The 120,824-nt window shown below is 37.7% G+C and overlaps 5 protein-coding genes across 7 annotated transcripts in view; all 5 read left to right on the forward strand.

The window, feature by feature from the left end:
* The window catches only part of LOC117331133 (delta-like protein B), an 18,859-nt gene extending 7,171 nt beyond the window's left edge, over window positions 1-11,688 (forward strand). Inside the window, exons 6-10 of the mRNA XM_033889727.1 lie at window positions 5-1,380; window positions 2,346-2,440; window positions 2,746-2,869; window positions 4,794-4,832; window positions 6,741-11,688. Coding sequence (XP_033745618.1) covers window positions 5-1,380; window positions 2,346-2,440; window positions 2,746-2,869; window positions 4,794-4,832; window positions 6,741-6,794 — 1,688 coding nt within the window. The 3' untranslated portion in view covers window positions 6,795-11,688. The remainder of the gene's footprint in view (window positions 1-4; window positions 1,381-2,345; window positions 2,441-2,745; window positions 2,870-4,793; window positions 4,833-6,740) is intronic.
* Window positions 11,689-40,560: 28,872 nt separating this feature from the next.
* LOC117330301 (neurogenic locus notch homolog protein 1-like) lies at window positions 40,561-49,314 on the forward strand. 2 transcript variants are annotated; one of them, XM_033888490.1, is made up of 6 exons: window positions 40,561-40,702; window positions 41,130-46,451; window positions 46,759-46,888; window positions 48,217-48,382; window positions 48,783-48,883; window positions 49,165-49,314. In XM_033888490.1, the coding sequence occupies exons 1-6, from the start codon at window positions 40,567-40,569 to the stop codon at window positions 49,271-49,273; spliced, it is 5,964 nt and encodes a 1,987-aa protein (XP_033744381.1). In that variant the 5' UTR covers window positions 40,561-40,566; the 3' UTR covers window positions 49,274-49,314. The 2 variants fall into 2 exon arrangements, with proteins under 2 accessions (XP_033744381.1, XP_033744382.1); XM_033888491.1 differs by having other exon boundaries at window positions 49,168-49,314.
* Window positions 49,315-59,171: 9,857 nt separating this feature from the next.
* LOC117330302 lies at window positions 59,172-73,302 on the forward strand. Its single transcript, XM_033888493.1, is given in 3 exon segments — window positions 59,172-59,628; window positions 69,498-70,095; window positions 70,097-73,302. Coding segments are annotated over 3 exon segments (1,290 nt in total). The 5' UTR covers window positions 59,172-59,443; the 3' UTR covers window positions 70,604-73,302.
* A 5,894-nt stretch (window positions 73,303-79,196) lies between these two features.
* Window positions 79,197-97,518, forward strand: LOC117330303 (pre-mRNA-splicing factor 38B-like). 2 transcript variants are annotated; one of them, XM_033888495.1, is made up of 5 exons: window positions 79,197-79,749; window positions 85,766-86,001; window positions 87,443-87,578; window positions 88,740-88,931; window positions 90,150-94,454. In XM_033888495.1, exons 1-5 carry the CDS (start codon window positions 79,644-79,646, stop codon window positions 90,956-90,958), a joined length of 1,479 nt encoding a protein of 492 aa, XP_033744386.1. In that variant the 5' UTR covers window positions 79,197-79,643; the 3' UTR covers window positions 90,959-94,454. The 2 variants fall into 2 exon arrangements, with proteins under 2 accessions (XP_033744386.1, XP_033744385.1); XM_033888494.1 differs by lacking the exon at window positions 90,150-94,454 and adding an exon at window positions 95,105-97,518 and having other exon boundaries at window positions 79,200-79,749.
* Window positions 97,519-103,135: 5,617 nt separating this feature from the next.
* Window positions 103,136-120,513, forward strand: LOC117330304 (glutamate receptor-like). Its single transcript, XM_033888496.1, has 7 exons — window positions 103,136-103,474; window positions 113,662-113,697; window positions 114,291-114,476; window positions 114,633-114,767; window positions 115,362-115,566; window positions 116,859-117,586; window positions 118,351-120,513. The coding sequence occupies exons 1-7, from the start codon at window positions 103,415-103,417 to the stop codon at window positions 118,465-118,467; spliced, it is 1,467 nt and encodes a 488-aa protein (XP_033744387.1). The 5' UTR covers window positions 103,136-103,414; the 3' UTR covers window positions 118,468-120,513.
* Window positions 120,514-120,824: the final 311 nt, after the last annotated feature.

Here is a 120,824-nt window from a genome sequence, read left to right on the forward strand (position 1 = left end):
AAAGACATATGTCAACATGAAGGGAAATGTAACAATATTGATGGCGGCTTCACATGTCATTGTACTGATGGATGGACAGGGGACCGATGTCAAACAGATGTCAATGAGTGTGAACATAATCCATGTTTACATAGCGGAACATGCCACAATATCAATGGTAACTACACATGTCACTGTTCTGATGGATGGACTGGGCACATATGTGATAATGACATCAATGAGTGTCAAAATAACCCCTGTGATCATGGCGGCACATGTAACAATGTTAATGGTAGCTACACGTGTCACTGTTCTGATGGATGGACTGGACACATCTGTGATAACGACGTCAACGAATGCCAAATTTACCCCTGTCAACATGGCGGCACATGTAACAATATTAATGGTAACTACACCTGTCAGTGTGCTACAGGCTGGGCTGGCTGGCATTGTGATCGTGATGTTAACGAATGTGAAATCAGACCAACAGTATGTCTAAATAACGGGACTTGTACCAATGAAGAGGGCGGTTATAGTTGTGCCTGTTGGTCAGGATGGGCCGGAGAAAATTGTACATCTGATGTAAATGAATGTTATCAAAACGTTTGTAAAAATAACGCCACCTGCACCAATATCTACGGTGGTTATCATTGCCAATGTACTGAGGGTTGGCTAGGTATTACTTGTGAGCAAGATATAGATGAATGCCATGGACATCCTTGCCACAACGAAGCTACGTGCCTGAACATTGCCGGATCGTTTAAGTGCATGTGTACCAGCGGATGGTCTGGGGTCGACTGTGACGTAGATATAGATGAATGCAAACTTAACGTCTGCTATCATGGAACTTGCAAAAACACCGATGGGGGTTTTGCATGTGCATGCTTTGAGGGATGGACGGGATCGAATTGCACGTATGATGTAAGATCGACAACCGGTCATTCTGTTCGTGAATCAACAATCTCTTATCCTGGCCACAATTCAACGATTGCACACGTTGCGCTCCAGACGACAGTGGAACTAACACAAAAAACAACTGGAATTGCCATTACAAGTAAAAAAACACAAGAATATACTCCACCAATATACTCTTCATCAAAACACACTAGAAATATCCCTGGCGTTTCAACACCGACCACATCTTATACCCATAAACAACACAAGACTACCCAATTCAGTGCTACGAAGACTCGAAGTTCTTCAAAAAATCCGGTAACCCCAGAGGTTAGCCACAATTCTCATAGTAGCCGATATGCTAATTCTAAGACAGTAGCAAGTAATCCAATAGTGTCCCACTCTGTTACTTCGTCTACTGGTGGTGTCGGTACATCCTCCAAGATTACAAAACCCACAGTTGCAGCTGCTGGACCGTCGAATGCAAGTGCAAACAAGGGGAATCAGGTAAGGCTTGTTTACTTGTCATGCAAAAACACAAATGAATGGCACCTTCTCTTGTGGATTGGGTAATAATATACAACTGTCAACCTTTTTTCATGTGAATACGAGGATTGTCAAACTGAGAAAGTGATATTTCCCTCGGCTTCGGGATATATCGCTTTTGAATGTTGATAAATCCTTGTATTCACCTGATTTAGGTTGACAACTGTTTTATTACATGTATATGATATTTTACTTTGACATGACACAGACGCTGTTATGTGTGAAATTTTGTAAGAATCATGTGGTTATAATTACGTTGCTTTTGAATATGGTATGTACAAATGTATGTGGCAGCGCAGGACAGCAATTGTCGCTTCAGTGGCTCTCTGGATTTTTTGCACACTTTTTGTTCAAGATTCTCGCTACTTCCTCCTCGAAAAAAAATCCAAAACGCGTTTTGTCTATTTTCCTTAGGTCTGTCACGTTTAAATCGACATAGTCGTCTGCCATATTTACTGTACGGAAATAATTTCCATTGGTGTCTGATTGGTCAATATTTTACAGCGGGCGTTTTGGATTCAGTTATTAACCTGCGAGGCTCATGGTGATTTTTTTTTTATTTCAATATCAACTCTCGAGCGAATTTTTGTCATTGCAGTTTACTATCGCATCTAATTTTGATCTGTCGGGACTGTTTAGGGCAATCAGCATTGAGTAAATAATGTAGTCATATAATTATGATGAGTGTAATATGTCATCCTTCTGGGACTCATCAGTGACTCTAGGTCCAAATGATGGACATGCAAGAGATATTTATATCATAGCATCGATAATAGAAAAAGAGGTATACGAACTCGCGAAATGATATGAAGCATTGCCAGTATTTATGGGAATTAAGAACTGGCATGAACGGATTTCCTGACTTTATCTATACAGTGTATGTTTAAAGATATTGCGTTTGATATATGATCGTATGTCTGTTGCAGAGTTGGGCGTCGACTAACTGGCCGACACTAGTTGGCGTCGGTGGTGGGGTTTTAATAGTTGTGATTTCGGCGCTGATCTTTTACAGGAAGCGGAAGTAAGTCTTTGTCGGTCTATCATTTCCTTATCTAACATTAACGTCAATAAATGTGTGTTAAGTGTATATATAAGAACGGATATTGTGGTCACGAAACACAAATAGTGATACAGTATCATCTCAACCAAGATCGGTACAAAGCAGACAGATAGTATGTACCACTCACTTATACATGTTCATTTCTAGTTTATTTTTCTCATTAATTTGTATTGGATATACTGGGCCAACTGCACAGGTTTCAGCTATCATTATTCAATATTGACACCACATTGATAATGTCCACATCGTGTCTGTACGTGTTGTAGAATGAAGGCTAACGGGGCCACCTATATAGACGAGACCGACCTGACATCCACTGATACCGTCCGAGACAGCACTGCTGCTTTAGTATTTGAAAATGCTGTTTACAACACCATGGACACATCTCATGTATGATTATCTATTTATCCATTTACTTATCTGTTTTATCCTTCTCTGTCCTACAAAAGCGATATATGTAACCCTGTAATGTTGTTTGTATATTTATCATAATCATAGATATTCGTGTATTGTATGTAACCCTGATATATTGTGTATAATCCTGTAACTTTGAGAGTATTTAGTGTAATCCTGTAACTTTGTTTGTACTGTGTGGTATCCTGTAACTTAGTATATATTGTGTGTATTCCTGTAACTTTGTATGTAGTGTGTGGTATCCTGTAACTTTGTTTGTACTGTGAGAAATCCTGTATATTTGTATGTAGTGTGTGGTATCCTGTAACTTTGTTTGTAGTGTGTGGTATCCTGTAACTTTGTTTGTAGTGTGTGGTATCCTGTAACTTTGTATGTAGTGGGTTGTATCCTGTAACTTTGTATGTAGTATGTGGTATCTTGTAACTGTGTATGTAGTGTGTGGTATCCTGTAACTGTGTATGTAGAGTGTGGTATCCTGTAACTTTGTATATAGTGTGTGGTATCCTGTAACTTTGTATGTAGTATGTGTAATCCTGTAACTTTGTATGTAGTATGTGGCATCCTGTAACTTTGTATATACTGTATTGTGTGGTATCCTGTAACTTTGTATATAGTGTGTGGTATCCTGTAACTTTGTATGTAGTATGTGTAATCCTGTAACTTTGTATGTAGTATGTGGCATTCTGTAACTTTGTATGTAGTATGTGGCATCCTGTAAGTTTGTATGTTGTATGTGTAATCATGTAACTTTGTATGTAGTGTGTGGTATCCTGTTACTTTGTATGTGGTGTGTGGTATCCTGTAACTTTGAATGTACTGTGTGGTATCCGATAACTTTGAATGTAGTGTGTGGTATCCTGTAACTTTGTATGTAGTGTGTGGTATCCCGTGACTTTGTATGTAGTGTGTGGTATCATGTAGCTTTGTATGTAGTGTGTGGTATCCTGTAACTTTGAATGTAGTGTTTGGTATCGTGTAACTTTGTATATAGTGTGTGGTATCCTGTATCTTTGTATGTAATGTGAGCTATCCTGTAACTTTGTATGTAGTGTGTGGTATTCGGTAACTTTGTATGTAGTGTGTGGTATCTCGTAACTTTGTATGTAGTGTTTGGTATCCTGTAACTTTGTATGTAGTGTGTGGTATCCTGTAACATTGTATGTAGTGTGTGGTATCCTGTAACTTTGCATGTGGTTTGTGGTATCCTGTAACATTGTATGTTTTGTGAGAAATCCCGTAACTTTGTATATACTATGTGGTATCCTGTAACTTTGTATGTAGTGTGTGGTATCCTGTTACTTTGTATGTAGTGTGTGGTATCCTGTAACTTTGTATGTTTTGTGAGAAATCCCGTAATTTTGTATATACTATGTGACTTTAATATCACCAAAATCAAACAGTCAATGGAATTACATAAATCCTTTGATATCTTATAAGTCTAACGGTTGGTTGAAGCGTACACGGATTTTTTATATCATTTAATGTTAATGCTAAAAGTGTGCTATCACTTTTGTAAACACCCACATGACCTTATCATCGTGGGATAATGTTCAATCAGTTGTATGAAAACTCGACCTAAATACAGAGAGAATAGCTACGACATTGCTATACATGACTTCTACTGTCCGTTATGTGGAAATCCACACGACTTTTATATCACATACACAATGTCTGTCATACCGTTCCGTTATCAAAAATTTGTTCATATGACTACCCATTTTTTTTCTTTTTCAATATTACTATCAGTCATATGAAAACCCCTGACCTTATATCGGTTAACCGATTACCATCCATCAGCTTGGATAACTCTTTTTTTACTGATAAATGCATCACAATCACTAATCATTTCATTGTTAACCTGTCTGTCATTATCTGTATGTTAATAATGATCTCCTTTCAGCAATATGTTTGTTCGCTTGATAACCGGGACGAGATACAGGTACACAGTACATTATGTATTAACACGTGTGTCTGTACACATCACAGTTCACATATACGCATGTATATTGGAACACACATGTATTATCATGATTTTTTTTAAATGTTGATTAGGCATTCACAAGTCCTAGTGAATGTTGTACACTGCTATGGTTTTTAAGTTATTTATATAATAATAACTATCAATATTTCAAATTAACTTGCAGATGAGGGGTTAATTCAAATTTTAGAAAAATAAATATCCGTAAATGACCTTTCTTACGAAATCTTGTTTACTGTTGTTGGGCTCATTTTCGTGAAAGAAAGCATTATTTTCGTGCGTCAGTACGCTTTTGCACAATATCGCGAGATATCTGGTGATACATGTAACATGAAACTTACAGGTACATCTGAAATAGAGACATGAAATATGACAGATTTATTTCGAACTTGTTTCATCCCAAACCCAATTTGTTTATAATAGGGTATGGTATTTGAAATGGTCTTGTTTAACTACGCTTTTCTGTGTGTACTTTTCTTCAAATAGGACAGGTGCTTGCGTAATTTATGTCGAAACATTCCTGTAGATGGCAAATAGCCATTTAGATTAGATCATCTAATAGATCAAACATCAATTATTTGCTTGTGTCCTTTTAATATTTCGACGTAAAATTGATTTGCATCTGTAACTTATTCTTTAGTAAATAAACTAGATTTTAAAGGTTACCTCTAACATATTAAAAATGTCATATTATGTATATTGTTAATCGCCTTTTGTATATGCGTAATATCTTGGTCCTTCAGGCAACCGTCCACGGAATAGTTTAGACAAAGTGCAGTATGAGTAGTCATTTTACATTACACATAAAACGAGGTCCCCTGTTATCTCCCATGTTCATTTAACTGAATAGTGTTGAAATACACAAGTCGGAATTATATGATGCGTTGGCCTCGCAATATTACGTGATTTGTTATTTTTTTTCTGCTACGAAAATGAGCTCAGACGGATTTCATTCTTTCTAATATTATATCAAGGGTTAGGTAAATAATGTTTAAGCTTTAACATCATTTGTATATGAAACATTCCATTGTGATTGCCTGTATATCATTAATGGAATCCATTTTGATATAACACAGCTGCACTTTATTTACATAAACATCCACATATATGCACAAACATCCACGTAGTTTAAGACAATTAATCACTACACACATCGTAACACATATATCCCCCTTTATTACAGCTCGTGCACATTATTGTAGTTTAATACTGATAATAATTCATAAAAACAGTGTGAAAATGTATCTTCTGGTGAAATATACGAAAATATCGATAATAAGCATTACACTTTTCTTACGTTTTACGTTTAAAACAAAACATTTTACTTACGTCAATAGAGTATATTATTCGCTGTAAACAATTGAGATAGGTCGATACACAGCTCTAATAAAATTGTTAGCTATTTCAACAAGGATATATTGATGGACGTTGTCGTTGAATGAATTTGTAATAAGACATCTGTTATCAGCGATGAAGTGCTAGTAGATATCCTTTATGTATTATTACATCCAGGAATACCCGTGTACCAGTGTAATGGGGGTATTTATTACACCACAGGGATAAAATAGAATAGTAATAAAATGTTTGTCATACATAAAACAATAATTATTTTCCTTTATTCTGCACCTGATTAAAATATTTTCTTCATAGTTTTATCTTGAAGTCGTTGTTAAAATTTAAGTATTTAGTGTATCCAGAGCAGATGCCTTTCAACTTTCAAATTAAAAATTTTAAGTAATTTCCATTGTTGTATTACACATTCTAATTATAAGTATTTAGTGTATCCAGAGCAGATGTCTTTCAACTTTCAAATTAAGATTTTAAAGTAATATCCATTGTTGTATTAAACATTGATCCGCTTATTTTCAGGACGATGAAGAAGACGCTTATTCTGAGATGAATGAAAATGAATGCCGACTCTAAAACATCATGGATGTACAAAAAATACTGTACCTACCAAACAGCTCACAACGCTGACCTCCTGTATCAACCACACTACAGGCGGTGATCTCAGGCTTTATCAACCACACTACAGGCGGTGATCTCAGGCTAGGAAGTTGTCTTTTATGGAATGTTAAGTTGAGAAATACCAGTTTCTATGATGAATTTTTTATTCCAACATGATGTATCTTGGAGCTGAAATTCAGGTCTTTATGAGATATATACTCATGATGGTATATATATATACAGTGTACGATAAAGCATTCATCTACGTATTGACAGGAGTGTCGGATCAAATTGTACGTAACAGTTGTATTCATATTATCATTAAGATTGTATAAGTACTGTATACTTTGTTTTTATCATGTATATAACAGATAATATTCAACTCAGCTATCAATAAACAGTAGATATCACATACATTATATTGGTATCTATACTATCATAAAGGTTTGTCACCAGTTCAGTCAGATCTCAATAATCATTGGGCCAGAACGCTTATGACAGAAAAAGTGAGATTAGAATTTGCCCTTTGTTATCACATTCTCAATTTGAGGTCTTCCAAAACCCCAAGATCAAAATTATCAATTAGATGTCTACCGAAGCCCTCAGATCAAAATTATAAATAATATACTAAATCGGGAATCATACAACCTCAGGTGACGGGGCCGATAATACGAAGTAATATGGAGTTCTATTATAATAGTTAGTACTAATTGCATCCATCGAGTAAATTTAACATTTTCACCAAAACTTTCGATACCAAATGGAAAGATATACATAATTTTTTGGCGTTGTAATGTGAAATCACTGATTTGTAGCATACCTCCTTACATATAATGTACGTACGTGATACTCCAAGTAGTATATAAAGGCATACCATTCCAAGTGTTTAACGAAGGTACAGCGGTAAAGATTGTGATTCAGTTTAAACATGTCATTAAGAGTTGTTTTATAAGGAGATGAAGATCTGATGCCGTGTACTAAAGACTATCCTCTCTGGGAGGAGGAAGAGGTTAGCAGTTTTATCTGGATTTGAAGTTGTCCCTCATTTCTTTTCATAGATAGAAATAATTGTCATAATTAGTAGAGAAATCGTCGGCGAATGTATATAAACTCCGGATATTACACATACATATTCTCGTGAAAATTGACAATGGTTTAGATTTTAAACAAGCATTTGGTGATATTGCAGATTTACCAGTCTTTAGATAGTAAATCTGATTAGTGATGTTGTGTTTCAGTTTGCCGTAAAATTATGGAGGGATTATATTGCAACGCAACATATATTCTGTTAATTGTTTATTTGATATTTACATAGTATATTCCATCGGTCGTGTATGCTGTGTCCAATGCAGGTTATGTTCTACCGTTAACTTAATAATTTAAAAAAGTAATCATAATTGTAAATGTCATCGACAATTTGTTATATTTATCATTTATTAATTGTTATTATGGTCGCTAATTTGAAAGGATTATATTTGCTTGTCCTAAAAATCAATCGCTAATTAATTATATTTATCGTTAATTGATTGTAAATATCATCATTAATTTGTTTGATTTACCTTTAAGTCATTGCAAATATCACCATGAATTTGTTAGATTTATTAATGTTTTTTTTTTTATGTGATCATTTATTTCATACATTTATCTTTCATTTATTTTAAATATCATCATTAGCTTTTCGGATTTATATCTAATTTGTATTTTGTCAAACTGATTTTTCATTCCTGTTATATTTCATCTTTATGTTTATTAACTTTTTGGATTCATCTCTTATATATACTTCATTACATCTAAACTTTATATTGATATGTGTTATATTCCATAAGTGCTGTGTGTTATATTCCACCATTCCATCATGGATTCATGATATATTCCATCATGGTTTGTGTTATATTCCATAATTTATTTGTATTATATTCTATCATTGATTTATGTTATATTCTATCATTGAATTGTGATATATTCCATCATTAGTTTATGATATATTCCATCCTTGATTCTTGATATATATATTCCAACATGGGTTTGCCATACTTTCGATCATTTATTTGTGTTGTCGCCTAGACAGAATTAACTGTATCTTATACCCCAGTGACCATATATTAATGCCATGTAAGAATCAACACAGGTCAGTCTTATGTGTGGTTGATCCCTAAGTTTTTTTTTTGAATTTCTTGTCGCAATTGTACTTACTTTGTTGAAGATTTTTGTAAACTCGAGAAAAAAAAAAAAAAAAAGCAAAAAAAAAAAAAAAAAAAAAACCCTGATGTATCTAGCCTTTTAATTTGAATTATAGAAATAACCTTTGAAATAGCACTGGTGATTTATAACAGAAATAGCACTGCTGATTTATAACAGAAATATCACTGGTGATTTATAACAGAAATAGCATTGGTGATTTATAACAGAAATATCACTGTGATTTTTTGTTCCCAGTAAAATATTAATGCTGTTTTGTGACAGAAAATCAATGTGAATTTTTGTTCCCAGTAAAATGTTACTGCTGTTTTGTGACAGAAAATCAATGTGAATTTTTGTTCCCAGTAAAATGTTACTGCTGTTTTGTGACAGAAAATCAATGTGAATTTTTGTTCCCAGTAAAATGTTACTGCTGTTTTGTGACTGGAATATTGATATGATTATCTGTTCCCATTGAAAGGTTACTCTGATGAATTGTTAAATCAGCGAAAGCGTGATATATATGATAGTTTGTGTAATGTTTAAGTATAAGGGTGATGTTTGTATGTAACCTGAATTTCAAATTGTACTATTTGCTTGTTTCGTGAAAAGTTTTATATTATTATGATAGGGTTTTCTTATTTATTTATCTTTATTTATGTATTAATTCATTGTTATAATTATTCTTTTACATACCTTGGCAACCGTCGCCCGCCAACAATTCCTTCCAGTAAACGACTTGTTTCTCTGATTGGAATTAAGCTTAAAAAGCTGTAAATGACTTCTCTGGAAGAAATCAATGAATATCACTCATATTTGATTGATAGCAGCTGTGATAGGCTGAGGCGCGGGGCCCATTTGATCCGGATTTAGCTCAAAATTTCTTTGGTTCGATGGGGGGTGGTGATGTTTCTATGTAACCTGAATTTCAAATTTATTATTTGCTTGTTACATGTATAAGTTTAATATTGTTATTTATTATTTCTGGTAATACTCCCTCCGAAGCAGGTCCCAATGGAGGAAGCAGAGCATTTTTACAATACTTTCCCTACATTAGGGATGAATTGATGTGGTCCATATTAGGTCTGAAGGCAATCCAATTTTGTATGTAAAGTGTTGGTCTGGGGCCAAAATCCTTGACAATGTGTGAATGGGATCCAATGTTCGTGTAAACAGTGGATCTCAGTCCTGAAAGGTGGGATCCAATGTTCGTGTAAACAGTGGGTCTGTGTCCTGAAGGGTGGGATCCAATGTTCGTGTAAACAGTGGGTCTGTGTCCTGAAGGGTGGGATCCAATGTTCGTGTAAACAGTGGGTCGGAGTCCTGAAGGGTGGGATCCAATGTTCGTGTAAACAGTGGGTCTAAGTTCTGAAAGGGTGGGATCCAATGTTCGTGTAAACAGTGGATCTGTGTCCTGAAGAGTGGGATCCAATGTTCGTGTAAACAGTGGGTCTGTGTCCTGAAGGGTGGGATCCAATGTTCGTGTAAACAGTGGGTCTGTGTCCTGAAGAGTGGGATCCAATGTTCGTGTAAACAGTGGGTCTGTGTCCTGAAGGGTGGGATCCAATGTTCGTGTAAACAGTGGGTCTGTGTCCTGAAGAGTGGGATCCAATGTTCGTGTAAACAGTGGGTCTGTGTCCTGAAGGGTTTGATCCAATGTTCGTGTAAACAGTGGGTCTGTGTCCTGAAGGGTGGGATCCAATGTTCGTGTAAACAGTGGGTCTGTGTCCTGAAGAGTGGGATCCAATGTTCGTGTAAACAGTGGGTCGGAGTCCTAAAGGGTTTGATCCAATGTTCGTGTAAACAGTGGGTCTGTGTCCTGAAGGGTGGGATCCAATGTTCGTGTAAACAGTGGGTCGGAGTCCTGAAGGGTGGTATCCAATGTTCGTGTAAACAGTGGGTCGGAGTCCTGAAGAGTGGGATCCAATGTTCGTGTAAACAGTGGGTCGGAGTCCTAAAGGGTTTGATCCAATGTTCGTGTAAACAGTGGGTCTGTGTCCTGAAGGGTGGGATCCAATGTTCGTGTAAACAGTGGGTCGGGGTCCTGAAGAGTGGGATCCAATGTTCGTGTAAACAGTGGGTCTGTGTCCTGAAGAGTGGGATCCAATGTTCGTGTAAACAGTGGGTCTGTGTCCTGAAGGGTGGGATCCAATGTTCGTGTAAACAGTGGGTCTGTGTCCTGAAAGGTGGGATCCAATGTTCGTGTAAACAGTGGGTCTGTGTCCTGAAGGGTGGGATCCAATGTTCGTGTAAACAGTGGGTCTCAGTCCTGAAAGGTGGGATCCAAACGAGATATTAGAGATAATCCATTGAAAGTACTCCATCTGGATGATTTTATTGAGGCAGAGGGGCGGGATAAGAAGTCAAAATAGAGTTGGTTATTGATAGTAAGTACTGTTCAGCTTATTTGCTTTTAACCTATTTTCTGGAGTCAGAAAGTCAAATGCTAGTAAAAGGAAATTATTTATTACAATGCATGTTATTTAGTGGCAGATCAGTGTCCCAAACTAAGAAAATATTTGTTATCTAGCTCAAATGAGTGTTTTACTACATAAATACTCACTGAAATATGCTGGTGAACGATACATGTCCTCTAGGCCTGTTGTTTCTGTTACATTTAATAGAGCTATATCACTGTTTGTTATTTAATATGTGCAGTCAATGTGTGAATAAAAAATGCTTAAAACTTTAATTGTTCTTTTTTCTTATAGAAAAGAGGGCACCAATCGGAAAATTGTAATTCCAAGTGAAATCAAATAAAACTATTGAGCAATAGTTCAGCTTCCATGGAAAGGTGCTGTTGCAGAACCGCCCACAGCGATTTCTTGAAATCGACTATATTTTCCAGTAAAGCTATGAAAAATACATATGGAACAAGATGTTATTTTCCACTTGACCCATAAGCGCGCCCATAGCGCCATCTACTTCACTTTTTCGCTTACAAGCATACCTGTGTTTTTCACAGACCCATAAGTGGTATTTCTGTTTGTCACTGAGAGGTTTTCTCATGACTAGGTATTGTACATACATTGTAGTTTAAAATGATAAACAGTTGACCATGAAAAAACGAACGAGTTTAGTACAAGATGACGTAGAAAACCAAAATTCGAAAATTTTCATCAAATTCAAATACCATTTTTAAAATCAGCGGCAAATTCGGCACGATAATATGCGAGTACTATCGATGTTAGTGTTTTAAAAACATATTTGACTATCCCTCTGTATACCAGCAAAAGAAAGTCGTGCCGAATCACTGGATAAGGGCAGTAATTCAATGTTGAAAAATGTATGTGGAAAAAATGCACGGGCGATACAAGTGGTCCTTGTCGTACACAATAATACAACGTATTGATTTATTATGAAAATGATTTGATACAATGTCCATGGCAATGTATTATGTTCTACTATGTTTAACATACTTATAATAGTTCCGTATTACGTATGATTCATCATTTTCCTCACTTGACCACCTTCGTCTTCAGTACTTCTTCAAAGCTTCTCCTCCGTTGGGGTGTGCCCCACAAAAGTTCCCTTTGCCACTTGGTCTTTTGACTACTCACCGCGAATGGTGCTCGGCGTGTTGTTATAATTGCTGTTACGTTTTACAATTCTATTTAGTTCAGTTATTCTGTAGTAAAGTTGTCTTTGTCTCCAATTGGAAAATGGAGAACTCCTGCGTTGGGTTGGGATGTAAAGTTAAGTTCAAGTACAACCAGGTTGACGATGGTAAAAATCCGCGAAAAATTCAGGACTGGATGAAAGATGTTCTCCTTTCTGAAGGTGTCATACTTTCTGAATCAACAGAAGCAAAGATGTGTCCAAAATGCTTTCTCAGATACCTCAAGAAACGTCCTGCATCCAAGAATGCCAATGAACCGGAACGGGAAAAAAGCTTTCGTAGACAATGATGATTCTGTTGACGAATCTGACACTCTGGACGGGTATCTTTCTGTAGATGATTTATACTACGCCCCTTCTTCGAACAGAAAATGTAGCATTTGTCGAACTTACAACATGAAGAGTTCTAGCTGCATCAGTGAGAAAGCAAGACACCAGCTGCTTATCAAACATAAACTGTACATGCCTGAGAATTCCAGGGTGTATTCAAGTCATCTTCTTGGTAAGGATATCAGTCCTGACATTGAGCCGGTTTTGACAGGGAGGGATAAAACTTGTTAATCACTTAGGCACCAAGTCACCAGCTCTTATCAACGATTTACTCAAAATCATACAGAACATGTCCAATAACTTGTCAATGCTTGTATTAAACTTCGACAACATGGATGATGAAAATTGCCAAGCATGGACAGGCTGGGATTGTAATCAATCCAATCAAATACACGATGCATGTTCCGAACATATTACTGGTACAAAAGCATTGTCATCTAAGAATGCCCTTCTGCTGTTTTGGGTTAAACTCAACACAGACATATCTTTCACTCAGTTGGCTTCTCTTTTCCGCATTCACAAATCGAGCGTCAGCAGAATTTTCTAGATCGTTACAGGTGCTCTAAATCAAGCCGTAGTTTCCACACATCTTGGTCCGGATCACGTGTCTAGGGCGCAAGCGTTGGATCACAATACAGTTTTCACAAAAACATTCTTCGGCAACAAAGTCACTGTAATATTGGATGGTATATATATATATATATATAGGGCAAAGAAGTAATTCAAACAGTGTAAACAATAAGGTTTGTTAAATTTTCGAGGCAATCCGCAAAAGTGAAGAACATGAGTTTCAGCGGAAAAGTTACTGCGGTCAAAAAAAAAACAAACAAAAAAACGCAACTACGTGAAGTTTATGAGTATTGTGTTCCCTAACGGTTACGTTCTAGACACTGTCGGCCCATTTCTTTGTAGTTATAATTACGCCAAAATCACTGACAAGATACTTACCTCATTACAAAGTCTGTCAGGTATCCTAGAGGAAGATGATAGGTAATTGTAGACGGGGGTTTCCGAGACATTTTGAGCAAACTATCAGACGAGGGATACGAGACTCACATGCCGACATTTCTCAAACCTGGACAACATGATGGTATAAAGGCAAACACAGACAGGTGTATCACTAAAACAAGATGGGTGGTCTAAAGTTATCACTCTCGTTTCAAGCAATTCAGATTTTTAAAACTGAACTCACATCAAACTACTTCATCAAAAATCTCGAAGTCTTCTGAAAAGTGTCACGGCATGTCTGAATTGGCTACGTGGACCCATATATCAGCCTTCATCAACAAAAGCAGCCGAAGATGAAAAAGTTGCTCTGGAGATGAAGTCACTTCTAAACAAGTCCAACATCCTAGCAGAGCGTGTTGAGAAAGAGCCAGACCTATCACGGAGAGCCAAATCCCAATGTCAGAAGCTAGAGGCAGCCCAGCTCGAGTTCCCACGTCTTGACCAAGAATATCTAGAAACTCTAGCATGTGGGACGTACCAGGTGAAGTTGGCCCCCGGATACATATCGGAACATTTGACAGCAAATGGAGATTATGAAGTCATGGCATACCAACACTCTTCTGACCTGATTCGATGTCAAATCCGATCTCGTCATAAATCGCAAACGAAATACAACATATGGATCCAGTACTCAGTTACCGAACAACCACCAATACAGAATTACTACTGTACGTGTCCAACCGGTCAGAGGACTGTTGGTATGTGTGCTCATATCGCCAGTGTTCTCTTCTACCTTGGGGTCTATGTCCATAGTCAGTCTCGAAAACCACTTCGACCAACCAAGTTTATGCCACTGATGAAGTAAATAGCCCGCTAATACATTGTATAATCCAGAATGTAGGGAAGATACTACATTAAATGTTTCTGATATACACAACGTAGCGTCATTGTCACTCTTCAAAAATGATCGACAGTGTCTAGAATGTAACTGTGAAGGAATATAGCACTCATATATATATATGATATTAAGTTCTAAATACACAAATAATACATGATGAGCTGAATGAGCAAGAACAAAGCACATTAGTTGTACAACAAAGTCATGGAGATAGGAAAATTGGTAAAGGGACTAACATTATCCTGACAAAAATCTTGAAACAAATAGTTTCCTTGAAGGCGAATTCGTCCAATCGTGTTTCCTATAATATTTGAACGTATTTCTTTTTTCATGGATTACACAAATGAATGGAGATATTTTCTATCGACAAAATTCGATAGTACTCGGGGTTTGAATTAGACAAAATGCCGTTTAAACGTGCATTCAACTTTATGAGAAATATCATTTTTTATGTTTGATGTCAAATTTCACAGAAACTAACGAAAAGATTCATACAATCGATATCCGATTACGTTGCCCGATATATAAATGTAATTTTAGTACAATTTTCCTTACAAACAAATAACATTTTGACCTTATAAATACTTGATAAAGTGTGCTTGTGAGTATTTACGACTTTGGTACAAAATGGCCTCGTTCTGGCATGTCCGGAACGGAACAAGGTTTTCATATGTACTATCAGATGCCCAATGGATATGTCTATCCGGGCATTAGGTAAAGGATCGATTTCCATCGTGGGCGGTTTTAGAGCATTCCTGCAACGGCACCTTTGATTTTATCAGGGCCCAGTATAGAGATACAGGTGCCCTATAGAAATTACTCCATCTGTTTGTCTATGGATTTTGTTTTCGGCTAAAAACTTGTATTTCTATCGACATATTTACTTGGAATTTGGTCAATATGTTCAATTCACTAAGAAAAAACAAAAACAAAAAACAACGACTTTAAAAATCAAAGGTCAGAGTCAAATTTTGTATACTTTCACTGATGGACATTTTGTTGTGACATGACATATTCGAACTGGAACGCGCCGTACCAGCAGAAGTGAACCCTATACGCATGGTTCGTTTTCTTAATCGTACTGCCTGGATCCAAGATAAAAAGCAGGACAGGGCATCTTCATTTGCTCATGGAATTGTCTCGTTTTTAATGAAAGTGAAATTCAGAAATAAACAAATATCTTTCAATGTTTTTTTCATGATTAGATAAGAAAAATAAACGTGGGTTTTGTAGAGGGCAATGGCGTAAACATTACGTGGTATACTTAATAGGTCCAACAAGTACGATCCCAATAAAGGACGGCACGATAACGACCATACAACTCCATGTTGTTTATATAAACGGGAGCCCGAAGTTGGTTCCAAGTTCCGAGTTCCGTTTAAGAAAATCGGAAATAGGAACAAGTTTCGTTTTTCGTTTTTTTAAAGAAAAACGGAGCTAGAAACAATATAAACTCCACATACTGTATGCTCAAACCTTGTGATGTATAAAAACAGCTATCACCGAAATCTAGAATTGGAAAAAAAGGTAATCAACTTGGACATGCATAAACGTAGGTTATGCAAGCAGATTTGTTACTATCAAGAAAAGGAAAAAATCACAAAGGGGAAATTGATATCATGCTTATCATAAAATATGTTGTGTACGTTACATAATATAGCACAGTTTAAGAAAGGTATGTTATTGGGTACCGACTACATGTACATGTACCGGGTCTTCATTGTTGTCTGTTAATTGATTAAAATAATAACTAAAAGAAACACATTACATATCCCATTTAAATAATCAGTAAGTAAATACATGTATACTGTAAACGGAATGACACCGTTATCGGTGTGATAACGGGTAATTATCGCTGTACATAGGGACACAGATGTACCTGTTGTCATTGTCATATAACTACTATATGTACCACGGATGTATGGGAATGAGACATGATAATCCAGTATAACGTCGGTGTCTTCCTCCTCCTTACGCTGCTACAGGGACAGGTAGGATACAGCCTCCGTTTTTTTTTTGACTGATATGAGTACATTACTGTAGATGTGGGGGACAGCCACGGCCGGCTTCTCTTTATTTGGCCGATCCTGTACATTAACATTACTGCAGGTGTCGGGGACAGTCGTGGTCGCTTTCCCATTATTTGGCTAATCCTTACATTACTATAGGTGTCGAGGACAGTCATGGGTTGTTTCCCATTATTTGGTTGATCCTATATATTTAAATTACTGCAGGTGTCGGGGGCAGTCATGGTCTGTTTCGCATTATTTGGCTAACCCTATGTATAACATTACAATATGTGTCGAGGACAGCCGTGGTCTGTTTCCCATTATTTGACTAATCCTTTAAATTTACATTTATATAGGTGTCGAGGACAGCCGTGGTCTGTTTCCCATCATTTGGCTGACCCTATACATTTACATTACAATATGTGTCGAGGACAGCCGTGGCTGGTTTCCGTTTGGATGACCCTATACGCTTCCATTACTTTACGTACCGGGGACAGTCGTAGTCTGTTTCCCATTATTTGGTTGACCCTATATATTAACATTACTGTAGGTGTTGAGGACAGTCGTGGTCTGTTGGTCTTGATTTTATCTTAAATATATGTACCTTTCTATAGGTGTCGGGTACTGCCGTCAAAGTTTCAGTCGACATTGTTAATTTCACCAACCCGGATGGTAAGCTATACAGAAAAAATCAACTTCAACCATGTGATCCAAGTACACATGGAAGAAATCCATTAAGGACAGGAGAGTGTGACACGGTCTTCAATGTCACATTATATCGGTAAGTGTATATTTAGGTATACAGCAACGTGCCAAAAATATGTCCCATTCTAATCCAAGATGGCTGACACAAAAATAGAAACGTCACTTTTGAACGGCGTTAACTCACCTGATACAGATGGAATTTCCCTAGTACTTAGGTATACTGTCCTTTCTGATGATCACTTACCTACAACGCCTTGGTAAGTTGTTTTACAGTTTCTTTGGTTACTTTAACGGCACCCTTTCCAAGATACGTCGGAGTTCTGACTTCAGATTTTCAACGTTGACAAACCAAAACTTAAGTTTTAAAATTTTTTCTAAAGCTAAAGTAGCTAAATATTTTTGAATATTCTTCAAGGTTTCACACAATCGCGACTTTTGACCGGGAGCATTGTCTTCCTGAAACAGGTATGGTTTGTCATCGAATTTTTTCACAATCACATTCCATAACTTATTTTCAAGGACCTCAATGTACTACTCAGAGTTCATGTTTTCTATCGACAAATAAATTCAAGTGTCCCCATCCCATCATCGGTAAATTAGCCCAAGACCATTAATTTCAGGATCCTCTGTCGACCAACACTCATATAGCCGAGACATTCTGGTCTCCATCTTTCAGCGGCTTTTCTCCACACCTTAAATTCGCCTACGGGTTTCAAAATCACTACCATTTCGTCAGAAAAGATCACTCTTTTCAAGTAGTCGTCCACAGTTTAAATGCGACGAACCAAACACCACGCAAAACGCTTTTGTTTCTGTTCACCTCCCTGATTTCTATACGTTCCTTTACTGTGCAACAATTAAACCCCCAATTCATGTAATTTTTCTCTTAGCTTTTCTCTTGGATACTTTTTGGAGAGCATGTTTATTAAATTGTTTTGTGATATCGTCCAAATGTACCCGTCTATTATTCTTCACTAACCTTTCCTTGGTCGCAATTTGGCAAACTTTTCTTATTTCTTCTCCTTTTTTCTCCGACTGGCCATCTTGTTTCAAAGAAACAAATATTTTCTTGGTGCTGGGTGACAGTTCTCGGCCTTTCGACTGCATTTCTTCAGACGTCTTCAAAATGTCTACATTAGTGACAGACGACACTTTCGTTTCCGGGATGGTGACGTCATTGCACGGGGTTAAATATGGTATGCAAGAGAAAGTGTTCCGATATTTCTACGCGTCGCCATTTTGTTTGGGGACATGTTTTTGGCACGATGCTGTAGGTAAGTAAAACTAGGAACAGGACAGCGTGAAATTAAAGATATGGAAATTCCTCGTAAGAAATATTGATTGCTTTTAAATATCCCGTGTGAAAAGGTGTGAATAAGTATATCCAGTGTGAGGTCAAGTCATTATAACTTCCTTCCTGTGACATTTTCGCTTTGAATGCGTTCACCAATGTTTAGTATGACGTGGAATAAATTATGGAACGTATTGAAATAAGGATGTACTCCTCTGTTGTTTCAATCACGTTCAAGTCTTGGTTTGATCTTGCCAGTTCATGTTTGTTGTACAATTTTGTAGTGTTTAATATAATGAAAATAATATACAACAATGTGGTAAATTATACATTTCGTATTTTTTTCACATTTCTTTTGTAAATTGAGCACTTTTGATTTCTGACCCCGAAATGATGAAAAATAACACAAATGATATTAGGAAACAAATGGAACCTCCCATTTTTATGACTGTTTTAGAAAGATTAAGCTGTTTTCTTTTGATCTTCTAAATATAATCAAAAGGTTAAAGGCATAACTTTTTATACAGAGCGTTAAATCTGCAAAACATTGTGAACAAATTAGTATTTTGCCATTAAAAATTAACATAAATTGCTAATTTACGAAAGCCGGTTGGGACCATTTTCGTAGAAGAAAATAAAAATATGTTCGCGTAATTACGCGAAACTAACGCGTTATATCGCGAAACTTTCGCGTAATTACGCGAAACTAACGCGTTATATCGCGAAACTTTCGCGTTATTACGCGAAACTTACGCGTTATTTCGCGAAACTTTCGCGTAATTACGCGAAACTAACGCGTTATATCGCGAAACTTTCGTGTTATAACGCGAAACTAACGCGTTATTACGCGAAACTAACGCGTATTAGGCTATGATATGACTGTGATATTCCCCCTTTCCTGATTAGCCAATTCTAAACATTCTCACTTTGCACAAATATTATTATCAACCCCGAAGCCGTGCTACAGTGTAGGACAAAACACCCCGACCCCAACCCCCGGACTTTAGCCCCCCACCCACGGACAAAAGCCCCGTCTATATAAATTTAGTTGGTATACTTTATATACTATTAGTAAATCTGTATTTTTAATAGTAAATAGTGATGTTATAATACAAGTAGTATTTCATCAATAATCGCCGATTACATGGTGCCAGCAGGTTCCTTTTTCAGTATCTGTGTCTCAAATTATAATATAATTATTGTAATTTTAGGAAATCATAGAAATAATATAAAAATAAATTAATACAACAGTTCAATAAGTTGTTGTTTGAAGCGGTTGTTTATATTGCAGAAGCCACTGGTGACTGAAGTCACTTTTACATATTTGTATATATAGCACTTAATTTAACTCAATATAACCATTGCTAAAATCAGACAATGAATTTTTTTTTCAAATCAATAAAAAATATTTATTTTTATTAAGGGGCTTTTGTCTACTTTTTGATTAGTGTGAAGGGGCTTTTGTCCTAGAGGCTAATGTCCACGGGGGCTTTTGTCCGTGCCCCCTCTCGCTACAGAGTGATATATGATCACCAAATAGTAAAGTACGTACCCAAATATAATAGCAGGGCTTATTCCGCAATCCTTGACGTCAAATCCAGGGTGACATAACAATCCAACAACTCGATTACGCACCCAAATATAGTAACAAGGGAATTTCCAACTATCCATGTCGTCAAAAATGTATGCTTACATGTACATGTAGGTACGTGCTCCCGGACAGAGTTTAATAGACTGAATTCTTAAATGTTTTAGGTTTTACATTTTGTTGAATTTTAAGTAACAATAAACAATATAGTTAAAATTCATTGTTGACTTTGACTTATTAATTGTCATTTTGAACTTTTCTCCGGTCGATCACTATTATTTTTTCAATCCTATGACAGGTAAATGATAATCATTCTGTAATATGAAAATGTATCAGTTTTGTCATATAATAAAGCAGTTATCGACCTGTTTTCAGGTGAACACGATGACCTTCGGCCTCGGGAAATATCATTTTCTCGAGTTTATCGATCATAATATTCACCTGAAAACAGGTCGATAATTGTATAATATCACGAAAGTTTTGCTTTATTATGCGCAGCAGGTTCTATAAGACTATGAAATGGTTTCAGAGAATCAGATAATGACTCTAAAGATGGAGGGCGAGAACGAAGTTGTTTTTCTGTCCAGAATTTTGTAATTCATTGAGAATGAATAATGCAACATCGGATATATCCGAGAACTAATTTCCCTATTGTTAAACACTATCGTTTCAAATATCGTTTAAGTGTTGAATTGCTGAAAAAACACCATCCACTTTTGTTAAAAAAACTCAAAATTTCAGCTTGGGATAGGCCAAGCTCAAAATAAAATCTCACTAAACTGTCGTGCCTCATGTCAATACTCTTCAAAAGTAGTCGATACTTCCTATAGCTATCTATATATATTCGTGATATAACACGTTAGTTTCGCGTAATAACGCGTAAGTTTCGCGTTATTACGCGTTAGTTTCGCGTAATAACGCGTAAGTTTCGCGTTATTACGCGTTAGTTTCGCGTAATAACGCGAAAGTTTCGCGATATAACGCGTTAGTTTCGCGTAATTACGCGAAAGTTTCGCGATATAACGCGTTAGTTTCGCGTTATTACGCGATAGTTTCGCGTAATAACGCGAAAGTTTCGCGATATAACGCGTTAGTTTCGCGTAATTACGCGAAAGTTTCGCGATATAACGCGTTAGTTTCGCGTAATTACGCGAAAGTTTCGCGATATAACGCGTTAGTTTCGCGTAATAACGCGAAAATCTTTTTATTTTCTTCTACGAAAATGGTCTCAACCGGCTTTCGTACTAATTGAACAGGTTAACAAATTTTAACTTTCAAATTTAAAAGGAAATACTATTTTCGTCAGTTCAGCAAGATATTATATGGTTATGTCCTGCAAAAGCTCAAAACAACAAAATTCACTTAAAATCACCAAATATGTCAGATTTGTATCTTTGACCAATCATAGCACAAAAACGAATTCAAGGACATATAATCCTTCTTGCATTTACTGATATGCCATCAACTCTCATTACCAAAACATATACATGTATATGAGAAAATAGTTTAATACAGTTTTTTATTATTATTTTTTTGACATCTCAGAGGTGTACACCCTTAACGGTTTAATGTCTATTTATGGTAGTACATTGTTATTGGTTCCTTGATGAGAGCATTCTTAGCTGTGGTGTAGACTTGTTCCGTTCCTCAGATACCGGGATCCAGAGGAGAGTTAGTTGACATATCTTTGAATTATTTCGATAAAAAAAAAAATGGTAGGATTTTTCTTTGCACATCGTTTACCTCAACATTTATAAGTATTTTCATGGTTTAGATATAATAATTTGTGTAGTAAGCTGCCATTGTAATAGTGGTCGGCGAATTGATGTTCGTATCAATCTTTTCTTGTCAGTAACAATGTTTAAAGATGGATCCCAGGGTATTTACGCTCAATTTCTGTTCCCGTTGATTAGTAATAATTTCTATTTTTAAGTTATGATATTTGTGTTAATACCAAATGTGTAAAATATTTCGCAGTATAAATAACAACATGAAAAGCCTTTTTCTCGGATTTAATATGTACCAATTCGGCAATTTGGTGTGTCAGGTCGAAAATTTGGAAGTAAGCACACACAAGATTGATACTTATACAGCGAGTTACATTACAAATGCGGTATAAACACAAAGCTCATAAATTAGACAACAAGGAAGATACTAAACATTTCATTTTTTACTGGGAGCAAACTTTGAGTACAAAATCGCGGTATTCCATCTTCAAAAGCATTTCTAAACACTCGCTTTGAATTATATTTTCATAATTTTAGCAATGGTCACCGACAGATTTTACGTTTAAAAACCAACACATTGAAGAATACCAACAATATCGACTCCAGTAATATAAACCATCTTCATCCTCGTTCAAACGAATCGGGAAGTCTATCATCTTGGAACCAGGTGAGTATACGTCTTGATTTAGAATGTATAATAAGTGTTTATGGATCATAGATACAGTGAAAAGGGATAACGAAAGAACATGTATCTTAGTGTATTGACTGCAAAACATGGCGGACACTTAAGGAATTGGTTGAAAACTCTATACGTTTTATTTTTATATTTATTTGATACTCCTACAAAATGACAAAAGAATCGTATCTGTCAACCTAACAAGTTTCATTGGTTCAATAAAATATAGTATCGACTTGAAAAAGAATGAACCACATCAGCCCCATGTAGCAATTTTATAAACCATTTCAGATCAATGTTAGAGTAGTACAAACCACTTCACATCAAAGTTTCAATATTATAAAACCTTTTCAACCACATCAGCCCAACGTTACAGTATTATAAAACCACATCAGTCCAAGGTTACAGTATTATAAAACCACATCAGACCAAGGTTACAGTATTATAAAACCACATCAGCCCAAGGTTACAGTATTATAAAACCATATCGGTCCAAGGTTACAGTATTACAAAACCACATCAGCCCAAGGTTACAGTATTATAAAACCACATCGGCCCAAGGTTACAGTTTTATAAAACCACATCAGTCCAAGGTTACAGTATTATAAAACAGCATCAGCCCAAGGTTACAGTATTATAAAACCACATCGGCCGAAGGTTACAGTATTATACAAGCACATCAGCCCAAGTTTACAGTATTATAAAACCGCATCACCCCAAGGTTACAGTATTATAAAACCATATCGGTCCAAGGTTACAGTATTATAAAACCACATCAGCCCAAGGTTACCGTATTTTAAAACCACTGCAGTCCAAGGTTACAGTATTATAAAACCACATCGGCCCAAGGTTACAGTATTATAAAACCACATCAGCCCAAGGTTACAGTATTATAAAACCACTGCAGTCCAAGGTTACAGTATTATAAAACCACATCGGCCCAAGGTTAAAGTATTATAAAACCACATCAGCCTAAGGTTACAGTATTATAAAACCACATCCGCCCAAGGTTACAGTATTATAAAACCACTGCAGTCCAAGGTTACAGTATTACAAAAACCACATCGGCCCAAGGTTACAGTATTATAAAGCCACTGCAGTCCAAGGTCACAGTATTATAAAACCACATCAGCCCAAGGTTACAGTATTATAAAACCACATCAGCCCAAGGTTACAGTTGGATAAAACAACATCAGCCCAAGGTTACAGTTTTATAAAACCACATCGGTCCAAGGTTACAGTATTATACAAGCACATCAGTCCAAGTTTACAGTATTATAAAACCACATCAGCCCAAGGTTACAGTAGTATAAAACCACATCAGCCCAAAGTTACAGTATTATAAAACCACATCAGTCCAAGTTTACAGTATTATAAAACCATCTCAGCTCAAGGTTACAGTTGGATAAAACAACATCGGCCCAAGGTTACAGTAGTATAAAACCACATCGGCCCAGGGTTACAGTATTATAAAACCACATCAGTCCAAGATTACAGTATCATAAAACCACATCAGTCCAAGGTTACAGTATTATTAAACCACATCAGCCCAAGGTTACAATAGTATAAACGACTTCAGACCAATAATAAACCACGTCGGTCTAATGTAACAATGATGTTTCCCTCTTCAGTCCAAGGTTTAATTTGAATGAAATCACTTCAGACCAAGGTAACAATTGTATAAACTAGGTTAAAATCCTACATTTTATAAACGAAAGGATACGTGTGGATTCTGTAAATTTCATGGAGGTTGGCTTTATCGGATGTGTTTTGAAGAGTGAATTTACCAGATGTGTTTTTGAGAGTGACTTTACGAGATGTGTTTTGGAGAGTGAATTTACCAGATGTGTTTTGGAGAGTGACTTTACCAGATGTGTGTTGGAGAGTGACTTTACCGGATGTATTTTGGAGAGTGACTATACCAGATGTGTGTTGGAGAGTAACTTTACTAGATGTGTGTTGGAGAGTGACTTTACCAGATGTTTGTTGGAGAGTGACTTTACCAGATGTGTGTTGGAGAGTGACTTTACCAGATGTGTGTTGGAGAGTGACTTTACCAGATGTGTGTTGGGTAGTGACTTTACCAGATGTGTTTTGGAGAGTGACTTTACCAGATGTGTGTTGGGTAGTGACTTTACCAGATGTGTTTTGGAGAGTGACTTTACCAGATGTGTGTTGGAGAGTGGCTTTACCAGATGTGTTTTGGAGAGTGACTTTACCAGATGTGTTTTGGAGAGTGACTTTACCAGATGTGTGTTGGAGAGTGACTTTACCCGATGTGTGTTGGAGAGTGAATTTACCAGATGTGTTTTGGAGAGTGACTTTACCCGATGTGTGTTGGAGAGTAACTTAACCGGATGTGTTTTGGAGAGTGCCTTTACCAGATGTGTTTTGGAGAGTGACTTTACCAGATGTGTTTTGGAGAGTGACTTAACCAGATGTTTGTTGGAGAGTGACCTTACCAGATGTGTGTTGGAGACTGACTTTACTAGATGTGTTTTGGAGAGTGACTTTACCAGATGTGTGTTGGAGAGTGACTTTACCAGATGTGTTTTGGAGAGTGACTTTACCAGATGTGTGTTGGAGAGTGACTTTACCAGATGTGTGTTGGAGAGTGACTTTACACGATGTGTTTTGGAGAGTGACTTTACCGGATGTGTGTTGGAGAGTGACTTTACCAGATGTGTGTTGGAGAGTGACTTAACTAGATGTGTTTTGGAGAGTGACTTTACCAGATGTGTTTTGGAGAGTGACTTTACCAGATATGTTTTGGAGAGTGAATTTACCAGATGTGTGTTGGAGAGTGACTTTACCAGATGTGTTTTGGAGAGTGACTTTACCAGATGTGTGTTGGAGAGTGACTTTACCGGATGTGTTTTGGAGAGTGACTTTACCGGATGTGTGTTGGAGAGTGACTTTACCAGATGTGTTTTGGAGAGTGACTTTACCAGATGTGTGTTGGAGAGTGACTTTACTAGATGTGTTTTGGAGAGTGACTTTACCAGATGTGTGTTGGAGACTGACTTTACTAGATGTGTTTTGGAGAGTGACTTTACCGGATGTGTTTTGGAGAGTGACTTTACCAGATGTGTGTTGGAGACTGACTTTACCAGATGTGTTTTGGAGAGTGACTTTACCAGATGTATTTTGGAGAGTGACTTTACCAGATGTGTGTTGGAGAGTGACTTTACCAGATGTGTGTTGGAGAGTGACTTTACCAGATGTGTTTTGTGCGAGTACGACCTTATCCTTTTTGTATTTTAAGAAGCATTTCTGTTTGCTAATTTAGATCAACCATTTATATCACCAGATAATTTCTCTTCCAGCTTTTAGTATTTTATTCCCAGCTTGGTTACGACAAATCGATTTTTAATATAACAACTGAACACATGTAGTTTATTTCAATGGTAACGGGAGTAATAGTTGTTTGATTATTAGTAAATGCTGTCTATAAAACAATTACTCAGTGTGTTAAAATTATCATCAAATCAAAATACATGTAGACTGTATGCAGGAGCAGAACGTAGTCAACAACTTAATTAGTTTATCGTTTAACATTCTTTCCGTCCTCTTAAATAGAAAAAGTGCTTTCTTTAAAGCCTACGGCTTATGATTAGTTATTTTGATTCATTATCTACTGAATGTGGGCACGTTCTGTAGAGATTATATAACAGATAAAGAGAATACATGGCTAGTTTGTTACAATGCAAGTTTTATCTTGGTGTGTCATCTCGACTTTTCGTGTCGTGCATTAAAATAAACCTTGTATTGAAACACACTAGCAGTGAATGTTTTTATCCTGCAACAATTTTCTACAAGTTGACGACATTCAAAACAAACAAATTTCAGTTTTGTTTACCTCCTTGGGTACGAGTGACCCCGAGTGAAGTGATCACTGCTACATCGGGCAGGAAAATATCCATTCATTGATACCACTTGTGTGTTTATTTACTACCATGAAACTTTTAATGGGCCATTGATTGGAAATAGTTCCAGGCTTTTTATATAAATCAGAGTTCAATTTCACTTAAACATGTATGGAAATGTAACACAGATACAAATTATTCCCGACAAAGATCCATTTAATTTACCCTATGTTTAAAGCAGTAATCAACAAAACGATTTAGATTTTGCAGGTCAAAGTTCATGATCAAGTTGAAACTAGTCCCGTCAGTTGTGGGACTTGTGTTTTTGAATCGTATTGACGTAAAAAAAATAATCGTATTGACGGATAAAGCAATTGTATAGACGGAAAAAAACATACGTTTATCCGTCAGTAGTTTTCGGTAAGTGTGTTTAGCAGTTGCAGGATAAAACATGTTACAATATCAATCGATATTACATGTATATATCTTTTATATTTACGTGTAGTACATTATCACTGAAATTGGAAACCTACTATATAGCTCTTTCTTTCCGCAGACGTTTCTTTAATGTTTGTTTCAGAATGTTAGAATTGTTGCGGTTGTTGCAGATCAGGATCAGAGACAGCACTCAGAAACTATTTCTCGTTTCGAGATTTATAAAAACCTACCAGCTACTGGAGACAGTTTGCACAAATCCGTTTACCCTATAACTTTCAACAACCGAACAACGTAAGTTTATAAGTAAAAATCAAATGTACGAAGCATCAACCACGTCAGTCACTCTATCGCCATATACAAATGATGTTCTGAAATACGGAATGAAAACTGTTACTGTGGATAGAAAACAAGACACTGCGTCAAAGAGTTCTCTGAAGACAAAGTGGTCCGTAATTGTCACTCGAGACAGAAAATGGTAACTGTGACTTGAGACAGAATTGGTATATTGTCACTTGTGACAGGGAATGGTATATTGTCACTTGTGACAGGGAACGGTATATTGTCACTTGTGACAGGGAAAGGTATATTGTCACGTGGGACAGGGAATGATATATTGTCACTTGAGACAGGGAATGATATATTGTCACTTGTGACAGGGAATGGTATATTGTCACTTGAGACAGGGAATGGTATATTGTCACGTGGGACAGGGAATGGTATATTGTCACTTGTGACAGGGAATTGTATATTGTCACTTGTGACAGGGAATGGTATGTTGTCACGTGGGACAGGGAATGGTATATTGTCACGTGGGACAGGGAATGGTATATTGTCACTTGTGACAGGGAATGGTATATTGTCACGTGGGACAGGGAATGGTATATTGTCACGTGGGACAGGGAATGATATATTGTCACTTGAGATAGGGAATTGTATATTGTCACGTGGGACAGGAAATGGTATATTGTCACTTGTGACAGGGAATGGTATATTGTCACTTGTGACAGGGAATGGTATATTGTCACGTGGGACAGGGAATGATATATTGTCACGTGGGACAGGGAATGATATATTGTCACTTGTGACAGGGAATGGTATATTGTCACTTGAGACAGGGAATGGTATATTGTCACGTGGGACAGGGAATGGTATATTGTCACTTATGACAGGAAATTGTATATTGTCACTTGTGACAGGGAATGGTATATTGTCACGTGGGACAGGGAATGGTATATTGTCACTTGTGACAGGGAATGATATATTGTCACTTGAGACAGGGAATGGTATATTGTCACGTGGGACAGGGAATGGTATATTGTCACTTGAGACAGGGAATGATATATTGTCACTTGAGATAGGGAATTGTATATTGTCACGTGGGACAGGGAATGGTATATTGTCAAGTGGGACAGGAAATGGTATATTGTCACTTGTGACAGGGAATGGTAAATTGTCACTTGTGACAGGGAATGGTATATTGTCACGTGGGACAGGGAATGATATATTGTCACGTGGGACAGGGAATGGTATATTGTCACGTGGGACAGGGAATGGTAAATTGTCACTTGTGACTCGGAAAGGTATATTGTCACTTGAGACAGGGAATGATATATTGTCACGTGGGACAGGGAATGGTATATTGTCACTTGTGACAGGGAAAGGTATATTGTCACTTGAGACAGGGAATGATATATTGTCACGTGGGACAGGGAATGGTATATTGTCACTTGAGATAGGGAATGGTAAATTGTCACTTGTGACAGGGAAAGGTATATTGTCACTTGAGATAGGGAATGGTATATTGTCACTTGTGACAGGGAATGGTATATTGTCACTTGTGACAGGGAAAGGTATATTGTCACTTGTGACAGGGAATGGTATATTGTCACTTGTGACAGGGAATGGTATATTGTCACTTAAGACAGGGAATGGTATATTGTCACTTGAAACAGGGAATGGTATATTGTCACGTGGGACAGGGAATGGTATATTGTCACTTCTGACAGGGAATGGTATATTGTCACGTGGGACAGGGAATGGTATATTGTCACTTGTGACAGGGAATGGTATATTGTCACTTGAGACAGGGAAAGGTATATTGTCACTTGAGACAGGGAAAGGTATATTGTCACTTGAGATAGGGAATGGTATATTGTCACGTGGGACAGGGAATGGTATATTGTCACTTGAGACAGGGAATGGTAACTGTGACTTGAGACAGGGAATGGTATATTGTCACTTGTGACAGGGAAAGGTATATTGTCACTTGAGACAGGGAATTGTATATTGTCACTTGTGACAGGGAATGGTATATTGTCATTTGAGACAGGGAATGATATATTGTCACTTGAGACAGGGAATGATATATTGTCACTTGTGACAGGGAATTGTATATTGTCACTTGAGACAGGGAATGGTATATTGTCACTTGAGACAGGAATGGTATATTGTCACTTGAGATAGGAATGGTATATTGTCACTTGAAAGAGGGAGAAATAATATATTATCTCTAGAGACAAAAATTATTACTTTGTTAACATTTTACGAAATCGTTAATACCGTTTGGTAAGTCAGTAGTTTGACATACGTTTTATTTCTTTTATATATACATGGAATTCTACTTTGTTTGGATATGAATCTAAAGTCATAGAATGATCTTCAACTGCAGGCTTAATATCCTCGTTAAAGTTTGGCAAGTAACATCCACTAGCCTTTGCCCTACATCACTCACAAGATACTTCACATGTGATTCGAAAACTGGAGCGCTGTCCTGCAAAACTCCAGGTAGGTACATGTATTTCTGTATATTGTTGTTGTTACACTGTCAGGGTTATGGGACACAGCTGGGGGAGACAACAGTATATTGACAATAAATACAATCTCACAAGGGTTTAATTATTATATTTACATTAAGATACGTTAAACTTCACTTTCTCTTTCCTAAATCTGGGGTTTAAGTTCAGCTATTCCCCTGTTTGTTCAATTGAAAGGACGGCACATGTGAAATCGATTCCATTGTAGTGCTTGGTTTGCATTCAAATTGATGTGTAATAAAAAGCCTCGGTGTGACTATGATCAACAAAGCACCAAAATGACGTCATATTTACGCGATTGTTCTAAGTCGAAATCCTTGCTAGGTTTGATTCATCTGCAACTCATTGCCAAATATTTTTTTGACTCCGACGGAAGTGACGTCATGTGATCTGGGCTGCATTTATACGGTGATCAATACCATCTGGTTTAACACAGAAGTAATGGGAGACTATCAGACAGAATGTAAATAATTTTATATACATACAATATACATTTGTACATGTATATTTAATTAAATTTTTTATGAAGCGCGCATTTCCATTGGATGAAATAATTTTGTTATACCTCCATAACAAATTTTTTGACGTTGCGAAATGTAACGTCATTTTTGATTGGCTGATGACGTTGCGTAATAATTTATCACAGAAAAGAGTTCGCCAAAGAAAGTGAAATATCTTGGTGTGCATAAGACGAAATTAAATTATAAGAATTGGAGTGTACTCTCTTCATAAACCGCTTCGCGGTTTATTTAGAGTACACTCCAGTTTTTTCTGTTATGACTGTATAAAAGAAAAAATAATTGATGTTAATCCTTAAATAAATATAGATGATTATGTCCATCCAAAAGAGCAGTATACAGTTATCAAATGGGTATGAGGGCGATAGTAATTTTGTCAGCCCCGAAGCAACAACTGTTGCACGAGGGCTTTAGCCCGAGCGCAACCGTTGTTGATGAGGGACTGACAAAATTACTATTGCCGAATTACCCCATTTGATAACTGTTTTATTATACCTTTACGTTTTTTTCTCTATATAGATGTTTGTGCTGGTATGAGAATCTGCTATATAGTCCTCCATTAACTTGACAGACGTTTGTATGACCCTTTTAGTGTTTTGGCTATCTCTGTCCGTTAATAATGACTCGATCTCTACGTCTGTGGCGTTTTGAAAACGCGTGTGTTGACAGTTTCGTGAGAGAAAACAAAATGTTAGGCTACCGTCTGCAACAACAAACAATCTGTGTCAATTAAGCGCTTGCATGTCGTTGTGTCTTTCAAACGTTCTGACGACGTTACAGCAGGCGTGTGACAGTTCGACGTGTGACAGTTTTTTCGAACTGTCACACGGTGCGATAGTCCGGAAAACACATGCGCAATCCTCTCGAGGCTGATAGTTAAATTATCACATTACTTTTATATAGAGAAAAAAACGTAAAGGTATAATAAAAAATGATGTTACATAGCCAAAATCGTGATTCCTAATCAAGATTGATATAATGAGGACGAGATCTGACCAAACAAAAACGACAAATAAAGAATAAGACCTTAAGTTTCCGAACGATCTAGTAGTGTCTATTACTCCGTTGACGACACTCGCCAGCTGAATCAATGTCGAATTTAGGAAATGTCATATTTTCAGCACATAAAATGGGACAGGGAATACGAAACCGCCCGACACAAACAACATTTACTACTTTCCGACACCCTTGTAAGCATATTTCATAGACATCAAAACGCTGACTTCCTGTTAATTAATAGCTCTCTCACAGATTGTAACATGAGATGATAGTTTGTTTATTCATTTTTTTTTTATTCCAGGTCCAGCTGTGGTCAAGTTTGAAAATACAGGAAATGCACATCAAACATCCCAAACAGGACTGTTAGATGTTGCGAGAACAGATTTGTGCCCTACTGTGTTGGCGTATGGACAGTCAAACCGGTGGAAATCATCTGGGTACAGTAAACCGCTCTATGATACATGTAGATGCCATCGGGACTCCTCGGTTGTACTTTACACATAAGTTTGGATGTGATAGGTGTGGGAATATGTCAAGAAGTCTTGCATTTTGCTAGACAGAAAATCAAAAATCACGAATGTATGAAAATCACTGTCACTGTAGTTCATGAATGAATGAATTAAAACAAAAACATTATGATTGATGTTATGAGAGAAATGATATCCTGCATGTATTACCACTGACTTCAGAAAACGTTGGGTTTTGTAAAATAATTCCCTAGTTACAAAATTGGAGCTTCCTCATGACATCCGTGGTCATGTGGCGGGAGTCACATTCGCGGAGTTTCGAGTGTATGTAGATGTACAACGTTAACGAAGTGGAATTCTGCCATACTAAACAGACCTTACATATATATATTCACTACCGTTTTAGGACAAGACAGGTTTACTTACTTAATAAAATGTTCATGTTTTAATCATATACTACAAATGTAAACCGTTCATTTAGAAATGACATTTTATGTCATTGAGTTTGCCATGTACAAATGTAATATTTTGTGTGCTCGGCCTGCGGTGTATAATTCAACATTTGGTTGGTTGACTGGGTCTGCAATAGATAATTTGATAGGCTGGTTTTATCTACGATAGAGCATTTGATTTGTGGATTTGATCTACGGTAGAAGATTATAACTGTGGGTTTGGTCTGTGATATAGCATTTGATTGGAGGTCTTAGTGTGCCATAGAACATTTGATTGGTTGGTTTGATTTGCGATAGAATATTTGATTGGTTGGTTTGGTTTGCGATAGAATATTTGATTGGAGGGTTTGGTTTGCGATAGAACATTTGATTGGTTGGTTTGATCTACGATAGAACATTTGATTGGTGGGTTTGGTTTGCGATAGAACATTTGATTGGTGGGTTTGGTTTGCGATAGAATATTTGATTGGTGGGTTTGGTATGTAATAGATCACTTAATTGGCTGGTGTTGTCTGCGTTAAAACATTTGATTGGTAGGTTTAGCCTGTCAAAGAACACTTGATTGGCTAGAGTTGTCTGCATTAAACATGCGATTGTTGAGTGTTGTCAGCGTTATGACAAACTATTACTGGGTTTTGTTTGCGTTATAACAAACTATTACTGGGGTTTGTTTGCATTATGACAAACTATTACTGGGTTTTGGTTGCGTTATGACAAACTATTACTGGGTTTTGTTTGCGTTATGACAAACTATTACTGGGTTTTGTTTGCGTTATGACAATCTATTACTGGGTTTTGTTTGCGTTATGATAAACTATTACTGGGTAGTGTTTGCGTTATGACAAACTATTACTGGGTTTTGTTTGCGTTATGACAAACTATTACTGGGTTTTGGTTGCGTTATGACAAATTATTACTGGGTTTTTGTTGCGTTATGACTAACTATTAGTGGGTTTTTGTTGCGTTATGACTAACTATTACTGGGTTTTGTTTGCGTTATGACTAACTATTACTGGGTTTTGTTTGCGTTATGACTAACTATTACTGGGTTTTGTTTGCGTTATGACTAACTATAACTGGGTTTTGTTTGTGTTATGACAAACTATTACTGGGTTTTGTTTGCGTTATGACAAACTATAACTGGGTTTTGTTTGCGTTATGACAAACTATTACTCGGTTTTGTTTGCGTTATGACAAACTATTACTGGGTTTTGTTTGCGTTATGACAAACTATTAGTGGGTTTTTGTTGCGTTATGACTAACTATTACTGGGTTTTGTTTGCGTTATGACTAACTATTACTGGGGGTTTTGTTTGCGTTATGACTAACTATAACTGGGTTTTGTTTGTGTTATGACAAACTATAACTGGGTTTTGTTTGCGTTATGACAAACTATTACTGGGTTTTGTTTGCGTTATGACAAACTATTACCTGGTTTTGTTTGCGTTATGACAAACTATTACTCGGTTTTGTTTGCGTTATGACAAACTATTACTGGGTTTTGTTTGCGTTATGACAAACTATTACTGGGTTTTGTTTGCGTTATGACAAACTATTACTGGGTTTTTGTTGCGTTATGACAAACTATTACTGGGTTTTGTTTGCGTTATGACAAACTATTACTTGGTTTTGTTTGCGTTATGACAAACTATTACTGGGTTTGTTTGCGTTATGACAAACTATTACTGGTTTTTTTTTTGCGTTATGACAAACTATTACTGGGTTTTGTTTGCGTTATGACAAACTATTCCTGGGTTTTGTTTGCGTTATGACAAACTATTACTGAGTTTTGTTTGCGTTATGACAAACTATTACTGGGTTTTGTTTGCGTTATGACAAACTATTACTGGGTTTTGTTTGCGTTATGACAATCTATTACTGGGTTTTGTTTGCGTTATGATAAACTATTACTGGGTAGTGTTTGCGTTATGACAAACTATTACTGGGTTTTGTTTGCGTTATGACAAACTATTACTGGGTTTTGGTTGCGTTATGACAAATTATTACTGGGTTTTTGTTGCGTTATGACTAACTATTAGTGGGTTTTTGTTGCGTTATAACTAACTATTACTGGGTTTTGTTTGCGTTATGACTAACTATTACTGGGTTTTGTTTGCGTTATGACTAACTATTACTGGGTTTTGTTTGCGTTATGACTAACTATAACTGGGTTTTGTTTGCGTTATGACAAACTATTACTGGGTTTTGTTTGCGTTATGACAAACTATAACTGGGTTTTGTTTGCGTTATGACAAACTATTACTCGGTTTTGTTTGCGTTATGACAAACTATTACTGGGTTTTGTTTGCGTTATGACAAACTATTAGTGGGTTTTTGTTGCGTTATGACTAACTATTACTGGGTTTTGTTTGCGTTATGACTAACTATTACTGGGGGTTTTGTTTGCGTTATGACTAACTATAACTGGGTTTTGTTTGTGTTATGACAAACTATAACTGGGTTTTGTTTGCGTTATGACAAACTATTACTGGGTTTTGTTTGCGTTATGACAAACTATTACCTGGTTTTGTTTGCGTTATGACAAACTATTACTCGGTTTTGTTTGCGTTATGACAAACTATTACTGGGTTTTGTTTGCGTTATGACAAACTATTACTGGGTTTTGTTTGCGTTATGACAAACTATTACTGGGTTTTTGTTGCGTTATGACAAACTATTACTGGGTTTTGTTTGCGTTATGACAAACTATAACTGGGTTTTGTTTGCGTTATGACAAACTATTACTGGGTTTGTTTGCGTTATGACAAACTATTACTGGGTTTTTTTTTGCGTTATGACAAACTATTACTGGGTTTTGTTTGCGTTATGACAAACTATTCCTGGGTTTTGTTTGCGTTATGACAAACTATTACTGAGTTTTGTTTGCGTTATGACAAACTATTACTGGGTTTTGTTTGCGTTATGACAAACTATTACTGGGTTTTGTTTGCGTTATGACAAACTATTACTGGGTTTTGTTTGCGTTATGACAAACTATTACTGGGTTTTGTTTGCGTTATGACAAACTATTACTGGGATTTGTTTGCGTTATGACAAATTATTACTCGGTTTTGTTTGCGTTATAACAAACTATTACTGAGTTTTGTTTGCGTTATGACAAACTATTACCTGGTTTTGTTTGCGTTATGACAAACTATTACTGGGTTTTGTTTGCGTTATGACAAACTATTACTGGGGTTTGTTTGCGTTATGACAAACTATTCCTGGGTTTTGTTTGCGTTATGACAAACTATTACTGGGTTTTGTTTGCGTTATGACAAACTATTACCTGGTTTTGTTTGCGTTATGACAAACTATTACTGGGTTTTGTTTGCGTTATGACAAACTATTACCTGGTTTTGTTTGCGTTATGAAAAACTATTACTGGGTTTTGTTTGCGTTATGACAAATTATTACCTGGTTTTGTTTGCGTTATGACAAACTATTACCTGGTTTTGTTTGCGTTATAACATGTGATCATTCGGCGCTGTCTTGGTTATGATATGATTCACTCTACTTTAGAACACTTTATTTCTTTGTGAAACATTATCTTAAATATCTAAATGTGCTTCGTTGTTAATATTTTGTTGTTTATCCCCACTTAAGAACATCGCTTGATGAATTTATTCTGAAATAAAAGGTAATATAATCTTCCTTTCAGAGGAAACCAGACGTTCTGGTTTACATTTTACTGTAACAGAGTACCGATCCCAGCTATCAAGATACACTCGATGGTTATCACGGCAAACACAACAGCTATAGCAAAGCTTATCAAACCTCATCTCGGACAATTCACCACTACTTCGTCACATCAGGTGAACGATACATATCATAACAAAACATTGTCTTAATTAGAGGGACAAATTACATTTTAGTGTTAAATATTTACCTATTTGTGTGTGTGTACAATCGTCCGAGAAAGCCGGGTGGTCAAGCTTATACATGTATGCACGTAGTGTTCTTTGCGAATTATCCACTATCGAAAAGATGAAGAACCACCGAGAATCTATTTCAGTAAATTGCATGTAGATGGTCTAAATAAACCTTTTTATTATGGTGACTCGGTGTCTAGAAATAGTACATAAATGCCAGTTAAATTAATACTGATAAAGATGTCATAGAAATACGCGTACTGTTTGTGTTACAAGGCATGTGGATTGTTATACTTAAACATATTAGGTTTGGTCGCGGACATGTACATATTCAAATATGTAAAACGTTAAGATATAGTGACGTTCCGATTAATTTCCGGACAGCATACACAAATGTATGAGCACATGTAAGAACATAAAAAAATTATTTAAAAAATGTTAGTAATTCAGCCTTTGATGCAAGAAAACCCAGTAATGTTGTGATCGACAAATCATCTCTCCTTTTCTGACGACTTTTGAGGATAAGTTTCAGGTTTTTTGGGGGTTTTTTCGTGGCGAGGAAAAAGGTCAAAAGTAAAACTGTTATTTATTTTGTATTTATTTCGAAATTCGATAACCATCCATGCTTTATTTAATATCGTGAGCCAGGACGATATGTAAAATGATCTGCAAAGCATATCCATTTTCCTGATACAATGTATGTGTTTAGATCAGAACCGTAATCGTCATACATCTTTACTAAATTATCTACGTGTTAACGCGACTTCTTCACTTAAAGATTTTAACATTTTTTTCTGGTCGAACTTGATTTTTTCGGAGTTCCTTTCTGACACACTTTTATTTCCTTGCATTACTGACGAAACTTGGAAGGAGAAAACAATTGTGGGGGTGTAGTTTGATTCGTTACACGGCAAAACGTATATCACTTAGTAATAATTCAAATATTTGTCAAATACTTATTCCTTTGTTCTTGTCTTATTTAACTGATATACATCAAATGGTTGATATTTTTGATAGACCAAGCGCCCAAACGTGTTTGTGGCCTTTCGTATAAAGGCTTACAGCAATCGTGACGGAACGTCTAGAGGCACTGGTGGAAACCGGAAGTGTTGTGATGGAGGTACAAATGTTAGACACTGCAGCAATACCAACAAATGTGATCCCTGTATTCCGTATCTGTATTGGAGGAAGGTAAAGCAGCATTTTAGATACATAGTAGATTCCTTTAGTGTTTGATGTCTAGGTAATTCTTTGACGAAAGGATAATCTATGTGTTCTTCGATATTAACAGAATTATCTAATGGCACAGGGTCCTTATAATCTGTTACAATGTATATGTATTTGGACCTAGTCTTGTTTATAATCTAGGTCAAAATACAGATAGAATAATACATTTTAAGGTTCTTATGGATGGGTAAAGTGAACGTTTATGATATCTAGAGATGGCTACTTTTAATGTCCCTGTGGAAGAGTCGTGATTTGTTATGAAATCTATAGATGGTTAATTCACAGGTCCCTATGGAATTTTTATAATGAAAGATTATGAGACCTATAGATGGTTGATTACCGGGTCAATGTGGAAGAGTGTCGAGAACGTTTAAGAGATATATAGATGGCTAAAGGAATTTATGATATACGAAAAAAATATGAAACTTCGATCCAAGACTATATGCTCAGATTGAAGATTATCATAATAATTTATGGTAGTATGGTTATAACTTACAGCGAATAGAACAATAGTTCGAACAGTAGTGTGTGACGTCTGTTATATTAAAAATAACCCATAAATGCACGATAGTTATTATCATAATTGGTTTATTTTGGGGGAATTAGGTATTCGATACATATGGCGTTAATTATAATTCCTCTACACCAGAGACAACACACCGTGTATCACAACACCATCGACCACAAACATCAACAAGATAGACAGCTGTGGGGACATCATTACAGATGGTACACGTAATATGTCTCCCAGGCCAGTATCTCCGACTGTAGCACGCCTAGCCTGGTCTCACTGGGTAGGTAAAACATATACTATCAACTTAACATGTGTGTATACTTTATAACGACCGCCTATCTAACCCCATGTGATAGATGCTTCTGGTAGCCTTTCCACGACGCAGAGATTTGCCGTAACTTGCATGCCGCTTTTAATGCATTTTTGTTTAGAATATATACATTTGCACACGTAATTGACATTCTTTTGAAATCCAATATTAAAATTTATGATTTATTGAATCCTGGAGCTATCCCTATCCAGATTTCGACATTTCTTTTGACCTATTTGAGTTTCCTCCGTCGCCTTCGAGGTATCAACAGCTCAAAGCATCACAGACGAGTCCAACAAATTAATTGATTTTGGCTCTGTTGTATCCTGTATCTAACTCCCAATTCGTATTGACGGGTGCCAACAGTGTATGTCACAATCCTCTCGTTCAAACCAGTTGACCCGATAACATTATTCCTATAGACTAAAATAACTTTGTACAATGTTATTTTTACCTTAGAGAACAATATAGAAAAATCAGTGGTTCTGATATGTTTGTATTCCTTACAACAATTGATGTTTTATATAAATAAATAAATTCAAAACATTTTGTACGGAAACCAGGGCACGACGACCTTGTTTGTTGAGGTACAAGATGCTGATGGAAATCACCATGACGTCGACGTCATAGATCAGCTGACAATTCGTCACAATATATCACCTAGCCCTTCTCTGGCCGAGGCGACACCTACTCTTGTTACCATGCATAACGCCGTGAGGTATCAGTGTCAATGGTTTATCATGTAAATTATATCTAATGTTGATAATGTATCATAGTGATCATTTGTCGTTAATATAAATCATTTCTCATGTAGATTAAGTATCAAGAACACATTTTAATAGGTTTACTAATGTTGTATTTGGTTATGGTCTTTATCTTAACAGATTTAGAAAATTAATTCAATTAATAAATCATTGAATTGATGAGTATGTTTCCAAAACAATGTTTATCTTAAACATCCAATATAAGTGTGACTTATGCACCATAAGTCAACATTTGAGCCCATTTCGATTTTCTCGACTTCTATTACGAATTGCTATGCTTGTTGGCCCCAAACAATACTGAGGAATCCCAGAATACATGTACTTAATCCTAATACACAGATTAATCATCCTACGTGTGTGCTTTGTACCATAGTAGTGTAAAGGTGTTCCCACCTGTTTATGCTTTGTACAATACTAATATAAAGGTGTTCCCCTCTGTGTGTGTCTTGTACAATCCTAATATATAGAGAATACATGGTCAGTGTCTTAAAATATAAGCTGTATTTTGGCGAGGGTAAAGAAAGACAAAAGTGGCGAGCCTTGGCGAGCCACTTTTGTCTTTCTGTCCCGAGCCAAAAATACAGCTTATATTTTAAGACACTGACCATGTATTCTATTTATCCTGCAACAGACATAAAAATAATCATCAAAAATAATCATTTTGAAGTGAAACGGTGTCAACAATGACAGAAATATGTTCGCCTTTTAAACGTAGTTTCACTTTGAAGTATGTCAGTCGAACTGACGCACGTGCTATGATTCCAAAATACAGCTGTTTTCCGTCACTGCCGTATACAGCAAAAATATATACGGTGGGTGTATTCCGACAATGCGGGGCAGTTGCAGGATAAAAAGTTTTATCGACCCTGTGTGTTGTGTATGATCCTGTTAGAAAATGTTAATCGTGCCTATTGTTATTTGTACAATCCTAATTGAATTCTGTACTCACACGTATTTTGTACAATTTTAAACTTTGCTGTTATCTATGACTTATAGTGTGGTGTACACCTGTTCAGATATTGGTAACTCCCGATTACCTGTACAGATATTTGTAACTGTATGACACTTGTACTGATATTTGTAACTCCAAAACACCTGTACTGATATTTGTAATTACATGATACCTGTACAGATATTTGTAACTGTATGACACTTGTACTGATATTTGTAACTCCAAAACACCTGTACTGATATTTGTAATTACATGATACCTGTACTGATATTTGTAATTACATGATACCTGTACTGATATTTGTAACTGTATGACACTTGTACTGATATTTGTAACTCCAAAACACCTGTACTGATATTTGTAATTACATGACACCTGTACAGATATTTGTAACTCCACGACACCTGTACTGATATTTGCAATTACATGACACCTGTACTGATATTTGTAATTACATGACACATGTACAGATATTTGTAATTACATGATACCTGTACTGATATTTGTAACTCCACGACACATGTACAAATATTTGTAACTTCAGATAATATGTACTGATATTTGTAACTCCGGGACATCTGTACTGATATGTGTTGCAGTGTTACCTTAGAGGTGTTGGTGTGGTGCATGCCTAATATGTACGGCAGTAACTGTGATGTATATTGTATGGACTCGCCAAGGATGCATTGCAACAAAACTACCGGGCAAAAGTATTGTATACAAGGTAGGTGTGAGAATCCTAATTGGGCTCTGACTTCATATCATATGTCAAAGTCGTAAGGTATAAGGTATACCTTCACTCATCGATTTAAGGTTCATGTAAATAGCAAATCCAATGATATCTTACAAGCCTATAAATCAGTATTCTGGTGCAATGAAACAGAAGTAACTTGACCAATTATGAACCTTAACTTAATTTCTTCTTATTCTTTTTTTTTTTCGTTGAATTAGTTAATGAACTAAAGCGTTTACTTTAAAATCAGGTAAAATATTCAGCTGTATAAAACGTAAACCGTGTATTTGCCATGGTAATGAGATCCTTTACGGGTGCAATTAGCAGTGTTATCGATATGCTGCATTGACGTTATTGAGGTTTATCTGGTTTGTATAAAATACACTTGACGATATAAAGTTCTTTGTTGATATGGCAGGTTGGACGGGTGCTAATTGTTCCTCCTGTAACCAGTCAGTGTGTCACAATCACGGGAACTGCGTCGCAGATACAAACGGACAATCTAAATGTGTTTGTCTTCCTGGTTGGACTGGGCAACACTGTGAACAGAAAGTCAACGTGTGTCAGACAATGCCATGTCAACATGGTGGAGTGTGTAGTAATACAAACGGGTCATTTTCCTGTAAATGTGTCAACGGCTGGCATGGGAAGACATGTTCCTTGCTGGACATATGCCAAACCCGGAATCCATGTGAAAATGGCGGAACGTGTTACAGTACACCTACTGACTACAAATGTTCCTGCACTGCCGGTTGGATAGGCAAAAACTGTTCGACTGAAGTAAACGAGTGCCAGTCGGGACGTAACCCTTGTCTTCATGGAGGAACATGTGTTAATACGAGAGGTTCCTTTAGATGTGTCTGTTCGTCCGAGTGGACGGGTTCAATATGCTCCGAAGATATCAATGAATGTAAAAGTAGTACAAATAATCCTTGTCAAAATGGCGGAACATGTCAAAACACTATCGGTAACTATATGTGTGTGTGTCCTCACTCTTGGTCTGGACGTTCGTGTGAAGTTGATATTGACGAATGTTTGTCCTCAACTCCATGTCTCCATGGCGGGACATGTCAGAACACAAACGGGTCCTTTACATGTCTGTGCCCCACCAACTGGTCGGGATATAGATGTCAATTGGATAAAAATGAATGCAACAACACAACACCATCATGTCAAAATGGCGGAACATGTCTAAATACAGTTGGAAGTTTCACATGTACGTGTGTAGTGGGTTGGACGGGGCGTACGTGTGGTATTGATGTTGATGAATGCATGCAACGGAACCCATGTTCCAACGAAGGAACTTGTCAGAACATAAACGGAAGTTACTTTTGCCATTGTCCAGCTGGATGGTCTGGCCACTCTTGTAAAGAAGACATAGATGAATGTAACACGTTGTCACCTTGTTCTCATGCAGGGACTTGTAAAAATCTAAACGGTAGCTTCACTTGTTACTGTCCTCGTGGTTGGACTGGTCCTACATGTGAAACGGACATTGATGAATGTAAGACGTCAAATCCCTGTCTCCATGGCGGCATATGTCGGAATATAAATGGAACTTTCAGCTGTAGCTGTCCTACAGGGTGGACGGGGAAAACATGCGAAACAGATATTAACGAATGTATGTATTTAACGCCATGCCACCATGGCGGGACGTGTCGTAATATGAATGGAAGTTACACCTGCCTGTGTACTCCGAGCTGGACCGGCAGCACATGTGAGAAGGATATTGACGAATGCAAGAATTCAAATCCTTGCACACATGGAGGTACCTGTCTGAATAGTATCGGCAGCTTCTCGTGCGTTTGTTCACAATCATGGACGGGTGAACTGTGTGATACCGACGTTGATGAGTGTAATAATACAGATTCCTGTCTAAATGGAGGCGTTTGTTACAACTCAGACGGTTCCTACTCGTGCGAATGTTCTCCTGGGTGGTCCGGACCGAATTGTCAATCAGACAACGATGAATGTGAAATCAGTGATATTTGTCACAACCACGGAACTTGTCAAAACACAAATGGAAGTTTTGTTTGTCACTGCGTGAACGGTTGGACTGGAACCACATGTCAGACTGACGTGAACGAATGTCGGTCTTTGTCACCCTGCCTTCACAGTGGAACCTGTTACAACACGAACGGCTCTTTTTACTGCGAATGTGTGAGCGTATGGATGGGAAAGACTTGTGAGACAGACAGAGACGAATGTCAGGAAAGTGATGTATGCCAACACAATGGAACATGCAACAATGCAATCGGAAGTTTTAGTTGCCAGTGTGATAACGGCTGGGAGGGGAAAACATGTGACAGGGACATCAATGAATGTAAGATTTCCACCCCATGTGTCAATGGTGGAACATGTCGTAATGCAGAAGGAAGTTACACCTGTCTGTGTAGTCCTCATTGGACCGGCAGCACATGCGAGAAGGATGTTGACGAATGTAAGAATTTAAATCCTTGCACAAATGGAGGTACCTGTCTGAATGGTATCGGCAGCTTCTCGTGTGTTTGTCCACAAACATGGACGGGTGAACTATGTGATACCGACGTTGATGAATGTAATTATACCGATTCCTGTCTTAACGGAGGCGTCTGTTACAACTCAAACGGTTCCTACCTCTGTGAATGTTCTCCTGGGTGGTCGGGACAGAACTGCCAATCAGACAACGATGAATGTGAAATCAGTGATATTTGTCACAACCACGGAACTTGTCAAAACACAAATGGAAGTTTCGTTTGTCACTGCGTGAACGGTTGGACTGGAACCACATGTCAGACTGACGTGAACGAATGTCGGTCTTTGTCACCCTGCCTTCATAGTGGAACCTGTTACAACACGAACGGCTCTTTTTACTGCGAATGTGTGAGCGTATGGATGGGAAAGACTTGTGAGACAGACAGAGACGAATGTCAGGAAAGTGATGTATGCCAACACAATGGAACATGCAACAATGCAATCGGAAGTTTTAGTTGCCAGTGTGATAACGGCTGGGAGGGGAAAACATGTGACAGGGATATCAATGAATGTAAGATTTCAACCCCATGTGTTAATGGTGGAACATGTCGTAATGTAGAAGGAAGCTACAGGTGTCTGTGTAGTCCGAGCTGGACCGGCAGCACGTGCGATAAGGACGTTGACGAATGTAGGAATTCAAATCCTTGCACACATGGAGGTACCTGTCTGAATGGTATCGGCAGCTTCTCGTGCGTTTGTCCACAAACATGGACGGGTGAACTGTGTGATACCGACGTTGATGAATGTAATAATACAGATTCCTGTCTAAATGGAGGCGTTTGTTACAACTCGGATGGTTCCTACTCGTGCGAATGTTCTCCTGGGTGGTCCGGACCGAATTGTCAATCAGACAACGATGAATGTGAAATCAGTGATATTTGTCACAACCACGGAACTTGTCAAAACACAAATGGAAGTTTCGTTTGTCACTGCGTGAACGGTTGGACTGGAACCACATGTCAGGCAGACGTGAACGAATGTCAGACTTTGTCACCCTGCATTCACAATGGAACCTGTTACAACACGAACGGCTCTTTTGACTGCGAATGTATCAGCGGGTGGACGGGAAAGACTTGTGAGACAGACAGAGACGAATGTCAGGAAAGTGACATATGCCAACACAATGGAACATGCAACAATACAATCGGAAGTTTTATATGTGACTGTCCCAGGACTTGGACCGGACAAATATGTGAGCAGGACGTGAACGAATGTCATGATCTTTCATTGTGTCAAAATTCAGGAACATGTTATAATACGAACGGCTCGTTTCGTTGTGAATGTACTCCTGGATGGTCGGGGATACATTGCGAGAAAGATAATGACGAATGCGTGCTTGGGGATATATGTCGACACGGCGGATCTTGTCACAATATCAATGGATCTTACGAATGCTTATGCAGCAACGGATGGACGGGTTTGAATTGTGAGACTGACATAGATGAATGTGTACATAGTCAACCCTGTAAAAACAATGGAGTCTGTAACAACACCGACGGCTCCTATGCTTGTATTTGTTTACATGGATGGAATGGGGAGCGCTGTGAGACTGACATTGATGAATGCAATATGTCATCACCTTGCTTTAATAACGGCACGTGTAACAACACATTAGGTTCATACAGTTGCACCTGTACTATCGGTTGGACGGGGACGTTGTGTGACGCTGACATCAACGAGTGCAAGATAGCAGATCCATGTAAACATGGCAGTGTGTGTCACAACACAAACGGCTCTTATACATGCACGTGCATTAATGGTTGGAAAGGAATCGATTGCGCGGTAGACGTGGACGAATGTGAAGTATACGACCCATGTGACCACGGAGGAACCTGTCACAATCTCAACGGTAGTTATACATGTTCGTGTACACCTGCATGGACTGGCCTGAATTGTTCAGAGGATATAAACGAATGCGCCGTTTATCATCCATGTGAAAACAACGGATCGTGTTCGAATGTTTACGAAGGTTATAGATGTTGGTGTACATCCGGCTGGAAAGGTGTCAACTGTACGGAAGATCTGGATGAATGCAAGGACAAGGCACCCTGTCTTAACAATGGCACCTGTATCAACACACCGGGACATTATCAGTGTCAATGCTCGGAAGGTTGGTCAGGTGACGACTGCTCCTCTGATGTCGACGAATGTATCTTGTCAACAACATGTTCCAATAATGGAACATGTAACAATATCGATGGTAGCTATACGTGTTCTTGTACACAAGGCTGGTCCGGACACGACTGTTCCAGTGACGTCAACGAATGCTTTTTAAATCCAAACATATGTCGTAATGGAGTTTGCACCAACGTAAATGGTTCGTTCATATGTACATGCTTTGAAGGCTGGACTGGACACAACTGCTCAGACGACGTCGATGAATGCTCTAAATTACCATGCAAAAACAACGGGACGTGTGTTAATATTCCCGGGAATTATACTTGTTCATGTCCTACAGGATGGACTGGTCGTCTATGCAATGTTGACATCAACGAATGTTCTATAAGGGTGTGTCTCAATGGTGGACATTGTCAGAATTATAATGGTGCCTACACATGTCAGTGTTTTGATGGTTGGCATGGAAACAATTGTGAAGTAAAAATGTCACCAACGACAAACAGCATACAACATTTATTTTCTACAGAAAACACCGAATCGAGACAACCGAATTTTACACCAACAGGCACTGTTATATCAGCACATATGAACAGAAATAACACGACTGCTTCTACTATCCGCGAATCATCTTCACCAGACATCATTTCTACAGCGGCTCTACCTCAAAGATCTACTGATATAACGTCTATCATATCAAACACCACGGACTCGACAAAGTCAACAAACATTTACCCTGTATCTGGTTCAGCGTCAACTATACATGCCACTGAGAACTCTATTTCTCGTAAAACAACATATTCTGACTCAACATCACAAAAACCCACCACTTCTAGATCAACAACATACAAAGTGACAAGTGCTACATCATCGACGCACAAGTCTACAATATCTACGCCAGCATCGTACAAACCTCAAACATCTCGTTCAGCGTCTAATAACACAGCAACAATGTCTATATCCCACCACTCGTATAAGTCGACCGTTAAGGATGGAAAGACGGCAGATACATTAACGTCGCATACAAATACTCCTTCGATTACGGGTCCCGTCACGACAACACCAAAGACGACCGGGTTTTCTACTACTAAACCGACCACAGATAGTAAAGGTAATAAACTACCTGCATTTTTATGACACTGCACACTTTTTTTGTCTTTGCGTCGTAACAGAATAAAATGCATAAAACGTTTGGGATATAAAACAGAATTGGCGTTGTACCTGTTATGTCCAACAACCATTTCCATTTGACCATGAACCATGCAGGATTAAATAATGCGTAATCTATCAATCTCACAAACATGACGAATACTGTCCATATTTGTTGGTTGAACTCGATGACCTATTGTATTTTGATGGCAAAATTGCATTTTATTCATTAAATTAGTCTCTGATATCACCATTTTATTACGTCACAGATTATGTGTCACTGACGTTCGTGGGGAGTGGAAACGCAACTGTATCGGTGTTACTTACAACAGGCGTGGAAGCGATGGTCGGACGGATCTGTTCACAAGGGAAACCGGACATTAAACAGATACACTTCACGTAAACGTTCTTCTATTGAACAACATAAATACTTAAAGCGACGATAACTGTAGATTTCTTACTCATTAAAGTGACTATAACTGTAGATTTCCTACTCATTAAACGGCGATCTCTTCTTATAAATAGTGAAATTAGTGTAAGATATAGCGATGCACGAGCCTATTACCGTAAACATGTTCTATAATATATATGTTTACGGGTTTTAAAACACTCTTAACATCGGTTGATGTTTGTAAAGAATGCTACACGAGGAAACCCGAAAGGGTCACGTGAGTACGAGCGAAGAGTCCGTACAGCTTTCTGCTTAACATGCATTCTTGAAGGACCTACATAATTTAGATGTTTTGCACTGATTTAGGTCTTTACAAAACACGATTGCGGACACTTTTTGAGTAAGGGAAAGAGTTAGTTTTAAGACACACTTTTAAAAATATTACGCCTGATGATATTTTCCAATAGTGAATTTTACAGTTATAGTTCCTTTAAATGTACTTTATAGCTTTGAGCACATTCCTGAATTTATGAAGTTACTAGATTCAATGTTAGATATTGCCAGTTTTATTTTCCTGTTTCTGGATTAATGCCGTAGAAACAAGTACATTATCTACCTATCGGTTCGTCGGTATTATAACACAGTAGATACGGACCAGGAATGTATGCTACCTTTACTTACTAATGAGTTCTTACACCAACGTCTTGTAGAAAAAGCGAAAGGAGAAAAATGTGTTGTATTTTACCTTTACCAGTGCATATCAGAAAGCTCATTACAAGAGTAAACAGATCAAATCTGTATTGTTAGCTGTAATATCCAGAATATTGAAAAGTGTGACCAGTCAATACAATATACTTACCCAAGATGTGTGAAACTTATTGTAATATTAGTTACACTCTTGAATTATATATTTGTTAATCCTTACACCAACTATGTTATGCATTCTATATTTATTATTTAACGATCCAATAACAGAGTAGGGTCTTAAGGAGAGGCAGAACGTAGCGTATTACTTAACGGAACGTATTACTTATCATTCCACAGAGCTTGTAAGGCCTTGTGGGAAAGCAAAACGAAGAAAATGCATTACTTAACATTCAACAGACCTTGTAGGGCCTTATAAAAGTAGCAAAAACAAGCAAATAAGCAAACGCATTATTGTAATTAACATTAAGTCGACCTTGTAAGGTTTTACAGAAGAAAAATGATGACTTAACTAGGTCAGACGCTGTCATTGATATGATTACAAACATATGGCGATTGTCACCTTTGTATTGCAGTAGTCTGCGGCATCATGAAAACAACGTCGTTGTATATTCTGTGGTTCTGTTTTCAGTGGGGGCCATACCAGATGCCATATAGAGTTTTTGGCCACTTGTGACGGACACCCGTTGGAACAGAACCAGGTCGACATCGCTGTTAACACTGACACATCCATACAGAAAATGTTTCCGCTCCCTCTACTACACACGAAAACACAGGAAACATCTCCACCAACCCAAGTAAGCATTTTACCAACCAATGTATGCACCAAAATAACTAAAGTAGGTACTTCACCAACCAAAGTAAGAACCAAAAAAACAAAGTAAGCACCCTACCAGCCAAAGTATGCACTTCACTAACCAAATTAAGAACCCTACGCCAACAAATGTAAGAACCCAAACAACAAAATACGCACTTAAACAACCAAATTCAGCACCCAAACAGCCAAAGGAGATAATAGATTATTAAAAACAAACACGACTTTCTTATCTCCACGGAGAAGTAATAACACACACGTTCTGAAAGTGATTGACGGGCACCGGAAGTTCCAATATTTAATAGTGCCCACGAATTTCTATCGTAACAGGATTATTTATGTTTTACCTGTAATTTAAGAGCCGTGTTATGGTGCACTTTCAGAGCTGGATTGCTGGCAATTGGGTTGCGTTAGCAGGGGCTGCAGCTGGATTCATCGTCCTCATCACATTGGGTGTAATTCTCCAAAAACGACGTAAACACAGGTATGTGTCACTCGCAGTAAAATAAAAATAAATTCTACAACGAAGTAAGAAGGTATCTTAGCATTACTATCTATGTATAGCTGGTAGCTCCTTATTTGTTTCTTTGTTTGGTTTTTTGGTGGTTTTTTTTTTGTTTTTCTTTTCTTTTTTTTTTCTTTTTTTTTTATGATAAGTAAGTCAATATTTTAGTTGTCTAACTTTCACATGAATTTGCCTATATAGGTAATTTATTTCATCGACAATTGTACATCAGTTTGCCATTTTCTTTTTGTTTTTACCAGGAGAAGAGGTGTGTCTGTCCTAGATGACAAAATTCAACTGGAAAGGCAATCTTCCACAGTGAAATTGATGAACAATCCGGTCTACGATAGCTGTACAACTAATGCATAAGTTTACAGATCGGTGCTTCAGCAAAGATTGTGAGCTTACAAACGGTGATTCAACATAATATAACTTGGTTTTTTCATATATAATTGGAATATATATAGTGATGGTTCAACTTAAAGCGATAATTAAACTTCAGGAACACCGGCAATGGTGATTTAAGGTCTGGAACACAAGCAGTGGTGATCTAAGATCAGAAACACCAGCAGTGGTTAACTAAGTTCAGGAACACCAGCAATGGTGATCTTAGGTCAGGAACACCAGTAGTGATGATATGAGGTCAGGAACACCAGTAGTGGTGATATAAGGTCAGGAACACCAGCAGTGGTGATTTAAGGTCAGTAACACCAGCAGTGATGATCTAAGGTCAGTAACACCAGCAGTGATGATCTAAGGTCAGTAACACCAGCAGTGATGATCTAAGGTCAGTAACACCAGCAGTGATGATCTAAGGTCAGTAACACTAGCAGTGGTGATCTACAGTCAGTAACACTAGCAGTGGTGATTTAAGGTCAGGAACACCAGCTGTGATGATGTAAGGTCAGGAACACCAGCCGTTATGATCTCAGGTCAGGAACACCAGCAGTGATGATATGAGGTCATGAACACCAGCTGTGATGATATAAGGTCAGGAACACCAGCTGTGGTGATATAAGGTCAGGAACACCAGTAGTGGTGATTTAAGGTCAGGAACACCAGCAGTGATGATATAAGGTCAGGAACACTAGTAGTGATGATCTCGGGTCAGGAACACCAGCAATGATGATCTCAGGTCAGGAACACCAGCAGTGGTGATATAAGGTCAGTAACACCAGCTGTGATGATATAAGGTCAGGAACAACAGTAGTGATGATCTTAGGTCAGGAACACCAGCAGTGGTGATATAAGGTCAGGAACACCAGCTGTGATGATATAAGGTCAGGAACACCAGTAGTGATGATCTTAGGTCAGGAACACCAGCAGTGGTGATATAAGGTCAGTAACACCAGTAGTGATGATCTAAGGTCAGTAACACCAGCCGTTATGATCTCAGGTCAGGAACACCAGTAGTGATGATATGAGGTCAGGAACACCAGCAGTGGTGATATGAGGTCAGGAACACCAGCCGTTATGATCTCAGGTCAGGAACACCAGTAGTGATGATATAAGGTCAGTAACACCAGCTGTGATGATATAAGGTCAGGAACACCAGCAGTGGTGATCTAAGATCAGGAACACCAGCAGTGGTGATCTAAGGTCAGGAACACCAGCTGTGATGATATGAGGTCAGGAACACCAGTAGTGGTGATCTAAGGTCAGTAACACCAGTAGTGATGATATAAGGTCAGGAAACCCAGTAGTGATGATATAAGGTCAGGAACACCAGCTGTGATGATATATCTAAGGTCAGGAACACCAGTAGTGGTGATCTAAGGTCAGTAACACCAGTAGTGATGATATAAGGTCAGGAAACCCAGTAGTGATGATATAAGGTCAGGAACACCAGCTGTGATGATATAAGGTCAGGAAACCCAGTAGTGATGATATAAGGTCAGGAACACCAGTAGTGATGATATAAGGTCAGGAACACCAGTAGTGATGATATAAGGTCAGGAACACCAGCTGTGATGATGTAAGGTCAGGAACACCAGTAGTGGTGATCTAAGGTCAGTAACACCAGTAGTGATGATATAAGGTCAGGAACACCAGTAGTGATGATATAAGGTCAGGAACACCAGCTGTGATGATGTAAGGTCAGGAACACCAGCTGTGATGATATAAGGTCAGGAACACCAGTAGTAATGATCTTAGGTCAGGAACACCAGTAGTGGTGATCTCAGGTCAGGAACACCAGCAGTGGTGATCTCAGGTCAGGAACACCAGCAGTGATGATATAAGGTCAGGAACACTAGCAGTGGTGATCTCAGGTCAGGAACACCAGCAGAGGCGATTTAAGGTCAGGAACACCAGCAGTGATGATATAAGGTCAGGAACACCAGTAGTGGTGATATAAGGTCAGGAACACCAGTAGTGATGATGTAAGGTCAGGAACACCAGTAGTGATGATCTCGGGTCAGGAACACCAGTAGTGATGATCTCAGGTCAGGAACACCAGCAGTGGTGATATAAGGTCAGGAACACCAGCTGTGATGATATAAGGTCAGGAACACCAGTAGTGATGATCTTAGTCTTAGGTCAGGAACACCAGTAGTGATGATCTTAGGTCAGGAACACCAGCTGTGATAATTTAAGGTCAGTAACACTAGCTGTGATGATCAAAGTTCAAGAACACCAGCAGTGGTGATCATGTCAGGAACACTAGAAGTGGTGATTCATTGGGTAACAAAACTGGAAATGATAACACAACATCAGAAAGACTAGAAACGGAAACATTAGTGTTACATAAATAATTTGATATGTGTTAAATTATTTCTGTTGTTTTGTTTTGTTTATTTTTCAAAGTATTGCCATTGTGATATTTGATGTATCTAACCATTTGTCAGGGTTATTTCCGGACTTTAGTATTGTTATGATTTCTGACGTGATCACATTGTGCCTTAACAATATCCAGGTCAAATCATAACGGATGTATTTTTATGGTATCAAAGCTTTTGTCATCGATATAACAGAACCAAATCAACAGTGTCATGTGACTTATTATGAGATTAATTTTCAAAGCTAACCTATCCGTCCTTTACAGCATAATACAGTAAACAAAGAGAGCTATCCATGAAAGGTTAATACATTACATGACCGACTATCTGGTGCTGGAGAGGTCGATACACATATATAATAGTAGCTGATGGGTAATGGATGCAGTTTAATTAGATTAATAGTATTTTAGCTAATTAGATATTTTAGCTAATTAGATTTAGCCATGTGTTGCCTGCCAAACTTATCTCGAAATGTGTGTTTCAATCAATGCGAAGCGTAGTAGTTAAGTTTATGTTATGGTTTATATGCAAAAATGTACAACAATTATTAGTATTGCTTTTAACATAACATGTGTATGATATACCTGAAATTTAAGAAGGAATAATATATGTTAAGTAAATAAGTAAAGGATTGTCTGGCACCTTCCAATATGCCATTTTTTTCATATTCGTTTCAGCATGGTCTTTAAGTACATATAATATCTGTAAGACTGTAAGTATAGTTAAGATTTAATTGTTTATTCAAAGACCAACTTATTTTAAAGACCAGCTTATTTGTAAAGACTAACTTATTTTCAAGGTCGTCTTATTTTAAAGGTACAAGTGTGTTTTCAATTACATACCAGTACTTTTTATCTTTTACATTTTTGACAATACAGAGGTTATAAATTGTACTGTTCTAATCCGATGGCTATCAACAGCAAATATATCCTGATTGTTCTATAATTATACATCGATGAAAGTAAATCCTAAAGTTAATCAAATTATCAAAATAGATATTTGTCATGTGACATACATGTGATAACATTGTCATGTTGTCTGTATCATATGACGACTTAATGGTATCGTTATCAATGTTATATATATGTAACATAAATACAAATAATGAATAAACCTATGTCATTCAAGCTTAAATTAGTGTTGCTGTATATTTAACAATGATGCATACTTTTGGCAAAGTGTCCGCAAGATTGATTTGAAGGTAATGTAACGATATTATGAGGAAGTGATCATTCGACAAGAATGGGCATAAATTAGCAACATATGGACAGTATTGTTCTAACAATGAGGAAAATAAAATAACAAGCAGCAAGCTTTCGGATATAAAATTCATATAAATTAAATAGATGTAAGCAAAGCTTCGAATGAAATCCATTCACACCTTGATATTGTATATGTGATAATGAATATGGAGTATCTGGGATAATTTATCTTGGGAATTCGAATTCGAATTATAAAGGGTATGGATGTTAGAGGTTGGTTCAATTGTACGAGGGATTGTATTATATCGCGTGTTGACACTATGACCTCCTGATGATATATATTTTAGGTGTGTTCTATATTATGACACGTAAAGTTTGATGTCTAGCCAAGTTTACACCTGTCACGTGAACTCCTCGAGATCTCGGAGGAAAGTCGGTCTTTATCAGTTTGAGTGAAAAGCAGGGCACTAAGATAACGGCGATAGTACTGACCTCCTGATATAGAGTTAACGGTATCATTATATCATACAGAAGCACTCTTATTATCGTTATCGCTAAGTGAACTTGACACCTAGCTAGTTTTAGAGTACTTATGTAGTCTATACAAGGGAGACAACTCTTATTAACTTCACTGGCCTAAAACAATCCTTCTTTAACATTGCAATAGTTTCTTTCTAAAGGTGAATAATTAGTTTTAAAAGACGTCCGAAAGCTACACAAGGATTTTTATGTATTAAAATGACTTAGTATGTTATTTGTAAGGAAACGTGTATGTATAAGGAGTTTACTAGGTTACACGATTTGTGAAATATTTCAGACATTAAACTCAACACCAAGCTAAGGTCTGTGTATCGGATACCGCTTAACGCCAATCGACGGGAGGCAACTCCTAATCATCTAACTCCCAATAGTGCCAAACGAGATACGGATATTGATTACAAGTTTGTATTTCTCCCTCACCGCTGAAGTAACACTTAATATGATATATAAATGTAAAATAAGACAAACTGATTTGAATTTCTGATAGATAGCATGTTTTATTGTTGAAAAGATTTCCACATAGGGAAGACGGTGTCGCTTTCAGGGCCGAAATGTTTTTGTTTTCATATACTGTTGATTGAAGTGCTTTTCAGAACAAGACTTTGTAAAGTCCTTCAGTTTTAACTATAGATATTCTTAGGATGTTTTAAAAACTTAACTGATGATGCCGACCCGATATACCATGTAGAACTAGACATCAAGGACACTTTAACTCCTCAACATCAGTCACTTACATATACCTCGATCACTACTTACAAAATAATCAGCAGAGACAGCTTACTACTACGCTGTATATACATGAAATCGTAAGGATTTCAATGTCCTGATTGTTAATTTTCCATTTCTAGATAGTGACATACCTGCTTCCTCATTTGTGATATACCTAGTCTATTTTGTTTACATGTCTTAGTTGATCCAATATCAAAGGATGTGCTCCCATTATCATGATTAAAACTAACAACACGGGGTTTAGAGAGAAGCAGGTTGATGTAGGTATGTGTATGTCAGTATAAGTTTATAAATAACATTCCAACTAGTCTCTCGGAACTTAGATAGTGTTTAAAGAGTTTGGTAATACTGTAAGTAATTGGCATCAATCGTGGTGGTAGTAGTAGAAGCATTGTAATGAAAAGCCAAGAGAAGCATGCAAACAAAACCAAAAGAACACAAAATTATGGCAAAACTATATAAGTAACAAAATCGAAAGGACACAAAACTATGGCACAAAATGTAAAAGTAACAAAATCGAACGAACAAAAAAACTTTGGTAAAACATGTACAAGTAACAAAACCAAAAGAACACAAAACTGTAAAAGTCATGAAGTACAGTAAGCCGGGTACATTTATTGTAACTTACGTAAATGATAAACTTACTTGTTTGGCGGATAGATGTATACTTAATGTAGGCAAAGCTCCATCTGTATTCCTGCAGAAGATGATTAAGCTCAGATCTAAAATATGTATTAATTGGTAGCAAGCTAAGTTATCATTTATTCATGGAGCAATGATGATCCAGTAATTAACCAAATTATATAAGATATCTTATACACTTCATATCATATATACTTTATAAGATATCTTAGATAATACTGATCAACAATGCCTCATGAATAAATGACAACTTGGCTAGCCAAATCAATTGGTCATGTGAATACATAAACATATGAGCAGTAGCATCCTTCCCCTGAATATCACATAGGTTTGAGTGATACGTATCAAATGGTATAAAAATCAAAGATGTAATATGATTCTTACACACGTGTGTGGTTTACAGGGAAACCTATGTAGTAGTCTAGCTTGAAGGGGCCGCGATGGGGGAGTAGTTAGGTCGCCCCGACATGCATGCTGCAAGTACTGACCATAGGCCGTTGGTTTTTTATCCGGGTACTCCGGCTCCCCTCCACCTCCAAAACCTGGCACGTCCTTAAATGACCCTGGCTGTAAGGACGTTAAACAAAATAAATCAAACAGTGTAGCTTGATTTAACATGCATTACGATGTGCAAATCAAACTACAGTAATATTAAAGAAAGAAATACAATATTCACAGTAGGTTCATTAAATACCAGCGGTATACTTACTTTATACAATATATTTAATATTAAAGTACCAGCGGTATATTTACTTTATACAATATATTTAATATTAAAGTACCAGCGGTATACTTACTTTATACAATATATTTAATATTAAAGTACCAGCGGTATATTTACTTTATACAATATATTTAATATTAAAATACCAGCGGTATATTTACTTTATACAATATAATTAATATAATGATGTATCGATATGTTCGTGTCATTGAATATTTACGTAGACAACTAGTACAGTTCATAATAAGTCTGATATAAGCATTACAATGATACCTCTAGCAGTCTTTAACTTAATGACTGCCACCAGTCAGGAATAGGTATGGGTGTCAAAATCAACCTCAAATGCGATGGTGTATTGTGAACTAGGTCGTTTTCCACTACAATATTACAGGAAACTAAGGATAATTAAGTACTGGTTTAAGTTAATTACTACACGAAATTGTATTTTAAATCGTGCATATGGATTTTTAAGAAATTGTAATACAAGAAATTGTTTTGATTGGGTAACTTTTGTTAAAAATGAACTTTTTTCGCTTGGTTTTGGTTATGTGTGGGAAAACCAGCAAATGTATGTAAGTTATATCGACAATATTTTGCCAGTTATAAAGCAGAGAATTGTTGACCAAGCTCAACAACATCTACACCATTTATTAGAGTCATCCTCAAAATGTCATATATATAAACATCTTGTGGACATTGTAACACTACCTTTTTATCTTACCAAATATATTCCTCAAAGATTTAGAATTTGTCTTACTAAGATACGTCTATCTGCACATTGTTTAGCCATTGAAGCTGGTAGATATAATAATACTCCAAGATTAAGAGGATTTTGTAATATGTGTAATAATAGGACAACAAATTGAAGATGAATATCATTTTATTCTTGAATGTAATACATTGTAGTTATAGAAATTTAAGGAAAAAGTACATCAAGCGTTATTACTGGAATAACCCAGTTGTTTTTTTTAAATTAATTCAGCTATTCAGAGTACAAAATGTAAAGGAACTGTGTTCTCTAGGAAAATATATACATGAAGCTACTAAATTAAGAAATAATTACTAAACCAATCATTGATGTTATGATGTCTCATTCTCTATATGTTATGTACTGTTGTATACGCCATGCTGTAATTTATGTATTTCATGTACAATGTTTTTGTGACTGATAGGCCGTACGGCCGAAAGTAATATAAGAATTGAATTGAATTGAATTGAAGACCCAGCACTATCCTCCAATTTCGTGAAATAATCAAGCTTAAGCTGCGCGAGACGAGCAGTTTTCGCTCGTTGTGTGAGAGAGAGATCTTTATTAGCACTCAGGCACACTATTATGTGCGACAAGAGGTCAACAAAAATTACAACAGCATAATACAATTTATTACATTTTTACCAGTGAAATATCAAAAATTATTCATTCTATAAAAGTGATGAAAAATATCACTTTTGCTGATTTGACCAATCAAATCAATGATTAGAAAATAGCAAAATAATTGACCAATCAGAAAGCCCGACATAAATGTCAGCACCTGGACAGGGGAAACTACTTTTTATGTTTACATTAGGCCTAGTTAGCATACGGGGTAGGGTTTTCGTTGATAAAAAATGTAATAAACAGAATATCTAACAGTGTCTTCAGTAATACCAAATATATTTCACTCGTGTTGCTAATATTTTGATATTTTTCACTCGTGCTGCGCACTCGTGAAAAATATCAAAATATTAGCCCACTCGTGAAATATATTTGGTATTACTGAAGACACTGTTAGATATCCTCTATGTATAATATTCTGTACAGAATAGTGAAGCACATGCATTGAGACAAAGTTTGTAGTATACACTGCATAAAACGTTCGCTCAATACAGAATAGTATATTTAACCATACAATAGTACTTTTATAACATGTATGTTTTAAAACATATCATTTGAATATTTTTACAATATACATTATATATATTTTACAATTTGATGTTTGAAATTCACATATTATTTTTTTAGATGTCTTTCTAGTAATCGGATGAACATAGATAGATTTGATAATACTCTAATATTGCATAATGATAACAATCCTTTCATTTTATGAATAGATGGGTTACATGTATAATAACTAGGTATATACTTTCTGCGAATTTGATTTACATATATATTTGAACATAAAAATAAATAATGATTCTCGCATCCAACTCCAGTAAATCATAGCGGACAAATCCTATTTTCACGAGACGTTCCGGTCCATCGCCCTGTCTCTACCGGAAGAAATATATTACTAGTTCTGAATTTACATATTGTTATTCTATCTTTTTGTTTAAGCAGAGTTAAATATTTTTCAATCTGGAACTGATGTTTAAATACTACATATGTTTTACCACGAGAAGATTTATCAATATCAGCAGTTGTAGTGTAGGAGAGGATACAGATTAAACAATATTCATACCCAGGTTTAAGAATTTCTGAATGTCAATCTCATTCACCATTTGCATTATAAAATAGTTTTGACCATTTTAGCCTTGTTTTAAAACGCAACTGTTGGATTCCTGTGAGGTGCTGTTTTATCATCAAAAATATCAGCCCTACCTCTGTAACTGACGAACCTCACTAGGATTTCTCTTCTTTATTTATTTAATTATCTTTTCTTTATTTATTTAATTCTCTTTTCAAAAATATTATATTATGAAGTGTGCAGCATCAACGTATATAGTGTACCAATCAGGAGGACAAATTATAAGACACTCATCTATTTCCAAAGATTTGCTTTTAGATTCGTCACAAGTACAAATGTAACAGAAAGTACTAGCGTTTTAATTTTGAATTATCTCCCTTTGATTATAAGTGTAATGTATACGGTACATAATACTTTGATCTCCCGCATAAACAACCTGGGGTTTTATTTGTTGAACGACCTCATCACATAATAGTTTAAACTTATAAAAAATAAATGTTATTAAATCACCGTCTGATATCATTAAGTGTGTTGTCATTTAACGCTTATTGGTGTTTTCATTTAACGCTGTTTGTTGTCAATTAGCGCTTCTTGGTGTATTGTCAATTAGCGCTAATTGGTATGTTGTCATTTAGCGCGAATCGGTTTGTTATCAAAAAGCGCTAATGATAATGTACCGGTGTAAGCTTGTTTTTGTCAGCTTATTAATTACACAATGTAGGATTGTATCAATTAGTGTTATCAGAGACGTATACATGTATACCTGATATACAAGTCTCCGGTGTTATCAATAAGTGCAAAACGATACTGATGTTGTACTGTATCATTAATTGTGTGTGCTATACAATCGATTATTTCCAATAAACTTTGTGTATTCTGTGATAATGTGTTATTTCCATGGCCTGTCTTACCGATGTGTACTGTATAAGTGTCGATAATCCTGATTTATTGTGATGTTCGTATGTTTCCTCTGTCTGACTTGATTTAACATTAAGAGATATTATGGTGTAAAGTATCCGGTGAAGTGCTGGTGCTGCTGACGTAACATTTAATTTGTACCGTACATTGTACAGTAAAGCAGACATGCCGCGTGACCTACATATCTTACCTGTTCATAATTATGGTTAGCGTTTCGTCACGGCTGAGAGCGGAACCAATCCATTATTTAGTCCGCCAGTAGTGAGATCAGTTTACCTGTGTGTTTCGGAACACCGTCGCTAGATGGCGCTTCCCTGTGGTAGGCAACCACGGACGCTCTGGCCCTGAGCCAATCTGCCTGGGACGGATTACCTTCCAGTAATGGCGGTATGGAACTGGACAATCGTTTGACTGGGGAGTAAGTGAAAGCTGGTGGTGTACATATTTACACCACATTGCGTGTAAACGGGCTAAACATGGGGACTGACCGTTAGTGGACCTACATGCACACACGGTATAGAGGAATTACACGTACCCACAGGTCGATTGGATCTTATTGACATTTAATGCTTCAGGGATATATATATATAAATATCAAGATGTCGGACGTCCAACCTCTGATTGCCCTGCTGGAGATTATGCTCAATCTCTCCAACCACCGGAAAACAACAGTAAAACCAGGTGGTCACCCAGACAACATATTCGTCGACCTAACGGAAGAGGAGAAAGAGGAATTCGAATGTTCCATCTGGTAGGTTAACTTGAACTAATAGGAGTTTAAAAAGTTTAAATGGACATATGTATGTACAAAAATATACATTACAAACATGCGGGAGTACACGTAAAATACGATTCATATAGACCTCGGGAAGGGTGAAGTTTGTGTTATCTATATAGATCCCGATATAAATATGAATATTCAGTGTGATCTATATAGACCCTGGGGTCTGGATGAACTTTGTGTTATCTATATAGACCCTGGGGTCTGGGTGAACTTTGTGTTATCTAAATAGACCACGTTTGTGTTATCTATATTGATCCCGGGGTATGAAGGAACTTTATGTTATCTCTATAGACCCTGGGGTCTGGGTGAACATTGTGTTATCTAAATAGACCCCGGGGTCTGGGTGAACTTTATGTTATCTAAATAGACCCCGGGGTCTGGGTGAACTTTGTTATCTAAATAGACCCCGGGCCCGGGGTAAGGATGAAGTTTGTGTTATCTATATAGAGCCCGGGGTCTGGGTGAACTTTGTGTTATCTAAATAGACCCCGGGGTATGGGTGAACTTTGTGTTATCTAAATAGACCCCGGGGTAAGGATGAAGTTTGTGTTATCTATATAGACCCCGGGGTATAGATGAAGTTTGTGTTATCTATATAGACCCCGGGGTCTGGGTGAACTTTGTGTTATCTAAATAGACCCCGGGGTAAGGATGAACTTTGTGTTATCTATATAGACCTCGGGGTAAGGGTAAACTTTTTGTTATCTATATAGACCCCGGGGTAAGGATGAACTTTGTGTTATCTAAATAGACCCCGGGGTATGGATGAACTTTGTGTTATCTATATAGACCTCGGGGTAAGGGTAAACTTTTTGTTATCTATATAGACCCCGGGGTAAGGATGAACTTTGTGTTATCTATAGACCCCGGGGTAAGGATGAAGTTTGTGTTATCTAAATAGACCCCGGGGTATGGATGAACTTTGTGTTATCTATATAGACCTCGGGGTAAGGGTAAACTTTTTGTTATCTATATAGACCCCGGGGTAAGGATGAACTTTGTGTTATCTATAGACCCCGAGGTAAGGGTGAACTTTATGTTATCTATATAGACCCCGGGGTAAGGCTGAACTTTATGTTATCTATATAGACCCCGAGGTAAGGCTGAACATTGTTGTCTATATAGACCCCGGGGTAAGGGTGAACTTTGTGTTATCTATAGACCCCGGGGTAAGGGTGAACTTTATGTTATCTATATAGACCCTGGGGTATGGGTGAACTTTATGTGATCTATATAGACCCCGGGGTAAGGATGAACTTTATGTTATCTATATTGACCCCGGGGTAAGGATGAACTTTGTGTTATCTATAGACCACGAGGTAAGGGTGAACTTTTTGTTATCTATATAGACCCCGGGGTAAGGTTGAACATTGTTGTCTATATAGACCCCGGGGTAAGGGTGAACTTTATGTTATCTATATAGACCCTGGGGTATGGGTGAACTTTGTGTTATCTTATATAGACCCCGTGGTGATGATTAATTATGTGTGATCTAATAGACACCACCCCGGGAATGATGAACTATGTGAGATCTATATGTATATAGACCCAGTGGTTAGTGTGAGCTGTGTCACCTGTGTTTGATCTACATGTAGACGCCGGGGTAAGAATGAACAATATGTGATCTATATTAACCACGGGGTAAGGATGAACATTGTATGATCTGCATAGACCCCGGGTGAGGATGAATTGTGTGTGATCTACAGAGACCCGGGGTAAAGGTGATCGGTGTGTGATCTATAGAGACCCGGGGTAAAGGTGATCGGTGTGTGATCTGTAATACTCTTGGGTAAAGGTGATCAGTGTGTGATCTGTAATACTCCGGGGTAAAGGTGATCGGTGTGTGATCTGTAATACTCTTGGGTAAAGGTGATCAGTGTGTGATCTGTAATACCCCGGGGTAAAGGTGATCTGTGTGTGATCTGTAATACTCCGGGGTAAAGGTGATCAGTGTGTGATCTGTAATACCCCGGGGTAAAGGTGATCTGTGTGTGATCTGTAATACTCTGGGGTAAAGGTGATCGGTGTGTGATCTGTAATACCCCGGGGTAAAGGTGATCTGTGTGTGATCTGTGTGTGATCTGTAATACTCCAGGGTAAAGGTGATCGGTGTGTGATCTGTAATTCTCCGGGGTAAAGGTGATTTGTGTGTGATCTGTAATACTCCGGGGTAAAGGTGATCTGTGTGTGATCTGTAATTCTCCGGGGTAAAGGTGATCGGTGTGTGATCTGTAATTCTCCGGGGTAAAGGTGATCTGTGTGTGATCTGTAATTCTCCGGGGTAAAGGTGATCGGTGTGTGATCTGTAATACTCCAGGGTAAAGGTGATCGGTGTGTGATCTGTAATACTCCAGGGTAAAGGTGATCGGTGTGTGATCTGTAATACTCCGGGGTAAAGGTGATCTGTGTGTGATCTGTAATACTCCAGGGTAAAGGTGATCGGTGTGTGATCTGTAATTCTCCGGGGTAAAGATGATCGGTGTGTGATCTGTAATACTCCGGGGTAAAGGTGATCGGTGTGTGATCTGTAATTATCCGGGGTAAAGGTGATCTGTGTGTGATCTGTGATACTCCGGGGTAAAGGTGATCGGTGTGTGATCTGTAATACTCCGGGGTAAAGGTGATCGGTGTGTGATCTGTAATACTCCGGGGTAAAGGTGATCGGTGTGTGATCTGTAATACCCCGGGGTAAAGGTGATCGGTGTGTGATCTGTAATACTCCGGGGTAAAGGTGATCGGTGTGTGATCTGTAATACTCCGGGGTAAAGGTGATCGGTGTGTGATCTGTAATACTCCGGGGTAAAGGTGATCGGTGTGTGATCTGTGTGTGATCTGTAATACTCCGGGGTAAAGGTGATCTGTGTGTGATCTGTAATTCTCCGGGGTAAAGGTGATCGGTGTGTGATCTGTAATTCTCCGGGGTAAAGGTGATCTGTGTGTGATCTGTAATTCTCCGGGGTAAAGGTGATCGGTGTGTGATCTGTAATACTCCAGGGTAAAGGTGATCGGTGTGTGATCTGTAATACTCCAGGGTAAAGGTGATCGGTGTGTGATCTGTAATACTCCGGGGTAAAGGTGATCTGTGTGTGATCTGTAATACTCCAGGGTAAAGGTGATCGGTGTGTGATCTGTAATTCTCCGGGGTAAAGATGATCGGTGTGTGATCTGTAATACTCCGGGGTAAAGGTGATCGGTGTGTGATCTGTAATACCCCGGGGTAAAGGTGATCTGTGTGTGATCTGTGATACTCCGGGGTAAAGGTGATCGGTGTGTGATCTGTAATACTCCGGGGTAAAGGTGATCGGTGTGGGATCTGTAATACTCCGGGGTAAAGGTGATCGGTGTGTGATCTGTAATACCCCGGGGTAAAGGTGATCGGTGTGTGATCTGTAATACTCCGGGGTAAAGGTGATCGGTGTGTCTGTATACTCCGGGTAAAGTGATCGGTGTGTGATCTGTAATACTCTGGGTAAAGGTGATCGGTGTGTGATCTGTAATACTCCGGGGTAAAGGTGATCGGTGTGTGATCTGTGTGTGATCTGTAATACTCCGGGGTAAAGGTGATCGGTGTGTGATCTGTAATACTCCGGGGTAAAGGTGATCGGTGTGTGATCTGTAATACCCCGGGGTAAAGGTGATCGGTGTGTGATCTGTAATACTCCGGGGTAAAGGTGATCGGTGTGTGATCTGTAATACTCTGGGTAAAGGTGATCGGTGTGTGATCTGTAATACCCCGGGGTAAAGGTGATCGGTGTGTGATCTGTGATACTCCGGGGTAAAGGTGATCTGTGTGTGATCTGTAATACTCCGGGGTAAAGGTGATCGGTGTGTGATCTGTAATACTCTGGGGTAAAGGTGATCGGTGTGTGATCTGTAATACCCCGGGGTAAAGGTGATCGTCGTGGGATCTGTAATACTCTGGGGTAAAGGCGATCAGTGTGTGATCTATAGAGACCCGGGGTAAAGGTGATCGGTGTGTGATCTGTAATACTCCGGGGTAAATATGAACTATATATGATCAATACAGACCCCAAGGAAAGATCGTGTGGTCAATATAGACCCCGGGATAAGGATGAACTGTGTGATCTATTTACACCCCGGGGAAGGGGAACTTTGTGTGATCTATTTAGACCCCGGGGAAGGGGAACTTTGTGTGATCTATTTAGACCCCGGGGAAGTGGGAACTTTGTGTGATCTATTTAGACCCCGGGGAAGGGGAACTTTGTGTGATCTATTTTGACCCCGGGGAAAGGGGGCTTTGTGTGATCTATTTTGACCCCGGGGAAAGGTGGGGGGGGGGGGGGGGGGACCCCTGAGTAAGGGTAAACTATGTAATCTATATAGACCCCTGAGTAAGGGTAGACTATGTGATCTATATAGACCCCTGAGTAAGGGTAGACTATGTGATCTATATAGACCCCTGAGTAAGGGTAAACTATGTAATCTATATAGACCCCTGAGTAAGGGTAGACTATGTGATCTATATAGACCCCTGAGTAAGGGTAGACTATGTAATCTATATAGACCCCTGAGTAAGGGTAAACATTGTAATCTATATAGACCCCTGAGTAAGGGTAAACATTGTAATCTATATAGACCCCTGAGTAAGGGTAGACTATGTGATCTATATAGACCCCTGAGTAAGGGTAAACTATGTGATCTATATAGACCCCTGAGTAAGGGTAGACTATGTGATCTATATAGACCCCTGAGTAAGGGTAGACTATGTGATCTATATAGACCCATGAGTAAGGGTAAACTATGTGATCTATATAGACCCCTGAGTAAGGGTAAACTATGTGATCTATATAGACCCCTGTGTAAGGGTAAACTATGTGATCTATATAGACCCCTGAGTAAGGGTAAACTATGTGATCTATATAGACCCCTGGGTAAGGGTAAACTATGTGATCTATATAGACCCCTGAGTAAGGGTAAACTATGTGATCTATATAGACCCCGGGGTAAGGGTAAACTATGTGATCTATATAGACCTCTGAGTAAGGGTAGACTATGTGATCTATATAGACCCCGGGGTAAGGGTAAACTATGTGATCTATATAGACCCCGGGGTAAGGTTTAACTCTGTGTGATCTATATAGACCCCTGAGTAAGGGTAGACTATGTGATCTATATAGACCCCTGAGTAAGGGTAAACTATGTGATCTATATAGACCCCTGAGTAAGGGTAAACTATGTGATCTATATAGACCCCTGAGTAAGGGTAAACTATGTGATCTATATAGACCCCTGAGTAAGGGTAAACTATGTGATCTATATAGACCCCTGGGTAAGGGTAAACTATGTGATCTATATAGACCTCTGAGTAAGGGTAAACATTGTGATCTATATAGACCCCGGGGTAAGGGTAAACTATGTGATCTATATAGACCCCTGAGTAAGGGTAAACATTGTGATCTATATAGACCCCTGAGTAAGGGTAAACTATGTGATCTATATAGACCCCTGAGTAAGGGTAAACTATGTAATCTATATAGACCCCTGAGTAAGGGTAAACTATGTAATCTATATAGACCCCTGAGTAAGGGTAAACTATGTAATCTATATAGACCCCGGGGTAAGGGTAGACTATGTAATCTATATAGACCCCTGGGTAAGGTTTAACTCTGTGTGATCTATATAGACCCCTGAGTAAGGGTAGACTATGTGATCTATATAGACCCCTGAGTAAGGATAAACTATGTGATCTATATAGACCCCTGGGTAAGGGTAAACTATGTGATCTATATAGACCCCTGAGTAAGGATAAACTATGTAATCTATATAGACCCCTGAGTAAGGGTAGACTATGTGATCTATATAGACCCCGGGGTAAGGGTAAACTATGTGATCTATATAGACCCCTGAGTAAGGGTAAACTATGTGATCTATATAGACCCCTGAGTAAGGATAAACTATGTAATCTATATAGACCCCTGAGTAAGGGTAGACTATGTGATCTATATAGACCCCGGGGTAAGGGTAAACTATGTGATCTATATAGACCCCTGAGTAAGGGTAAACTATGTGATCTATATAGACCCCTGAGTAAGGGTAAATTATGTGATCTATATAGACCCCTGGGTAAGGGTAAACTATGTGATCTATATAGACCCCCTTAATTACGTTTGTGTAACAGAAATTTGTAAAGATCCCCGAGTGACTGTGAAGATTTGCTTTATATATATCTGTATAGTGTTTCACATGAATCAAAGTTTACACCAATCATCATCATGAGACGGTCTAAAGACTAAACAGTTCTCTTATATCGATTCGTTCTGAAACACGTAAACCGCCGTCCTGTATAGGTGACACCAACAACACATTAATTATTACGGAGCTGTAGGTGTAGTGTAGTCCACGACCATCTAGTGCATTTAATCTGACGCTGATCAAGGACTCGTAGCCGGTTCAATATTGCATAGAACAACTTTATAATGGCAGTTTTTGTTTAGCACTGATAGCATTTATGAAGTAATTTACACTCCTTTTTATCTGGTGTGCTTAGATGACATCTACGTGTTAAAATCAATCGAAACTCCCATATACTGAGTTATGATATAAACAAACAGTACTAACACGTCACTCTACAATGGGCATGTATAATGTAAGATACAGTTAGCGAGTAAGCTGTAATACATAGGGGTACTAGATACAGTTAGCGAGTAAGCTGTTATACAAAGGGGTACTAGATACAGTTAGCGAGTAAGCTGTTATACAAAGGGGTACTAGATACAGTTAGCGAGTAAGCTGTAATACATACGGGTACTAGATACAGTTAGCGAGTAAGCTGTTATACATAGGGGTACTAAATACAGTTAGCGAGTAAGCTGTAATACATAGGGGTACTAGATACAGTTAGCGAGTAAGCTGTTATAGATAGGGGTACTAGATACAGTTAGCGAGTAAGCTGTTATACATAGGGGTACTAGATACAGTTAGCGAGTAAGCTGTTATACAAAGGGTACTAGATACAGTTAGCAAGTAATAGATACAGTTAGCGAGTAAGCTGTTATACAAAGGGTACTAGATACAGTTAGCGAGTAAGATGTTATACATAGGGGTACTAGATACAGTTAGTGAGTAAGCTGTAATACATAGGGGTACTAGATACAGTTAGCGAGTAAGCTGTTATACATGCGGGGTACTAGATACAGTTAGCTAGTAAGCTGTTATACATACGGGGTACTAGTTACAGTTAGTGAGTAAGCTGTAATACATAGGGGTACTAGATACAGTTAGCGAGTAAGATGTTTTACGTTAGGGTAGGTATGCACAGTACCGACGATATAATTTCAGTGCATATCATTGAATTTAAGCTTACATGTATCAGCCTAAAGTCAAGTCGTTTACTATATCCAACATTCAATACACAACCCCGAGTGTGTATAACGAATTCAGCGTGGTGTAGATATAAATATATCGATTACTAATACACAGGGTCATTAACGGGCAGATAAATAGCAGGTACCGTGTGTAGTTTTGTTTACATACCGAAGTCTTATCTTTGTTACAAAACGCAACTTACGCCTAATGCACCACCTCTAAACGTTCACCTACACTAGATAAGTCAGGCCTACATATAAATAAGCCAGGCCTTTATCTAAATAAGTCAGACGTACCACTAAATAAGTCAGACCTACCGCTGAATAAGTCACACGTACCACTAGATAAGTCAGACCTACCGCTGAATAAGTCACACGTACCACTAGATAAGTCATGCCCACCACTAAATAAGTCAGGACTACCACTAAATAAGGCAAACCTATAACGTAATAAGTCATGCCCACCACTTAATAAGTCAAACCTACCACGATATAATCCAGACATACCACTAAATAAGCAAGACCTACCACTAAATAAGTTAGGACTACCACTAAATAAGTCTGGACTACCACTAAATAAGTCAGGACTACCACTAAATAAGTCAGGACTACCACTAAATAGCCAGGACTACCACTAAATAAGCCAGGACTACCACTAAATAAGCCAGGTCTACCACTAAATAAGCCAGGACTACCACTAAATAAGCCAGGACTACCACTAAATAAGCCAGGACTACCACTAGATAAGCCAGGACTACCACTAAATAAGTCAGGACTACCACTAAATAAGCCAGGACTACCACTAAATAAGTCAGGACTACCACTAAATAAGCCAGGACTACCACTAAATAAACCAAGACTTCCACTAAATAAGTCAGGACTACCATTAAATAAGCCAGGACTACCACTAAATAAGTCAGGACTACCACTAAATAAGCCAGGACTACCTCTAAATAAGCCAGGACTACCACTAAATAAGCCAGGACTACCACTAAATAAGTCAGGACTACCACTAAATAAGTCAGGACTACCACTAAATAAGTCAGGACTACCACTAAATAAGCCAGGACTACCAGAATATAAGCCAGGACTACCACTAAATAAGTCAGGACTACCACTAAATAAGTCAGGACTACCATCAAATAAGGCAGGACTACCACTAAATAAGCCAGGACTACCATTAAATAAGCCAGGACTACCACAAAATAAGCCAGGACTACCACTAAATAAGTCAGTACTACCACTAAATAAGTCAGGACTACCACTAAATAAGTCAGGACTACCACTAAATAAGTCAGGACTACCACTAAGTAAGCCAGGACTACCACTAAATAAGTCAGGACTACCACTAAATAAGCCAGGACTACCACTAAATAAGGCAGGACTACCACTAAATAAGCCAGGACTACCACTAAATAAGTCAGGACTACCACTAAATAAGTCAGTACTACCACTTAATAAGTCAGGACTACCACTAAATCAGCCAGGACTACCACTAAATAGCCAGGACTACCACTAAATAGCCAGGACTACCACTAAATAAGCCAGGACTACCACTAAATAAGTCAGGACTACCACTAAATAAGCCAGGACTACCACTAAATAAGTCAGGACTACCACTAAATAAGCCAGGACTACCACTAAATAAGCCATGACTACCACTAAATAAGTCAGGACTACCACTAAATAAGCCAGGACTACCACTAAATAAGTCAGGACTACCACTAAATAAGTCAGGACTACCACTAAATAAGTCAGGACTACCACTGAATAAGCCAGGACTACCTTTAGATAAGCCAGGACTACCACTAAATAGCAAGGACTACCACTAAATAAGTCAGGACTACCACTAAATAAGTCAGGACTACCACTAAATAAGTCAGGACTACCACTAAATAAGCCAGGACTACCACTAAATAAGTCAGGACTACCACAAAATAAGCCAGAACTACCAATAAATAAGTCAGGACTACCACTAAATAAGTCAGGACTACCACTAAATAAGCCAGGACTACCACTAAATAAGTCAGGACTACCACTAAAAAAGCCAGGACTACCACTAAATAAGTCAGGACTACCACTAAATAAGTCAGGACTACCACTAAATAGCCAGGACTACCCCTAAATAAGTCAGGACTACCACAAAATAAGCCAGGACTACCACTAAATAAGCCAGGACTACCACTAAATAAGCCAGGACTACCACTAAATAAGTCAGGACTACCACTAAATAAGTCAGGACTACCACTAAATAAGTCAGAACTACCACTAAATAGCCAGCACTACCACTAAATTAGTCAGGACTACCACTAAATAAGCCAGGACTACCACTAAATAAGTCAGGACTACCACTAAATAAGCCAGGACTACCACTGAATAAGCCAGGACTACCACTAAATACTCGAAGTAGGATAAGTGCGTCTAATACTTAACAAAATCAGAGCTCTATAGAAGTAACCGATTAAAAGTTTCCTTTCTGACAGTGTATTTCTTTTTTATTATTATTTTCAGTTACCAAGTGCTGAAGGATCCGCGGATGTGTATTAACAACCACAAATACTGCTACCCGTGTATATTTGTATGGACAACAAGCGGCTACGCAGAAAACCACAGCAAGTGTCCGGTATGTCGTGTGCGCATGCCGGATTCTTACATCAGATGTAGGGAACTTGCTGAGAGAATAGGGTCCAAGACCGTTAAGTGTCTGGTTAAAAGCTGCAAATGGAAAGGTCCTCTGAAGAATTTAGGGATACACCAACATACAACGTATACAGAAACGGGTCTGCCGTACCGACCAAGCAACAGGGAAGCTCAAATGTTCCGTGAAAATGACCTTCCACAATTGGTAGACGCTGCACCCTCAACCACGGACAATTATAATATCAGAGACGATAACGAAACAACGTCATCCAACGGTCGTCTGTTAATACGGCCGACAGCGGAAACGAACAATGTAACATCTACCTCACAAGGTCGTCTGCTGTCAAGATCGACAGAACAGCGGGCGCCATCTGGTGTAGGTCACACGCGCTCTATAGCACGCCGAAATGTAAGAGTGGCAACTAACTCTGATAATCCTACAAGTTCTTTGTCCACTCCAAGAACTCCAGCATCCTCCCTCTGCTCCGCGTCCATCCGGGTCCCAAACCCGTCGTCTACCAACCCTGCCGAACATTGTCGGCCATGCTCAGTCTTCTTCCAGACAACCAACCGCTACCACCAGAAGCAATGCCACTTCTTCCTCCAGAAACACTACCTCGTCAACCAGAAATTCCAACTCTGACACCCGACCCCAGGGTTCCACGAATGCTAGCCGACTACGGGCTAGGAATAGAGAAGAACAAGACAATCCTAACAATAGAAATATTCGCGAACGCCTCCGAGAAAGTAGGAACAGATTAGACTCTCTCATGACCACGTTTTCGTCTGAGTTAGACAGAGGGCGCAATGATATCGCCGCCTTCCAAGACCAACGAGAGCGCAGGCGCCAGGAACAGTTAGACGAAGTACGTGACCTGGGAAGGAGGTTGGGTCAGGTCGCCACTGAGTTGCGGCAGTTGCTGGACCACAGGCGACAACTCCGGGACGACATAGAGGAGACCATTAGCGAACTATAAATCCTCCCCAGGAATAACAACACTCGAGGTGACGACTTATAAAGCCGGTGATAATGCTGTATACATATCTTACTTGGTCATCGTTTACAATAAAAACACAAATGTTGTGTCCACAACAGTAAGTGTGAGTGTCAGGAGATCTAGAATTTTGTCGTCATAGGACCTACAAAATGGACTCGATATCTCTACTTTTGTGATATATATGCCGGTGTTTCCACTGGCATCCGTCAATACGGATCCATTCTCAGAACCAGATTGACACACACTGTGATGTTGGAGCTACTAACGATGTTTGGTATAGTAACAAAATGATATGTTTTCCGACAAAGAAGAATTTTGTCTTGATTTAGTGTCAGTGTATTGTATTCACATGTTCATTTGTCTTGTGTAGACGTCGCTAATGAGGAGTAAGAGTGTAGCGTGGATGAATCGTCAGAAATATTGTGTAGATTGAGAGTACAGTCATTATCATATGAGTCTTGAGAGTGAAGTATATGTTTTATAAGATGTATTGTCAGACGTTTTCTGGATTAATTTAACACTCGGCGAATGAAGATATACATTACTTAAAGATGATACATCAAACAACCCATTAACAAGCTGTTGAATTTTAAATCCTTAAACTGAATAACAATACTTCCGGAGGACGGCTTCTTGGTGGGAGAGATTTATTGGTTCGAAAGAAAGTCCTTGTTTTTTCCGAGGGTTCGAGAGAAATGTCAGCAGAAAACTCCTTGTTGTCTTGAGGATTAGAGAGATCGGGTCTTTTTTTGTTCGAGAACTCGTTGGTACTAGTGTTAGAGAGAAAGATCCGGTCGGTTCGTGAGCTGAAAAGAATTGTTGATTTGAAAGAAAGGACTTGAGGACGTGTAATATAAATTCTACAATGTGTAAAAAGATATCTTAAAACATGGAACGAATTTGTTTTGACAAAACATGTTTGAAACGGTCCGGGGTATAATTAAGGGAAATCCGTCTGGCAAATTAGTCAATTAATGTGTTTTCTCGTGAGGTACTGTCCCTTTTACCTTTGCTGGACAAGGTAGATGGAAAAATCTTTCTTTTTTTTGTTTTGTTCAGATAACCTTATATTATGCAGACTGATATTTAAGTGATAGTTCATAAAGACTAGTATTTCCCTGTACATTTATGTTTGAATTGAGTCCATTGTGATGAACGTTTGTAACTGTATACTGCTGATATAAGACCAGATTTCCTCCATATTACCTTTACTCTATCATCGCGAATTTGGTTATACTGTGGGGTGCTTACTGGAGCAATTTTAAGGTATTTCCAAGACATCGGTCATTTGAGGGAGTTCATTGAAGACTTTGCCCCAGACTAAGTTGGGGCAGTTGTGATAATCTGTATTATTTTGAACATCTTATAATCAAACTCAATATGACATCATACCATTCACCAGAAATTCGGAAGTTACGGATTGTTCATGTCCTTTATACACGATCGTTTCGTTCACTTTCTCTATGTGTAGGGAAAGTGAGCGTAACCCCCTGAGTATCGAGGATTTTATAAAACTGCTACCATCCGAGGAAATAGTGAAACTCGCGACATAAAGTTGTACTCTGACAAGTGGCCAGTAGAAATACCTTAATCAAATGCCTGGTTTTGTTTTCCTTTTTATTGTTGTTTTTGTTTGAAGTTCTGTAAACTGTGCTAGGGCTGAAGCCCATCAAACTGTTGCATAGTTAAGATTAATTCTTGTTTTTTTTTATTGATCAACCTGTGATAAAAAAGCCTGTTATGTATTATAGTCCTCACCTTGAAGGTCAAGCACGTGTAAAACATGTCCCGTTAAACGTAAAAAACACACCTCGTGACATGTATAATAAACGTCCCTTTTCACGTGTAATACACGTCATTACAAGTGTAAACACTCCTCGATACACGGGTAATATACATCCCTTTACGTGTGAAATATGTATGTCATCACACCTATATACAAGTGTATACATGTACATGTAAGCGAAGTACGCGATAGCCATGTGTAAATGTAATAATCATTGCACGTTTATATGAAGTGGCCACGTGTATAATTATCGTTACACGTGCTTGTGAAGTGACCGATTACCACGTGTTCACGTAATTGGCAATACACATGTATGTTGATAGGGCGATTACCACTTGTACATGTAATTGTCATTACACGTGTATGAAGAGTTCGATGATCACGTGTACATGTAATTGTCATTACACGTGTATGAAGAGTTCGATGATCACGTGTACATTTAAATGTCATTATACGTGTATGAAGAGTTCGATGATCACGTGTACATGTAATTGTAATTACACGTGTATGAAGAGTTCGATGATCACGTGTACATTTAATTGTCATTATACGTGTATGAAGAGTTCGATGGCCACGTGTACATGTAATTATCATTACACGTGTAGGAAGAGTTCGATGATCACGTGTACATGTAATTGTCATTACACGTGTATGGGAGCACGGTAAAAACGTGCACATGCAATTACTACCTTCGGTGGGAGGAGCTAAATGTACTTGTTAAACATCCTACCTGTATACAGGAATGGAATAACCGAGTACTCCTGTAATTACATGTTTAATTATAATTATATAAATAGTAATAAATAAACCTTGATTAGCATGAAATGACTTTATTTTTTCCAACTTTTGTTATATTGAACTTGAAATTAAAAGTTTTTGTTACTTTTAGAGATGTCATAGTTTGTTCTTTCTTTTACCATTAATCTCTTAATGAGTGTCTGTCTGAGTGTTTGAGTTATGATTGTCTGAGTTATGAATGTCTGTCTGAGTTACGATTGTCTGTCTGAGTTATGATTGTCTGTCTGAGTTATGATTGTCTGTCCGAGTTATGATTGTCTGTCCGAGTTATGATTGTCTGTCTGAGTTACGATTGTCTGTCTGAGTTATGATTGTCTGTCCGAGTTATGATATCTGTCTGAGTTATGATTGTCTGTCTGAGTTATGATTGTCTGTCCGAGTTATGATTGTCTGAGTTATGATTATCTGTATGAGTTATGATTGTCTGTCTGAGTTATGATTGTCTGTCTGAGTTATGATTATCTGTCTGAGTTATGATTATCTGTCTGAGTTATTATTGTCTGTCTGAGTTATGATTGTCTGAGTTATGATTGTCTGTCTGAGTTATGATTGTCTGTCCGAGTTATGATTGTCTGTCTGAGTTATGATTGTCTGTCTGAGTTATGATTGTCTGTCTGAGTTATGATTGTCTGTCCGAGTTATGATTGTCTGTCCGAGTTATGATTGTCTGTCTTGAGTTATGATTGTCTGTCTGAGTTATGATTGTCTGTCTGAGTTATGATTGTCTGTCTGAGTTATGATTGTCTGTCCGAGTTATGATTGTCTGTCTGAGTTATGATTGTCTGTCTGAGTTATAATTATCTGTCTGAGTTATGATTGTCTGCCGGAGTTGTGATTATCTGTCTGAGTTATGATTGTCTGTCCGAGTTATGATTGTCTGTCTGAGTTATGATCGTCTGTCCGAGTTATGATTATCTGTCTGAGTTATGATTGTCTGTCCGAGTTATGATTGTCTGTCTGAGTTATGATTATCTGTCTGAGTTATGTTTGTCTGCCGGAGTTATGGTCGTCTGTCCGAGTTATGATTGTCTGTCTGAGTCATGATTGTCTGTCTGAGTTATGATTGTCTGTCTGAGTTATGATTGTCTGCCGGAGTTATGATTGTCTGTCCGAGTTATGATTGTCTGTCTGAGTTATGATTGTCTGCCGGAGTTAATCAAAGTTGCTTATTTAGTTTTACTAGCTTTTGATGCCTTGTGATTTAAAGGAACTTTACTCATGTGACCTTGAATAGGTCTCAATGTCATTTGTTTCACAAACTTTGTCGGGTGCCATTCAAGGAATCTACATTGTACCAGGAGATATTGGACCTTCAGGTTAATAAGAATAAGTCGGACCACTCTGACCTTGAACATTGTCCAATGCCTTTTCATTCCCAAACTTCGTCGGGAATCATTTAAGGAACCTACAAGTTAAATACATGTATCTTGGTGCAATGCCCTGTAGTAAATCAAAAGAGGGCGTTTAAGAGTTTTAGCAAATTCGCCCATTATTAAGCACAAAATTTAATATCCAGTGCCCCTTCAGTTCCGGATTCCAGGATGACTATATTTTGGCGTTTTTATTCCATATTGGCCTGGGGTGTTCTAACAAATTTAGCTTGTCCAAACTGGCCACAGATATCTTGTTGTTTATAATAGTTTTAAAATTCATTAAAACGAGTTCTTAAAAAGATGAAGACCAGCTAGGAATTTAAGGTAATTTCGATTCGCAGATTTTGTCAGTAGTCATCAAACGAACCCAACAGTCAAATATCCGGATTCCAGGTCTTTTGTTAGGTCGCCTGGTCCGAACGGTTGTTAAAACATTCAACCATCTGCTTATTAACCAAAAGGCCTTTATAATCATTGTATTTGAATGATAGATTTCAGGGATGGAAGCCCACGCTTTTGAAAAGAAAAGAAAATAATCAACAGGTCCATTGGTTATGACATTGGGCCTGACGCTTGCTGGAAAGAAGGGCTATCAGCTTTCTTTTTAATGAACGACCTTGACTTACAATGTACTTTCGTGGTCACAAGGGGTCAAATATGTTAAAAATTATAAACAACTTCCGCTATTTCTGCATGAACCAAGATGCACATGTTCATAATATTGGGCAAGTAACATTCTGAGATGAAGGGCCACGAAGTTGGTTTAAATGAACGACCTTGGCCTTCTTTCAAGGTCACAGGGGCCAATGGTGTTGTAACAACTTCTCAATAACCAATATGCCCAGGGTCATGATATAGTAGGCGCTCGTACTCTGTGATGAAGGGACGTTTGATCAAGTGGACGACATTGTCCTACTTTCATGGTCACACGGATTAAATGTGTTAGAATCTATAAAAGACTTGTCAATATCTAAGAGGGTCATGTTCAGTAGTATTTTGATATGAAGGGATACCAAGTTTGTTCAAGTTCACAGGGGTCAAATACGTTAAATTCTCCGAATGATTTATCAATAACCAATAGCTCCAATGTCATGACATTTGGCAAGAAACGTGCTGTGGTGAAGGCTACCAAGTTTGTTCTAATGAACGACCTCGGCCTACTTTCAAGATCACGTGTTTCAAGTGTTAAATTCTTAATTCAAAAGCAAAAGAACTATCCTGGTACACATATAGACCCACAGGTCTCTTGCATTAAGAAGCCGTTAAAGGGAGACGTTGACGACAGACGCTGCACAACTGCTAAAATATACTGTAAAAAAACTTCATGTGATATCAAAACATTCCTGTGACATCATCAAATCATCATTGATGACACCACAATTTCCTTTCAAGATGACATCACAGTCATCTGTCAGATGACATATTCATCAGTGAATTTCGGTCGGCACATGAAACAAAATACATTGCATGTATAAACCATGTATACAAGAGCAGAGTTACAATTATCTATCCGCTGATGACACTACATTAGTGTACGTGTACGAGGTATAGTTAGATCTTGTTTGGGTAAGTAAAACACATGTATAAACCATGTATACAAGAGCAGAGTTACAATTATCTATCCGCTGATAACACTACATTAGTGTACGTGTACGAGGTATAGTTAGATCTTGTTTGGGTAAGTAAAACACATGTATAAACCATGTATACAAGAGCAGAGTTACAATTATCTATCCGCTGATAACACTACATTAGTGTACGTGTACGAGGTATAGTTAGATCTTGTTTGGGTAAGTAAAACACATGTATAAACCATGTATACAAGAGCAGAGTTACAATTATCTATCCGCTGATAACACTACATTAGTGTACGTGTACGAGGTATAGTTAGATCTTGTTTGGGTAAGTAAAACACATGTATAAACCATGTATACAAGAGCAGAGTTACAATTATCTATCCGCTGATAACACTACATTAGTGTACGTGTACGAGGTATAGTTAGATCTTGTTTGGGTAAGTAAAACACATGTATAAACCATGTATACAAGAGCAGAGTTACAATTATCTATCCGCTGATAACACTACATTAGTGTACGTGTACGAGGTATAGTTAGATCTTGTTTGGGTAAGTAAAACACATGTATAAACCATGTATACAAGAGCAGAGTTACAATTATCTATCCGCTGATAACACTACATTAGTGTACGTGTACGAGGTATAGTTAGATCTTGTTTGGGTAAGTAAAACACATGTATAAACCATGTATACAAGAGCAGAGTTACAATTATCTATCCGCTGATAACACTACATTAGTGTACGTGTACGAGGTATAGTTAGATCTTGTTTGGGTAAGTAAAACACATGTATAAACCATGTATACAAGAGCAGAGTTACAATTATCTATCCGCTGATAACACTACATTAGTGTACGTGTACGAGGTATAGTTAGATCTTGTTTGGGTAAGTAAAACACATGTATAAACCATGTATACAAGAGCAGAGTTACAATTATCTATCCGCTGATAACACTACATTAGTGTACGTGTACGAGGTATAGTTAGATCTTGTTTGGGTAAGTAAAACACATGTATAAACCATGTATACAAGAGCAGAGTTACAATTATCTATCCGCTGATAACACTACATTAGTGTACGTGTACGAGGTATAGTTAGATCTTGTTTGGGTAAGTAAAACACATGTATAAACCATGTATACAAGAGCAGAGTTACAATTATCTATCCGCTGATAACACTACATTAGTGTACGTGTACGAGGTATAGTTAGATCTTGTTTGGGTAAGTAAAACACATGTATAAACCATGTATACAAGAGCAGAGTTACAATTATCTATCCGCTGATAACACTACATTAGTGTACGTGTACGAGGTATAGTTAGATCTTGTTTGGGTAAGTAAAACACATGTATAAACCATGTATACAAGAGCAGAGTTACAATTATCTATCCGCTGATAACACTACATTAGTGTACGTGTACGAGGTATAGTTAGATCTTGTTTGGGTAAGTAAAACACATGTATAAACCATGTATACAAGAGCAGAGTTACAGTTATCTATCCGCTGATAACACTACATTAGTGTACGTGTACGAGGTATAGTTAGATCTTGTTTGGGTAAGTAAAACACATGTATAAAATATCAGATGCAGCGAACCATGTATTTGTGACCAAACCGGCAATTAATCACGGCGATCATGACCAGTACCTGGCTGACCACCGAAAGTAGGTCGTCTGTAGTAGACGTACATGTACAAATGTAGTAGATACAACTATTTCTCAGCTATGGGCGATTTGGTTCGAGGCTCGGTTGGACACGAGTTAAATGTCACATATCTCATAATTACACACAATTTACGATTTGATACCTATTTGCCTAGTGATTTGTTCAATGTTCATGTAGTGACGTTTGGATTTTGTATATTATACATGTATAATTAATTGTTCATTGTTTGTACGCAGAATGCGGATTTCTGATTGGTTGAGATTTTTTTTTCATATAAGCATTGATGTCATTTTTTTTTAGTTTCATCGGGGTATGAAAAACATTCTGTTTGCAAACTTCATACAGTTTGCAAACAATGTTTTTTTCATACCCCGATGAAACTAAAAAAAATTGACATCTGTGTCAGCCGAAATTCATTGATAAATGAGTCTCCGTGAGGGTCTCCGTGAGGGTCTGTACATTGGTCCATGACTAGCCCTCGTTTTATCGAGCTTGAGATAGAATTATGGTTTCGATATTATGTCGATATCCTTTTTTATTTTATTTTTTATCATATAACTCCCTCACTCACTCCCAAACCACCTCATTAAACACCGAAGCTCTTTCTGACCAGATCAAGTAAGCGAAAAATGAGATATTAAGATTTAGATTTTAATTTCAATTAACATTAATTAGTCATGACGGTTCCATATGGGACCATTAAAGGTTGTCAGATGTTGGACTTATGTGGCCTATTAGTAAAAGAAAGATCAGCAAAACAACATATTATTGAAGTAAATGTACATGTAAATATATTTCAATGTATTCTGATTTTACATATTAAAAAAGTAATGGAACATTTTTTTCTGTGTCATATATGCATGCATGCACGTCTAACAAAAGTTGAGCATAGATCTGCTTTCGATTAGAGGGGCGGTAGTTTTAAACTATTTCACTTTTTGACTGCTTTGGATTCTTTTAATTTTTGAAGTAACCATGTATAAATAGCTATTAAAACCCTGAGATACCGAAATAGTCCTTTGTTTATACAGATTATTATTCCGTACCGTAAAATTAGGAATTTCTGTAGTTGTACAAAAAGATTTTAAAACTATTTTTACTGACAAATCACATTTTTAAAATGCATGTATTTGCCACGTGATTGACATTTATTTTTTATATAATTTGTACCGATAAAAATCCGCTTAGGATGTGATTTTTATCGACCTTTATCTCTTCAATCCTGCGAGACACTTAGACATTTTAACATTAAAATTTTAGGGAATATCGAACCTTTCCCCTATCGCTCTCTCCGCCCGCGGCAAAAAGGCATGCTAACAAGCAAGAGTTATCGTCATGTAGTTGACATTCCGTCCACACGACGGCGCCACGGGTTGTTTATTACCTGTCCACGCCAGGTGTGCTATTTGTGGCAACATTGATGGCCGCCGTGGATTTCAAAAAATCAAACACGGAAGAGTGTTTATTTGTGATGACCTCTGTCTGATCGCTGATGACCAGTAATGGACGTCTGGTAAAAGGACACGTGACCGTGTAAAGGTGTAATTGAGACAGGTGAGAGATCGGTGACACACACACACGCGTGTATGAGAGTTACTCCGGGACAATACCCTTTATGAATGCGTCATACCTTAAATATGATTGTAATTACTCACGATTCCGGGTGTACACGGAAGTGACCAGTGTCCGGCACAGATCAGGCATCGTGCATATGTAAACATTGGATACAGGTGAAAAATCCCGTCAGGACATTAATTGTAAGTGTATCGATACCAGTCTGGTATGTAACTGGAGGAACCTATCGGCGTGGAAATATAGAATGCGAAATGGCCTTAAAGGGGCTATCGCACATGGATACATATATGTTCTGATAGCGATATGCCTGGCAGTTTTACCCCAGCCGGCCTCTACGTCGGTAACCTTAGGTAAGTTATATAACAGACGTGTGTCCAGTAAAACTGACCCACTTTATTATGCTGTATACATATTTTACACGTAAATTACTATAATGGTATCATTGATTTGGGTATATAATTATATAATAATGGTATTATTTCTCTGTTATCGCTGTTTTTTAACACGTACATCATACATGTCCACTCCCAAACATACCATAGTACGTATACCCCACCTATATACACAAGTATGTATAAATAGTTCTGTTAGGGTTAGTCCATATCGTCAGATAGGAGTTTAAAAAGGTAACGTTAGCCACATAAGTAAGTTTATAAGATCGATACACATATGTGTAAGTGACCGTCAGGGTGTGACCCTATATTCAAAGTGACCTTGGTACATGTATACGTATATCCGACCCACCCATAACGAGGTCAAGTTCATTCACTTCTGACTTCTGTGTAATGACATATCTGTCATACCTACCACTTTACTTATAACCGCTACACACCATGTGTTCTGGATTTCCTGACGACTCGGGAAACATGTTTCCGAGTCCGAAATGACCACTATATTGTGTCATGTATGTTACAACTACTGATAAATCTACAACATACCACAGGAATGTTTGGATATATATTTAACTTTACTGTTAACGCTTAGAATATATTTCACTAAAAAACCTACTTAAATGTAAAACTATATTTCAAAATACAGATTTATGTAAGTCGCAAAATTACTGTAAAACGTGATAGTGTCGGGTACCTTAACCTCACCATCTACATAACTTCAATTACAAACCAACATTTATGTCACTCGGAAGTTACTATCATATGCATGTACACACACAGGTCCTACCGCCTATCAAGTTTGCTTCTGTGCAGAAAATAACACCTTTATACACATAAAATATTCTCCTGTTCGGGAAACACACACGTTCTTCCACCTAGAGCATTCATTACTCCTGTATAGAAAATGACACCTTATTTTATACACATACTCCTTTTCAGGAAACATACACATTCTACCATATAAGATTGAGTATCTACAAAATTAACACATACGTGTTTTATTGTGCAAGAATGTATGATATAATTCTAAAGTTAATTGACCCTAACTGATTTTCATTGTTAGTGGGCCGTAAAACAATTCTTCAAAAACAAAATCTTCTCGAAAAAACTAACACACAGGCTTTATTACGTTACGTTTGCCTCTGTTCGGAAACTGAGTTGACGTTGTTGCACCTTTTTTATAGCGTGTGTCTGGACATGCATTATATTAGTCGAGACATGTGTTACATACAAGGTGTAGTCAGTGTATAGCTGTAGGCTGATCTTCGTCACATTATGTAACGACCCCAGGACATCCACGCTATATTCCAGACTTGAGAATCCTATTAACACCAACTACAAACTATCTTACATAATTATATAAGGTTTTATCATTTGTTTGAACTTTTGATTTATTTATTGAAGTGTATACGAGTGCTTTAGCCTATAATACTGAATTTATCTCTTTAAGTTGCTGTTTTGTTTACAACAAGCGCTAGTCCCTGCGGTACAAGTCGCACCATTATTACCCACAATACACAATGTCGACTTCAATTCAACAACTTTTATTGCATAAATGAATAAATAAAAACGAGGTCAAGAATATATCAATCTGTCTCCATGGCAAGGTCAAAACTCACATCAACTTAACGTTACAACATCTCACAAACTCTTGGTGTAAACGTTGAAGTGGTCTTTCCTAAACCCCAGTGTCCCGTTGTTCTCGACGATGTTAACACAAAGAAGATAGGATATGTTGATATATTTATCATTTGTGACAGAGGTGACATAATGCACCAAGTATAAATGTAAACAGTCTTTATCGACTGTCTACCTGTCACAGGCGAGGGGGCGGCTAGAAACGCCGTCTGACGTCGTTCGGTAAAACCATATATATACATAGACATATACAGTTATCACCGAGGCCAGACGTTCTTTGATAAGATATAGCTTAGATGATAAATTCATAACTAAGCCCAGTATAGTAGCAAAGTAGTTACTCCTACTCTGTGATAGCATTTTATCATTTTGTCCAGAAATCAGTTTATCTCAGTTAAAAGGAGGTATAGAACCCTATAAAACGTATTGATTCAGGTATGTCTGTCATAGCAGTCTCAGGGTCACGGTGAGACTCCCCCAAATCCCCAGCCCACACCCCAATGTGGATTACATCTCCCCTGCATTGTCTGTAATGTAGAATACAGCGTCTTTGTATTGTCTGAAATGGTAGACTACATCCCCCCTGTATCGTCTGTAATGTAGACTACATCTCCCCTGTATCGTCTGTAATGTAGACTACTTATCCCCTGTATTGTATGTAATGTAGACTACATTTCCCCTGTATTGTATGTAATGTAAACTACTTATCCCCTGTATTGTATGTAATGTAGACTACATCTCCCCTGTATCGTCTGTAATGTAGACTACATCTCCCCTGTATTGTATGTAATGTAGACTACATCCCCCCTGTATTGTCTGTAATGTAGACTACATCCCCCCTGTATTGTCTGTAATGTAGACGACATCTCCCCTGTATTGTCTATAATGTAGACTACATCTCCCCTGTATTGTCTGTAATGTAGACGACATCTCCCCTGTATTGTCTGTAATCGTTAGGACTAACATCTCCCCTGTATCGTCTGTAATGTAGCTTACATCCCCCCTGTATGTCTGTAATGTCGACTACATCTCCCCTGTATCGTCTATAATGTAGACTACATTTTCAATTGTATTGTATGTAATGTAAACTACATTTTTCCCGTAGTATTGTACTGTCTATAATGTAGACTACATCTCCCCTGTATTGTCTGTAATGTAGACTACATCTCCCCTGTATTGTCTGTAATGTAGACTTCAGTTCCCCTGTATTGTATGTAATGTAGACTACATCCCCCCTGTATTGTCTGTAATGTAGACTACATCCCCCCTGTATCGCCTGTAATGTAGACTACTTATCCCCTGTATTGTATGTAATGTAGACTACTTATCCCCTGTATTGTCTGTAATGTAGACTACATCTCCCCTGTATTGTCTATAATGTAGACTACATCTCCCCTGTATTGTCTATAATGTAGACTACATCTCCCCTGTATTGTCTGTAATGTAGACTACATCTCCCCTGTATTGTCTGTAATGTAGACTTCAGTTCCCCTGTATTGTATGTAATGTAGACTACATCCCCCCTGTATTGTCTGTAATGTAGACTACATCTCCCCTGTATCGTCTGTAATGTAGACTACATCTCCCCTGTATTGTCTGTAATGTAGACGACATCTCCCCTGTATTGTCTATAATGTAGACTACATCTCCCCTGTATTGTCTATAATGTAGACTACATCTCCCCTGTATTGTCTGTAATGTAGACTACATCTCCCCTGTATCGTCTGTAATGTAGACTACATCTCCCCTGTATTGTCTGTAATGTAGACTACATTTCCCCTGTATTGTCTGTAATGTAGACTACATTTCCCCTGTATTGTCTGTAATGTAAACTACTTATCCCCTGTATTGTCTGTAATGTAGACTACATTTTCCCTGTATTATCTGTAATGTAGACTACATCTCCCCTGTATTATCTGTAATGTAGACTACATCTCCCCTGTATTGTCTGTAATGTAGACTACATCTCCCCTGTATTGTCTGTAATGTAGACTACATCTCCCCTGTATTGTCTGTAATGTAAACTACTTATCCCCTGTATTGTCTGTAATGTAGACTACATCTCCCCTGTATTGTCTGTAATGTAGACTACATCCCCCCTGTATTGTCTGTAATGTAGACTACATCTCCCCTGTATTGTCTGTAATGTAGACTACATCCCCCCTGTATTGTCTGTAATGTAGACTACATCTCCCCTGTATTATCGGTAATGTAGACTACTTATCCCCTGTATTGTCTGTAATGTAGACTACATCTCCCCTGTATTGTCTGTAATGTGGATTACATCTCCCCTGTATTGTCTGTAATGTAGACTTCAGTTCCCCTCTATTGTCTGTAATGTAGACTACATTTTCCCTATTGTCTGTAATGTAGACTACATTTTCCCTGTATTGTCTGTAATGTAGACTACATCTCCCCTGTATTGTCTGTAATGTAGACTACATCTCCCCTGTATTGTCTGTAATGTAGACTACATCTCCCCTGTATTATCGGTAATGTAGACTACATTTTCCCTATTGTCTGTAATGTAGACTACATTTTCCCTGTATTGTCTGTAATGTAGACTATAGTTCCCGTGTAGTCATCCCCTACCGTTGAAACCGGGGGACTATAGGTTTCTTCTCCGTCCTTCTGTCAGTCCGTCTACTCAGTTTTCCGTACTTTTCTCAAGGTCACTGTTACTTGGTGTCAATAGGATCATGATTAAGACGAAACACCCTTCAGAGTAGATTGAATCTTCTACCATCTCGGACACTACATAAGACAGTACTAGTACGCTTCACATTGGTCATTAGTCTGATGAAGGTGACAATGTAGTCATCGAAACGTCACGCTCCTAAATATCATATTGGCTATGTCATTTTAATTCTATCATATTTACTTTGACAACCTGAAGAAAATGTTACAGAATATCACTGTTACTTTTTTAGTGGGACCGGTAGGGGATAAATACTCAGAATGCTTGTTGACTGGACTATACAGTCCCATTGTCTGTAGGTACGTGTACCCCATCAATAACCTGTGATGACACACATTGACCATAGGATAGACAACGCTCTGACGTAATCTAATACAAATAACAGTTAATCCTGTCACAAATATGTTATATGAGGTAATCTTGTTTACGTACTCACCAGGCAGATGATTGAACATCCCAACATTCGAATTATATGTAAGAACAAAGAACACAACGTACGCATCGTTAAGTAAACAATTTACACGAAATACGAATACTTCCTCCCATAGGCCCCGAGTCCTCAAATTTAGTAATATTAACATTGTCTATAAAAAATGTCCGTCGCTGATTTACTGTATTTATACTATACATTATATTAGATTTCAGTTATATGAATGCTGAGAATGTACATTAGGATTAGATTTGTATGGAAACATGACCAGTTCAATCAGCTAAAACAAGAAAAAGGATGTTGTTTGTTCATCTGTACATCTGATCTAGAGAACACTTTAAAGTTTGCACAAAGTAGTCGATATCAGTGACGTTCACCGACTTATGAGATAGCATGTATCCGTGTCACACAAGGTCAGACTTTCAGTCATTCACTAAACACGTGATTGAGTCATACACCCGTACTCACGACACCCCGTAACCATATAGATAGACCTCTAGCTATATATATACACATCCAACGGGACGTAACGACTACAGGTGTCACATACATATTCATGAGTTTAGTAAGCGTAGACATAGGACACGTACCAATAGTATATACATTTACAATTGACTTAAATATAAAATACGAACCTGACCTAGCAGAGTGGTTATGACTTGCACAACTAAAGAACATTCACCGATCAACCGTGGCCAGTCACCCTTATCCGTAGACATCATAACTTAAACAAGACCACGGAAACCGCAGACATTCACAAACCACGGGGTTGTCACCAAGGTCACTGCCCTTTACATGCTAGACCATAAGATTAAACACTATAATGCACGGCTTATATTTTCAGCCGAAAAATCGTCAAAAATAACGACTAATTTTCAAACATACCAGATTCCAATGCTTCAACAGCATTTTATGTTTTATTCATTAAATTTTTTGTTTTAATAAAATCAAACAACTGTTTGAAGGTTGTTTAGTAAGCACGGTTGATTCGACCTTACACAATCCCCGCAATTATCAGTATCAGTTTATCAGTACACATAATTATTATACAATGTCATTACAAAACAGCTAGGATATGGCAGAAGAACATACAAACTAACGTTTTCAACTTTCATTTTCAACTTTCATTTTCCAAACCATGAACACGTTTTTATAATCATCGAATTTCGCACTGATCTTACTGAAAACTTTATGATTTTATTTTCCAGTTGATTATGAGAAAAACGATTGTACGAAATCGTTTCAAGTAAACGACATAAACGTATACCAGGTACAGTCGTACCCCCGACAAGGCGTGAATACCGGCCGGGACAGGTGTTACAACCAGTTTGTCGGCTTCAATAACAAGAAACTCAAGATCCATGTCTACGAGGTTAAAATCGGTAGCTGTGGTATCTTCCTCAATATCTTCGATGGGGACGAAAAAATGCTCAATGACCCAAGGGTAAACGCTGTTATTTAATTATTAATTCATGAAAGATATAAAGAAATTTTAGCCACATCATTACTTGACTCAATATTTTGTTGATCACTTTTTTATTACCTGCAAATTCCTGAAATTACATTAGTCAGATTCTTTGAATGTTCCATGTGTTTTGGCATACTAACTGTAAAGTCCTTTGTGAGGGAAATGACATGACCCAGACTAAAACTAAAGACAAAATGTTAGGTTTCTGGTTTAACGTTACATCAAACACTTTATGTGTTACAGAAATTCTTTAAATCTAACCGTTGGTGTGGTGACCTATAGCTATTGGACGCGTTTGATATGGTATCGATCAGTTTGATATGGTATCGATCACAAGCGCTCGGTCATGATCTTTTATTAAGGACCTTTCGCAAGTGTTCGTGACCTATCGGAACTGTTCCTCGTGGTTCTGTTAGTGATGTGTCGGACGTGTTCGTGGTACTGTTCGTGACCTATCGGAAGTGTTCCTCATGGTTCTGTTAGTGATGTGTCGGACGTGTTCGTGGTACTGTTCATGACCTATCGGAACTGTTCCTCATGGTTCTGTTAGTGATGTGTCGGACGTGTTCGTGGTACTGTTCGTGACCTATCGGAACTGTTCCTCATTGTTCTGTTAGTGATGTGTGGACATGTTAGTGGTACTGTTCGTGACCTATCGGAACTGTTCCTCATTGTTCTGTTAGTGATGTGTCGGACGTGTTCGTGGTACTGTTCGTGTTCTATCGAAAGTGTTCCTCGTGGTTCTGTTAGTGATGTGTCGGACGTGTTCGTGGTACTGTTCGTGACCTATCGGAACTGTTCCTCACGGTTCTGTTAGTGATGTATCGGACGTGTTCGTGGTATTGTTCGTGACCTATCGGAAGTGTTCCTCACGGTTCTGTTAGTGATGTGTCGGACATGTTCGTGGTATTATTCGTGACCTATCGGAACTGTTCCTTATGGTTCCGTTAGTGATGTGTCGGACGTGTTAGTGGTACTGTTCGTGACATATCGGAACTGTTCCTCATGGTTCTGATAGTGATGTGTCGGACGTGTTCGTGGTACTGTTCATGACCTATCGGAAGTGTTCCTCGTGGTTCTGTTAGTGATGTGTCGGACGTGTTCGTGGTACTGTTCGTGACCTATCGGAACTGTTCCTCATTGTTCTGTTAGTGATGTGTCGGACGTGTTCGTGGTACTGTTCGTGACCTATCGGAACTGTTCCTCATGGTTCTGTTAGTGATGTGTCGGACGTGTTCGTGGTACTGTTCGTGACCTATCGAAAGTGTTCCTCATGGTTCTGTTAGTGATGTGTCGGACGTGTTCGTGGTACTGTTCGTGACCTATCGGACGTGATCTGCGTGGTACTGTGTTTTTTTATAATACTGTTCTTGAACAATCGAATTGTTGCTGATTGACGTTTTCTGTTGTATTATAGTGGGTCCTAGGGTGTCGTGGTGCTGAGAAAACTGTGTACGAATCTTACACCAGTGAGGTGATTGTACGACTCGACAAACCATCCTCCGACTCCAGCAGTTTGTACAGCTTCCGGATCTATATCACTAACGAGGACGGTAAGGGCATGGTTCTAGTTTACTTACCCCAGTATCAAACTGATTAAGTTCCATGTTAACTCGCCATAGAGTGGCGAAGAAGTAACAATCAACAATCGTTCTGTTAATATTCGCGGCTATCCTTACTTAACTTCTTGATTTCCTCTTATACTAGTGAACGATTTCTATGAACGATCTCTAATTCAATTTGTACGGGTATAGATTAACCTGTCCGCGAATGTGCTACTGTTTTTTCGCCTTTGTTTAAGCGTTTCTGGTGACGTTCATTTTTGTTATTGTCCAAATTTTTATGATGATTTGGATCCTTGCGATTTCCCATGCCGACGGATTTCCATGGTGACGGTTTCCATGCCGACTGCCATGGATGTTTTGTTGTAACTTATTGTTCGCTTTATCACCAATATATTTATACAGTGTATTTATACTGAACCAGTGTATGATATCCTCACTCTTGTGGAAAAAATTTGGTATTAACTTGATAAAACTAATTTCTTTGTGATCAATATCCTGTCATTCCAATTCTTTGATCTGTCCTTTTGATGTGGCCCTGATCTTTGATATATTATGTATCTCTTGTAGTTGAGATTCCGACTGTACGTATATAAACTATATCATTGACTCAGGGTTTCTTTCCTTTTCAGGTTTGAATAATAGTTTGATATGTGGAAGTTAAATACTAATTTTGGTCTTTACTAATTTGTGGTTTTATTTCCTGTGCTGAATGGCTGATGTTCTTGTAGAGCGTTTTGGGGTCACCTTATTTAACCTCGTCAAGTTCGAATTGGACTAAAGATCTGTACATCACAACGACCAATCACTATGTCTGTGTTTGATACAAATTACTGTGCCAGTTTTAGAACGTGATTCTTTAGGGAAGCCTTTAAGTCCTTACTATTTTACAGCATTTTACGAGATTTCAAGAAAAAAAATTCAAACATCCCAAAAAACAGAATCTATGAGGAAGATAGCTTTGTTGTACAAACGCCAAGCAGAACCTAACCTTGTCCAGAAATAAAATATTGTATATGATATCCTAATAATAAAGTTTGTATTATTTGTTGCACGACTTTGTTGTAGTACCGGAAGTTGATCTACCTGATCCTCCTAATTTTGTTGTAGGACCGGAAGTTGACCTACCTGATCCTCATGTTTTTGTTGTAGGACCCGCAGTTGACCTTTCTGATCCTCCAAGCATGTCTGACGGTGGAGCGTCCAGCGGCGTCCTTGTCGGAGTCGGCATTGGCGTCGGCCTGGTCGTCGTTGTCATCGTTATCGTCGTTGCGATCGTCTGCTGGAGAATGATGAATAAGAAGGAGAAATACGCCAACAAGAATCCAGCTGTATTCACAACTTGTAAGTTGAAGCTCAAGATATTTAAGTAATGAGAAAGCTAATGAATAACTTCAAACTTGTCCCCTTTTTCTGTAATTCTGTTCTTATTAGGTGTAAACCACATAAGAACACTTTCTTCTGAACTGCCAACTCTTCTACCCCCCTCTCCTACCCCAACCTCCCACAACCTACTCCACGTCCCCCTCCATAATGTGTTTTACGGTAGAAAAGACCTGCTGTTTTTGTCCATATGAAATAGAAAGTGCTTCGTGGTATTAATGTGTGAATGTTCGGAGTAGTCAGAGATAGTCTTTCGGGGCATTGGTTGACAGTTTGTAGACGTATTTAAATACATTTGTGTCGTTCATTAAGTGTGTTTCAACGTACTTTAGTGTGTGATGAATTATTTAAAAGAGGACGTAAACAAGTTACTCTAGTTCATGGTTTGCCATTAACAAATCAAAGTAAAACGGAAGATGTCTAGGTTTGGCTGTTATTCCTAGCTTTGTCTACAGTCTTCTGTTTTCTGGTTCGGCCGACACTGATATCAATATCAACCGACAGTAAGGTTGGACAACTGAGGGTCCTATACATATGTAGTTAGCATGGAACCAGCTAATCTGGATTGAACATCCGGGTTCTGCACGCATGTGTCGTGTCAATCCAAGTTCAGTTCTGAAGGAAAACTCCTGAATCGATATCATTTTATTTTATCTTCTTTGAGGAAATTAGTTCATGTATACATTATTGATGAAAGGTATTTTGTTCTTTAGAACAATAAAGGACAATAATGAGGGTACATATGTATCTAGAACACGTGATTGGTATCAGCCAATCTAATTAAGCACGAATTCCACCCTTTCTGGATTTCGGTATGAATCCCTTCATTGTACTCCCACTCCTCGTCCTGCACGCCCACTGTCCCGCTTATCTCCCCTTGTTGTGTTTCTCTGACTGTTAAAAGAGTGACGGGATTTATGCATGGCTCTCTGCTATAGGGATGGTGAGTACTTTGTGTATCGTTCGTACCATAAGATTTAGTATTTGTATGTTATATGTTGCACGGTATGGACTTATAATATATTCTGATTTCCGAAAAGAAATTAAATCTGATTGATTGAAATGCGATAATCAACATTTGTAACCAATCAGAGAATATTTCTTTCGAGAAATGCCATTTTGCTGGAATGGAAAATCGCCAAAAAACTTTGTTTTGACTTGGACGTATTTCGATTACAGCTGCTTCGAATGAGCCGCCTGTCAATGGAATCTTAAAACGAACAGAGAGTAAGGGTCGTGGGAGCAAGCGTCGAAATAACCGGCCTGCATATGGAGGTCATGACAACAAAGCCTACAGAGGCTCTGTAGACGGTGACGACTACAGTAGTGTAAATGGAGCTCCCAGTACGGAGTCCACACGAGGGGGTATAGACTTACAATATGAAGAAGAAGTAGCTAGAAAAGAAGGTCGGCCTTATTCCCACCGACATGGGCGTCGACGAAACGACGATTCGACGTCGGACGACACAGCAGACAGTGTGTTCCATACTAATAAGGCATTTGTGGACGATGAAAGAGGTGATCGGAGTTTACGTGTGCGCCCTGATAGACGTTACCGTGATCACCGGGATGATAGTAGTGACTCCTATGTGAGCAGCTCACGTGGCGCTGTGAGTTACATAACAGACACAACAATGCGAACTCGGACGGACTCGCCCTCTCGGAGCACGGACGACAGGGGCAGTCTGTCCTCGACCACGGACGGTACACAAGATCGACATTTCATTAAAGGTGATAACGCGCGAAGGAGTGGACGCAGCCGCAGTCACAGTAAATCGTCTACACAATCAGGTCAACGTCGTCGGCCACGTGTTTCTCACAGCACAGGCGACCAGAGTGATGGTAGCAGTTCCCATCGTTCAAGTCAACAACGCCCCAGCAGTGGGGGGTCACACCGACGGAGGTCACGGTCCAGGGAAAGGGAAAAGAAGCCTTCGCCATACATTGGAGTTTTTGATGATGCTAAGAAAAAGAAACGGAGGAAATAAGCATTGGATTTCGTTCTATAAAAAATATATTTTACAATTTGTTATGAATTTTAAAATCTGGCATTACTTTACAACATTATGTCGCAACAGCTAAATCGTACCTGCTGTCATTGTGATATAAAAACTGACATGTGAAGATGCTTTCTCTGGCCATATTTTAAACAGTACAACGAACAAGAAGACAAATTCGTACATGGCGGATTATTTTATGTAAGTGCAGCGTGCTTTATGTTCCTAACCTTTAGGTCATGGCATATCTTTGTTATTTCTTCTGTTCATAAAGAGACTCCGAGTAATTGGTAGAGGCTGTTATTGAAACGGACGCAAATCTTGTGTTATATCGTTTAGAATACGTCATCAGACGTGTGTGTCCTCTTCTGTTCCTGATTCCGAGTGCCTAGGTGCGTCATACCCTCACGTAAGAGGCGCGTACCTCCACTAATTGAGAGAAAGGCCTGTTGTATCCATGACAGATTCGTTCTTCAAAGTTACTCGGTGTTACACAATGACTATGAATTGATATTCCAATGTGTATTGATTCACTCAATTAATATTCCAATGTGTATTGACTCACTTCAACCTCAAAGATGTTTTGGCGACAGGTATGTGTGAAAGCACCAATACCGTAGTGAGTCGTTTTAGCAATCTGCTGTTGTCGGCGAGTGTTGATAAGGATACCTGTTGGTAGAACTTCACACTGTGACGTCACAACTGCGGCATTCATTGTGCAAGCTAGATGGGTCATCATGTGAACACTGAACAGTGTACATGTCATGTCAGCTGACGGATGGAACACAACTGAACAGTTTCATGTCAGCTGACGGACGGAACACAAACCTGAACAGTGTCATGTCAGCTGACGGACGGAACACAAACCTGAACAGTGTCATGTCAGCTGACGGACGGAACACAAACCTGAACAGTGTCATGTCAGCTGACGAATTGAACAATGCAAATCGTCATAATGTCAGCAGACGACGGAACACTAAACTGAACTGTGTCGTGTTAACAGGCGAATTGAACGCTAAACTGAACAGTGATATGTCTGCAGACGAACGGAACATTGGATATTGTCATAATGTCAGCAGATGAACGGAACATTGAAAATGTTCATATTGTAACTAGACGAATTGAACGCTGATAATGAACATTGTCAAAATGTCAGCTGACTATTGGAACATCGAGTGGTGTCATGTGTAACTTTTACTCCATTGGTATTGGGAAGACATGACAAACTATGAATATTGTTAGGCCATCAAATGTAGAATGTCAGAAAATGTTATGCATGCTTTTACTGTATCCAATACGCAATTTTGATTAGTTTCATAAAAAACTAACTTCCGCTTTTTGTTAGAGGCTATTTACGAGGGAAAGATAATGGTGACATTTTAATTACTGACGCATTATGTTGATGACGTCACACTTTCTGGCAATGAGATCGCGTGCTCGGGATATGACCATGAGGTCACATGTAATTAAGTACGTATCATACCCGTATTTGATGGAAGAGAATCACTTAAAAAACATTATCCGCTTTTTAACATTTGAGATTGGTAGCTATATGTCGCCGGGAATATTGTAAACACATTCAGTATTTTAAGTAGTGACTATTTTAGGTAAAACATATTCGTTATTGAAGGGAATTTCTACTTCATTTGTGGTTTTCTCTGGTTATTTACTTAAAAAATGAGATAAGTATTATGTTCAGTTTATACCCCATATCGGCTATTTACGTTCTTTATATTACATGTGATTCTGGACAGAACCGACCTTTGTCTATATTTATTCAGACTTAAACTAAGTGCTCGGCCATGATTTAGTTACTAATACAACACATATATATATATTATATACATTTAAAGGTGTGTAAATAAATAATAGTATTATCGATATTTGTACATATATATACAGCTTTTATAATATATTTGATTTACAACTATAATATTAATTATGTAAATCGACTTAAACTTCAAAGGCGAAAACTGTTGTAATTGTTAATGATGTGTCCCAAAAAAAAGAGAGCTCTGTGATGGTAAGTGGCGTGCAGTATGACTGTTTTATAAATGTTATTGGTCCTGTAAACACCTATAATTGTTTACACGTGATAAACGTGTATGACAGGAATCACCAAGGTAGCTATACAAATTCTCTGGTTCTCAGGGAAAAATATGTCTTTATACAACGGAACAGTTTTCTCAAATAATAGCTTACACCACAAAGTTATACTCTTTCATATGAAATATCAAACTGAGTTTTAGAAAAAATTTGTTTGTAGCTGATTGTTTATATGAAGTACGGATACCATTTTGTGGTAAACCATTTCATATTATCTAACATATCAGATGTAGATGGCTCCAACTTATTGTGAAATAAGTAAATTTCATCGGTTACTAGTAAGTTAGGCAAAGCGGACAGCTCTGCAGACGTAACCCAACAATAGGCGAGTCATCTAGGAGCTAAATCAGTAACTAAGTTAATAATAGAAGGAATTAACCTTTACTAAAAATATACCTGTTACCTTAGTGTGGCGGAAACCACGGAAATATGGTACATTAATGTATATCGGAAAATATATAAATGTTTCTGTAGGATTTTAAAGAAAACACAATGTATCCATAAATACTAGTCGAGAAATTAGATTTGTCATTTATGAACTATATACCAGAAATTAGAAATATATGAAAAACAAAGTTATATTTCTGTCACTGATGAATACGTGATTTTTATTTTTGAATTGATGATTTCGCAAAATCAATGATTCTAAGAGATTTGCCATATGACCGCTAAAAAGGATTATTTCATGAGTTTGTCTGAGTTATTCAAGGAAAATCAAAGTTAATACTTAAAATTACTGTGTAACTTGTAAATATATACTACTTTAAGGTCGAATCGCTTATATTCTACAACATTTGTTCATCTCCTGTCCGTGTTGTTTAAAAATATTGGCTTTGATAACAAAAATTTGGTATTAATTTTGATGAATCATTGTCGCTTTGTTTCACTTATGTATTTGGTATGTATTAAAGTAACTTTTAGAATTGTATTCCATATATCATTTAGTCATAAAAATGCCAAAACCACAATTCAGAAGCTATCTGGACAAATACACATCCAGCACGTGTTGTGGGTACCATTTGTCACATCGCCATATGGTCATGGTTATACAGAAGGAAGGAGATAGTATGTTTCCATCATTGTTGTTTTATACACAGTTTATGTATACAACAGAATACATGTATTAAATGCTATTTTTTCTACTTTTTTATATGTACCTTTCAAAGTGCTTCGGATAATGTTCAACAACTATAACCCAGTCACAAAATGTTGGATTATAAGACGGAAGTGACGTATCAAATTTTTATGAAATACGGAAGTGACGTATACTCGGTTGTGATTTTGAATGAGAGTGATATGAGTGTGTATCTTTGCTACAGTATACTATTTCTATAGACTCGTTCTTGGGAAATAAACATATGCCATACGACTCAATAACCAATATCTTGTATCAGTGTTGTTTTTGCATACTGTAAAATCACTACGTTATTGACACTTATATAAATGCATTATTGGGAATGTTTAGTTACATGTTTTAATTGAAACGGTTGAAAGCTTGAGATAGGTGTTGATTTATATTTTAAGATGATTAATTTAATTATCAAAATTGGACAAATATGAATTATTGAACATTTTATTTGATGTCCTTAACAGCTCGTTTACGATAGCACAATATATTTGTATTAATTATTTTTGCAATTTTATGTGAAATGAGAAAAAAATCACAAAATTTGCAGTGAAAAAAGTTCACAAAAATTCTCCATTATTACTTTTGAAATAATAGGTGAGATCAAATTATGAAGTCTTTTTTTAATTATTATTATATCAACCCAAAAGAAATAAGATATAAAATAAGATATATTGAAGTCTACAGTATGATAGAGCTGAATATATTTATTTATATAATTACTTATTGTGTATAAAACCTGAGACAAAAGTGGCTAACGAATACCATTGGTTAAGGGCGCTAACACCATTTATCTCCCCATATTTAACACTCGCTTTATTTCAGTGCTCCTTGGATGCGGATAGCATTATATTGTATTTATCTAACATAGATGCTGGAGACTAAAGCAGTCCTTTTGTTTCCAGCTACAACCAGAGGAGGGGATTCCGTGCACTTTGAAAACACGCTTGGAGGAAGTCGAAGTCGAAATATAAGGGCACCGAGTGAACGCAGTTCAACCACCAATGGCTACCGTTCCACTTCCGGTTCCCAGCGCGGACGGTCTTCTCAGCACCAAGACAACAATGGCTACGTATCAAGTAACGATTCCTCGGTAACGACAAAGAAAGTTTCCTACAACCCTATTCCAATCAAAGCAGGTGATGGCGCGAAATTTGAATCAGAGAAAGAAATTACAACACATCGCTTTAAAAAACGAGACGGATCTGTCAGAAAACAAATTAATTCAGACCACGAGAAAGAAATAAAAAAAAATCCGAAGAAAGAAAGACCTCTAGACGATGCCGACGGCGCAGCTAGGGTGGAGCTCATTCAAAAGTCAAAAATAAACGACAACAGCCATTCACTTGCTAGATCTAGCTCAGAAAAACGCAACACCAAGTTAAGAAGCAATACAATAAGTCGAGCTGAAACCTCCAGCGACACGATGTCATCGCTGTCCGACAGGCGGTCAAAGCGCGATGACGGATACCGCGAGAGGTCTCAGGATGACGGACACCGAAACAGATCACGTGATGATAGATACGACGAGAGACCAAAAGACAGTACTTCGCGGCGATCCAGTTACCGTGAATCTCAGTCACAGGATCGCAGAGACCGAACAAGCAGTATTAGAAGTAGAACTAATTCCACATCACGGTCTGCTCGGCCAGGCTATAAAGACGATCACGATGGTGGACAGCGACATCGATCCGGACACGACTACAGAGACAAGCGACATCAGGAGCAGTATTATAGTGACTACGATAGCGACCATCGGAATCGGCGACGAGAAAAACACGACAGAAACCGTGGTTACGACAGCGACGCTCGCAGACGTCACCACGACTACGACAGTGACCGCGGCGGGGGTCGTGACCGCAGTCGACACCGAACCGATCAAAGTGATAGGTACTATAGTGACTATGAAAGTGACCACGGCAGGCGACGCGACTCCTCGAGACGTCGACGTCCGGACAAAGACAGGAACTATAGAGACTACGATAGTGACGACAATAGTTACCGATCAAACCGCAGACGGAGTCAGCGCCAGGACCACCGAGACAAATACTACAGCGACGAGGACCTCGTGGACAGTCGGAGGCGGCGAACCGGTAGTCTCTCCCGGAAGTCACGTCCGCGCAGTCAGAGCTACAGTCGAGACAGCAGAAGATAGGACGTCATGTCAACTTTCATAATGTAGTTATTAATCATAAACTTCATAAGAACTTCCATTCTTCATATGTCATCACATACCAAGTTTGTTCAACACGAATTTCATTTACGATATATTTGAGCTAGAGTCGCTTCCCCTGACAAGGTTTCCCTGTTCATTTTTGGTATGCTCTAATAACATCGGTGATTTAAACACACCTTGTTACAACAGTACGGCAAATTACTGGACAAAAGCTTTTAAATCATTACAAAGGCCATATCCACAAGGTTACAAGTTTAAATACACCAAAATATAAGATTTTTTTTTCAGTGACATGAACTTGAACGATTTCAAGACAGAAATGTAATACCTTTCCTCAAATAGACCAGAACAATTTTACTGATATATCCGGATATGACAAGAAACAATGGAGTAAAAGGACTGTGAATGTAACACAGGGCATATATCAACGGTTTATGTTGTAAGTAAAGTTTTCAGGTTATTTAGAAATAGTCCATTAAAATTCTTATTTTTCATAATGTATAAGGCATATCTGAATCAAAATGCGACAACATTGGCAGCTATTTTTGAGTAGTCGATAATTGGCCATTTTAAACATTTGGACTATCCCATTTGATATTTTTTGTTTATGGATTTATTTGGTTGAAAAGAACACTTCAAAATGATAACTGTTACTTTGGGTATTCACATGGCATATTTTGCTCAGAAATACATTGATGTATGTAATTTTGGTACTCAATTGTTTGAATTTTACAGCTTTCTATTTTTTCTATCTTAAAAACTCCGAATATCGGAAAATAGATTATAATATTTAACAGGTTATTGCATTATGTCATGCTATCCATTAACGTATATGTAATTAGAAACGAGTGTTTACGTAACTAAATTGAACAGATAAAATGTTACAAGAACAGTATTCATCATTATATTTCTTTTTATTACTGAAGATAGACAATACTTTTCTTTCAAGAACTTCATTTCTTCAAAAACTTTTTCATAAAACTTCAAGAATGAAGACATTCGATTATGAAATTCGCAATATGTAATTATGTACAATGTGTATTAAGTTTTAAAAAGATACGGGAACATAATTCGTGTTTATGATAAGATTCTGACAATTATGATGTTAAATACCTGAATAAAACAATGATTTTTTTTACCTAATGTTGTTTTTATCAACTTTTAATCTGCACCTAACGCTGGAAGTCTTTATAGTCATTTACAAATATAAATCCGTGGTCTGTAGGAGTGTTCCCAGATTTAGTTCTCATACAACCTAAGTTGACTGCATTCCGTCACAGCAGGAATTTAAGGAACAAGAAAAACGAATTAACTCCAGGATATTGATGATCTTTTCAAACGTAATATACACCATGATCAAATTTCTATTAACTACAATGTCACATTTATAAACAAACTATGTCTGTCATCAAACTACAACTTTCCTGTAAATGGTAATCTACCAAAGTCGCTGAAGTTATCACGAGTTACCTCCCCTGTATTAGACGCTCGTACAGCAGAAAATTTAAAAAGAATATGTTCATACGGGGTCGATGCATCATCAGCCCACTTATCGGTAAGCTAATAACAAAATAACTATATGTCCCAGTCTCGAGTATGCTGAATCCATCGTTACACTAGAAACTGTACATGTGTTACAAGATTTTATAAAATAATAGGCCTGTTATCAAGTAAAATGTTTGCATAGATGTCACCGTGTCACATTGTTGGCTGCGACAGTCAGCAATCCATTGATATGGACAATGACGTTACGTCATGAATTTCTGATTTTCTCAGTTATTTGTGCGACAAAAAATATCTGAAGTTTGTTTTTATTTCATATAAGATCTCGTGATACTCGTCCCGAATAAAAATGTTAGCCCTCATTTAAGATCCTACATATCCGTTAACTCGGTCTATCATAGAAATCGTGTTAATCTCCACGTGTAACTGGTGGACTGGTGAAGCAAGAAATTGAAATCGTTTTGCTTATCATAGAGCATAGTCGTAGTTGTTGTTTGTATTGTGGTTGTTCCTATTGTTTGTATTGTGATTGATGGCGATGTCTGTGTCATTTATCATCCTACCAACATCTATGGTCATTCATATAGACGGCGGGGGTAACTGATTTATTTCAAGTTTGTGGAGTTGATTTGGTGAATGTGTCATTTTCAATAGATTGAAGATTTGTAAGGTAATCATACAAGAACATATTAGTAAAGGGTGACCCATATTTTGTTCCTATGAGTATTCTTGCCACTAACAGTAATAATATAGTCAATATAAAATTTGTGCGATAGCAGAGGTAACGTGTCTTGAACCTTACAAGAAGGTTTTTCTTGGTTTACAATGTAACAGAGACTAAAATAGGAATAAGATAAACAAACACGATCTTTGTATACTAATGTCAATAAACAGATCCGTGTCGGTGAACTCTGCCAGACACAGAAGGGGCGAGACATGGGGTAACCATTGGTTTGTTAGTGTATTTCCCTTCAGCAGTCGAGACGATAATCCTCCTGTGGCCTCAACTGACGCAGCGTCCCGGCCGAGATGAAACAAAGTCCGTGTCTACGGTAGGTATGCACGAGCGGAAGGTCCAGTTGTTGATGGTTGGTGATCGGACATGACCCTAAAGCTCGTCTATGGAATGGATATTGTTTACAGAGGCAGCTTCGCCTCAATCATTTAGGTGTTTCCCCTCAAATTTTTACATTGGTTAGGTTAAGCGTCCTGTAAAATATCAAAGAAAGAAGGATAGATATATGCATTTAGAAAAAGGAAACAATTTAATAGTGAAAGGTGTAAAGCAGTTCAATTTCAATTTTGGTCTCCGAAATAGAGGTCCCAGATTCCCGAGAAATCAAAATGTAGTGTCTTATTCTTGCTCTCAAATGAATGGGCCACTTAACGGAATACAACTGGTTGACATGCAGTGTGACAAAAACATCAACATATTACTCATAAGTGAAAATATTGAAATCAATTTATTTCATTTCGTTGAAAATAGACGTTAATGTTTAAAGATGTTACCACATCCGAGGGTATTGCAATGTCCCCAAGGCCAAGCCAAGAGTTACCATGGTTTCTACTCGTCTGTTTATGATAGTTTTAGTCTCTTAAATAACGTCTGCAATAAAATGGAAATGTTCAAGACGACCTCCAATATAATACTACAATATGGCATTAAAACTACTGAGCTACATCTAACCATTAATCTTACCAAATAGGATTTTATTTAAGAGATCCGGTTTACGGCGATGATGAAAATGAGATAGATCATAGTCACAAAAGGTGATAAACTATGTTGTAATCAGTGGTTTAACTAAACGGTAACTTATCCGCCGTACATATTTAATATCAGAAAATATAGTTTTCAAAAACGAATTTTTGTATTAGATACGAGGGCTGATTGATACATATGTAAGCTGTGAGCCTCATATTGAAGGATAGGAGTTTTGCCGGACATATTGCATTGTTTTTCAATATAATCCTCTTAAGTATCTATACCCTTTTGCCAGCGGTATTTAAGGGCCTCAATGCCCTTTTATAGAACTTCTTTTCTTGGCTGTTTAGAAAGGTCACTGCATGTTGTGGTAAGGGTAAGCATAAGAGTTAGGGTTAGGGTACCTGAAATAGCTGTTTTCAGTTTTGAAAATAGATGAAAGTCTGATGGAGCGAGATCAAATGAATAAGAGGAACTGTGAATTGCAGCCATGTCAATGACGGACTCTTTCACCCTAACCCTAACCGATATTGTCCATTTTGCAAACGCCGCTCGTCTTGATTAATTTAAAGTGCTACCTTGTCGATATAAACTAACCAAATGAGACCAGTTCTTGGTTACACGGCCCTATATAGTCAGAGAAAAGTAGGACTGAAAAAGAACATCCTTGAGTACCTCCTTCAATACGAGGCTCACAACATATCAATCAACCCTAGTGTATATTAACTAAAGAAAATGAGAGACTGCCGAGATGGTAAAACATGAAGAAAATATCAATCAAGTATATTGTTAAACACAAGAAGAATAAGACTACCTGTCTCTGAAAAGTGTCCTGGAAATGCTTCAGCAACGATACTCTGTTTAAATCTAAGGCAATCCAAAAGCTGTCGCTTTCTAAAAATTGAAATCGTGAAGAAAACGGAACATGCGTACCAACCAACAGCGAGCAAATTAAATAAATATGTTTCCTTACTTTACCCATGATCTTAATAAAACAACAATTCTTAGAAAAGATACCAATAAACCCATGTTGTGGCTTTGTAGGTGTTTTACCTATCAACAGTCGTAATCTATCGGGGAGTCTTGATAGTTGTCACCTTTATTGCAAACTAGACAACATGATATATGTATAACGATTTTCACAGGCGATCTATTTCTACGATACATACTATTGTATCAGGTTTGCACAAAAGACGCAATATAGTAACACATCTCAATGCAATTGTAAAGTAAGATAGTGAAGAGCCAAAACAAAAAACCACTGTGCTAGGACTCGTCAGTGATGTTAAGGACCTTGAGTGTTAATACATAGGAGATGACTGCGTGGTATTTATAACCAAATGTCCTGCCTTTCTCACAGACAGGGCAGTATAGTTATTATATTGCATGTCATCAAACACAGCCTATGTAAAAACACTTTCCCTTGGCTATTTTTCGGTATTATTATTTGATCACAGCTTTCTTTCTGTGACACGTTTGGATATAGTACTGTACTGTACCCTACAGACAGCTGGGTATAGTACTGTACCATACAGACAGCTACAGACGACACATTCACGATATGAAGTGCCACCATACCAAACGACTGGTATGCCCGGTGTTCCTGTCAATTCATTTTATCACATGCATTTTGAGTCAATTAACATTCCGCATAACACACTGCTATCTCAACTGTAAACAGGAAAACACTTATGGGTGAGGCCAAATGTCAACGAAGCCCTTTCTTTTTATTAACATACAAATCGAAATCTTGTTTTGTTCATATTAAAAAGGAAACAAAATAACAACAACAACAAAAACAGTTATTTCCGTAAAAATAGGAAACAGTTATGGACCCCACCTAATTGTTTTGTATACTCCCTTTCTATGTATATATTTTCATAAAAAAAGATGCTTTAATTTAAAACACAGTGAAAACAAACAAGGTCTATGGAAGATAGCCTGCATTTTATTTTGTTGGTCAACTTTGTATTGTTTGTTGTGTATACCTATTGTAAATACTACCCAGGGATCGTGTACAACGAAACACACCCAAGATACATTACTAATACTGTGTTATTATTATAAAAACTGATATATACTATATTGACATTATTAATGTATGCCAACATGAACAAAGTATGGGAAAGTGAACTTGACCGGACTGGGACTTGAACTTGCGACCTCCGAACTCTAGACTCTATCGTGAAATTTCCTTTTCTTGACGTTTCCTGCGTTTTTATGTACTGCAATTGATCCCGATATTCAATGTATTTTTTTCCTTATCGCGATTTGTGTAATGGGTGTCGACTTTTAGAGGGACAAACTTACAAACAATTATTGGTAAGATTGTTGCTGCCACCATTATGTATTATGCATTATTCTAGAGTTTTGTGAAATACTAAGTTATGGATTCTTTATTCGACTTCAAATTTAGACTGTCTCATGTCCCTAGGATATTGAAACTTATTAATAAAATTGAGTTTTATAATTTTGGTCCCCAGAATATGTCTCTTATTTTCAAACAGGCAGGGGGATAAGCTAGTGGAAGCATTTGTCTGGGCAACTGTTTACAAAAAACTTCATTGATGGCAGCCAGCCCACTTACCACTTTGCCTTGTGGTTTCGTTGGTGCCATCCCTTTTCACGTTGAAAACGTTGTATGTGTCTGGCCTAGAGTTGCATGACTGTTATCATTAATAAATCAGATCCTATGGGGAACAACTGATAATATGTAACATACTATACTATTTCATCATGTAGTGACCTAGTTTTATTAAGTTTGATTATACGATTGGTTATCTTTTCCACGTTGTCCTGCCATATCTATACTTACGAAAGATGCACTATTTATTAAAGAAAGATACATAAAATAGAAGAAACAGTTTAGATCAGAAGACTTTTCATCCTGTTGTGTCTTGTTCTGCCAATATAAGATACTAGCATTTGTTTATAATTGTTGTAAAGAAAGGTTAATTCAACAGAAGACAAAATGTGGGCCTGAACTATCCTAATCATGCTGTCTGCCAAGAGAGGTTACACTGCGCTGGCTCGTTTAGACAAGTATACGGTTACATATTGGTACTTTTTCCAGGGTTGATTCTGAATGCGTCATATTGTTCTAAATTATATTCAAAACTGGAAACCTACGTCACCTATCGAAACTCCTCGGATATGATGGATGCATGTAAGGAATTAAAAAATATATTGTTCGCCAGAGGAACATACATGTATTAACTCCAAAAAACGCATAGGAGAACATTTATTGTAGAAAAATATGACATTTCTAACGTTTTGAATGTCACGACAGACAACGCGTTACCCCGATCAAACGTAATGGTGACCATGATGTCAGCTTCATCACAATTCCGTACTTTGTAAACCCTGCACGAGAACACGTGATCAGAAAATTCATGTTTACAACTCCAACAGTAATAATTAAATTTGCGACGACCTGATAGTGATATATATATATATATTATATAGTGTTACTGCAGTACTTTAGAAGGAAGAAGATCAAGCCCACGTCAGTACCAGCAGGACATCTCCACCTGCCCTGCCCACAGAACTCAGCTGCTGTACACTATTAAATCGCATCATCTTCATCCTAACACGATACAAGTGATTTTCAGTTGCTCTGATTTTCGGATATATATATATTACAATCTCCCTCACGAGAATAGAGAACTCTACTGGTTGCCTGTTTTAACGCGTGCACAGATAACGACGCGGTGTCAGGTTACATCTCGGTAAAACCCGCTCGTACTGCCACCGTCGAGCGCATTCCACTTCTCTTACACATCGGGTACCTGCTTCAGACGGAGTTAAATTTTAAGTGAATTAATTTACACTAAAATGAAATTGTGGTTGCTGTCGGTTTTGATCTGTGTGATCGGATGCTCTATTTCGGCAAAGGTTTGTGTATTTATTCCAGATGTTAGAGATGCGCAATTGTGTTTACTCATTTTGTTTTCGTTGGCGTACTTTTACTTATTTGTATACCTACAGGTAGTCTGAGATGGTTTTGGTCTCTGTTCATGTACAGTTTCAATTTATACTTGTTTAGTAAGTGTTAGATATACACGTACAATGAATAAGGAGTTTGTTTTAGTTAATTATTTATAAAATTGTTTCATGTAGTGTATATATCTTCTTTTTAAGTATATATTATCATGTTTTATATCGTAAGTGTAAGTGTGCACTCGTGTATTAGTGTATATTCAATGTATATGTTTATTGTTAGTCTACAATTTCGTTTGAGCTGTCTTATAATGAAGTCATAAAGTAGATTAGTTATAAGTAATTTGATATATTTTTATAACGATTATAAAATTCAACAGCGGTATTGACATATCCTGCACAGTTTACTGTTTTATTGTGATTTTAATTACCATTTTCTAATGTATATATTTTATTACTAACTCCATTGAACGGTCATTTTTACCACTGTTCAGCCGCTGCCCTCATAGTTATAATCGTGACGTCAACAATGGTGACGTAGGGGATACTATTATTCGATGTGATACTATATCATGATATATTTCGTTAGTTTATGAGTATATATTAATAAAACTATACGACTTAATTGTGAACTGTTTGAAACTAAAGGAATTCCGCTGTACATCAAAAAAATTCACACATGATATGAAACGAAAGTTTGAGATAAGAAAGGAGTAGCCTGTAGAGTGTATATGACAGTACCCTGCTGTACATTGTGTGGTTGGCAGTCACGCTGTATTGGGGAGGGGTCATTTTGTACCAGACGACTCCACTTTATCAGTTTTACCAAGCCCTCCCAGCATAGCATGTCCCCCGTACTTTCCTCGGGTCTGATAAGACCGCATCATCTGTTGGCAGGTCACTCTTTATACTATAAACCAGGTCGACGTTAATCTCCTAGCGCAGCACCAAAACAGAATTAATCGTCAGCTGTAATTCAAATTTCTTTCGTATTATCTTGATTCGTATAATATGGTCTCTATTAAAGATTGTGAATATTCAGTTACATTACACACAAGACATTCAACTATATGTTTCTATTTTAATTTTTACACCGGCAAACTTGGTGGTATCAGTTCATGCACGACTTTCATAATCTGTTTGATAAAGGAGATGAAAGTTGTCTGCAAATCATTTTAATTTCCTGATCGGTCAGGCTGAACTTAGAATATATAAGCACTAATGGGCGTCATCACTCAGAACCTTCAGCCAGATTTGGTGTCAGAACCCTGCATAAATTGACCGATGACTAAGCCACTGTGGGTGTAGAGAGCACATTACAAAGCCTTTCCCCAAAGATAATGCTGGGAGCTGTATCAGTCATGTTGGACGGCAGTCCTCCCACCGACCGTCCCCACCTATACCAATCCAACCAGTCTACATCTAACACTCCCGCATACACCATCCAAACCCATCTACACCAACCCAACCTATCAAACTAAACCAACCTATATAACACTCCCGTATACACCTACCAATCCCAGCTACACCAACCCAACCTATCCACATCTAACACTCCCGCATACACCATCCAAACCCATCTACACCAACCCAACCTATCAAACCAAACCAACCTATATAACACTCCCGGATACACCTACCAATCCCGTCTACACCAACCCAACCTATCTACATCTAACACTCCCGCATACACAAACCAAACCAATCTACACCAACCCAACCTATCAAACCAATCCAACCTATATAACACTCCCGTATACACCTACCAATCCCGTCTACACCAACCCAACCTATCTACATCTAACACTCCCGCATACAAAAACCAAACCAATCTACACCAACCCAACCTATCAAACCAAACCAACCTATATAACACTCCCGTATACACCTACCAATCCCGTCTACACCAACCCAACCTATCTACATTTAACACTCCCGCATACACAAACCAAACCAATCTACACCAACCCAACCTATCAAACCAAACCAACCTATATAACACTCCCGTATACACCTACCAATCCCAGGTACACCAACGCAACCTATCCACATCTAACACTCCCGCATACACAAACCTACGATGGCCGATATCAGCCGTCACGTTACTCGCATTTATGTGATGCGAGTTACCTGACATAGTAAAAATCACATGACGGGTTACTAGCATGTGATGCGAGTAACCTGACATAGTAAAAATCACATGACAGGTTACTAGCATGGGATGCGAGTAACCTGACATAGTAAAATCACATGACAGGTTACTAGCATGTGATGCGAGTAACCTGACATAGTAAAAATCACATGACAGGTTTTTTACTAGCATGTGATGCGAGTAACCTGGCATAGTAAAAATCACATGACAGGTTACTAGCATGTGATGCGAGTAACTGTACACAGTCGCGAATGAGATGACTGTACACTTACAAAACCCATTAACATTCCAGAGTATAGTTTTACTAGACCTTTCAAAAGAGGTTATCATGGCGACTGTAGAAAATGGTTTTATAAGCCAATGTGTGGCATGTATATACAATGGAGCTCGTGTAGTCTTGTCAATTCATTATTTGACCACAGACTAATTGAAACAGATTTTTCTTATTTTTCCTGTAGATTGGTATATTTATGTGATAGAAAAAATGCCCTAAAATCTAAATGGGGGGAAATGGTTTTATTCACCAAATAGAGTTGAGGAGATAAGAGAAATTGACCAATACTATACACTTGAGTGACATTGGACAAGATATTTTGTATGCAACGCAAATAGACTAAAATAGTCAATTGGAACCATATGTACTATACTGTACAAAGCCACCTGTCATGTGATTTTTACTATGTCGGGTTACTCGCATCACATGCCAGTAACCTGTCATGTGATTTTTACTATGTCAGGTTACTCGCATCACATGAGAGTAACCTGTCATGTGATTTGTACTACATGTATGTCATGTTACTCGCATCACATGCTAGTAACCTGTCATGTGATTTTACTATGTCAGGTTACTCGCATCACATGCTAGTAACCTGTCATGTGATTTTACTATGTCAGGTTACTCGCATCACATGCTAGTAACCCGTCATGTGATTTTTACTATGTCAGGTTACTCGCATCACATAAATGCGAGTAACGTGACGGCTGATATCGGCCATCGTACAAACCAATCCCGTCTACACAAACCAAACCAATCTGTCTCTAAAGACAGAAATCACAATAACAAGATGACTACCCAGCTGTCTTCAGGGACAGACATCACAATAACAGGATGACTACCCAGCTGTCTTCAGGGACAGACATTACAATAACAGGATGACTACCCAGCTGTCTTCAGGGACAGACATTACAATAACAGGATGACTACCCAGCTGTCTTTAAGGACAGAAATCACAATAACAAGATGACTACCCAGCCGTCTCTAAGGACATAAATCACAATAACAAGATGACTACCCAGCTGTCTTCAGGGACAGACATCACAATAACAAGATGACTACCCAGCCGTCTCTAAGGACATAAATCACAATAACAAATGACTACCAAGCTGTCTTCAGGGACAGACATCACAATAACAGGATGATTATCCAGGTGTCTTTAACGACAGAAATCACAATAACAGGACGACTACCCAGCTGTCTCTAAAGACATAAATCACAATAACAGGATGACTACCCAGCTGTCTCTAAAGACAGACATCACAATAACAGGATGACTACCCAGCTGTCTCTAAGGACATAAACAACAATAACAGGATGACTACCCAGGTGTCTCTAAAGACATAAATCACAATAACAGGATGACTACCCAGCTGTCTCTAAAGACAGACATCACAATAACAGGATGACTACCCAGGTGTCTCTAAGGACATAAATCATAATAACATGATGCCTACCCAGCTGTCTTTAAGGACATAAACAACAATAACAGGATGACTACCCAGGTGTCTCTAAAGACATAAATCACAATAACAGGATGACTACCCAGCTGTCTCTAAAGACAGACATCACAATAACAGGATGACTACCCAGCTGTCTCTAAAGACAGACATCACAATAACAGGATGACTTCCCAGCTGTCTCTAAGGACAGAAATCACAATAACAGGACGACTACCCAGCTGTCTCTAAAGGACAGAAATCACAATAACAGGATGACTACCCAGCTGTCTCTAAAGACAGACATCACAATAACAGGATGACTACCCAGCTGTCTCTAAAGACAGACATCACAATAACAGGACGACTACCCAGCTGTCTCTAAAGGACAGACATCACAATAACAGGATGACTTCCCAGCTGTCTCTAAGGACAGAAATCACAATACCAGGATGACTACCCAGCTGTCTCTAACGACAGAAATCACAATACCAGGATGACTTCCCAGCTGTCTCTAACGACAGAAATCACAATAACAGGACGACTACCCAGGTGTCTCTAAAGACAGACATCACAATACCAGGATGACTTCCCAGCTGTCTCTAAAGACAGACATCACAATACCAGGATGACTTCCCAGGTGTCTCTAACGACAGAAATCACAATAACAGGACGACTACCCAGGTGTCTCTAAAGACAGACATCACAATAACAGGACGACTACCCAGCTGTCTCTAAAGACAGACATCACAATAACAGGACGACTACCCAGCTGTCTCTAAAGACCTCAATCTCAATAACAGGGTGACTACCAAACTGTCCCTAACGACACCAATCACAATAACAGGATGACAACCCAGCTGTCTTAAAGGACAGACATCACAATAACAGGATGACTACCCAGCTGTCTCTAAAGACAGAAATCACAATAACAAGATGACTACCCAGCTGTCTCTAAAGACAGAAATCACAATAACAGGATGACAACCCAGCTGTCTCTCAGGACAGACATCACAATAACAGGACGACTACCCAGCTGTCTTAAAGGACAGACATCACAATAACAGGATGACTACCCAGCTGTCTCTACAGACAGACATCACAATAACAGGACGACTACCCAGGTGTCTCTAAAGACAGACATCACAATAACAGGATTCACTCTTATCGGGAGTTTTTTTTAATCTTACTATTGTTATGATTTCTACAGTAAGCGTCAGCTAGGTAGTCATAATGTTATTTCAATTTCTGTCTTTCGATACAGTTTTATTGCTTTGACTTGTGTCTAGAAAGTCAGTTCGTGAGAGACAGCTTAATGTAACCATCCATCTTGTTGTTTTGATTTCTGTATTGCAAAGATAGGGGTCACTATCTTGTTTTGATTTCTGTACTGCACAGCTAGATACCACCATCTTGTTTTGATTTCTGTACTCCACAGCTAGATACCACCATGTAGTTTTGATTTCTGTACTCCACAGCTAGATACCACCATCTTGTTTTGATTTCTGTACTCCACAGCTAGATACTACCATGTAGTTTTGATTTCTGTAATGCACAGCTAGATACCACCATCTTGTTTTGATTTCTGTACTCCACAGCTAGATACCACCATCTTGTTTTGATTTCTGTACTCCACAGCTAGATACCACAATCTTGTTTTTATTTCTGTTCTGCAGAGCTAGATAATACCACCTTGTTTTGATTTCTGTTATGCACAGCTAAATACCACCACCTTCTTATTTTGATTTCTGTAATGTACTGCTGGATACTACCATCTTGTGTTGATTTCTGTAATGTATAGCTAGATACCACCATCTTGTTTTGTTTTCTGTAGTGCACAGCTAGATACCACCATCTTGTTGTTTTGATTTCTGTTCTGTACAACTAGATACCACCATCTTGTTTTGATTTCTGTACTGCACAGCTAGATACCACCATCTTGTTTTGATTTCTGTACTCCACAGCTAGATACCACCATCTTGTTGTTTTGATTTCTGTACTCCACAGCTAGATACCACCATCCTGTTGTTTTGATTTCTGTACTCCACAGCTAGGTACCACCATCCTGTTGTTTTGATTTCTGTACTCCACAGCTAGATACCACCATCTTGTTTTGATTTCTGCAATGTACAGCTAGATACCACCATCTTGTTTTGATTTCTGTACTCCACAGCTAGATACCACCATCCTGTTGTTTTGATTTCTGTACTCCACAGCTAGGTACCACCATCCTGTTGTTTTGATTTCTGTACTCCACAGCTAGAAACCACCATCTTGTTTTGATTTCTGTAATGTACAGCTAGATACCACCATCCTGTTGTTTTGATTTATGTACTCCACAGCTAGATACTACCATCCTGTTGTTTTGATTTCTGTACTCCACAGCTAGATACTACCATCCTGTTGTTTTGATTTCTGTACTGCACAGCTAGAAACCACCATCTTGTTTTGATTTCTGTAATGTACAGCTAGATACCACCATCCTGTTGTTTTGATTTATGTACTCCACAGCTAGATACTACCATCCTGTTGTTTTGATTTCTGTACTCCACAGCTAGATACTACCATCCTGTTGTTTTGATTTCTGTACTCCACAGCTAGATACTACCATCCTGTTGTTTTGATTTCTGTACTGCACAGCTAGAAACCACCATCTTGTTTTGATTTCTGTAATGTACAGCTAGATACCACCATCCTGTTGTTTTGATTTATGTACTCCACAGCTAGATACTACCATCCTGTTGTTTTGATTTATGTACTCCACAGCTAGATACTACCATCCTGTTGTTTTGATTTCTGTACTCCACAGCTAGATACTACCATCCTGTTGTTTTGATTTCTGTACTCCACAGCTAGATACTACCATCCTGTTGTTTTGATTTCTGTACTCCACAGCTAGATACTACCATCCTGTTGTTTTGATTTCTGTACTCCACAGCTAGATACCACCATCTTATTGTTTTGATTTCTGTACTCCACAGCTAGGTACCACCATCTTATTGTTTTGATTTCTGTACTGCACAGCTAGATACTACCATCTTATTGTTTTGATTTCTGTACTCCACAGCTAGATACCACCATCTTATTGTTTTGATTTCTGTACTGCACAGCTAGATACCACCATCTTATTGTTTTGATTTCTGTACTGCACAGCTTGATACCACCATCTTATTGTTTTGATTTTTGTAGTGCACAGCTAGATACCACCATCTTATTGTTTTGATTTTTGTAGTGCACAGCTTGATACCACCATCTTGTTGTTTTGAGACGTTTCAGGTACCACAATATCAAAACTGCTGTGTATGTTTGGTATGGAAAAGTAAAACTCACATTACGCGAATAACAACACGTTACATTAAACATCTCTGGCAATCTACCAAAAATACTTTGAAATCATAAGAACTCTTATCTATAAAATGGCAAATAATGACTTTAGCACAAGGGATCCGGTATAGCGAGCCAAGGACTGCCGCCCAGTAGGAAAGTCTCTGATCCGTTCTTATCGCTCCCAGCATGGGGTTCTCGTCAAAATCTTCATTCTCCTCTAGCTGACTCTAACATGGCGCTGTACTAATCCCTAAATGAAGGATGCGCATTCAGGAAAGTGATCACTATCTCTGCGTCTGCGGGCGGAATTATACAAAAAGTAGACACCTGCCGCGGTAAACTATATTCTTTTTTCTGTTGCTTTAAAATATATTCCCCTTCCTGTGACTTAATTAGCACTATTTATACCGGCGACATTACGTGAATAAGTGACCATCCCCGCTTTAACCTGTAAACAATACACGTGGTATCTAATACATGTGATGGTCTTCTACAGCTGTAAAAATAGCACATGGTCAGTGTTTGGCTACTCGGTGATGCGAAAGGGGGATGTTTTGGTGCACATCACCCATGCTACATATCTAACGACCTCGCTGGCTTGCACCAATTTTGTAGCCGTGTGTGATTTAAATATCCATCTCGTACAAGGGCATAGAAAGGTCAGATGTCTGCAAATAATATTGCGGCTCACCGCTGCTTCTGTTTTCGCAGTTTTGGGGTTTTTAATTGAGACGAATTTTGGTTTATATATTCATAGTGACCCTGTGGTGCTGTAAGTGATATCAAATCCAGTACTAAATAACAAACACGGTAAAACATTCATTACACCTCACAGGAAAATGTGTTATACTGTTGGCTGTAGTTTTAGATTTGAAAGACAATGCCTCCTTGAGCTTGTCAGTATTGGTGAAAACCAATGTTAATGAGTTTTTGAAGAGTTGTATCTTTCAGTATTGAGAGGGACAGGTAGGGAGAGATCTCAGTGATTTTGATTGATGAATTGAATTACTGAGGACCGGTTGTGTGGTGTGAATGGCATGATACACCATCTGGTCATTATGATGTTACATAAGGAGCAAAGTAGCACATCTGTATACACTTCTCTAGACAATTACATGGCAGAAGGCGGTATAGTAAACAGTTCGAAGTTATGACAAAATAACTGAGTATGGACGAGCCAATGCGATTTGATAGTAAACATTAACACAACTCATGATATCTGGAAAGTACCAGAATTGTTTTTTGATATTTTCATGTGAAATAATTAACTCTTTGATTTAAATTCATTTTGCATTAGTAGTTTTTCCATTCGTTCGAAACTATTTTAAGACTAAACGCGTACTTTTATCTACAATTAATCCAGTTTAGTAAAAAAAAAAAACCACATAGCAATATTACTCATTGGAAGCTAACAGACCACGCATTGAAACCACAACTTAACAGTGAACACTCTGTTTAGCGAATATCCTGTTAATATTATAATTTTATGTAGAGATTAAAATTATGATAAGCCAACTTCTCATGAGTAACCTTTCAGCAGTTAGCCTATCTGTCTGTTAGTTACAGAGACTTGACTGTCTGCGTGTGCGCGCAGACTCATTTATCATATGTGATCTTTTATACATATTGTTTATGTTAGTTTGTACACAAACATCAAGCTACAAAAGCGGCAAATTGTTTTTTCGTGCTTGAAATAGTACGGTTAGTTCCATATGCGAATCAACAATTAAGCAACTGTAATCACTGTGAGAATGTTTGGTGTAATATTTTATAATAAAAATACTGCATATAACGAAGGTTTTCCTTTAATATGAAAATTAAAAGTATCCGCAGCTTGTTTTTCGGCATAGCCGTATAATTTTTTATTGGCCCCGGATATGACGCGACAGGTGGCGTTACTGGTCAAGATGAAGTATGTGATTGGTCAATGTAGCGGTAAATGCAAAATGCCGATATGCAGTTAAAAACGAAACAAAGATAAGATTGAATGCAAGCTGAATAAGTAGATTATCTTTTTAAATGAAACATTAATAAAATCATATTCCTGATTCAAATACAGTCTTATTATTACCAAAAATGATTCAAACTGATATAATTTTGTTATTCGTGCTAAAACGCTTATGTTCGTTAATTTATTTCACCATCAGTTTACATTATAACCACCTGCATTAAAACTATGCCGTTTATCTTTTTTAAAGATATTTCTTGTTCAATACGTAAATCCGTACGACAATTACAAGTCTGTAGGTCCTAAAAGAATGCGTATGCTACCGCTCGTGAGTAGAACTCTGCATGGACTTGTCGCACGCACTTATGTGACTCCATTTGACTGTGTTCGTGTAGCATTCTTTGCAAACATCGAACGAGGTTAACACAGTTTTAAAACTCGAAAACATATATCTATATAGTATTTTGTACGAAATAGCCTCGGCATCACTATTTCTTAAACCCATTTCACTATTTATAAAAAGGCATGGTAATTGATGTGTATAAAATCTACAGATACAGTTGCTTTAACGTGCTGTGTAATTTGTAATATACATTTACAACTTGTATGCAAAACAAAATAATTGAAAATTGCTGAGATGTAAACAAACAAACAATTACATTATTTACTTGTTTAACATTAGAAAAGATTAGTTGTTGATAACTTAAGACGAAGAGATGTTTAAATGAATTAATTCCAATAACGATGAACAATCTACCATAATAAGTAGTCCTATCAGATGGTAGCAATCTGATTTAATACATATCACTTAGTAGGATTGGTTCTGATTCATAACTACAACATGATTCAATAAAAATCACTGGATGAGTTTGGTAAGCAATGCTTCAATATTTGTCACTTCATGGGCAAAATACATAGCTAAGACTACGTGTATATCATTGTTTCGATTTGATTTGATAGTATTGATACAGTCTTGTTTTAATTGGTGATGTCTACTTTCAGGCACAGGATGCGACGTACAAAGTCATCACAATAATGGTAAGTTATTATATTAATAATAAATTTTGAGTTAACTCTAACCTTGTACTTTTGGGTTTTACTTGTATATAACATAGTAACACCAGTGAAAAAGGAAGACAATTTTATGAGCCGTGCCCTGACCGGGCCTTGAACTCACGATCTACGGCATCTACTCGCCTAGGCAGAAATACAACTTATACCACAGCGTCACATCAACGTTCTTATACGCATGTATATGAGTACTTAATACATATAATATAATATATATAGCTTCACTAATGGAAGCTAAAGCCAGATTTTGTAAGTTCATGTTGTCTTACTCTATGATAATAAATACCAATTCATCTTTAATGTTTTTTAATCTCTAAATTATGACAAATCACCACTCTAATACAATTTCACTGTTTCTACATGAATGAACCATGTATTGAACATGTCGACATACAATAGTTTATCTATTAATTGTACTAACGTCTTTTTTATCATATTGTGATATTAAAAACGACAAGTTCTTAAAGTAGATCATTTCACAAAATAAGCTGGTACTATGACCAGGATGTAAACCAAAACACATCATTCAACCTTAAATAAATTCATTTGGTTATTTTCAGTCCGAGCCATGGGTAATGGATAAGAATGACGGTAGTCAAAGCCATAAAGGTTTTATGATAGATCTGCTCCAAAAGGTGTCAATGGTATCCGATTTCAATTATACTCTTCACTACGTCAAGGACGGCAAATACGGCAGTGAGACTGGCGGCAGATGGGACGGGGCTGTAGGCGAACTGGTTGCTGGGGTAGGTTTATACTTCATGCTATATCTATGTGTATTATAGCTAAAATGTCATAGGTGTACCTTTTGTAAGTCACGTAAGTGACACGATGATAGCACAACAAATGCCATATTGTACAATTTATACATGAATCTACATTTTCATACTTACACAATTCAGGATGCGGATATTGCAGCATTACCCATGATCGTAACTGAGAAGCGGCAGTCAGTTGTAGATTTCTCCAATGCTGTTATGAACATTGGACACAGAATATTAATCAAAAAGCCAGTCGTACACAACGATCCGCTCAAGGTAGGTCACAACCATATTAAAAATAATAATAATAAAACAACGATCTTCTCAAAATATCATAAAAGGAATATAATAACTTAAATTTAATTCAGTGTAGGAATGATAGGGACATTTACAAAACACACGATGATTCAATCTAGGAAAAATAGTGAGTGGAGCAAAGGTAGATTGAAATGTATACACAAAACACACGTTAACTGATTAAAAGTAAGGGGAATCTGCAAGGCGATTCCTAAAATGTAGGTCAAAATGAAAGCAATATACTCAATGATCTACTGAAGATAGTCAAAAGAACACAGAATGTGTTCGGGCAATTCAGCTTCTAATGCATTAATGGCAGGGGAAATTGTACCTCCCAAAACACCTTTGCCCAATCTATTAAAACATTTTATGGCTTTTCGGGCAAATGAATGTAGATCTGAAGTTATCATTCATCTTGAAATATTTCAATATTTCTGTTGATTCTATCTTTATCCCTATCAGGGTAAATCAATAACAGTAACCACGTCCTGAAATGTATATTAGTTGGTATTTACATGTTGTAATGGAAGCTATATTGCCTTTAATGATTGCTTGTAATTGTTTAATTTGTAGCTGTTGTTCGAGCCCTACTCTCTCCCGGTGTGGATACTGGTCGTAGTAATCTCGTGGGTGATGGGCGCGGTACTTATCATCATCAACAAATTCAGTCCATCTGAATGGGCTCAGGTACCCGTGGAACAAGATCCGACTTTCTCAAGAGATAGCTTCGCTGCCAACAATGCATTTTTCTTCGTTCATAGTACGCTGACATGGCAAGGTAATTAACATAAGACACCAACACTTATACATTCACGTACTTCACCAAAAATATTATCACCCGTGCACTCACGTGACAAGGTAATTATTCTCACCAATACACTAACGTGGCCAGGTAAAATAGTTTCACCTAAATACTTACGTGACAAGGTAATTCACAGAAAAGATTCTTACCTGATCACTCACATGGCAATATAATTATCACATACAGTATTTGAATACCCATGTTTTGCAAGGTATTTCATTGAATCTTAGTAACCTGAACACTCAATGTCAAGGCCACTCCCCATTCAGCTAATCAGGTCGTTACTAATTGAACACCCAGGTGATCAAGTCATTACCAATTTAAGACTCAGGTGATCAGGTCATTACCAATAGAACAATCAGGTGATCAGGTCATTACCAATAGAACAATCAGGTGATCAGGTCATTACCAATAGAACACTCAGGTAATCAGGTCATTACAAATAGAACACTCAGGTGATCAGGACATTACCTATAGAACACTCAGGTAATCAGATCATTACCAATAGAACACTCGGGTGATCAGGATATTACCTATAGACCACCCAGGTGATCAAGTCATTACCAATTAAACACTCAGGTAATCAGGTCATTACCAATAGAACACTCAGGTGATCAGGACATTACCTATAGAACACTCAGGTAATCAGGTCATTACCAATAGAACACTCAGGTAATCAGGACATTACAAATAGAACACTCAGGTAATCAGATCATTACCAATAGAACACTCAGGTGATCAGGACATTACCTATAGAACACTCAGGTGATCAGGACATTACCAATTGAACACTCAGGTAATCAGGTCATTACCAATAGAACACTCAGGTAATCAAGTCATTACCAAAAGAACACTCAGGTGATCAGGACATTACCAATAGAACACTCAGGTAATAAGGTCATTATAAATAGAACACTCAGGTAATCAGGTTATTACCAATATAACACTCAGGTAATCAAGTCATTACCAAAAGAACACTGAAGTAATCAGATCATTACCAATAGAGCATTTATATGACTACGTCATTACCCATGAAACACTCATGTGATCAGGACATTACCAATAGAACGCTCTTGTAATCAGGTAATTTGTAATAGAACATTCAGGTGAACAGGTCATTACTATTAGAACACGCAGGTTATCAGGTTATTACCAATAGAAAACTCAGGTGTTTAGGTCATTACTAATAGAACACTCAGATGATCAGGTTTTTATGAATAGAACATACATACAGTTGACACTTAATTTACTGTTTCTTTGTATTTAAGGATACAAGCAGGTGCCGAAGTCACCAGCTGGAAGAATCGTTGTCTGCATGTGGTTCAGTTTCATCTTCTTCATGATCATTGCCTATACCGCTAACCTCACTGCGTTGTTGCTCGCCAATCGCACAAATCAGCCCGTCGTTCCTTTCAAAACATTCCACGAAATGGCATCACAAACCCTTATCCCTTACGGCACAATGCAAAACGTCCATCTGATCAACAAGATGAGAGATTCTAATGACCCGGCATTTCATAGAATCCTGGCTTATATGGACCTTGGGGACAACAATTTCAAACATACTAGTGACGCTATTAAGAAAATAAGAGACTCTCCGAAAGGATATGCTGCCATTGTTGAGAGCACAGCAGCCGATTACATAGCGTCAAAGAATTGCGATTTGATGGTTGTCGGAGAAAAGATGAGTCCAAGTCAGGTTGGATTTGCATGTAACAAAGCTGTCAAAGGATTGTGTAACGAACTATCGGAGGCTGTCAGGGAATTACGAGAAGATGGAACCATGTTCATGTTATATAACAAATGGTTTACAAGTGGACAATGTCTGCAACCCAATTTGGATGACTTTATCAGTCGACAGGAGACCGCTAAGATTTCAGCGCGACCTCTCTCACTGGCCGACCTTTCGCTTGCCTTTGTTGTACTCCTTTTTGGGCTTGTAGTTGGAGCAATTCTGCTAGTGGTGGAGATTCTTGTTCACAGATACAAAAAAAAGGTAAGATAGGCTGATTGCTATGGCTCATGTTTCAATGTAATTATATCCGCGTTTGAAATAAAATGATGATGAGCATTGAAACGTAGTTTAAGTATAAAGTCGCTACAAACAAACTTACCAGTAGAGATTACCCTGTCAGTCGCCCCTGCACATCGTTAACGAGCCGGTCAGCACTGGTATTCCACATGTAAAATTGACACAGACTTTTCATTAACAGATACGAATTAATATACAAGTAGGTTTGTTTTATATGTTAGTTTTATCATTACGAACTGAATTGTCCTTGGCAGTTTATTTTTGTATAAACTTGAACTGTTTTATTACCTGTCGTATTTTCATCCCGCTGAACACTATTTTTGAAACTGTCAATCATCAAACAGGATGGCAACATTTTTTAATGTATTAAGCCCATACTAGTAGTATACATTTTACATATTGATGGGTATACACGGTCACTCGGTACATAATCACCGGTAAATGCTGAAGATTTTAACGTTTTTATTCAAACAGAGAAGCACAAAAGCTAGTGTTGAGATTATGGAGGTATACATTTAGCTCCTGCCTTATATAACACAGGAGTTAAGTGGCAATATTATCAAACGTTCTATATTAACAACAATATCTTTAGGTTTTATTAGCATTGCTTCCTAACACCATTTAAACTGGACACGTATTTTATATACAAATAGTTTTTATATTTTATGTAACACAATGTACAACAGCAATATGTTACTAATGTCACTGTTTCTTATATGTAATTACAGAAGGCAGGAATAAGCTTGGAGCCCGTGCGCATGACTGCTGCCAACGGACGTGGCCAATCAGAAACAACCGACAATGATGAGAACGATAAGGCACCGATTGCTGCGGCAGAACCGTAATGTTCAAACAGGACACAAATTTTGGTACAAGGTTATCAGTATTGTGGAAAATACTCACATCATAAACAACCATAACTGGCCGCGAGACGATCAAAGCGATTTTACATCATACATTTTGTTTTATTATTTACCAAACGCTGTCCAATGAGGGCGTTATTTGATTTACGTGGATATGAACAAAAATACAATCGTTTCCGGTAAACACATTCAGGGAGATCGTTATAAACAGATGCGCATTACAGTCAAGTAGTTTGATATATATTCCTTTATTTTACCTTTCGGAAACCTTACCAACTTCATCATTGGGACCAGATAGTCACCGTACAAATATCGTCGGACAATACATGCATTGTATAGAAATTAAATTATCTGTGTGTAAAGAAGTTGGCATCAATTCAACGGGTACGTTTTGAATTAAGAATGGAGAGTTTGTGTAATTTCATATTCTATTTGTTCTTGGCATTTATGATTATGATTCATCTGTACACGAGGATGATACCGATAAACAGATATGTATGTGTGTGATGCCATGTATTTCAGATGGAAAGAGAGAATTGGAGTGAGTATGTAAGAATATATATAAAGAAATGTCCAATGCACTGCTAATGCGACGGTGTGGGCCAAATGACAATATATGAATGCAGTTATATTTTTATTACTATACACAAATGTATGTTCTGAAACGACCCTCTTCCATCCGGGTTAGGGGTTTGATAAATCTAATTTACGCCCTATGGGTGCTTCCGCTCCAAGTACACTTGTAACTACGTCCTTACGTAACAGATAACACAGTGCAATTCGAACTGTTGTCGCCTCCTTTAAAGACTTTTTCGAAATATTTATTGTAGTTATTAAGAACTGAAAATATTTTGAAATTATACTGGAATTTTCATTGTGATGAAGGACTGCATGTCTGTTATTCTTATCGAACTCCAGGCAATTTAATTATCTCTAAAACAATGTTGTAAATTAATTAATGTATCATCGACAATGTCATCATAACTGTATATCATATCTCATTTATATCATCATTACTTAAAATAATACATATATATATTATCAAATTTAGTGATTGTATTGGCAATTTAAAAAGCAATGGGTATTCATCGATATGTCGTTTTTTTGTAGTAATATAAATTATGTTTACATAACAATAATACAATAAGTGTCCTTGCTAGTAGTGTAAAATCAACGAATACAGTCATTCTTGCACACACACATACCTGTACATGTACTTATCGACCCACAACCTGTCCATGAATGTTTTATTATCACTTATACATGCACACATGTACATTTCTTAACACACCCATTCACACTAGTAGAGGTATGTTTTGATATCCACACGTACATCAATATGTGATATTTGTTAATCCACGTATATATTTACACGTATTTTACACCTGCATACTTACATGTACAGGTATGTTCTTTGTATACTGGTAGATTCATAAGCATACCTTACTTATACTTAGATTGTGAAGATAAATAAGTGTGCGAGCGTTTCTCTGTATAATAACATATCATTATATATAGTTCTGCCGATGACAAATATCTATATCACGTGATGTGCTTAGAGCTATTGCTGTCAGTAATAATACAATATATACAATAGTGTTTTGTTATTGTATTGAAAGACTGCTTACTCTATCATACATATGCCATGCATGCCAAAGTACGATTATATGTAAAACAATAAAATCGTTTAACAGAAAATGAAATATTTATTTAAATGTTTTCAATAGAATAAATATCATGCCTTACTTGGCGTTAGGACTGATACCAACTTTTGCATATTAAACAACATTGCCGTAAACACGAATAATTAACAATTGCACCAAACTCGTTTGCTTCCTGAAACTCCAGATAAAATGTATTACTTGACGATGTCCTTTGCTCTGATGGTATACAATATTACCACATTTATACACCATACTGTACACTCTAAATCGCTGTCCGGCAATGGAATCATACACTACCAATAATAGACACACGGAGAAAAGCATTTGGTAAACTCATTTTCTATAAATAAATCATTCCATTATCCAGTGTGTTGGTAATCAGTTAAAGCGCTGTTTCTTTTTAGCTCTGCCTTTGGCATTTCTACCGAGCACGTTTGATAGAGTTTGTTTATTCTCATAGAGTTTTTGGAAAGAAGATCAGGCCTGGAAATCATTTAAATACTTCAATGTTTGAATTCGTGATTTTAAGCATACGATATGTTGCAAACAGAAAGATGTGAGAATTTTGTACTAAACCAAGGGGAACTATTGATTGTATTTAACGGATGGGTATAGATAAATCACATGAATTCAAGGTCAAAACATTTAATGAAATCGAATATTTTATAGCGTGCT

Source organism: Pecten maximus, chromosome 7, assembly GCF_902652985.1.
Source record: "Pecten maximus chromosome 7, xPecMax1.1, whole genome shotgun sequence".
In the NCBI taxonomy this organism is placed as follows: Eukaryota; Metazoa; Mollusca; class Bivalvia; order Pectinida; family Pectinidae; genus Pecten; species Pecten maximus.

What these genes read in the sequence shown, in the direction of transcription:
- LOC117330301 (XM_033888490.1), top strand. Translation starts at nt 40,567, where the DNA reads ATGTGTTGCAGTGTTACCTTAGAGGTGTTGGTGTGGTGCATGCCTAAT. An exon ending in ACCGACCACAGATAGTAAAG is followed by an intron (nt 46,452 to 46,758) that starts GTAATAAACTAC and finishes ATTACGTCACAG; the next exon opens with ATTATGTGTCACTGACGTTC. An exon ending in CAAAAACGACGTAAACACAG is followed by an intron (nt 48,884 to 49,164) that starts GTATGTGTCACT and finishes TGTTTTTACCAG; the next exon opens with GAGAAGAGGTGTGTCTGTCC.
- LOC117330303 (XM_033888494.1), top strand. Translation starts at nt 79,644, where the DNA reads ATGCGAAATGGCCTTAAAGGGGCTATCGCACATGGATACATATATGTT. An exon ending in CTATATCACTAACGAGGACG is followed by an intron (nt 87,579 to 88,739) that starts GTAAGGGCATGG and finishes TTTTTGTTGTAG; the next exon opens with GACCCGCAGTTGACCTTTCT. An exon ending in TCCAGCTGTATTCACAACTT is followed by an intron (nt 88,932 to 95,104) that starts GTAAGTTGAAGC and finishes TTTTGTTTCCAG; the next exon opens with CTACAACCAGAGGAGGGGAT.
- LOC117330304 (XM_033888496.1), top strand. Translation starts at nt 103,415, where the DNA reads ATGAAATTGTGGTTGCTGTCGGTTTTGATCTGTGTGATCGGATGCTCT. An exon ending in GATGCTCTATTTCGGCAAAG is followed by an intron (nt 103,475 to 113,661) that starts GTTTGTGTATTT and finishes GTCTACTTTCAG; the next exon opens with GCACAGGATGCGACGTACAA. An exon ending in TACACAACGATCCGCTCAAG is followed by an intron (nt 114,768 to 115,361) that starts GTAGGTCACAAC and finishes TTTAATTTGTAG; the next exon opens with CTGTTGTTCGAGCCCTACTC.